The following is a 118,417-nucleotide window of genomic DNA, read 5'->3' as shown; positions in this document are numbered from 1 at the left end:
GGAGAGCACCCAGTGAGGAAAGCAGACAGCACCCACGGGAACCGCAACGGGAATGAGGGGAATGAGGGATGGGATTTCTTTTTTTAATTTTCTGGAATATAAAATTGCAATTCTAAATTTTTTTTTAAATGGCCTCAAGAAATTGAGGAGACCCCCCCCCCCCGAAAATTGTTTCTTAACACAGATCCACTCCAAAGAGCTGCTCCTGCCCTTTGGGTGGAGCCCTGCAGGCCGCTCGCAGTGGGACTCTGTGGAAGCACCCTCAGCCTCTCACAGCAGGGACCCCAGGCCCGGGGGCAGTGTTGTAGGTTGGGGTCACGTCCTCCCCGTCCTCCCCGTCGTCCCCGTCATCCCAGTATCCCGGAGCCGGATACACACAACCTACTCATGTCCATTGCTGGCTGTTAAAATCACCTTCCTTGGGAGACGATTTGGCTGTTTACACTTAAGCGACTCCTAGGAAGTTTATTTTCCATTCTCCTTTGGGAAAAAACGGCTACTTTGAATAAAACACTCCAGTAACTATATTTAGAAATGCATTGTTTAAAATGCTCTCATGCTCCCCAGGGACAGGAGGACCCGGCACCTTGAAGAATACAGAACAGAGTGCTCCCTTGGAGCCAGGGACGCTTGCCTGTCCCGACAGGATCACGGCTGGAGTCCTGTGCTGTCTGAGGACGGCAGGGCCACAGCGTCATCCCCATGACTGCGTGAGTCAGCCATTCCTTAGAGAACTTCTAGAAACAACGAAGCCAGGAGGATAGCAGTCATATGGCCAGGGCTTATTAAAGCAGCTTATCTGATACGGAGACAGAGCCGACTGGTGAGGACTCTAAAGACTTCACTGGTTCCCTTAGGGTCTCCCACGCGGAGCACAGACCCTTACCTTAACTGCTGGTGCTCCCAGACGCGTCATCCATTGTACATGCTCTTTAGGAGGATAACCCGAGGCCTCTAAGGAGTGCAGTGACCGCGAGCTCTGCTGAGCCGGAAAATGAAAGTCCAGGCGCTGGGTCACTCACCATGTGCACCCCGAGAGCCCCTCTCAGCTCTAGGGCGCGCACCTTGGGGTCCAGCCCCGAGACTTGGTCTGCTGGACTCTGAATCAAACAGTAACCGAGTGGGTTAAGTAGAAGCATGTATTTTGAAAGGTTAAGCCACCCATACACAGGGAAACCCCCTCCTTAAGAAAGTCATTCTGCTGCCAAGAGGTTATTAATATTCACCTCTCGGATACAAACACGACCTACAGATGAAAGGTTCCCAGCCTGCGTGAAACACCACAGAGGGTTCCCTCTCAGGCTGTGCTGTAATGGAAACCCGGGGCCAGGCACCTCTTGAGGCTGCGCGGGTCCAGGAAGTCCACCTGCCCACTGAGCGGAAAGTTCTCAGCCTCCAGGGCCACACACACACCCCCAGAGCAGCACCACTTACTGTAAGGGCCGTACAGGGCACATTCTCATTTCTAGGAATGCGCCTCTGTCTCCTCTTCCTTTCCTTCCCTGAGAGCGCGGCACCTTTGAAGTCATCTAGAACAAGCCCCTTGCCTTTTACGAAGGAGGGGCTGCGTGTTTTCTTCCTTAGAGGGGAAATTGTGCTTACGGTCCTGTTGCTTCTCTGGCATGGCAGGGTTAGGAAGCTCACGCACTTTTATTACCATAGGGAAGTAGTCTGTCCACTCATGGGCAGTGATGGCCCTCTCCGAGGGAGTGAAGAGGGCTTCCCCAGTGCAGGGTGCATGCCTGCTGGGCCCCGGGGCTGAGTGGGCTGGGTGTGCTGGATGGGGCAGCAAAGGCCACACAGAGGACACTGCTCGTCCCACCATGACAGGCATTGTCACTTCAGGAAGACGGTGGCAGTGTGCCTGACAATGACTGTGTCACTCCACCCCAGCTGGCACATGCTGGAACACCAGCTGGAACGCCAAGCGGTCACAAAGGGAAGCTCGCATTCTCTACATCACAAAGCCTCCTACAGACCAGTCCTGGCGGGTAAAGTCCCGCGTGCTGGTGACGTTTCTTTATGTTTTTATGTTCTTACAAAAGTTTTCAGAAAAAGGTAAAAACAAGCCGTCCATCACACAATGCAGCTTGCACAGGCAGGAAACCCCAAACAAAATCAGAATAGAGCCCGGGGTACACCCTCCGCCCTCACCTGGATCCTTTGACACATCTGGAGCCAAATGCCATTGTGTCACCATCTCCCAAAGTGTCTCCAAGGTCTTGTAAAAAGTCTCTTTAACTAACACAGAGTAACATCTCCCTTGTTACTTTCTTTCCATGTGAGAATGACAATTTATCTTAAAGTTCCACGAGAATGTGCCATTTCAGTGCCACACCAAAGCAGCAAGGAGGTCTGTCCTGTTCCTAGGGGCTCTCCCGCTCAGTGGCACTCCCACGGGCTGCTGCCCCCTGTTCTGCTGGGGGGAACCCCTCCCACCCCGCCTGGTGGTTTAGTGAGTGACCTCACTGCTGGGTTCTCAGGCTCTGGAACCTGCACCCACACTTGTCCCACCCTTCACCGTGGGATGGTCCCATGGGAGGCACAGGACAAGGGGCCTTAGTGCCCCCTGGAACTCCTCAGAGTTCCAGTAGTAGTGTCCCCATCCTGTCGTAAGATGTGCTCTGCGATGGACAGACCTCCTTGTCGCCACTCCCCACTGCCTTGCCAGGAGCGAGCTGGACGTGCCAGACGCTGCCACCATGAAATGAGGACACTGTGGTCCGGGGTCACTGCACCTTCTCCTCACACGTCCAAGCCCCTGAGCAGCATCCAGGGCTGAGGGGCCACGGGCCAGCCACGGGACCCACCAGTCCACAAAAGAGCATCTGTCTAGTGACTTGCCTTCAGGGACAAGTCCAAAACAGTAATAAAACGTGAAGACCAGGCCTCAAGGGGAAGATGGGGGCCAAGTCAGAGGAGCAGGGTGAGAGAGGAGAGAAGGAGACTGGCCAGGCGAGACCAGGTCTTTCAGAGCCAAGCCTGGGAAGATGGCTGCTCTGCTCTCGGTCCTACGAGGGACTAGCAGGTCCAGCAAGGGCAGTTCCCAGGCTCTCAGCTCAGGAGAGGACAGCCCTCACCTGTCAAGTGAGCTGACAGTCACATGCCCTGGGACCCCAGGGCGAAGGCTGCCACCGGTGCGGGGACAGGCAGAGGGCAGCACCTCTGCCCTGGGGGGTCCGGGTTCCCCTCTCTCCCTCCAGGCACATCCTCCATCTCCTGTCCTCTCCTCTCCCAATGTCCAGACTTCAAATCCCAGCAGAAATGGAAGCGCATGGACACAGAAAGCTAGCGGGGCGAGAGCTCCATCTCCAGGGCTTCCTGCCGTGAGGTCTCCTAGCGTGGAGTAGAGAGGAGCTCTCGCGGGAAGCCAGATCCAGGCAGGCCACCTCCCTGTGACATGGGCGCAGCTCCTCAGCTGCCCAGCTTGGGTCTGGCTTGCGGCGAGAGCTCAGTGGGCCTCTGGCCGTGGCTGTGATGAGGGATGCAGACCAGAGCTCATTCCCAGACATTGGCAGGACAACACCTTCCGTGGTCCTAAGGGCAGAGACGGACATCAGGCCCCAGGGGCAAGGCGGCGGGGAGCTTGGCCTCTGTCTCCTGGCCAGCTCCCAGCAGAGGAGCTGAGGGGAAATGTGGACCCGGATCCTAGGAAGAAGGGCTTTTTTCTCTCAAATTCCAGCTCCTATAATTAGAAGTAGGTCTATCCAAGTCCAAGAGTTAATATCGATGATTTATTATTTAAATAAAAGGGCAGTTCAGTGTGTGTTTTGGGGTCACTCCCCCATCACAGTGTGTGTGTGCACGTGTGTGTTTCACACCAGCACAGACGGCAAAGGCCTAAAGAGCACGTGGTTTCAACCATTATGACCTCACAGCTCTGTTCTCTGGAACCAATTTTTGTCTGCAGGCAGCTGGGTCTTGCCAAGGATGGGGACAGGAGACGAGCACACAATTCCACATGAGATGGAAAGGCAGAGATGAGCCAGGGACATAGGTGATTCAGAACACAGCTGCTTGGGACCAAGTCCAGTTCCCACTGCAAGCCAGCCTCGAAGACAGCGTGACTTTCAAAGGTGGTCCTAGGTGTGGACAGAGCGGGGGAGTCCCTGAGAAGTGGACACACAGCCTCTGACTCCTGTGCTCACCACAACTGGCGCTTTCCTGTTTCCAGGGGACATCAAAGACTTCCCCATCCATGGGGAACCACACTGTCTCCAACATCAAGTGTGCCTTTGATCCTCCTGGCTCGTGTGGAATACCACCCAGGAGCACTGACTGGAAATCGGGCCTCTGGACCAGATCCGCTGTGATGGCCTTCTGTCCTCCACTCTGAGACGGAGCTTGGGAAGACAGCCTGACACATCTTAGTGGAGGGGATCTTTTCCCCTTAGCAGTCTTCTTGTTTTCAGCTGGAAACCCATAGGTGAAAACGACTTCTGATGCTGAGCTGTGGCCTCCACCTCTGAGGACCCCTGTTGGCAGTCACGGTTCTCAGAAGGTCTTCAGATGATGACCTGTGGTGCGTTGGGGTCTGTGCACTTGGGGATAACAGGGGCTTTAGGACTGCAAGATCGGCCACTAACAGCATCAGGTCTGTGGACACTTCAAGGGAAAGCGGTCACTCAGCTGAAGATAAGGAGAGGGCCTCACTGTTTTGTCCCAGAGGACTCAGAAGATGACAGGGCAAAGGTGAAATTCAACCTCCAGCACCATCAAGCTCACAAAATAATTCAAAGCCTGGCTTGAAAATGATCTCATGCACCAAGGAGAGAAGTCTATTTCTAGAAGTTTAATGTGAACCAGGCATCCCTCTACAGGGACACTTGATCTAATGGCCACATGATGTATCAGGTTTATTTAACCCCTTGATGCCCAAGTCCTTGATTTAAACATGAGACTGGGCCATACATGCCTAGGTAGACCTTTCAGGTCAGAAGGTCTGGGTCACAGATAGAGGACAGCACAAGTTTTCCCTGGAGAAATGGACACACAGCCTCTGGTTTTAGCATGAATTTAATTATCTTTTTTAAGGTCTCTGTGTGGTTGGGGAAAAAAATATACCCAAAATATGACTTTTACATTATTCTACATTATATCCACTCTGGGTTGATTCTACTTGTGGAATTACATTACCTCTTTCATATATTAAACCAAAATGTCAAAGACCCAGAAGAGTTGAACTCCCAGCACAATGAAGAAACTAGATAGCTGAATGCACAATTTACTACCAAAGAATCATCAGACCCTGGGAAAAACAATGTCCCTGTGTACTTCACCATGTGTAAGAATGTCCAAGGAAGCTCTTGGCCTCTAATGAAATGTCCTCTATTTTACAAAGATGCTTAAGTTTGCAGAAAGTCAAAAGTAGTCAAAGATCTGAAATAATAATATTTTTTTAAAAAATTTAAAATAAAAAAATGTCAAACGTACAAAACTATATCATATGGAGAGAAAATTGGAGAAATGTCTTCTTCATTTCCAAGCCTGACAACTATTCTCAGGAAATTTGGTCTACACATAGAACTGGTAACAGACAAGGCATAATATTTTATTACTGGATGAGGCTGGTGAGTAGCACTCTTGGCAATAATGTATCTCACTGTGTGAGGCTAAGGATATTTCCTGCAATCCAACTATTCAGAGCTTCTCTATCTACTACAAAGGCAAGAGAATTAAATGCCACAAATTCAAGAAGATTTCCAGATCGTTCTCTCTGGTTTTTAAAACTGTGGAGATATATATATATATCTCAATCATACTATGGGCAGAGTCAATTACTGGGCCAAGTCAATTGCTGAAGCCAAGTTTAAAGTAAAGTCAGCCCCTCTAATTTAATAACATTTCATTGTTGTGTGGTGATTAAACCACAAATGGGAGAGACTCACATATGAATTTGATGATGATAATTGAGAATAATGATCACCAGTGATTTCTGATCATCTGTTATGTGCCAGGTGCTTTTTATCTTCCTGCTCCTCTAGTTCGGTCTCTGGACAAGGGTACTGGTATCGTCAGAGCCTTAGAAGTGCAGAACCTCAGGCCCAACCCAGACTTCCTGAGTGAACGAGATCCCCAGGGATAGGGCTGGAACTCATTGGTGGACATTAGGGTTTGAAGAACATCACATTAGCTTACTTATTCTTCACAGTAACGGGCAAGAAGGTACCACCCTACCCCTGGTGCTGATGAGGAAATAAAGCCCAGGCAGTGGAGACCCATGTGCAAAGTGCCTGTCAACAGGAGCACCCAGTGCTGACCAGGGTCAGTGCAGACCAGAACCAGGGAGAAGTGCCCAATGCTGGTCCTGCAAGGAGAGAATGCCACCGGGGCTGCCTCGCTCAGCCAGGGTCTCCTTAGTAGGACTTGAGCCGTAGCTGTGAGTCCCAGAAGCCCACACATTGCTGCCTCCCATGCAGTGGCATTGTGACTGTCACGTGAGCAAACTAAGGCTTTCCAAGGTCAGCTGGGATGAGAGGTAGGCCACAGGTACACTGCTACCGGTTTCCCCTGGCCCATGTGCTCCTCATGTGCTAAGCCCTTCTGCCCGACCTGCGTGTGCTCAGGCCCCAGGGAGCCAAAGCAGTGCGGTGTCTCAGAGCAAGGCCCCGTCCCCGGGACAGGTGGAACCTGACGTGCCAGGTGCTGGGTCAATTACCTGCGGGTCCCTGGGCGAATGCAGTGGTTCGGTCGGTGAGTGAGAATCTCGCAGTGAGCCATCATGGAGGACTTCTGCTGAGATACACAGCCCTCTGTAAGGTGCCGTCGACCTGCGTTGTGCTGGCCAAGTCCTAGCCACAGCCCAGGAGGGAGCCTGGCCTCCTCCGTCCCTGGCCAGAGCCATCTGTCTTGGGAGCCTTGGCCGGATTTAGCGGGTTCCTTCTTCCCCTCCCAGGGTCTGGAAAAGGACTGCGCCACGGCCGTGACCACAGGGAGAGCGAAAGACTTGATGTGGCTGCTGGATGTCCCTTTCCCACACAGCCATGCAAACGCAGAGCTCTGCCCAAAGCCCAGTGTGGGAGCACAGAGAGGTGGGCTTCCTGTTCTCTGGCACCTCTGACTGGAGCACTGTACACAGACAGACACGCGCGTGAGTTGGCAGCTTGATGAGTTTTCAAAAACTGAAGAGACCCACACTTGATCCAGAGGCAGAGCCTGTCCTGGGACGTGGCTTCTCGTTGTCCACCCAGCAGGCTTTGGGAATCACCGGGCTGAGGAACCTGGGGTTTGTGGCCACACAGCAAAGGCGAGTGGGTGTGACGGGTGGGTGACCATGAGGCTCCTGCTGACCGTGGTCCAGGAACTCACTGACCCGCACCTCCAGGCTCTGGTTTGCTGGGTCAACTTTGGAAGTCGAGGCGGGCCAGCGTGCTTTCCAGGACACTGCCCTGGCGCTGGACTAGTGGGAAATGCCACTCCCACTTGACCAGTGTCTTTGGCTCTCCTTGGCTGTATATACTCCACTTGGACCTGCCCACTCCTCCTCCCAGCCTCCTTCTGCCACCTCTCCAAGTTGTGTGGCTGCCTTCTAGTCTGAACAAGAAGCCATGAGCATCCTGTGAGTGTCCACTCTGGGTCACTCGCTCTTAGGCAAGGTGGCCACTCTAGGGGACCTGTGGGTGAGTCGCTGAGCCACCCCAGAGTCGGGCTCGGCTGTGGGTTTCCTCAGGTCTGAGGCCTGGCCACTCGGTCAGTGGTACTTCCTGAGAAGACTCAAGGGCTCCTTTGAAGTGCTCTGGTTTCTGGCAGAAGTGCTTCATGCCCGTGATTCTAAAGTCTGCTTGGTTGTGTCATACAGCCGTGTCACCTCCACAAGGAATTGGGGCCTTATCAGAGAGGAGAGCTCTAGGTCTGTAACACCCAAACAGGCATGAAAGCAACCCGGATCCCGTCGCTCCTTCAATCCAGTGCTTAGTGCATGTAGGCTGAAAACTGGGGACCCATTTACAAGTTCATAGGACGGATATCGAATTTTTCCTGAATTAGCAAAGCTGCAAAATAGCGTGTGAGTTTGGTTCTCTATTGAAATAGCCAGTTCTAAGCCACGTGCTGTGCAGTGTTTCATGACACCTCATTGGTGATTAGAAGTATTCTAAAGAGAGGGAGCAGATGGGAACCTCCTGAGGCAGGTCCGAGGAGGGTGCCGCTTTGCTTCTGCATGTGTTCTTGGCCACAGCAAGTCACCAGGGTGGTCCAGATACAGGAGTGGAGAAGGGCTCCCCCTCTTGATGGGAAAACAATGTGGCTTTTCATTTCTGCCATCAAGGGGAAAGACTGGGTCCCAGGTGCCTCCTCCTCCTCGTCCCTGATTAGAGCCAGCTGCCCCAGAGCAGGATTGCCCCCTCCACGGCTCGGCCTTGGCCCTGCGGAGAACAGCACTGCCCTCTGACCCCGCCGAGCTCCGAGCTATGGAACTCTGAGGCCTGTGGGCAGGAGCAGCAGGTGCACCAGGGTCAAAGGCCCAGTGAGACCTCCGATCCCAGGGCTGTCTCACATCTTGAGTCTTTGGGGGACTTGCTGCAGGGCAGAGGCTGAGAGGCCGTCCTATGGGGTACTAAGATCGTGTAGCTACTAAACTTTAAAGCTCAATTCTAGGTTTAATTTTGTCTTTCAAGAAACATTTAAGTGTCCAACCCACAGCCCACTTCATGAACAAACCACGACCTATCCCCTGGTTCACCTGGTTGTCTCTCCAGCAGGCCTGGAGCCCTTCTTGCTTCATTCTGAAACTACTCCTGAAGTTCAGCCAGGAGCCCAGGCCTGCCTGCCCACGCAGGGCCACGCCTCTCCAGACCAGTGCCCTGGGGACCTGCCCCTGCCTGCCCTGCGTCAGGCAGAAGATCCTGCAGCTGCTTGTACTCTGGACCCTCCTTGAGCACAACAGCTGTGGTCAGGGGTCACAGCAGTGGCTCTTCTCTCCTTTGGAGGCCTTTCTAGCTGTCCAAGGTCCTCCAAAAAAATGGCTCCGCCTGGCAGCTGAGCAAGGCCTCTGGTTTGCTAAAGGAAGCCCAGGAGCCTCAGAGGCTGTGGATCACTTGTGCCTCCACATGGACCTTCTCGGTCCATGCAGAGACAGCAGTGGACGTACTGACTAGAGCTGCACTGGGGAAGGGGGGGGGGTGGGGCTGGAGAGTACATGGGAGGAACCCTGGTGACCTCTCTAGGTGGCAAGCAGTTCCAGCACAAGTGGAAGTCCCGTGCTGTGAGAGCCTGGGTGGCAGCGTCCAGCCCAGCTGTGGCTTTGGCTGACCCGAGCACAGCCAGTGCTGGGCGGGCAAGTGTGGGCCTCAGGTGCCCTCTGTGGAAAGCAGTCCTGACATGCCCGTCAGCGTGGAACACCCATCAAAACCCTGAATCAGGTGTAAGGCCACTGAGGGAACTCGGGCGGGAAACCAGGGTGAGCAGGCCAAAGCTGCAGGCAGCACGTGGGTCAGCGTCCACCATATGGGCCCCAGCGCCCTCTGACACAGGGCACTAAGACGTCTCAGCTTTCTGTCCTTCCTGCGAGGGTCTGCATCTACACGCAGAGGAAAGTTAACCCTCTGGCAGTGCCCGGGAGGCTGCAGCTGAGGCCTGTGGGCAGGAGCAGCAGGTGCACCAAGGTCAAAGGCCCAGTGAAACCTCCAATCCCAGGGCTGTCTCTGTGTCCCCCTCCTGACAGCTGTGGAACAGTCCCGTCAGACACCAGAGCCCTTGCACTTGGCATACTCTGCATCCTTTCTGTGAGGGTCAGAGGTAGGAAGCAAAGCTACGCTGGCCAGAGAGAAGAGGAATCAAGGTCAGCATGAAAGTGGCCGTTACTCCAATAAAATACACGTGAAGAGATTTGCAAGGGTCCAGTGAAGTGTGTCGTTATTAGAAATTGTTAAAAAGCAAAATGATTGTGGGTTAAGCATCACAGTCCACTGTGGACGCGGGGGAACTGTCTCAGTGAGCAGAACCTGGTCCCCTTGCCCTCTTAGCAACTCTGACAAAGGAAAGACTGGCTTGGGGCCCACAGGAGGCGTGGCTGAACAAAAGTGTCCCCTGGCACTGGGGCAGCGTCTGGAGAATGACGTAAACCACACGTTCTGGGGAAGGCTGCTGCAGGCAGGGAGACTCCTGAGCTGCCACAGGTACTTGCTGGACAGGCTCGGCCCCCCGAAGTTCCCTGGGCACCAGCTGCTTTCTGGCTGTCAGCCTGGAACGCAGGTTTATGAGGTCAAGTCCAGTTGGATTGGGAGGGAAGAACTGGAAGCTGTGTTTGGGAACCGTGCATTCTGACAGGACAAGAGCGTGATCCTAGTCCTGCGTGGGTCCCTTGGGATGCAGGAGGGCTGTGCAGTCTCACAGCCATGCATTTCCCAGCTCAGGCTTTGACCTGATTTCCTTTCATAGATTCTGCAGTTACAACCCAACTGCTGGTTGGAGCTCGTGGCAGCTCCCAGCCTGCGGTGCTAGGGCTTGAGGATGAAGTTGTTGCCCCAACGTGCAGAAGGCCAAGGAGGCTCATGCCAAGGTCGTGGCTCAAGAAGAAGTCCTCCTCAGGCAGCGACGGCTGCTGAAAGGGTGAAGTGCAGGTGACGCTGCATGCTAACAGGGATGATGGGCTCCTAAGAGGGACAGAGGGGCCTGCCCCATCAGGGAAGCTGTGGGCGCATGGTCGTCATCTGTCAGGACTCCTGGCTGCCACTGTGCACCTGGGGCCTTTTCAGCCCATGGTGGAATTGTGAAAATAACCAAGAAAGGGGTTGCCAATTAGGTGGTGTGCGGCTTCTGTCCTCCTCTGCCTCTGCCCACCTGTCTGCAAGAGACAGTGAGTGTGCGCACAGGGACACAGACGTAGGGCGGGTTTCACAGCAAATGCACACAATACACTGAACACTTGAGATTGTTATTGGTACAATACAAACAGTCATGTTTGTGAAGATTTGGAGGCCAATGTGCTCAGTTTTAAGAAGGAATGTAAAAGAGCAATTCCTGTTTGGTAACTGCGCCTGCGGGAGCGCACCACCTCATAAGGTGAACTTCATCAGGAAGGGCCGCTGTGATGTGGAGGGGAGGAAGTCTCACCCTGAATCACGCAAGGGGCGGTGAGGGCTCCAATGAAAACTGAATTCAGTATTCCAGATGGCACCACAGCCCGCCGGGCGCTGGCACAGTGGACTCGGGGGCTTTACCAACAGCTCCAGGCTGGTCCTTGAGGCTGCACTGGACCTGAGCTGGGAAGAAGAGAGCAGAGACCGGCCAAGCTCCTCTGGCCCAGCTGGTGTGCCCCTGCTGCTCGAGTAGGAGTCCCGGTGGGACCAGCGTCCCCAGCCCGGTGCCCACGCAGACGGTAAGCTCCCCCACCGCCCACCACCCCCGTGCAGGAGTGGGCGGGTAGGAGTTGATCTTTTCCAGATATCACTCTGGGTAGGTAAAAACTGCCTTCACGGTTACTAAAAACTGAAGAGAAGCCTGACTCATCGCTCACAGGCCTGGTGCGAGGCTCCTGGGACGGGCGCGGGCTGCGGGGCGCCCTTCCTGATGAAGTTCTCACTGGACCCTCTGCATTCGGCCTAGGCAGAGACGGGGGGTTTGATGACGCTTCCGTCCCACATCACTTTCTGAAGTCTCCAGGATTGGCCACGTTGTACAGAACACTCTGGAGTGTTGTAAAGATTTCAAAGCAGCAAGACACTGAGAGGACAGAAAGGAACAGAGCGCTGCACCCAGCGTCAAGGACAGTCCTGGCATGAGGGAGGGACCGGACGCGGCCTGATACCTCACCTGACGTGTGCCAAGGATGAAGGAGGCCGATGTGGAAATTCTTTATTAAATAAGGGCTGCTTTTCTAATCATTGTGTTTGAGTAATTAAAATTCAGGCAATTTTAGGAAACTGTGGCATGAGAAATAGCCTGGTGTTGGGCATGAAAACACCTGTCTACATTTCCTCGAGAGGCCAAGGATGCCCATTCTGGAGGTGTCACCACGCAAAACTGTGACAGAGAGTGGTGCCTTTGACTCCTGTTTACCCTGAACATTGCCTCAAAACATGAGGCCCCCCTGGCTCTCCCCCTTTCTACTCCGTGAGTAGATGGAGTAAAACATCAATTTCTACAATTTCCAGGAGGGGCAATCTTCAAAGGAAAATGAGGAGGGAAACCAGTATCGACCAAATTTGTAAGATCAAGAAAATGCAAATGTCACAGAAAGAAGTAATCCCAACAAATAGCATTCTGAAGCAAAGGGCACTCTCTCATTATTTTAGTATTCATAGAAACGTTCCTTGGATGACTTGGTACCCGTGAATGGCTCACCTGCTGCTGTCCTGCTTTGTCTCTGTCCTCCTGTCGAGGGCCCGTGACCTGCTCACTGGCACTCACCGTCCAGAAGCCTGTTCTTGAACGTGGTGTGGGGCGCGTGTGCTAGGTGTGTGGAGGGTGGGTGTGAACGCAGCCGATTCCTGAGAGGCAGGGAGGGCTGTGAAGGGAGGGCTGAGGTTGGCTCAGAGGAGGAGCCAGGGAACCAGGACGCAGCCCCAATATGCCCAGGGTATGCTGAGCTGCCCAGGGCCTCGGGGTCCAGTGGACAGGGACAGCGTCCAACCTGTGGCAGTACTAAGGGATTGAACACCTGAGGACGCTCCCCTCTGGTTGGTCTGGCTTCTCCCTGGGGTGCTGCTCCTCGCCACTGGCAGACCCTCGGGCGCTGGACTTCCTCCGCCTCTGGGATCAGAAGTGCAGCTCCCAAACTCTGGGAAACCAGTGCTTCAAGGTCACCTTAAGCGCTCTTGACAAAAGGAAATCGTCTGTCAGGCATGTTATACAAACCAGTATTTGACAAGCTCAGTGACTTGATTCAGTTATAGGTAAACGTGAGAAAAGTGCATCATCTCAGTGTGATAAAGGACCAGTCTGCACTAACCTGGCACTTGGTGGGACTCTCCCACGTGGAGCTGCACATTCCTGGCTGGTGCCTGTCCTGCAGAATTCCAGACCACGTGCTGTTCCCTGTGCAGTGGAACAGTGGCAGGAGCCAGGCCACCGTCTCTCATGCCACCGGCCCAGAGGTGCTCCCGGCCTGCAGCTGCCTCAGAACTTTGCCAAACCCCACGTGGACGAGACTCTGGCTAAGCAAAACCTCTCTTCAGGTTTTAGGTGAAATAGTAATTTTAAAATTACTATTTTACCTAATCGAAATCAGAAGGGGAAGAGACAGGACAAGACAATGAGAACAGGAAGGACCCTCTAAGGACTTCATAGCCCATCAGTAATGAGAATGGAATTCACCATCGGCTTCCATTTTAAAAACAAGTTCATCCCTACCTGTTCATAGTTTTTATATGTTTGCTTTGACTTTTGTATCTTCCAAATGCGACTTCCCCTCAGTTTTTTTGTAAGTGTCATATAGTTTTTAATCTTCTGTTTTTGTTTAAGTTTTGAAAACTTGAGCTCCCACCAGCGAGTTCCAATCTGGTGCTGGATAGCTCTTGGGAACCCAGACACAGGCACAGGTCTTCCATGAGCCTTCCTCCAGGGAGAAGCCCATGGATTCCTCCCCCGGGACCAACGCAGGCTGCAGCTGAGCTTGCACCTTGACGGGCAGAGAGGCTGGCACACAGTGGGCTCTGAGGGTCCTTCCTGTTCTCAGTCTCTTATCCTGCCTGTCTTCATCCTGACTAACCTATGATAACCAGAATTGCCCTCTGCAAGTAACAGAAATTCAAACCAAGCCAACCTGCAAGAGCACGCTCACACACACACACACACACACACACACACACACACACACACAATCACTGGTTTATGCACTTTATAATTATGGGTAACTGATGTTTACATATTACTGTCTTCTCTCCACCAAACGCAGAGTCATGCACGTAAACTAGAGACGTTCCTGTTTTAAATGCTGTGAGAATCTTCTGTTAGGAGCCCTAAGCCTCTGCTCTATCCCTGCAAATCATGAAGGATGTGGGGTCTTGGATGGGGAGGTCACTCTCCAGCTGAGCATCATCTCATCTGTAATCTCTTCTGTAGAAGACTGATTTCAACTTGCACTGACCTCAAAGCCCAATTCAGGAGTCTTCTGTTCTCAGTAGGGATTCTCTCTATAAAGCATAGGTGAGCAATGTACATTTACTAACGACTTTGTGCAAGACCCTAAGGGTGAACTCTCATTGCCTGACATAGGGTATTTCACTCCAAAAAAAAAAAAACGAGAATTAACTTTTCTCATCCGCCTTCTCCATTCCCGCCTTTGGTCTCCTTCGACCCATCCTGCCTTGTGAAGTCTCGACTCTCTCCTCTGAAGCAGAAGCAGAGCTCACTCTCAGAGGCCAGAGGACTGGCAACCCTGGAGCCCCCAAACAGGCTTGTGAATCATTAAGTCCAACCCTGCAGTCTCCCCCAAGGGGGGCACTTGGAATGTAGCTAAGGATTTTCATCTTTGCATTTATATTTAATCACATTTAATTGTTCGATTCTCCAACAGTGCTCCTTTTAATTTCTCTAGATGAACCCAGGATGTAAATATTTTCCAGTCCAAGGAAGAGTCTCCAGTGGGCTGGAGCTGGTCGATGAGCCGCCACGTCCTGCATGCAGGGTCTCTGGGAGCGTCTCCAAGGGCAGCCTCCACCTGGGAGCCACAGGAACCAGGATTTCCCACTTCTCCTCTAGGAACAAAGCATCGTGAGCTGCAGGAGAGGAGAGGAGACATATCGAGGGGTTTATTTTATGGCGATTGTGAAAATGGCTAGTGGGTAAGGTGTGGAGAGTTCATGGTGTAGCATGAGAAAAATGCAGGGTCTCTCCTGCCAAGAGTGACTGGCAGAGAGAAAGAGGAAGATATGCCTTTCTCTGTGGTCTGAGACTTTTACTAGAGAAGACAAAACCGAGAAAACTCGCTATGCACATTTACATGTTTCCTTAATATTTACCACTTGGTCCAATTTGATGAAAAGGAGTCAAGAGTGTGGAAGCAGAAGAAGTGGCCACCCAGATGGAGGCTCGCAGTTGCTGATCTTTCTGCTGCTTCGAGGACACTTGAGGCAGGCCAGCCGTCTCCCGCCACGTCCCCTCTGCCCCACAACTCACGCCATGCAGGAAAACCAAGAGCAGGCACGGAGCGGGCACGGCTGCCCCGAGAGGCCCAGGCAGCTGGGACACGTCAGAGACGAGGCAGGCCAGCCCAGCGAGGTGGCTCTGGAGGGGAACTCTTCCGCTCATTTCCTGTGTTTACATCACACGTTGGACTGTTATCACATTAACGTGATGTTGATCTAACCTCATGTTTGTGTCTCAGCTAAAAAACGAAAGTAAGCTGGGAGCAGTGGACTCCCACGGGGATGAGTGGAAGTCAGCACTGCGTGCCAGCCTCGAGGAACCCACTGACCAGCCATGCAGACCGCTGCCCAGGAGGGGCCGAAGGAAACACCACCACGGTCCCAGCCAGAGCACTCAAAGGGCACAGTGGCCTAGCCACGGAGGACCCCTTCCTCCATGACAACACAAGCTTGATAAGGATACTTGGTTAGCAAATAAAATTGTAGGAAATATACTTGCTTATCAAGAAATATTCCAGTAATTGAGAAAGGTGTTTATTTTTTAAGTTACAATTTTTTCTTCCTTAAAAAAAAATGGTCTTGAAAAGTACTGATGGTTTCTCGTTTTTTCTCTTCACTAGCTTCATGCCAGTTAGTGAAACTGACAACTCAGATTCTTAAATTGATCAGTGTAGACCATATCTGGCTTGGATGTAAGTCTTACTGAGCAACCCACCTGTGGTAAGAGCCCTCTGCTGCTCACGGTAGTAAAACCCTCCCACAGCCTCTGGACGTGTGGTCTTTGAAAATCAAGGTTAAATGTGGGGCTGCAGCCCCAGGCAGGGAGCTGCCTCTGGGATCCAGGCAACATGGGCTGGTGCCACCTGGATGCAGAGCAGAGCCCGGGGTTTGCGACTGCAGCTGGCGCCACCTGGTGGCCGCTGCGCACAGCAGCGAGCTACCCTGAGGCAGGATCCTGAGGCTACTTGGCGCCCTGTCCTGGCTCTACCTGCTGAAGACACCCAGGAGGCAGCCACCACTTTGCTTCATCACTGCCTGGCTGCCTGTCACTTCCAAGACGAGAATTTTACCCCGTTATCCTTTGAGTTCTCCTATAAGTGCTCTTTATCAGGATTCAGATGATCTTGGTGAGGAGTTCTACCTGAATTTGAAATATTAAAAGTTACTGAGAACGAGAACAAGATTCTGGGAATGCTTCCAGGTGATGATTCCTCTGTGCATTCCTAGTTTTGCTAAGCATCTGAGGCTGGCTTGGGACTTGCAATCCTCTGGCCTTAGCCTCCGGAGCTGCTGGGATTACAGGCACTGCACCAGGCTTGGTTCGGCATGTTAGGATAGTGGCGCCCCGCCCCTCAGTGGTCTCAAGAAGTGCCCTGTCACTGAGCAGGGACTCCTGCAGTCCAGAATGCCTCTCCACCCCCCTCTGAGTAGGCCAGGTGGGCAAAACCACAGCCCACCACCTGGAGAGAGGCCACACAGGAGCCCTCATACTGTTTTGACTTAGGACTTCTAAAAACAATTTCAATTGTGACAGGAGACAGTGGTTTTTAATTGATAAAGTTATTTTTTAAAGCACTATGAAATATTTTATGCAGAAAATTATAGAGAAATTAGAAATTGCTCATGATTTCACCACCTCAAAAAGTCAAACTGTTTTTAAGGGAATACATAAATGTGTTTCAAAAATTCATGTTGAGAATCATGAAATGAAAATTAGAAAGTCTTTCCTCATCTTCTCCCCCAAGTCACCCCACTGACCATGAGGAAGTTTCCCATACAGTCGCCAGGTTTGTGCATGTGCTAGAACAGTTCGACCTCTTGTTTTTGCACTTGATGTATTTTGGAAATCTTTCCCTATCATCACGCACACATCTGCATCATTAAAAGGATAAGAGAAAACCATCCACTGCCTCAGCAGGGCTTCCATCGGAGAGCAGAATTGGGGATAAAAGACTTAGGTACAGAGACACCTTCGACAGCTTGGGCTGCTATAGCAAAATAACACAGACTGAAGACACCCAGACTAGGAGCCTAAAGTCACACGGATTGATTTCCCATGGCTCTGGAGGCTCAGGAAAGATGAGGCTGGGTCCTAGGAGGCCCTTCCTGTGGGTGGATGTGTCTTGCTGTCTCCACCAGGTGGGGAGAGGGAAAGTGGACTCCCTGGTGTCTCTTGATAGGGAGCCAATCCTATGTGAAGGCTGCACCTGGGTGATGTCTCACTTCCCCAAGCTCCACCCCCAAGCACCATCTGGGAGCAGGGAGCAAGACCATTCAGTCCATAGCAATGACCCCATGGACCAGGAGGGAGGCCCTGAGGCAGTGTGGCAGCCGACCTCCAGGAGGACCCAGCTTCCCCTCTCCTGGCCTTCACCCCTTATGTGGACCCCACACTGGGCCCGGGTGAGGCAGCACACAGTGGCAGTGACCACACCCCTTTTAGAACTTGGTAAGGAGACCTGCTGCTCTTACTCTCCTTTGCCCCTCTCCTGACTGCTCCCTCCTGGAAGCCACTGTGTGAGGAGCTGCAGACCCTGTGGTGGGAACAGGGCTCCTGCTGGGAGCCACACATGCAGAGTGGGGGTGGGGGAGCTCCAGCCCCGCCCAGCCTCCAGGGCAGCCCCGGTGATGACCTTGAACCTTGATCCTTGGAAATGTTCTGGGTTCCAACCATCCAGCTCAGCTCTTCCTGAAGGCCGGCCACAGACACTGGAGAATGAGACACTTAAGCCGCTAAGCCTGAAGGTGATTTGTTATGTGGCAACGGATCACGCAGTGTTAGAGTGTTGCCCAAAGTCCACGTCTCCAAAACTCGGTCCCCAATGCAACAGCCAGGGAAAGTGGGGCCTGTCAGAGGGGGTGGGTCCCCGCGGGGCTGTGCCTCTGGGGTGGGTCGATGTCATCGGGAGTGGACTAGCTCCTGCAAGAGTGGCCTCCTTATGAAAGTAGCGTCAGGCCCCCTCGTGCCCTGTGGCACTCCTGTGACCCTTGCCCTTCCACATCCTGCTGCAGAATGACAAGGCGCCAGCCCCGCCAGAGGCCAGCCCCTGGGTCTGGGACTTCCCACTCCACAGAGCTGTGAGAAGCAGATTCTCTTCTTGACCCTTTCCCCAGCCTGCAGTTCTGGAGAAGGAGATGAATCAGGAAGTCAGCAGGAGCCGGAGAGCCAGTACGGATGCGGGGCCCCGTGGCCGTCGGATGCCCTCCCAGGACTGTCCAGGGAGCCCCAGGAGGGGTGCCTCAGCGCTGTCCATTTCTGGCAGCTCCGTCCTCCAGGCGCAGGACACTCGCTGGGTGCCGCCAGTCAGCCTTCAGTGAACTCAAGACCTTATAAGAACGACCTCCAGGTCACAGTTCCAGAGGCTCCGTCCATAGTTGGCTGACCCCGTGGCTCTGGGCCTGAGATCAGGAGGAGCGTCGGCAGAGGGTGTGGTGGAGGACAGCTGCTCAGCTAGGGGCAGCCAGGAAGCACAGAGAGACAGGGGAAGGGGCCAGGGGCAGATAGAGTCAAAGGGCACATCCCAGTGACCCACCTCCTCTGGCCACACCCCACCTGCCTGCAGTTAGACCCACAGTTCATTGAAATGATCAATCCATCAAGTAGATTCCCCGCTGATGATGTTCCCGCTCCCAGGATCCAGTCACGTAACCTCTGGGCACTCCTGCATCACCTGACCAGGAGCTCCTTGGGGGACATTTTTAGATCCAAGAGGTATCAGGGGCTCACTGTCCAGCACTCGGAGGTCACACGTGTGAGCAGCATGTGGGTTCCCAGGGGCTTCACACGCCACACCGTTAGGTGCACGTCTCCCTCTCAGCAAGGCCGTTGGGTGGCCTGCGCCAGCATGGTTGAATCCTGCTCCCCGCCACAGTGCAGGGGGTCACGCAGGGTCTGTAGCAACTGCAGATCTCAGGGCTGTTGCACGCCTTCCCGTTCGCCCCCACGGGTACCCCCAAGGTCAACATACAGTTCCCCTGGGGGTTGTTTAAAAAACTGAAACTGAATACATTCACCAAGATGGATTTTTACTGCATATGGTAAGTCAAATTAAATTGTTAAGGCCTCTATGGGTTAATTGCATACGAATGTATCATGCTTAAGTAAAAAAATGATCTTTGAAATCCACGAAGTTAGTAAAAGTTTATGTATTTTAGCTGATAGAAGCTAAAGGAATGAAAGCACTACCCACATTGCTAACCCGGACCTCCCAGGTCCCTTGGACCCTCAGGGGACTCTTCAAGAGAAACTCAGCACTCTGAGGGGCCACACGGCCAGAGATGAATCACCACTTCCTTCTGCAAATCAGACATTGCAGCTGAGTTCAGCTCTGAGGAATATTGAAACATTGGTATTTTTCCCTTGATTTTGAGTTTCATGCTAAATTTCTTTGATTATACGACTTCCCAAAATATCTTTGAGGTTGACCTTAAAGTGCGAGGGCCTCACATCTCAGCCCAGGAAGCTACCACGCGACTCAACCGAGCCCTCTGGCTTGTGGATCTTTCTTTCTGAAACTGGATGAGGAAATCTGCTGGCAGAAATGATCTTTAGAAGAAAGGCCGTGACTCAGCCTCTGAAGTGGAAGCCGGTTCTCAGGCCGCAGGGTGCAGGGTGGGCAGGGAGCCTCATTCCGGCAGAGCAGAGGAAGTTGGTTAGCACCCCTGTGAGTCAGAAGGGAGCAGGGCAGGTGGGAGGCAGCGGCCTGACCCAGCGACACCCACAGGCACAAGCTTCAGACTGTGCCTCCAGCACCTGGTGCCTTCACCCACCTGAGCACTGGCATCGGCGGGAAACCTCTCCTCCTCACCGAGTCTCTGTGTCATAAGTCCCAGAGTGACAAGTCCCGCGCACCCAGGCTTTGAAAGTAAGGACTCCCCAGGTCAGAGGTGTTTGTCTGTTTTGTTTTTAAGTGTTCTGCACATTTTCCTCTATTCGTGCCCGTGACGGAGCCTACGTGAAGGTCGGTAGTTCAGAGGATGCTGCATCAGTAAGATTTTAAGCATCGTCCATGCTCCCAGGTGCCTGCCATGTGCTGGACACTCTGTTGTTTATCCATAAGCCAGTGAGTGGTGTGCTTCGCTCTGAGAAATGGACAAAGGAAAACAGGAGCTCAGGTGTGTCCAGGGGTGTCCTCAGGGTGAACCTGGAGGAGGCAGAACCGGGTAGGAGCAAACTCAACTCCACAGGTAGCCTCTGGTCTCTCCCAGGCATCCTTCCCATGGGGTCTCCAGCCCTGCCTCTGCCCGCCCCCACCCAGGTCCAGGCCTGGGCTTTCCCTCCCAGAAGAGGAAGAACTCAGCTCCCAAGAGGCGCAGGGTAATGAACCTTCTTGCAAGAGTTGGTATGAGGAGCTTTCTTCCTCAAAACAAACCCAACGGCTTCCTGATGGACCCAGTCCTTTCAGTCTGTTGGTCACTCCCCATTTCCAGAAGACCACCTGGATGATTCGAGTCACAGAGGATGTGGCTGTTGCCAGTTTCCAGTCAGTGAATGGCAATGAGGCCACACTTCCTGTAGGACAGTAAAGCCCCACCGGCCTGTCCGGGTTCTGCTACTGATCCCCAGGCCCTGTCCAGCTTGGAAGAGATGAGGTCCCAGGCTTTGGGGGAGACTCTGATGTGCAGTTGCCCTTCTCCCCTTCTCTCCAGTGTTCCAGTCTGGGGATGACTGGGCTCAGTGCACCTGAGCACAAGCACTTTGCTAAATAGGCAGCCCTTGGACTGCAGCAGCTGCAGGCGAGGTTTATCCACCGAGAGCTCCTTTCTCCAGGTAAAGGCAAGACAGCCGGAGAGACCAGCTCAACTTCCAGTCTCCTAAGGGGTCTAGAATCAGGGCTTAGGTCAAAATGTGGGGGCGATGGAATAGCCATCTTTATTTCAATGAGTCCCAAAATGATTTCCCAACACAAGAGCAAAGGAAAACCAAAAGTCCCCAAAAGGAAAGCTGAGTCTCCCTGCAGCTACCAGCCCCTTCTGCCAGCAACCAGTAGTCATTACTAGCAATAGTCACGACCTTGGGCCAGGCCCATCACACACCTGACGTCACAGAGCACCATCTCCGTCTGTTTCTCTCTGCTCCTCATGTCCCCACTCATGCTTCTGAAGGTCTTTTCAGATCTGCCTGGGCCTCACTAACGGATCGGCTCACAGCTCACACCAGCTGGGCTTGGGCACAGGTCCTGAATGACCTGTGTGACGGACAGGTGCTTTTAACACCAACGACAGCATGACCCTGAACTCCAAAGTTGTAGAAGTTTCAATAAAACTCAATTTAAAAATCTAGCTATCTCTAAATAACTGCTTATTTGAATGTTTGATATTCACCAATGTTACTTTGTCTTAATTCTCATGTTTTGAATATTTAGAGGAAAACTAACTTGATAGTATGAAATTATAATACTTTGATTTTCTACACTGGTACTTATATTTGTATAAAAATCTACTGAAATGTTTTACACTTCGGATACAATTACATCCACTCTCAGTCTTTTTGATCCCATTAGTAGAATACAAGCTGTGAAGAAATTTTGGTAACAACATAACCAGTACCTTTAAATGAAATGAAGATTTTTTGAAAATTTTGAAACTAATAAAAAATCATTGAAACTTATGAATTTAAATTTTAAAATGATTATTTATTCAATGATCATCACAATACTTAGGTATGAGCAGTCATTAAAATTCTTACATCTTCCAGGTATTTCCAATATACTACACCTTTATCCATTTTAAATTTTCATTGGGTTAAAAGTATGATCTGGGTGAAACAGAGAGTATGTCTTATCTAGCAGCCTGTCACAGTTACCTGCAACTTTTCGATGTCTAGACTTAGAATCGATGACCTCTACTTGACGGAGGCCTTGGTGACTCTCTGGGCAGGCCAGGGAGGGACGTCTCTGCTCTCAGGACGTCTGCAGACCCTCAGTGCTCCTGCGGGTGGATCGCAGCCCCCCAAGACCCCTCCACGGGTGGGGGCACGTGGGTCGTGTGTGCCCCACGCTGCACCATGACCTCGCCTGTGGAGGGCCAGGGTGGGACCCCAGCACAGTGGCCTGCTCCTGGAGCCCAGCTGGACCCAGGCCCCCCCTTGCCACCATTTCATAGATCCAGACGGAAAGTGTGGGCCGAACGGCCGACTGTGTGAGGCGGGCTTGTTGGGATGGGGAGCTGGCAGGAGGCACTTCAGAGCCCCCTCCCCAGGGTGGCGTGGCTGACCCCCCTCAGCCTGCGCTCCTCTAACAAAGGCTTAGTAAGCACATCCACGCTGCGGGACTCCGGAGTCCACCACAGAGGGGCGAGGCTACCGCAGATTACCCAGCACCCTGGGGCTAGCACGTGCCACGTTGGCCAGCACCGGGAGCAATGACCAGAGCCCGGAGAGGCTGGTGATGACTGCTGAGACAACAGTGACCTTGGTGGAGGTGTCCCCAGAGGGGCCCAAGGAGGTCCTGAGAGACAGCTCAACCTGGAACCATCCAGATTCCTGATGTTGGTGGCAGGAAGAATGGCAGGCGGCATCGGCGAGCGAGGCCAGGCCAAGGTTGGTTAAGGACAGCAGAGAAGTCACACTCAGAGGAAGGGGGCCGGCCCTCGCCTCTCAGGAAGAGAAGATGGGGACACAGCCAGGTCTGAAGTCTCTGCTCATGGACAGGGTTTTCTAGGGGAAGGAGGCCAGCGGAGAACCACGGGGAGACCTTGCTGGTTTGGAAAATGTTCAAGTCCCAAGGAGACCAGGCTGACCCGGAGGTCAGGCTGTGTGCTCCCACAGTCCATGAGCCATGAGTCTCCGCAGACACACTGTGTGCTCCTCATATGGGTGACATCTTAATTAACGACCTCCTCGTCTCTTATGCGCATACAGTGAACGTTCTGTTCATCTGTAACTACAGGAGGGAGCTCGGTGTGACCTGTCACATTTTCAGACTCTCCATTTACTCAAGGTCAAACCAAGGCTAAATAATAAAGGATGAAGACAGCAATTAAAATGACAGAAAATCATATAAATATATTAATATATATTTCATTGTGTCTGCACAGTGAAAACACACACACATGATCATGTGGAATGCAAAAAAAATTTTTTAAATACAAATAAGAAACTGCAATTTCAAATTAAAAAGAGGATAAAGAGGAGAAGAGCAGAAATCAAGGGCTTGTTTCTGCTGAGGTGGCCAAAACTGTTGGCAAAGGGGAAGTTTCGTTCTTGGTACTGATTTTGGGCTCTGTAACTCCGGGGTCAGGGCTGGGGGTAAGTCCACCGTCCCTGTGTCCCTCACCTAGCTGACAGCTGCTGTGGCTCGGAGTCTGGGCTGGCTCTAGGGGTCCTCAGCTTCCTGTCTCCGGCACAGGGTGGGGTGGACGGGGGAGTGCGGGCCAACCGTGTCCCCCACTGCGGGGTGTTGCAGAGTCCTAGCCGGGGCTCCCAGCAGTTAGCCCTGGGTGTTGGCTCTGTCGGTGGGCATCTGAGGTTGCATCCAGGCCCCTTGTTGCTGGGGAGATGCTGGTCTCTTCTGGATACCCGACCTCAGGGGCCTCTCATAAATTCCAGTTTTAGAGCGTGAGTCTCAACCTCCACGGCCTCGCGTTCACTGTTATGGATGTGGACTACCGACGTTCCGAGGCTCTGTGGTGTTCTACTGTCCAGTACTGAATTTCGGGGAACTCCCTTTGCAGCCCACCTTGCTGAGGAGGGAGCACTCCCTTCCTCTGATGCAACATCTTCTCAGTCTCATGTTCTTTATTTCTTTGGGAAAGACCCACATGTTATTTGGAACTTAAGCACTGCCAAGCGAAGCTCCCCAGCCCACCTCGTCAGGCGGCCGAGGGCTCGCGGAGTCTGTGTGTGGAGCACACGGCACTCTGGCCGCGGCCCGCAGCTGCTGAAGTTCCTGTGGGTGCTGCTCATCACACTGCTGCGATCTCCTGCTGCAGCAAACTAACGAGGCTCTGGGGAGATGTGGTCTCTGCTGGACGCCTGACCTCAGGGGCCTCTCATAAGTCCCAATTTCAGAGCGTGAGTCTCAACCTCCACGGACATCAGATGCTTGGCATTCCAGCAATGTCACCTGCTACGTGAAGATCAGATGTCCTGCCAACTCCTATGCCTAATCTCATCCTTTTCTTCCAAACCTCTCTCAGCATCCGAAGCTGATCACCACATCTGACATTGTTTGACTCTCTCTACTCAGGCACTGCACTGAGAAATTTATCTGCATCACGGTATTTATCTTCAAAATTAACTCATAAGGTGGGCACCTGACATTCAGATGCTAATTAGCATATCCAGCATATCTAGCCGAACACCTGGAAGCACCAGAGGCAGGTCTCTAACTCAGAATGTGTAACCAAGTCTGAGAGCTTACATCTCCTTCTGCAAATGCTCGGTACCGTGCAATGGGAACGTGCTGCAGTTAGGAAGAGCATACCTGGAGTCCAGTAGCTGCCGGCATCAGTGGAAACCACTTTCTAGGTGAGCACTATTGTTAGTGTTCTACTTCCACAGGAAACCACAGCCGAGAGCCTGACTTGCGCGTGTTACCATGGTGGTGTGATGTGGGAGTCTGGCGGACTTGGGAAGTACACCCCTAACCACCTCCTTCTTCCACTTGCCCACTTGGAAGGGTTCACCTCACATTAAAAGTGGACCAAGTGGCATGCAGTGGGCCCCTCCAGGTGAGCAGCTGAGTTGATGAATCATGTGTGAACACATGTAGACATGCAGAGGTGCACGATCCCATCAAGAGTCACGTGATTGCTTCATGGAGCATGGATGAGGTTTTCCAAACATCAAAGCAACTGCCTACTGTTTCCAGCCACTACTGAGAAATGACCATCTGCAGGCAGAAATGTCTGGACAGAATGTTGATGGGGATTGAAGACTTGCAACAAAGTAACGCCTATTAAATAGAAGATTGTGGTAGGGTGTGGCTGTGAGGGGTCCCCAAAAGCTCATGTGTGAGAGATGCAGGAAGGTTTAGAGGTGAGATGGTTGGGTTATGAGATCTTGACCTAATCAGTGAATTAATCCCCTGACAGGCATAACTGAGCTAAAGGTGGCGGGTGGGGTGTGGCTGGAGGAGGTGGGTCCCGGGCTTACCTTGGGGTACATGTTTTGTGCTTGTGAGCAGAGCTCTCTCTGTCTGCGTCCTGATTTTCACGTGAGCTGCTTCCCTCCACCACTCTCTGCCACAGTCTGGCTGGGCACACAATCACGAGCCACCACACAGCTTGTAGATTCAAACAGCAACTCTTTATTCCCGAACTCACACCAGCCGTCTACAAACACGTTCTGGGGAAATCCACGTTCTCTGCCCAAATCCACGTTCTCTGCCCAAATCCACGTTCTCTGGGCTTCTATCTCCAAAATATACTGTCTAAATCCCGTTCAGGCAGCAGGATACGCCCTATTCCCAGCAGGAATAATCTTAAACCTTAAACCTGGAACTTAAACTGGGAACGCCCTAAACATGATTATCTTAAAACCGGGAACACCCTAATATGCCTTGGTCCTTGAGCAAGGTCACCTACATTCAATGTCGCTGCAACATGTCAGCAACATGGGGTACGCTGGCAAGGAAATTGTCATACCTACTTGGCTAATGGCTCCCAGCATCTCCCCCCTTCTGATTAATTAAACAACAAGCAATGTGGCTTAAGGACCGTGCCTGGTAGGTTGTCCAATTCAACATATGGTTCTTACCCGTCATCGGAAAACTGACCTTTAGGCGTCAGCCTCCTGTCTTAGGTTGATACCACTGCAATTGAATCATACCCGTCACTGACTACCGGTCCAGCATACAGCCATACTTGTGGATAGGTCTATGCACCAGTGGGGGGGTGAGGTTCTTTGCCTCACCTCTGTTGGCCCCCAAATTTGGCCTTGGTGCCAGTGGGGGAGTGAGGTTAATGTGGCTTATGGACCGTGCCTGGTAGGTTGTCCAATTCAACATATGGTTCTTACCCGTCATCGGAAAACTGACCTTTAGGCGTCAGCCTCCTGTCTTAGGTTGATACCACTGCAATTGGATCATACCCGTCACTGACTACCGGTCCAGCATAAGCCATTGGCCCCCAAATTTTAGACCATCACTAGCAGAAGGGAGGAGGATACAGAAATGCCACGACACCAAGCCAATTGACGGCTCCTTGGGAAAAAATTGCATCACTGGTGACACCATCAGCAAAGATATGTCAGCACTACCACAATTCGCTGCACCAAACGATAGTTACATAGTCCAGGCAAGTTCTGCAAGCAGTTCAAAGCGGAGGAATCTATCAATATGTCCATTTCCTCCCAAAATCCGTTTCCTCCCAAAGTAAGTTGACTCTTTGATTGAGCATTACTTGTTGAGTTCTTCACCGGCACTGGGATGGAGATAGGAATTCTGGCAATGATGCTAAAGAGACATTATCCTGAAAAGAATTATTAAATATAATGAAAAGGAAAGGTGAAAGTAAACAAACAGATCTGTTAACCTACTTTAAAAACAATCCTTAACAGCCTTTTACCTAATTTAAACTAGTAAACAAACAGATCTGTTAACCACCTTTAAAAACAATCCTTAACAGCTGTTTACCTAATTTAAATTAAACCATTTAAATCACGTGAATAAAAATAATAATAATAATTCGAATCCATTTTTTCATGAGCGCTCCTCATATAAGAAATATGGACATACGCACATACAGACATACAACACAAAACACAAGAGAGTACATAAACGTAAAACACATAAGAAAATAGTAAAGGCCTTGTAGCTTTACCTAGGTGAAATCTCCATTGCAATGTTGAAAAATTCCACAGTCAAAAAATAAAACTGATCAGAAAAACATTAACCTAGGTTTGTATGAGCTCAAAAAATAAAAATAGAACCTTATGATGTAGAAAAATGCAATAATAAAATAGCTATTGAAAAAAGCATCCTGGTTAATCACTGTCGCAGATGTAAGAATGGCCAAGCTGGAGTTCTGGATATCAGCTGTTATGGATTTGAGTCAAATCATCTTCTTTTCGATCTGTAGAGACTGTTTTAGTTAATCTCTCTGGAATCCAAATGGGCTGCTGTTCTCCCTGTGGAAAAACACAAACAGACCCCCGACTCCAGACAATCACTGGGTCAGGACCTTTCCATTGTCCTGTTAGAATATCTTTCCAAAGTACTTTAGGCTTATGTACATTTTTTGGATACATATGTCTTTCCGCAGCACTAAGTCCTGATGAATCCAAATTTAAAAAGTTTAGAGTAAAAAGCGTTATTTTAAGTTTATCTTTGGGGGATATATACCCCTTTCCAATTCCCTCTTTTTGCTTTAATAAGTATGTTTTAATAGTTTGATGAGCTCTTTCAACTATGCCTTGTCCCTGTGGATTGTATGGGATTCCTGTTATATGAGTAATACCAAATGATGAGCAAAATTGTTTAAAAGAGGTAGAGGTATAGCCAGGACCATTATCGGTTTTTAACTGTTTAGGAACGCCCACAGTGGCAAAATTTTGTAAGCAATGAGCTATAACATCTTTAGTTTTTTCTCCGGCATGAAGGGAGCCCATCAAAAATCCAGAAGAAGTATCAACTGTAACGTGTAAATATTTTAATTTTCCAAATTCTGGCAAGTGTGTGACATCCATCTGCCAAATATGGTTAGGTATCAGTCCTCTAGGATTGACTCCAAGATTAACTTGTGGTAAAAATGTCACACAATTTTGACATTGTTTTATTATATGTCTGGCTTGTTCCTTAGTTATTTTAAAACGCTTTTGTAAAGTATTAGCATTAACATGAAACCTTTTATGAAAATTTGTAGCTTCTTCAAATGTAGAGAAAATATGTATGTCATGTGTAGTTTTATCTGCTAAATCATTGCCTAAACTAAGGGCTCCAGACAATCCTGTATGTGCCCTAATATGTCCTATGAAGAATGGATCTTTTCTGTCCCAGATTAGACTTTGTATAGTGGAAAACAAAGAGAAAACAGTAGAAGAAGGGTTAATCCTACCAGCATCTTCAAGAGATACTATAGCATTAACTACATACTGACTATCAGAAAATAAATTAAATACAGAATCTTTAAACATCAAAAAAGCTTGTAAAACTGCATTAAGCTCTACCTTTTGAGCTGATTGTTTTGGTACTAAAAATGTAAAAGTTCGATCTGGGGTAACTACTGCTGCTGTACCATTATTTGACCCATCAGTGAATATATTTGGAGCATTCATGATAGGTGTTTTTCTTGTCATTTTAGGAAAAACTACAGGATGCTTAGACCAAAAAGACAACAAAGGATTAGATGGTAAATGATTATCAAATGAAACATTAGATTTACACATGATTATTGCCCAAGTATTTAACTCATTAGCTAACTCATCAATTTGATCCATAGTATATGGAGTAATAATTTTATTGGGAGAAATTCCAAACACTCCCTTCGCTGCTTTTATTCCTTTGAGTATTAATTGTCCTACAGCCTCAGGATACCTAGTAAGAATAGTGTTAGGAGAATAAGATAAATGTATCCATAATAATGGACCTTCTTGCCAAAATACTCCTGTAGGAATATTTTTTGTTGGTAGTACAATAAATAATAAAGGCAAACTTATATCAATTCTATCCAAATGCATATTTTCCATATATGTTTCAATAATTTTTAATGCCTTTCTTGCTTTAGGAGTTAACATGCGGGGTGAATTTGGATCTGATGGACCTTTTAGAATATCAAATAAAGGTCCCAACTCTCCTGTTGGTATACCTAGATAAGGCCTTATCCAATTTATGTCTCCCAATAACTTTTGAAAGTCGTTAAGTGATTTGAGTTGATCTACTCGTATTTGAATTTTTGGTGGACGGACCATGGTTGAGGATAATAGAACTCCTAAATAATTAATTGGAAAATTTAATTGTACTTTATCTATTGCTATCTCTAGATTATAATTTTTTAATAAGTTTGTAAGTGTGGCATAACATTCCAGCAATATGTTTTTATCTTTATGTGCCAATAATACATCATCCATATAGTGAAATATTTGTAGTTCAGGATTTTGATTTCTAAGTGGCTGGATTGCTTTGTTAACATATATTTGACACATAGTTGGACTGTTAGCCATCCCTTGAGGGAGTACTTTCCATTCATATCTCTGATCAGGACCTTCATGATTTAATGCAGGGATAGTAAATGCAAAACCTGGACTATCCTCGGGATGAATTGGAATTGAAAAAAAACAATCTTTAATATCTATAGCTAAAACATGCCAGGTTTTTGGCAAAGCAGACAATTGAGGAATCCCTGATTGAGCAGGTCCCATAATAACCATTTCATTATTAATGGCTCTTAAATCTTGCAATAATCTCCATTTACCAGATTTCTTTTTGATGACAAAAATGGGAGTATTATGGGGAGATATGGAAGGCTGTATATGTCCTTCCGCTAATTGTTGTTTGACCAGATCATGGGCTACTTGTGTCTTTTCTTTAGTCAGGGGCCACTGAGGAACCCACACTGGTCTTTCTGATTTCCAAGTAATTTTGATTGTCTCAGTGGCCCTTTCTGAAAATCCAACCCATGTCTGTCTGTTCCTTGATCTATTTGTACTGGTGCTGCTATACCTTGCCCTTGTTTTCCTAATCTTTTTTCTTTCCTAAAGCCTTGTCTAGCCCTAGTAGTGGGCACATTAGGATTGATGTTATTTGTTAACGTCAAACCTAATTGATCTAGGACATCTCGTCCCCATAAATTTATAGGAAGATGATCCAATACATATGGCTGTATAGTTCCTTCACATCCTTCAGGATCCTTCCAATCTAATATCATAGAACTTCTATGGGGATTAGTCGCCACTCCTAGGCCTCGAAGCGTTTGAGTGGCTTGTTGTAATGGCCAATGTTTTGGCCATTCTTGACGAGATATGATGCTAAGGTCAGCTCCTGTGTCCAGTAGCCCATTAAACTCATGACCTTGAATATTTAGTTTTAGCATTGGGCGAGAATCTAAATTTAAAGACAACATAGCCCAATCTACACCTGTGGAGCCTAATCCCCTGGAACCTCTTTCTACACTATGACTAGGAAATTTATTATGTAGGCTGGGTATTATTAACAACTGTGCTATTCTATCTCCAGGTGAAATTACTGATATACCTCTTGGAGAACTAGCTATAATTTTTATTTCACCTACATAATCGGGACCAATTACCCCAGGACTTATCATAAGTCCTTTTAATGTAGATGAACTACGTCCCAATAATAAGCCTACTGTTCCTTGGGGAAGAGGTCCTTTTACTCCTGTGGGAATGATTTGAACTCCCATCTCTGGAGTTAATACTGCTCTGGCAGAGGCGCAGATGTCCAACCCTGCGCTCCCTCGGGTTTGTCTGATGAGGGATTTAATGGACAATGTGTCCTGGGCACTACCCTGATGGTGTTGCTGGGATCCTCCACTGCCCCGTATATTTGTGGTTGTGGGCCCTGGAGCATTGGGCCCCCCTGTCCGTTTTTTGGCAATGGAGCCTGATGCCTTTCTCCACGATATCTTGGATAAATACCTGGTCTTTGTCCGTTTTTTGATAAGGGAGTACCTTCTATGGTGGTTTGAGAACGGCATTCATTAGCCCAATGTCTCCCTCTACGGCATCGTGAGCAAATACCCGGTATTCTATTCCTTTGATACCTACTTTTGTTAAACCCTCCTCCTATGGGGCAATTCCTTTTAAAATGTCCTGTTTGTTCACAATCATAGCATGTTTTTGGCCTGGCATCTAAAGCCTGTTGTACTGCAGCTGCCAAGACTTGCCCTTGTTCATTAATATCTCTACATAATTTAATATATGTGTTTAAATCTTCATGTCTCCATGGTCTAATAACTTCTCTGCAGCAACGATTTGCTTGGTCATAAGCCAGTTGTTTTATTAATGGCATTGCTTGTTCTGTATCCCCAAAAATTTTGGCAGCCGTTTGAATTAGCCTATCTACAAAGTCAGCATAAGGTTCATTAGTTCTCTGTATTACCTTAGATAGCTGACCTTGTAAATCTCCATGTCCTTGTAAAGTCTTCCATGCCCTAACTGCGTCTGCAGCAATTTGTGCATATATAGCAGGATCATATTCAATTTGTTGCCGTTGACCCTCATAAGGTCCTTTTCCTAACAACATATCTAGATTTCTTTGAGGGTAACCGGCTGCTGCATTTCGCCTAGCTGTCTCCGTGCAAAATTCCTCATTGGCAACCTTCCATAACAAATATTGTCCTCCATTTAGCACAGATTTACACATGCTAGCCCAATCTGCTGGCGTCATGTCCAAGTTAGTAATGGACTCGACCATGCTTACCGTGAAGGGAGCTTGGGGGCCATAGGTTGTTACAGCCTCCTTTAACTGCTTCACTGTTTTAAAATCTAATGCACGGTGAATTCGCTGCCCTCCAGCCTATTCAAGTACAGGGCATGCTAATCTTTGAGGTCCTGTCTCAGAATCCCATTTATCAACTACGGGGTTTGAGGGCCACTCAGCTGTCTCCATCGGTGGGGCTGTTGGTTGAATTACGCCCTCTTGTGATAAAACGGAGTTACTAACAGCCTCCTGTTGTGGCCTTTTTCCTAACAACCCCTTTTCCTTTAAATTTTCTTCCTCTGTCTGACTAGCTCGAGAGACCGTCTCTTTTGCTTGATCTAAAATGTCTTTCTCCATGGTCTGAACCTCTAACAATTTACTTAACATCTTTTCGGTTTGTTTTTTACTAATTTCTAATCTACTATAAAGATAACGCAACCCAATAAGATAGCACAAAACAAAGCCGAAACTGAATGAAACAAAAACGGAATAAAAAATCATTGTATCAATTTTCTCTTCCTCAGGGCCGACAAACTTCAAACCTTTAGTCAACCATTTTTTCCAGTTTGCCTGAGAAATTTCTAGGGATAGGCAGCTTGAAACAAAAACAAGATAAATCAAAACAATAACACATTGTTTTTTGAGTTGGTCACCCATTCTTTCGCTCTTCCTCAGGGGCGAGCAATTTCACTTACCTCCAAGCTTCAGAAGTTCCCCGTACGAGCCGCCAAATGCCACAGTCTGGCTGGGCACAAATGCTGCAGTCTGGCTGGGCACACAATCACGAGCCACCACACAGCTTGTAGATTCAAACAGCAACTCTTTTTTCCCGAACTCACACCAGCCGTCTACAAACACGTTCTGGGGAAATCCACGTTCTCTGCCCAAATCCACGTTCTCTGCCCAAATCCACGTTCTCTGGGCTTCTATCTCCAAAATATACTGTCTAAATCCCGTTCAGGCAGCAGGATACGCCCTATTCCCAGCAGGAATAATCTTAAACCTTAAACCTGGAACTTAAACTGGGAACGCCCTAAACACGATTATCTTAAAACCGGGAACACCCTAATCTGCCTTGGTCCTTGAGCAAGGTCACCTACATTCAATGTCGCTGCAACATGTCAGCAACATGGGGTACGCTGGCAAGGAAATTGTCATACCTACTTGGCTAATGGCTCCCAGCAACTCTCCTCCACCACAGCTGCTCTATGGACTGAGACCTCGGGAACTGTGAGCCCCATAAACTTTTCCTCCTCTATAGTTGCTCTTGTCGGTCTTTGTGTTCTTGTCTTGGTTATATCAGGGGAAAGCTAACTAAAGCAGATCACGATCTGTCATCCAAACCAGGAAAGGGCCCAGAGTAGCACCAGGCATGGCCATGCCGCGAGAACCCACTGGACACAGGGTGACCATCACACACAGTTAGACTTTATACTACGTGACAGGGAAGGTGAGGCTGTGAACTGGCTTTTCTACTAAATAGTTTGTCAACTCGCCAACTCACAAATTCTTCTCTTCCAGACTGATACTGTAATGGCCCCTTTTAAAAAATAAAGAAGGGCCCAGGTATAGCTCAGTGGTGGGGCAGTTGCTTAGCAGACACAGGCCCTGGGTTTTAGTCCTGGTATAAACACACACACATGTATGCACGCACGCAGACACACACACACACGTGCACACACACGTACACACAAACACACACCACTTTTAGGGCTTTGCTATTTCATGGCTCTATCTCCGATTGCGATGCTAATACCACACTCTCTGTGGCTTTTAGAACTAGTCTTCCCCCCACTCCACTCCTGTGTACCTACCTCCACGTCCCCAGTAGTCTGCGTCACTCCACACTGGAGCACCCTTGCTTGCCTCTGCTGCCAGGTCACATCCTCTGTCCCCTTTCCATTCTTTGTGATGCCATGTGAAGGGCACACATGGTCGCAGCAGAGCTCTCGGGTCCTACCATAGCTCTATGGTTGCCCTCGAGCTCTCCAGTCCAGGCGGGGTCCACCAGGTGCTCCCTGCACACACCAGCGTGGTTCTCGGGAACTTGTGAACACTCACTGGCTGCTGGGAACACAGAACATTCCAACTGCTGCAAGGTGATGTCTGCCTTGATTCCAGGCACTGAGTCAATCTAGAGCATCTCTCCAACACGTAGGTCTTAATATCACAGGCTCTCAATCCTGAAGCCCCAGGCACAGTGGCCGAATGGAACGGTTAGGAGCATGGACTCCGGAACCTTCTAGGTTTGTTGTACTTTCTTTCTTTGCTGCTGTGTGACCTCTGCACGTTTCCCACACCCTCTGTGCTGCAGCGTCTTCCCTGTGAAATGAAGACAGCAGGACCCCTGCGAGGTTCAGTGAGCTCACAGACCTGAGCACTGACCGCAGAGCCTGCCACCCAGTGCCCCTGCAGGTGCCTGTCATGATCCACCCACAGCTGACGGGAGTCAGAGCCACACGCTCCCCGACTCCACGGCCTCTGCCAGGCAGTGTGCCTCTGTGGACAGGTACATGGGCTCACCTCTACCCCAGTACCAAGGTGCTCAGCAGATGGCCACCGCAGTGTGATGGTGATCTGAGTGCAGCCACTGGCCAAGCAAAAGCAGCACGTCCCCTCTGCACTGTGCTCTCCTTACTCAAGGCCTTCTCCCACACCAGGCATGGCTGCTGCCCGGCGCTCAGGCCCTGCACACTCTGGTGGCTGCTGCCCTGCTGCAGGGAGTCCCTGCTGGCCTAGATCCCAGTCCAGGTGTGGCAGGGCCCACTTCAGAGCCACGCCTGTGTGCTCAGCCACAGGGCTCAAGCCCTTCGCAGGACGGGGACTGGGGGCTTCCTGTTGAGAGCCAGCCCAGCCCAGGAGCCTGAGTCACCAGCTGGGGTCCCTGCCCTGCCCCTGGAGGACGCACAGGTGCTCTGGCCAGGGACCCCTCACCCCACCGTAGCACACTTCCCCAGCCTCCAGGTGCAGGGAGCAGAGTTGGGTGGTTTGTCCTTTACTTCCCAGGTTTGGGGCTCCTGGCGTTACCCCAGCCACCCTCAGCAGAGCTCTGTGTGCTAAAGAGCAGGGCCACCTTCCAGAAGACAAGCAGAGTGACCTGAAAGTCAAAGGCTTCTGGCTCACTCCTCCCGGTGGCAAGCGTCTTTGGGTCAGGATATTTTCAGCCTCCCTCCCACAGCCCAGGAGAGCTCAGCGGGCCCTGGAGGCCCTGGGCCGGTTGGTAGCTGTTGGAGCTCCTCTAACTCCTTTTAACAGCCACCATTTAAAGACCATGATGGTTCTGATTTTGACCTTTTTTTAAAAAAAAAATGTATGCTTCAATGCATCACAAAAACAGGAGAATTAGAGGACTGTAAAATGTCGGGAAGCAATGAATAAAATCTTCTTAGGGCAGGTTAGACCTGGCAGGGACTGTCCCAGCCTCAGCAGCATGAAATTCAATGTGACTTCTGCCTCCTTCTGGTCTGAGATCAGTCATGGTACCTGGGAATGACTACCGCGGGGAACTCGCCATGCTCTGGCCCAGAGTGATGGCTGCTGCCGGAACCCTGGGCGGGGCCAAGGCTTCCTGTGCCTCCCACCCCCTTGGTGTGCCTCTGGGCCTCTGGCTGGGACTCCACCTCTGGCACGTGAAGGCCCCTTCGTCACAGCGGCAGGGGCCCTTTTCGGGTTACAGGCTACTCTGTTTTATTAGAAGTTGGTTCCTACAGGCAGCCCCGCCTGGACTGGGGTCGACCCAGGAGAGGGACGAAGTCAAGGTGGTTGTTGTGCACAGAGCTGCCTTCCTGCCTGAATTTGGTCCTTCCACAGCACAGAGGACTTGAATCATGAAAATAGCTCACATAGTTGGAAAATTATCTGGGGGAAGCAGCGTCCCAGTGATTGTCTGTGATCAAGGGTTTCTATGTGCATCAGACTTTTATTGGATATAACAATCCCCGTCCTAGTCCTGGTCACACGTGGGAACTTCTTTGAACAGTAGTGTGCGTGCAGTTCAGTGTCACTACATCAGTGAAGATTGTAATTCTCGCATCTATCTTTCATGGTCCCCCTGCCCCAACACCCTGTGCGCCAGGTGTGCGTCAGGTGGGGACCTGTAGAGGGCAGCAAAACCTATCACTGACGTCCCAGAGTTCATACTTCAGGAGAATAAGGTCCCAGACACAGCAGAGAACATCGTGAACTCCCGTGAGATTGTGTGAGTAACATGCTGCCCTGAATTAGGGGCCATCTGCGTCCATGAGCTGGGGACGTCCACTCCTGAAGCCAGAGCTAGACCCGAGTCCATGCGATGTCCCCAACCCCAACGCTACGGATGCTGAGACAGATGGCTTGGATCTAAACTGTAAGATACTTTAAGATTCCACACGAGGCAAGTTTGTAGTCCTGGGGAACAAAGAGGGTGTGGAAATTCCTCTCAAATAAACATGTCAAGGAAACAGTCCGGGGGACCATGGTACAGGAACAACAGCAGATGGTGACGGGGACTTTTCAGAGCCTGTCAGGGCTCAGGAATCCAGTAAGAGACTGCAGCTCTCAGACATAGCAGAGAAATAAGAGGCACAGAAAGGGGCAGGGAGGACAGTTCTATGTTGCCATTTCACTACCTTTCAAGCCCTGCAGTCTTCACGGAGACAGACGCTCCACGTGGGAGGAAGAGTGAAATATGCCCCCATCTTTGCCGTGCACCCCGGCACAGCCTGCCACTGTGAAACCTGGCACTGGTCTCTCCCCAGCCCCAGGCTCCAGGCCTGCCCCAGGCCAGGCACAGGCTCCATGCAGACTCTGGCCAAGCCCTGTGGTCCCAGGCTCCAGGCACACCCAAACCCAGGAAGGTCCCAGTGTCAAGACGTAGGGCTAAGCCCAGCAGACTCAGGTTTCATTACACCTGAGGCTTGAAACCTGGCCTCAGTACCTGGCCAGTACCCAGAGCACCAGGCTCTCACCTACCATGTTACCAGGCCAGCACCTGTTGACCCCAGCCCCAGGCTGAGCTACCTGGCTCTGAAGACCAGGCCAGTACCTGAAGCCCCAGGCTCCAGGATAGCTACTGCAGCTGGTTGCAAAAGCAGATCCTGGCTTGAGGCCAGCACACCCAGACCCAGACTCCAACCTGGCCTCCACAGACCTAGCCCCCAACCTGGCCTCCACAGACACAGCATCCAGGGACACAGGGCCAGGTTCCTGTGAACCCAAGAATGAGACTTACAGTAGACTCAGAATCCAGGACCCCTCTAGTGGACCCAGGGTCCAGAACCACTCCAGTAGACCCAGGAAATGGGCTGGCCCCTTCAGATCTCACTGACTCCAGGTCAGACACATCCTTATGGACCCAACACCAGGATCATTCCCGGGCCAGGAACCCTGATTCACTCAAGGCCTCTCCTGCCACAAGTTGGCCTCCCTGGGCTCTTGCTTCTGGATAGCCCCTGTGGACATGGGCCTAGGTCTGTCCCCACATACCCTGATCCCAGCTGTGCCCCACAGGCCCAAAAAACAAGCGCACTCCAGTGGGTTCGGGCATTAGGCCAGCCCTCGGGGACAGTTGCCAGGCCTACCCATCCACTGATCCAGGCCCCAGGCCAGCCCACCAGCAAGGAACCCGCCAAATGGCCCACCCAGAATCTCTAAATGAGCTCAGTAATAAAAGGCTTTTGCTTCCAAAGCTAGTCTGTAAAGAAGGAAAGAGGTGCCTAATTCTTCAGACGCATAGACACTGATGAAATGCCACAGGGTCACAAATAATCAGGGAGACATGCACCAACCGAGGAACATGGGGGAGATGGCTGGGTAGGAGTCCAGCAGTGGAGCTCCTGCACAGCACGTGCAAGGCCCTGGGGTCAGTCCCCAACACAGACATGTACACACACCCCCACCCACACTCACACACACACACAATTCTAGAAAATAAAAAATACATAAACGAAGCTTTACTCTCTGACAAAAATTCAAAACAATCATCCTAAAGAATTCCAATGAGCTATAAGAAAACAGATTGAAGATTTTAAAAAAGGAAAAAATATGCAAATAAAAGTAGAAAATCAACAAAGAAAAATTATTTTTAAAAAGCTAGAAATTTTGGAGCTAAGGAACAAAATGACTGAACTGAAAAATACCAAATAGAACTTCAATAGCAGACTTGATTAAGCAAAAGAATCCGTGAGCTTGAAAACAGGGAACTGAGAATCACCCAGAGAAATAACAACAAATAAAAATCAAAACAACAACACTGGATGGGAAAGAAGGAAGAAGGCCTGTAGGTTTCTGATCATCGAATGACCCAACGTAAACATCATGGGAGTCTCAGAGGAGTACAGGAAGGAAGGGAGCAGAAAACAGGAGCATGTCCAAACCCGAGGGGGAAGGAGACCCAGACCCAGGTGGTAAGTCTAAAGGCCACTTGCCGCGAGGCGCTACGGGAGGAGAGACTCAGAGCACAGAGAACCTGCCACACCAGAGGACTCCAGAAACCTGGAAGCCAGGAGAGGCAGGAGGAGACACTCGGTAATGTCTTTTTCATGGAAACATTGTCATTAGAAACAATGCGCGTGGACTCGGAGGACCTGGCATTAAGTGAAGTAATCCAGGAACAGAAAGAACCGCACTGCGTGATGCCACTTGTGGGACCTGAAAAAGCTGGACTCACAGAAACGCAGGGCAGAGCAGGCTTCCCACAGGCTGCGAGCGGAGGCGGGGTTGGGGAGGAGGAGACCCTGGCATAGTGTCCAAAGTCTCAGTTAGAGGACGAGCAAGTCCAAGATGGATGGAACCGCACAGTGCAGCACGGTGCCTTAAAAGTTCTCACCACAAAATAAACAGATCAGGAGACAGGGGACAGGTCAGCTGGTCAACTTGTTAGTGAGTTCACAGCACATGCAGACACCAAAGCCCCGTGCTGCACCCTCTGAGTACCTATGAATTCGGGGTCCTGTTGGCACAGTTGACTTGCCTGGAGCCTCCCCTCAGGTCACTCGTGATTCCCAGCAGCACCTAGCCTTTCTACTCAGGAGTCTTCTTCTCCTACTCAGAAGCTCATTTGACCTGGTTCCAAACTCAAGGTGCATTTTTAATGCACTTCCCTCTCTCACTTTCACACACCAGGTAACTCCTCAGGGAGCGCTTCCCTCCCCCCCCCCCACCTGCCCTGGACCCTGATGAGCCAGAGCTCAGGAACTCACTAACCTCCTGGTCTCTTTGACCTCATCTGTCCACCATCTACAGACCCTGTCTGGTCCTACAATCTCACAGTCTAAGGATTTTCCTGCAAAAATTAATATCTCAGAAGCTTTGCAAAGCTCTAGATTAACCACTTTCCCCTAGAATTAGGTGTATCTCAAATAATGCTGAGCTCAGGCTCTTCAAATGGAACCCAGGTAGCATGTTAGCCTCTTTGCAGGAAACTGGGCTCATCACTGGATGGGCAGTTCTGATGTCAGTCCACCTGCCAATAGTACTGGCACCTCTTTAGGCGCTGAAGTGGTCAAACATAAAAAATAATAAGATGGGAATGTGGGAAGGGGGTTCACAAATTGGGGAAGGACATAGATTCTGTTTGATCCAATCTTTTTCTTCCCTTTTTGAAAATACACAGTAGAATAAATACTCCTCTCCCTAGCAATAGTAACACTACAGAGAAGTGGAGGCAGAGATCACTGAAATAGTCCTTAGAAGTAAGCTCCAATCTGGGTGAAGCAGGGACAGCCCTTAGACTTCAGGGTCCCCACAGCCACTCAGAGGCCACGGTAGAGCACTGCAGCTTCTGAAAACATTGCTTTAAAGTATGGATTTTCAACTACTTAAAATAGAACTTCGAGTTCTCTGCAATTGGTATTAAAACCCAGGTCACCAAAAAGTCTTCTGAAGCAAACCCGAGAAGAAATAAATGGTGTGCAAAAGAGAAGGGGTTCTGTACTATTATTAAACCCAGAAAAAAGTGATAGCTTCAAAGAGGACATGAAATGGTAGCCAACAGGAACAGGCTCAGCCATGGTGCAGACACTGAAGTCAGCAAGGCCTCCAGGTAACCATGACAGGTAAGTTAGAGAAGTAGAAGGAAATACAGGCAAAACTGAAGGAAAGACGGAGGGTTGTGTTAGAGAACTGGGATTCTTAGAAGATGATTGACACGGGGAAAACTATGTCGTTTGCACTCAAAACAGGTCGAAATGGACCACACTATTAGGTATGGCTAGAATGCACTAAAAGATTTTTAAAAATTAATATTTTTGAAAGATCCAAACATTTTCCTGGTGGCTAATTTTATGCATCCGCTTGGCTGGCCAGAGTTCCCAGGGGGAACGTTCTCCCTGGCTGTGCTGTGAGGTCTCCAGGTGAGATGGGCATTGAGCATGGGGACCTGTCAGGCTGATGGCCATCCCCAGTGTTGTGGGCCATCATCTGACCTGCTGAAGGCCCGAGCAGAACAGAAAAGAAAGCAGACAAAGAAGGACTTGTCCTGCCTGCCCGCTGGGCGGACCTCATAGGTCTTGCCTGGACCCTCACTGAGCAGCTATCCCTGTTTCCCAGGACTCCAAACTCAGACTAAGCCGTGACACTGCCTTCCCTGTGTCTCCAGCCTGTGGGTGCCGATGACCGACTTCCCAGCCTGCACAACTGTGTGAGCCGAGCCTCATTTTGTGTGTGTGTACATGTATACATACACAAATACCTATGTGCATATGCCCAATTTACATGCTCAACCATTTCTGTGTCTCAGAAGAACACCGTTCCAGCAACAGAATATGGCAAGAGCGTGTGTCTGGGAGGTTTTGGAGACATTGTGAGCCTCCTACGTTGCTGGGAGGAAGGGCAACAGGCAGTGACCGCGGAGACCAGCGCACATTCCTCACAAAGCTGAGGAGGGAGTGCCTGGGACCCAGCACGGCAGCCCTGCGCACAGGCCCAGAAGAACTGGAAACAGACGCTCCCACGGAACTTCCCCCAGGAGAGTTCCTCACGGCCTCATTCACAGTAGAGAAAGGCAGGAGGGAAAGATCCGGAGTCCATCAGCTGAACGATATGCTGCGTGTGGGACGTCCAGGCCCTGGTCACCACTCCTGACAGCAGGGGGACTGTGCCCCGCCAGCACTCCAGTGGGGAAGGCGCCCAAGGCCGGTGCGTCTGCCCCCATTATGTGAAGCATCCACAGCAGGCACATCCACAGAGATGGGAAGAAAGGGCGGAGTGGGCATGCCTGTGGGTGCACACAGGATTCCAACTTAGGGTGCTGAAAACATCCCAAGATTAGTAACAGCAACAGTTGCTCAACTTTGTGCAGGTACTGAAAACGACTGGGTTTAAAAGAATTCACTTTTAAATGGTGAACTCACTTTTACAGAGGGAATTTTATGGTATGAATTAATGTGAATCATATTGCAAAAAACCTAAGGTTTTTGTTCTTTTCAAACAAAGGCACATAGATGTTGCTAAGCATTAAACAATTATTTTTCCCTGTTATAGAAATGAATCAAGTCTAACTCATTGCTCTTGCCTCTGGGGTTTCCCTTCCCTTGGCAAGCAGGGGTTCCCGACACATTCTGATGCAGAAAGCGCAAGGGAGCAACATGACCACCTGAAGGACCCGGTGCCTCCTGCAGGGCCACTGGTGCAGGCACGCAGCCCCTCAGGCCCCAGCAGCCGCACACGCTGGCGTCTGGCGCTTGTGTGCTATTCATGTGTTATATATTGTGATCCTCATACGTGGTACACTCTCTTATTTATAGTCTCGTGATATTCACAGGGAATACAGGAACCCAAGGCCACAGGGGGTGTGGGCAGGAGAGAGTGAACGTGATCTAGAGACCCGGATTGCAGAGTGTCAGTGTGAACTGGAAGACAGACCATCCTTCTCAGAGGCCATTAGCGAGGGTGCTGGGAAAGGGCAGAGCAGGACGCACCGGGAGCGCCACTCGGTCTTCAGCTGTCTTCTCTAGCTGCCATGCAGCTGCTAGGGGAAGGCGGGCAGAAGATGGTGAGTCGGGGTGGACGTGGGCTCCTCTCAGGGCTGGGCTCGCAGCTGCACACCTGCTCCTGGAGCTGACCGCTCAGGCCCACAGGAGCCAGGATGGGAAATGCCTTGGCCTCCCAATACTGGGACCTGGGCTCCAACCACGGTGATGCTCCTGATCACGGAGGTGGACAGAGGGGACCACTCCATCCACACTGGGGCAGGCCCCTCTCTTGGCGAGGTGACTTCCAGAGCACCTAAAGGACAGAACCTTCCCTCCACTGCCGCTTTCCCCTCTTTTCATTTGGGCGCCAGATACCAAGGACAGCTTCGTATATGAGGAAAACATTGACGTGACCACACACACCCAGGGGAAGTCACAGGCCCAGAAAAGATCTGAGAAGACCTTAAGTTTGTACCTCAGGTGAGCCTCCGCACAGAGACAGCCTGCAACAGTCGAAATCAAGACGAAACAAAATCAAAGCACTATGAGCCAAAACAAAACCAAAAACTACAACCCTGGTCAGGACGTTTAGTGGTGCTTGCCTAGCTGAGCAGTGCCCTGGTCTGATTCCAGCACTGAAAAAAAAAAAATTACAAGCCCTGAAACAGAGAGAGTCTGGTTAGACTCAAATGTGCAGTTTAAACAGCAACCACCACCATAGAGAACACAGGATCCACCCACGGAGCATCAGAGAAACGGAGCATGGGACCCAGGCAAAGGGGAAAGCACCTCAGCAGACAGTGTCCTGGAAACTCTGAGGGACATCCAGCACACTGTCCTATGGATGCTCAGTGCACTGAAGGAGACGTGGAGAAAACACAGAAAGTGATGCGCAAACAAAATGGAGATGAGCACATCGAGAACAAAGAAGCAGAAAGAAGCTGTGGAGGAGAGAAATGAAGTAAGTGAAGTGAGAACTAGAGGCACTCCGAGGTGGATCAGAAATGGTCCTGGAGTTGTCTTTTCAGGTGTCTTGGCCCACGTACAGACTCGCTGCTTTGTGTGTCCTACTCTGTGTCCCACGACAAGGTCCAATGTCTTTTTGTGGGACCTTGGTGTTTTCTACACATAAGATCCCATCCACAGACAGAGGACTGACCGATGATCCCAGTCGGCTGGCACTTCCAGTTCTGAACTGAAGAGGAGTGGGGAGGAAGTGCTCCCTGGGGACGTCCTCCGTCTTTCCCCCTGGAGGGTGGTGTTCATTGTGAGTTTTCATGTATATTTTTATTGTAGTTGAGGTTGTTTTCTTCTCTTCCTAGTTTGCTGAATATTTTTATAATGAAAGTCTGTTGGATTTTGTCAAATGACTTGTCTGCCTCGTTTGAAATGATTCTGTGGGTTTTCCCATTCTAGTTTTAGTAACAGCAGAGAACAGAATAGTTAGGAAGTAACTTAATCAAGGAGGGGAAAGGTTTGTGCAAGGAAACCTACAAAATAATCCTGAAAGAAATGAAAGAAGACGTGAGACATCTCCACAGTGTGGAACTTAGGATTGTTCAAGGTGGTTCCCAAGGTGATCTACAGAGAGCACAATCATTATCAAATTCCTAATGGCATGTTCTGCAGAAACAGAACAACCATCATCAAATGCCCTCAGAATCTCAAGGAACCCTGAATAACCAAAACAATTTTTTAAAAGAATGAAGCTAGAATACTCACACTTCTGCTGCCACGGCTTACTACAAAACTTCAGTAATCAAAGCAGCGTGGTCCACGGGGAAAATAGACATAGATGGAATCAAGGGCAGGAATAGACTAGGAAGACGCTGGTGGGTGGCCAGAGGGCCCTTTAGAGGGTGCCACGACCAGCCAAGGGAGCAGACTCTTCAACAAAGGTGCTGGGAAAGCTGACAGGCACATGCAGAAGGACTGAGCCGGGCCCTGCCTGACACCATGCAGACGTGGACTCACAATGGACCCAAGACCTGAGACTGTGAGCCTCTAAGATAAAGACAGGATGAAGCCTTCGTGATGCTGGATTCGGTGGTGACTTCTTGGACTCCTGGGCACAAGCAATAGTATAAAACGCAAACCCCGAAAGCCACTATCAATAGAATAAAGAGAATGTGCAGACGGGGCGAGAGTGTCTGCAACGGAGGGAATAGTCCCCTACCCTCCACCAAAACCAAACAGCCTGTCGCGCAATTCAAAGACGTGCAAAGGACTTGAACTGACATTTCTCCAAAGAAGGCACATGCGTGGCCCTACGCTCGTGAAAGCCATCTATGTCACTGATCCCTAGGGAGACGCAGGTCAGAACTACAGGCACCGCCCCAGGCCTGCCAGGATGGCTGCAGTCAAAACCCCAGGAACAGAATGCAGCGAGTGCTGGGAGGAGGTGAAGAAGTGGAACCCCAAGCCCACTGGGCAGGCATGCAAAATGCTACTGTGAAAACAGTATGGAGACCCTCATCCAAAACAGCACTGAAGTCGTTCCCCTTCTCCACGGGTTCATTTGCTGCAGTTTCAGTTACCCCTGGCCAACCATGGTCTGAAAATATGGAATGGAAAACTCCACAAATAATTCATGAATTTAAATAAATTGTTATTGTGGTCCATTGTTACAATTGTTCTTAGTGCTAGTTGTTATTAATTGCTTACTGTATCCAATTTATAAATTAGGTTTTATCACAGGTATGTATGTGCTGTATGGGAAAGCATACCACGCACAGAGTTCGGTACCATCAGCGGGTCAGGTGTCCTCCGAGGGGCTGGAAATGCCCTCTCCTATGGATGGGGAGCCCACTGTTCCTTAAAAATCGGCAACCCCCTCCCAGGCACACGCACACAAGAATGGAAGGCAGGGTCCTGAAGACACGTTTGTGCCAGCTTCACCACAAATTGTTCACGCCAGCTAAGGTGTGGAAGCACCCGGTGTCCACGGACAGAAGAGGACACAGGCAAAACGTGAGGCACAGACGTGGAATAATATTGATTTTTAAAAAATTTTTTGGTACTGGGGCTTGAACCCAGGGGCACTTAACCCCTGAGCTGCATAGTATTAATCCTTAAAAAGCAAGAAAACTCTGACATTTGCTTCAAGATGGATGAACCATGAAAACATGAGGTTACGTGAAATAAGCCAGTCCCGAGAAATACTGCAGGGTTTGACTTCTAAGAAGAAATTTACAAAAATCATGGAGACAGACAGTGGGATGGTGGTCGCTGGGGGCTGGGCAAGGGGACAGTAGTTACTTAGGGAACATAGCTTTTCAGTCTCACAAGACAGAAGAGTGATAGCAATGGCTGGAGTGTAGGTCGCACAGCAGCACAGCTGTACTCCACAGTTACCCTGGCTGAAGCGCTGGGCAATGTCATGTGTATCTTCTATAAGAAAGATGGGAAAAGAAGCCATACAGGGAAACACTTCTGCAAAACTCCTGAAAAGAACAACAGCAAAATAAGAGGAAAAATATATCCATCAAAAATTACAGGACATAGAAATTCAATATCCCATAAATTAATTTCTGACTAAAATCATTAAATACTTTTTAAAAAAATGCCTGTTATTTACATTTTTTCCTTCCAATTCATGGTCAGTTCTTTCATGGGCTGGTGATTCCCCTTCCTTCCCATCTCCAGCTTGGTCTCCCTGCCTGGCTCCATTCCAGACTTCCTGGTCCTCCATGGTTTCAGGTTACTCTCCTTGATTTGCACATGTTGCCCGGAAATTTTCTACCTTCCTTACACCAATATGGAATAGAGGTCCCCAGGGTGAGCATTTATTTTGTGTTAAATATATATATATTTACATATATAATGTAAAAATATAAATATAAATATAAAAATGCCCAGAGTATCAGCCACAGCATCCACTTAATAAATACATGTCACTCTAATGAGTACATCAGCACAACGTCGCTGTTTTGGCAAAGTAAGAAAATTCCACCACCAAGCACAGTTATGGTGCGATTTAAATGCACTTGAATTTTAATGCCAAATACAAGTGGGTTTATCTATTTTCTGTCTTTTCCATTTTATCTTTATAATCATGAGGCAACAATAATTTTTAAGTCTGGAAATTTTAAAATTTAAAATTCAATTACTATTTTATACTTCAATCACAGTGGACAAATACAAATATCTGCTTTCCTTTTAGGTCTTGAGTTTCATTCTCTCCATGATTTGAGAAGGTCAGGTAAGCATCAGGTAAATGGTTCCAAATAGCTAATGGAGATAAAATTTTGCTTGAACTCTTCCAATTTAAATTAGTCCTCTACCTAAACACATTTATTTTTATCATGTATCTCAACTCTCTATTGTTTTTGCTAAAAGAAAACTTAGACTCTGTTTATTTTTATTTAATTATTCATCTCATCTGTCCCTTTTTTTTTCTTTTGAAAATCATGTGTGTAGAAAAATTGAAATGCTGTGCTTTACATTTCTGATTTTTTGGTTTTAAACTTTTAATCTCTCTGAATCGTGTCATCTTCATCTATGAATCATGAACTTGAGATGCAGAGTGATGACGCAGCCCACCCAAGCTGACTCCACCAACAGCTGCCTTCCTGGCCCTGCTCTGTCCACACTGCATACATGACTAAGGGCACCGTGGGTGTGGGGGACACCACGGTGTTTGCTCCAGGTCACAACGAACGTCATCCACCCTCACGAGAAAGTCCGTCTTCTTGGGGTGAACCCAGTGGTTGCGTTCAGACTCTCATCACACTCATCACCAACAGAGGTGAGTCCACATGCAGAGCTTCAGTCAGGCCCATCTTCCATCTTCCCGTTGGCCAAAATGTTTGGTCTTTGGAAGATCTGAGCTGCCCATCCGAATCTTCAGAACTTTCATGTTCGAGAGATATAAAACATGAGCTATCTCAAGAGCAATGATTCAAGACCACAGCCTTGTTTGCCTAGAGAGCATTTCAGTTGTTTATAAATACAGAGTGAAAATAAATCCACATGACTCTTGGGTACAAAAGAAAGGGACATGTCAACTCAAATCCACCAACTCAGACTGCATCGCTGTGATATTCAAAGCCCTGTGCTTTGGTTCCCATATATAAATATACATATCGTATTCCTTCCCCTGCCCAAGGGCCTTCGGATTGTTTGGCAAGACAAGACATAAATGCGAGCCACACAATATTAAGCATGAAATAATTGAGTGGCAATTGAAGCCACTTGTCAAGGAGGACATTTAGTGCTTTACCCATCTGTTTACTTGGCTTGGGGGTCCCTTGGAGGTCTAAAGGCAAGTCAGCTGGACATGTCTAGCAGGCGGCCTCCTGCTCCCCTCCAGACTCTCTGCCTCTGTAGGTGGTGCGCAGGTGGTGCACCTCTCACGTGCCGGGAGCCTGGGTCCAGCTCTCTGCCCGCCCAGCACCAGGCACCGGCAAAGCCTGCCTGTCCTCCTGCTGACAGCTCTTTACCTCTGTGACTCTTCCTGCCTTGATTCCAGGTGACCTTTCCTTTTCCAGTGTCCAGCCTCCCAGCAGAGGACACATCTGCTTGGTTCACCACTGGATTCCAGAACCAGCAGCATTTCTGGTTCAGAACAAGCCCCAAACAGGTGTGTTGAATGAGCCTCAGGCAGAACTCCAGGGATCCCTGTGCACTTCAGATTCCAAGTGGTGAGGGAAATACACATTCAGCTGATTGTATTTTCTTAATGGCAAGTGATAAAAATAAATTATAAATGGCTTGAGCTGAATTAAATTTCTTGGCACACGTATCTGAACACCCCTGGATCGGATCTCGCTGGATGACCCTGGACTCGGGGTCTAGGGTCTTCTCCTCCTCTGGGTCTCACTTCTTCAGTTGCCATTCCCAAGACTGTCACGGGGCCCTGATCCCAGGAGCACAGGAAAGCTAAGGCTTTCCATTCCTATCGGGCAGGACACACCTGGGCTGACTCGCTGGCCATGTGTTCATCCCTGAGCCAACCACTGGGCTTCCACTAGTCATGGAAGTTTCTGGAGCTGGGGGTAAGGCATTTCCAGTCAGAGGCCTGGGGAAGGAGGAGATGTTCACAGGAGAGAGCTTGAATGTTTTTGGTGTGGCAAATACTGGGAACCAAGGTGCCCCGCGGGACTTCACCCCTTTCCTTTATCACTGTGCCAGGGCAGGAAAGTGCTGGCATCCACAGGAGCAGGCAGAGACGAGGCAGCACCAAGCCAGACACCTGGGTCCTCAAACAGAGAGCTCCGCTTTCAGAAGAGGTGAAAAGAAGACCAACCCTAGCCTCCTAATGCGGGTCTCGGATGAGCTGGGGAGCCTCACGGGGCAAGGCCATGAGCCCAGCATCCGCGCAGCCCAGACGCCTCTTGACCCACAGAGTCAGAGCTGCCATTGGCTTAATGGCGCCCCAGGACTTAGTGAAGCACAGAGCCACGCGACTTCACCGCCATCCAGGTTCTGGGACCCAGAGAGCGCGAAACGAGGGAGCCTGCCCCGGACACACAGAAGTCTAGCCACACGTACACGATACAGGGGGACACGAGGACCAAGGAGCTCGCAGGCCACAACAGAAGGCAGTGCAGGAGCAGTGCCGGAGACGTGCGCCATGGGGGTGCGTGCCCTAGGCACCTGGAGAGAGCTCTTCAGGAAAACACGCCCTGCCCTGTCGACCACACAGGGAGACGGCTCAGAAAACATAAAGATCGGGGCATTTCTTTGCCTTTCTCCGCCCAGTAAACACTGACATCTTGGAAGAGACTTAGCTCCGTATCTGACCTCATCTGTCTTGCGACATGGGCTGATGTCCAGGATAGAGCTGCTGGGGAGACGGTGTTGGCCCTAACTAGGGGACAGCACTTGGGTCATCTCCGGCAGTCGTGGTGTCGAGCATTTCTCCTCTTGCATTTCCCAAGCATGCTGAGTTCCTAAAGGTCTTCTGCAGGGGCCAGAGCCCCAGATGTGGAAACCAGAGACCTCACTCGTTCAGAGCCCCGTGAGGGCAAGTGGTCCCCAAGCTCGGCCACACGCAGGCTCCAGCTGCAACAACACGAAGGACGCCCCTCCGTCCCGCGAACACACACCAGCCTGTCCTGCATGTTTCCCAGCCCCCGCGTGCCTGGTGACGCAGGTGACCCGCCACCCCCACTGGTCCTGAGCAGGTCGGCTCCCTCCCACCCTGTCTTCTGCTTCTCATCACTTTGTCCCATTAATAAAGCAGAACAGCTATGTCTTCAGGAGACACCTCTTTGTAATCCTCATCTCTGCTCATCTGTTTTTCTCTTTGGCATTGCTGGGAACCATGGTCAGATCATGGTGCCTTTTTGACCCTGGCCTGTGAAATCTCATTCTTCTCTGCCCCACCATCCACCCAGAAGCCCCCTCAACCATCCCTGGTGACCACCTTCCCCATAGGTGACTGCTCTGGGCCATTTCTGCACCATCTGACCTCCATACACCAGTCTTACACTGAATAGATGACCTTGACTCAAAACTGTCTTATTCTGATTCCTGCAGAATGCTCCCTCACCACGTCAGGAATCTCTATTGACAGCAGTTTCCTTACCTGGAACACGACTTCTCCCCCAGACCACAGCAACCCCATGGCTGGTCTCAGCTGTCCAGTCCCCCTGTTTCCCTGCTGTCTGCCCGACTCCGCGGGCACTGGCTCCGAGTATCCATGGTAACATGCCTGTCTCTCTTCCCACCCACCCTTTGCTCCTATGTTTCCATACATGTATTCTGCCATCTTGAGAAACAGCAAACACCAAGGGCAGAGATCATGAGATTCTTCCCACCTCAGGGCCCTTAATAAGGCCACCGTCAAAAGTATGAGTTATTGGGGTTGGAGTTGTGGCTCAGTGGTAAATCACTTGCCTAGCATGTGTGAGGCTCTGGGTTAGATCTTCAGCACCACTGGTAAGTTAGGAGAGTTCTGAGGAACACAGCTGCCATTAAAGTCAGTGGCAACCCAATCCACAGTCACCAGGCAAAATAAATGAATGAGGAACTCAAGAATTGAAGTAGGCATGAGGAACGTGCTCCCAGAGAGTGAGAGTGTTCTGGTAGCAGGAAGAGGAGAAGGACATCTAAGTCAATGACCAAGTGGGTGAACTTGACCTGCAAAATGCAGAATGGAATGAAAGCACTGTAGGTTGGGACACAGAGTAGAATGGAGCCAGCAAAGGAAGAAATCACTGGGTGAGAATATCAGATTAAGAAACCTCCCAAAAAGTATCAAGGAAGCTTAAGAAAATGAAAAAACTGTTCATGAAAAGTCAAGTGAATAGAGAAGTGTCAAATCCATGTGCTAGAAATTCCAAAAGGAGAATTTTTAAAAAGAGAGAGGGATAGATGATGACCAAGAACTTCCCCAAAGAGGAGTTAGGAACTTCAGGTGTTGGAAAACCTTAAACTGACAGAATACAAAACCTCTGCCTAAATGCATGGGGGTGAGATGTGCAGGATCTAGGCAAGGGGGTAAGTCTGAAAAGACGTCGGAGGGAGAAACAGGGATCTCAGCCTGATGTCAGAATTCGGAACAGATATATCAGCAGTACAGACTTGCACGTGCTGAAGGGAGTGGACCTGTGACTTAGACTTTGACACCCATGTAGGCCACTGCTGAACTATGAGCCTTGGGCTGGGCTGGGCCTGCCCAGAACCACCCTCCTTGCCCCTGAGAGTCCTTCGCCATGCCTGGTGTTGGGGATGGAGGTGACCAGCAGGTCGGAGGCAGGCTGGAGTCAGGGCTGCGCATCTCCTCCAGGGGTGGCCTGCACCACCCGCCTCTGCCCAGCTGGGAGCTCCACACAGGTGTCCATTCCTCCAGGCTTTTCCTCCTCCCCCTCCCCCTGGGCTGCCTGTCTCCCCATCGGGCCTGGGGTGGCAACAGGGCCTCGCCATCACCGGAGGCCAGGCCATGCTAAGCTCCTGCCCTTCTGCACCCTGCTCACTTCTCTGCAAGGTCCCTTTGTGCATCTGTCCTCAGGCCACTTGGGGAACGTGCCGGTGTCCAGCCTGTGCTCTGAACGGTACTCAGGCCCCAGAAGCTTCCGCTGCCCACGGTGCAGAACACCTCTGAAGACGTCGGCAGAGGCTCCATCAAGTACCTGGGAGATGAAGAGGCTGACCTGGCCATCTGCTTTTAACCGCTAAGAGCTTTATTAATCCAGTTCTTCCTTTCATTCGCACACTTTATCACGATTTTGTAAAAACAGACTCTCGGGCCCCATGAGAACACTGACGAGGCTCCATTTCTGAGTTCTCTTTTGCTACCTTAAACTATTTGATTATTCCACAGGAGTTCTCCATCTCTTTATTTTAGTCTTGCTCCTCCATTTCTCAGGGTTTTGCAAAACATCTAACATCCTTTAAGAGCAGAGAAATGTGTGTTTGGGGTCAGAGGCTGAGGGTGGCCCGGGGCTGGCCGTGGTTTGGGGTGATCGGGTCACCAGGCATGGGCGCTCCAGCCTCCCAGAACCTGCCAATATTTATACTAACTGCTGCGTTCCCCAGGCACCTCCAATGTCTTAACAGAGGAAATGGGTGTGCGCTGGGGTGGGGTGGTACCTTCTGGATGGCTGCTCTGTTCCTGGTGTTTCATGGGATAGACCAGAAGGGCTAGTTGTTCTCTGTAGACATTTTCACCTCCCTTCCCCCATCTTCCTCCCCCTCTCTGTCCCCCACCCTGTCTCTCTTTTTCCATTAGCTAAAAATAAAAGATCCCCAGCCCAGTATTCTGCTGAAGACACAGTTCTCTGCTTTGGGCATGACCTCCTGTTTTTCTTCAAGGTTACAATCACGAATAATCAACATCCAGTTTCCACTGAGAAACTAACTGAGGGTCCTTACACACTTAATGGCCCTCTTCTTCCTGATTGCTTTGGGTTCATGCTGTTCCTCTAGGACCATTCTGGTAGGATCCTGGGTGGGGGAGAGGATAAACCTGTTCTCACTGCCTTGACTTTCCCCACCTGCTTTTGAAGCCCCTTGGGCTGGCAGAATCAGAGAACAGCTGTCCCCCCTGCAAGAACTGCTCCCCTCAGGGAGGACCTGTAGCACCATTTCTCAGATGTTTCTCTCCCTTCAAATTCCTTCTTTAAAGGTTGCATTTGCTAAGTCATTAGAGATAGGTGACTCCTTCTTCATGGCTTCTCTGTGAGTTTTCCTGAGTGAGCGCATTCCTGCAGACGGCAGCAGCCCAGGAGGCTGGCCTGGTGACCAGAAGCCACTGGGGTTAGAGCAAGAGTTCGTCTACTTCCTGTCTCCTAGAGTTTGTTCTTAACCCCACATTACCTCACTTATTTCTTTTTTACAATCAACAACTTATAGGAGGCTGAGGCAGGAGGATTTCAAGTTAGAAGTGAGTCTCGGCAACAGCAGGAGCAAGGCCCTAATCAGCTTAGCAAGACTCTGTCTCAAAAAAATAAAAATAAAAAGGGCTGAGGATGCTGCTCAGTGGTTAGTGCCTCTGGTTCAATCCCCAGTACCAAAAAACAAAAAGCAATAATAATAATAATCAATAAATCGTAACATTCGTTCTGAAAAAACAAAAGTTTGGCCAGTAGAAGAAGGGGCCTCAGGGCTGAGTCAGTAGTTATGGCTGCCTCTGAAGCTTACAAGTCACCTGGGTTTTATAAAATTCTTTCCTCTATTATTTAATTTGCCAACCAACCTTTTCCAACCTTACCTGGTTTAGAAAAGAAAGAATTGATCTGGAATGAAAGAGGGCATCTCTGTCTGAGGTTCAAAACTATTGTTGAGTAAATGAATGAGGACAGCACTGCCCATCTGGGCTCCCAACAGATGCTCTGGGTTTTAGCTGAGGCCCAGGCTCCCTAGAAAGCCCCAGATGATGAATCCTGTGAGTGGCCCGACTGCCTCTTTACTCTAGGAGTAGAAACGCTCTCAACATTGTGTTTAGAGCCTGCTGACCTTACAGACCATGGAGATAGGGGCTGAGACTCCAGGTGCAGGGGCGGGGAGAGGTCGAGGTGGGAGTGGAGAAGGTCAAGTTCACCCTCAGGACTTCCAGAGAGGGGAGGTTTCACAGTGTGACCTCCTGCCTGCCCCAGCAGTGAGCACCCTGGAAACAGAGGGCGGGCTGCCGCCCACTCCCTCTGACCTTCTTCTTGGTAGGTGCGCCGGGGTTTTTTTCCTCCATTTTTTTGTGTGATTTTGTTTGTGGCAGTGCTGGGGATCAAAGCCAGAACCCATGCATGCAGGGAAAGCGCTCCACAACTAGCCACACCCCAGCCCTTTTAAAATTGTTTCTATTTTTGAATTAGTGTTTCAATTTTGAACAGCAGTATGCAATTTTTTAAACATTGGATCAGGTATATTCAGAAATGAAATGGTTTTTCAATAATGCAGTTTTCGTCCAGTTGCTAAAAGACAAAACGGAACATTCATGATGATAGATGGACCAACTAGAGGACGCAAGTATCCTCACCACACGGGTGCCTGAGGCACAGCTGGCAGCTGTAGGGGAGACCTCGGTGGAGACGGTGGAGATGCAGTGGCCTCTCAGCCCCAGGGTGGGTGGTGCGGAGGGGAAGTTCCTGCGACTTTCCTGTGTGTCCTGGACCTGCTCCCCGTGACCCTGGAGGAGCGGCTTCCATCCATTACTGATATTCATGATGATGACAGACCCATGCACGGCAAGGTGTGCTGGTCACGGAGTGCTGGAGAGAGCACGTGGTCTCCACCTGGCCCCACTGGACTGTGGACAGCTGTCGGCTACAGGAGGCTGCTCGTTCCAGAAGTCTAGCTCCTACCCGGCGGCTCCCCACACAGGGACCTCCCAGAGACCCCAAGGCACACCCCTATCTGCACAGACACCTTAGGACTACGGGGTCTTACGGGTCATCTCATCCAAGTGACGGGCTTTCTCATGGGCTGGAGCCTGCACCACTGGGTCTTCTAGGCCACATGGACTCAGCGTGTGCTGCCGCTTTCTTCCTCACTTTGGGACTCACTCAAAGCCACCAGCCTACCACTCTACTAATGGCAGGTCAAAGCTGTGCCCCTGGAGCAGAGTAAAATGCCTCCAGACCCTTGGGTTCGCTATCATCCATCAGTGGCAGGAGTTCAAGGTACGAAGCTGCTGACTCACTTTAGAGGGGTGTCCGACCCCTGAACACTCCCAGGGAGACACCTCTCAGCCTCTCCAAGTCCCATCTCTTGCTCTCTCACTCTCTGGGCACAGGTGTCCTCCCAGAGCACAATCTTCCCCATTGTTTTTTCTTTTGCTGATAACATGAAGTCACAAAGACGCCAGGCCCAGGTGATCCTCTGTCGACTATCCAGGCAGGCTCAGGCCTTTATCAGGACTGCATCGTGAGGGGACAGCAAACAGTCCCCTGGTCAAGATGTTGGGCTCCACCGTGTCATGTACACCTCTGCTGCGCTCCTCGGCTGGGCTGGAAAGCATCCCATTCCCCTGACCAGCAGCTGTACACAGCGTGCCTATGGCTATGGTGAACCCCAGCCAGGTCCCAGGGCCAGCACCGCACGGCATCTGGCCACTGCTCGGGTCTGTGGTGGCCTACTGCCATTGGTCGCACCCCACCCGGATTCTGTAGAGGTTAGATTAGGGAATCAGGCAGTCTGGGACAGGGACACCTTAGGAGCAGCACTGGTCTGTTGTTCTCTTGGGAAGAATCAGCATGGCCTCGGTCTGGTCCTAGGGGGTGGCAGGCAGTTTCAGAGCCTTCCCTCCTGTAGGGCCTTGCTCTCCAGGGGGGAAAGCAGTGGAGGAGTAGGCAATTTGCATTTCAAAGTGAAATTTACTTACTTTGAAAAATCAAAGTATAATTTGCATGTAATAATTTTATCATTTTAAAGTATAAAATTCAGTGAATTTTGACAAGTATATAGAATCAAATGAGCATTATCAGAATCAAATATCACTTTGTATGATCCAAAACAATGTTACGAGCCTTGATCCGGTTGCCTAGACTGCACTAGCTCCGAGCAGCCCCCTGGCCCCTGCCTATTTCTGCCCCAAGCCTTTGTCTCCCCTGGAAGTCCACGGAGTGTGAGGTCTTTTATGTGGGGCTTCTTTTGTTGGCACAGTGCTTTTGAAATCAATGCTACCTGGGCCAAGTATCATTGCTCACTCCTTGTTGCTGAGTGTCATGCAGTCACACAGCTTTGTCACAATTTGTCTATCCATCTGTCAGCTAATAAGCATTTGGTTGCGTTCCAGGTTTTTTAAATCATGAATTAAACTGTTATGAACACTTAGGTCCAGGTATTTGTATGAATATATGCTTTAATTGCTCTTGAAGGACTATCCAGGAGTAGAATTCCTAGGGTGCAGAATAAATGAAGCTTCTCAGCAAATTGTTTCCCACGTTGCTGTGCCATCTTCCGTGCCCTCCACCCCACACAGGAATCCCAGATACACAACACTGCCACTTCTTATTAGCTATCCTGGTGGCTCTGCGCTGGTGTCTTGTTGGCATTTCTTCTCCTGGATCTCTGATGGCCACTGGTTGAGCATGTTCTCATGTGCCTATTGGAGGTCTTTTTTCCCAGCATTATTATCGAGTTGTAAGGGTTTATCAAACATGATGGATATGTGCTCTTCCCCAGATACGTCTGCACACATTTCCTCCTAATCTGTGGCTTATCTTTCACTTCCATAGCAGTGTGCTTCAAACAGCAGAAGTTATGAAATTTGGCAAAATTAGTTCAATCAATCTTTTCTTTGTTTTCTGCATTTAGTGCCCAATTCACCCAGAATATGAGGGTTTTCTTCTATGTATTTCACAGATTTAGCTCTTGTGTTAAATCTATGGTGCATAATAAGTGAGTTTTTTATATGGTGCACAGATCAAGGCTTCACTTTTGTATTTGGATATCCAAGTTCTGGGACATTTGTTTGGAAGAGTGGGATCTCCACTGATTCATTGCCACCTTGACCAACACAATTGAAACACGTTTGCGCCTCTGCTATATCTGATAACTCATGCTTTTCTATTTGATAGATATCTGCCCTCAGGCCACTGCCATGGGCTCTGAATTACTGTCATTTATGATAAGACTTTGATGGAGGGAGTGAAGGTCACTGAGTTCTCCTTTTAAAAATGGTTCTGGAGCTGGGGTTGTGGCTCAGTGGCAGAGTGCTTGCTTTGCACATGTGGGACACTGGGTTTGTTCCTCAGCACCACATTAAAAAAAAATAAAGATATTGTGTAAAAATAAAATAAAATGGTCTGGAATTAGTGGTTTGTCTTTAATAGAACTAGTGTGTACAATGTTGCTGTCCTGACCCGAGCCAGGCTGTCGGATCAGGGAGTGCTCTTGGTGGAGAAAAGATACCCACCTCTCTTTGGCACCGTGATCCATGATTTAAAACCAAACAAAAGGCTTATAGGTTTGAGCAGTTGCCGCAGTCTGGCTGGGCATAATTCTCGAGCCACTTATCAAGCAGAAACGAACTTTATTTTTAGAACACACACACACACACACACACACACACACACACGCACGCGCGCCACAACACAAGCTCTTCAGGAATTCCCTCAGAGCCCAACTGCAACCACCAGCTTCCCGGAACCCTCTCAACACCCCCACTCATCCTGCACTTGAGGCCAATTGGCTGGGTTGTGTGGGCGAAGCCAAAAAAAGTCCCCCAATGAGCACCTCCGTGGTCTGAAAGGGCCAGAAACAGCCCAATGAGCATCACCACAGGGGAGCCAATCAGCTGGAAGCTAGAAGTTTGCTGGGGCCACTGTGAGCCAATCATCAGCTGGCAGCTGGAAGTTTGCTGAGGCCAGCTCTGGACTCCTGAGCCACTTTCCCAGCCCTTTCTGGTGTCTTTGAGGAAGGATCTCACACACTTGCCTAGGCAGGTCTTGAACTGGCAATGCCCCTGCTCGGCCTCCCCAACCCACAAGTAGAAAGGCAGTCACCACCTTGCCCACCGTGACATGTCTGTGTCTGTGTCTGTCTCTGTGTGTTTCTCTGTGTGTGTGTGTATGAGCACACCTGAAACCAAGCCCGACCATGTGTGGTGCAGAGGGTAGAACCAGGGCCTAGTTGCTGGCCAGAGGAGGTCCAACCCTGAGGCGCACATCCCCTCAGGGAGCCTGGGTCCCAGGGCCTCACCCTCCTGAAGGACCACAACACCACACCCACAAGGGAGGGGAGTTTCAGCAGCACTTTTGGACAAGAAACACACTCCTCAAACCACGGCCCTGGGAAACTAAGGGACTCAGTCTGCCTTGCACCTGCCCTTCATGAGAGGAGTCCCTGGAGGTGGAACGAACGACCTTAGGCAGGGACTCAGAGATGGGTGAAGACAAAGGGGTCTCTGAAAAGGTCTGTTCCTGGCAAGTACAAAAGCTGGCCTCACTTTTCTTGTCCACGGGGAAGGGACCAATTCAGAAGAAAACACTCAGTGGAGGGTCTGCGGTACCAAACCACCAGGAACACACGGGTGGCTCTGTGACATCAGAGACGGGGGGGGGGGGGGGGGAGTTCCGCATCTAGTACAGGATGGAAGTGAGGCTGCCCTCCATTCACATAAGACAGGGATCTCTGACCCACATCAAATGGAAACCCCGCGGGGATCACAAAGAAAGGGGGGCAGAGCCCACACCCCGAGTCGAAGGGATGGGAATTGAAAGGTTCACTCCAAACACTAGACCCGGAAAACGGCTCCTCCCAGCCAGCCCTGCACTCCTGGGGGCTGGGGGCTCTGGCAACACACCCTCCCCTGCCCACAACTGCGCCCCAGCTCCCCCACCCATAGGTGGTCCTGCTCCCTGCTCAGCAGCCCTGGGGAGCTCAGGGTGGCAGGCTGAAGGGCCCGTCCCCGGGTCAGGACGCTCACAGGGACTGTCCCGCGCAGCCGAAGGCCTAGAGAGGTTAAAGCTTCACCAGGGCAAGAGCCAGGCCCTGGCAGGGACATTCAGAGGACAGAGCAAGGAGCAGCCCCCAAGCCACTCTGGGTGAGGCACCCACAGCTCTACCCTGACTGCCCCCGGGGCCTGCGACACGGTGCCTCCTCGTGCCACTCTGGGTGTCCCCCCAGGGTGGGCTTGGGCTTGTGGCTCCTCTGTCCAGGGTTCCCTTCTGAAAGTGGTGACCGGGCACCATCAGTGTCAGGCCAGGCACAAGGTCTGCCTTTCTGCCCCCCACCCAGCCTCCTCCCCTGGGACCACTCTGGGTCACGTGTTGCCCTTGGGGACCTCCGGAGGGCCCCTATCACTGCTCCCTTACACCTTCCCCACTGTGACACCACCACCCACTCTCCCACTGTTGCCAGGAGGCGGCCAAGGAACACAACAGCTGATCCCCACGGAGCACCCAATTTATTCCAACATCCGTGGGACACGCAAATGGATGAAGAGCTTATTGGGAAGCATCTCTGCCCCAGAGGGTGGGAGAGAGAGCAGAGGAGAGCAGGGCGGGGCACGTGTCCAAGGAGAAGTCCCTGAGGTGGGATCCGGGTGGGGCGCAGGGGCCCACTGGTGTCCGGGTGTCTTCGGGTGTCCTCCTGCCTGAGGGGTCCGGGAGGCGGCGGCCAGGGCAGGTTGCACTTCTCCCTCCAGCAGCTGGCCCTCGTGAGGTAGAACCCGGGCCACCTGTCTGTGGACAATGAGAGGGGCTAGGAGTCAGAGTCGCCCACCCTGTGGTGCCCAGGTGGACCTAACCCTGGTGGCACCCCCCAAGGGCAGAGGGTGTCCATTCATCCTTTGGAGATGACACTCATCAAGGCACACGTGAGACCCAAGGCAGCACCGCTCCACCTACTTGGCTCCGTGGGCGTCTCAGCTGGGCGCTGGCCAGGGAGCCACTCTGTTTTTGAAGAATCTTCTGAGGGCCTGACCTCTGGTGGGGGCAGGTCCCGGGGGGTCCCTGGGTGCTGGTGCTGGTGGTGGCGCGGGCCCTCCAGCTGCGGGAGCCACTCTGTTGGAGCGTCCGGAGCCAGTCCTGGGGGCCTGCACGCAGCAGCACAGCCTCGCCAGACAGGTGGCCATCCTCCGGACCACTTCCCTCCATCCCCTGGCGGTGTCACGGGTCAGGCCAGGGGTCCTGGAGCCAGCAGGGGGTTGCGCGGTGGAGGAGGAGCTTGGATCCGGTGCCAGGGCCTGGGAGGACCCGGGCAGAGGGGCCGTGGGGCCGGGAGCAGGGACGCTGGCCGACAGGCTGCACAGCATGATGGCGGGCAGGCTGGCTCTCCTGCTGCCCACCTGCCCTGAAGGCTTGAGCTCCTCAGGCTGCTGCTGCTGCTGCTGCTGCTCACAGGCCGAGAGGGGCCAGGAGCGCATGGCCGGCCTGCTGACGCCCCACCTTGGGCCCAGAGTCAAGCTGGAGGGGATGGACAGGGACGGGCAAGGCCCCACCTGTGGCCGCCCAGGCATCTGCAGCCGCACCTGGCAGCCCGCCCCCCGGGTTTTCTGGTGGCCCAGCAGGAGGTAGGTGGCCATGGCCTGGTTGAACTGGCGCGTCGCCACCGACACCCAGGTCTCCTGCAGCCCGTAGCCCAGGTCCAGCATGGCCAGCAGGATGGAGGTGTCCGGGCGCTTGGGGAGCAGCTCGGCGGGAGGACTCAGGCAGCGTTCCCCATCCTGGCTCAGCCACGGGTGCCCCAGGATCTGCTGGAGCGTGGGCCTGTGCGCGGGCTCCAGGGTCAGCATCCAGGACACCAGGCTCTGCGCCTCGTCGGACAGGTGGAACGGGAGGTGGTACCTGGCCTGCAGCACCTGCTCCTTGGCCTCCGCATAGCTGGCCCCGGTGAACGGGACGCTGCCCGTGAGCATGAGGATCAGGAGGACACCCAGGCTCCAGACGTCCACCGCGGGGCCGTCGTAGGGCTCTCGCCGGTGCAGCTCCGGGGCCCAGTAGGCCACGGTGCCGCAGAGCAGGCCCAGCTTCTCTCCGGCCCTGAACCTGCAGGCCAGGCCGAAGTCGCACAGCTTGGCGCGGCCCGCGGCATCCAGCAGCACGTTGTCCGCCTTCACGTCCCGGTGCGCGATGCCCTGCGCGTGGCAGTAGCCCACGGCGCTGGCCACCTGCCCGAACAGCATGCGGGCCTCGTCCTCCCACAGGCCCACGACCTCCGGGATGTGCTGGCCCAGCTGGCCCCCAGCCATGTCCTCCATCACCACGTAGGCAGTGCCGGGGGTCTCCACGATCTCCAGCAGCTGCACCACGTGCGGGTGCTCCAAGCCCTTCATGATGTCCAGCTCCGACAAGACCCAGGACAAGGTGGCCCCCGCCCCCTTCCGCAGGACTTTCACGGCCACCTTCGTCCCCGTCAGGATGTGTCGGGCCAGGAAGACCTTGGCAAAGCTGCCCTGCCCGACGACCCCCAGGGGCTCATAGCGGCCCGTGAGGGCTTCCTCCAAGGAGGAGCTGGCCGCGAGGTCCCGACACACCCTCCGCACCACACTACGCTCACTGCTCTCTCTAGACATCCTCCGCCCCACGCCCACTAAGCCCGCTAGCTAAAAACAAACACAACAAACAAAGCAAAGAACACAAGCAAAACTAACACAACAAAGCCCAACAGAAAGCCCCAAATCAAAGAACCAACCCGAGACCGCAACCAGAACCACCAAACCACCAACCACCAAACGCGCTAACTATGGGAGTCCCACAGGTCACTGCCTAGAGCTTCCTGTGCTTGTGGACAAGGTGCCAGCCTCGTCCCGGCCTTATATCCCCGCTGGCTCAAGGGCCTCACAATGCTGGCCCCTGTGAGGTCACAGCCAGGAGTGGCCCACTCACACCTGGGGGTGGCCCACGGTGGCATCTCCCACTCGGGCCTCCGGGACCTTGGCCACCTTCCTGGTCAGAACAAGGAGGGTCTGTGGAACCTCGGTGCTCCCGTGTGTTCGGGACCCCGACCTCTCCTTGCTGAGAAAGGAGGAGCTGGACCAGGCCCCGGGGCCCGTGCCTCGCCAGTACACAACTCTGTCGTGGCTTTCGCCCCGTGAAGACCCCACCCCAGGTCCTCTGGAGCCATTCAGCGCCCGTCTCCTCCAACTCGGACAGACTGGTGTCCAGAGCGTGGTAGCAGTCCCCTCACGCCAGGACGCTGGTGCGGGTCGCTCTGCCCCCTGAGATCCAGGGCCACATTCCGGACCTCTGTGGGGTGTGGGGGCCAGGTCAGGCGCCTACCTCATCATTGCCCCACAGGGTCCTATCAGGTCACTTGTTAGAACCCTGCCTGCAGCCCACAGGAGTGAGTGTGAGTCATCTTCCAGGGATGAAGGCCGAACCTGCCAGCCAAGAACCCTAGGGCCAGCAGGTGCCCTTCCTGGGGTGCAGAGAGACAGAGGCGTCCCTGATGCCCGGGGCCCTTCCCACTGCTCTGTCCATAGAGCCTTAGCTGGCTGTTTGGGAACCTCACAGACTGACCGCTCCCCCCTCTGGGACCTGAGGCGTCCACGTGTCAGGCACCAGGAGGCCGGGTGTCTAGGGAGGTCTCGCTCTCTCCTTCCGGCGAGGGACCTTGTTGCCGTGTCCCACACCACATGGCTGAAAGGCCGAGGACTGGGCTCCTTCAGTCCCTTTCCCTGCTCTCCTCCCTTCTCTCCTCCTTGGTCATAGTCATGGAGACCCCAAGGTCACGCATGTGAGTCCAGCGCTCAACTCCTGAGCCACTTTCCCAGCCCTTTCTAGTGTCTTTGACGAAGGATCTCACACACTTGCCTGGGCAGGTCTTGAATTGCCAATGCCCCTGCTAGGCCTCCCCAACCCACAAGTAAAAAAGCAGTCACCAACTTGCCCACCGTGACATGTCTGTGTCTGTCTCTGTGTGTTTCTGTGTGTGTGTGTGTGTGTGTGTGTGTGCATGAGCACACCTGAGACCAAACGCGACCATGTGTGGTGCAGAGGGTAGAACCAGGGCCTAGCTGCTGGCCAGAGGAGGTCCAGCCCTGAGGCGCACATCCCCTTGGGAAGCCAGGGCCCCAGGGCCTCACCCTCCTGAAGGACCACAACACCACACCCTCAAAGGGAGGGGAGTTTCATCAGCACTTTTGGAGAAACACACTCCTCAAAGCACGGCCCTGGGAAACCAAAGGCAAGGGACTCGGTCTCCCCTGCACCTGCCCTTCACGAGAGGAGTCCCTGGTGGTGGACTGAACGACCTTAGGCAGGGACTCAGAGATGGGTGAAGACACAGGGGTCTCTGGAAAGGTCTGTTCCTGGCAAGTACAAAAGCTGGCCTCACTTTTCTTGTCCACAGGGAAGGGACCGATTCAGAAGACTCAGTGGAGGGTCTGCGGTACCAAACCCACCAGGAACACACGGGTGGCTCTGTGACATCAGAGACCCAGGGGGAGGGGGTGGGGTTCGCATCTAGTACAGGATGGAAGTGAGGCTGCCCTCCATTCACATAAGACAGGGATCTCTGACCCACGTCAAATGGAAACCCCGCGGGGATCACAAAGAAAGGGGGACAGAGCCCACACCCTGAGTCGAAGGGATGGGAATTGAAAGGTTCACTCCAAACACTAGACCCGGAAAACGGCTCCTCCCAGCCAGCCCTGCACTCCTGGGGGCTGGGGGCTCTGGCCACACACCCTCCCCTGCCCACACCTGCGCCCCAGCTCCCCCACCCATAGGTGGTCCTGCTCCCTGCTCAGCAGCCCTGGGGAGCTCAGGGTGGCAGGCTGAAGGGCCCGTCCCCGGGTCAGGACGCTCACAGGGACGGTCCCGCGCAGCCGAAGGCCTAGAGAGGTTAAAGCTTCACCAGGGCAAGAGCCAGGCCCTGGCAGGGACATTCAGAGGAGGGACCAAGCGGCAGCCTCCAAGCCACTCTGGGGGAGGCACCCACAGCTCTACCCTGACTGCCCCCGGGGCCTGCGACACGGTGCCTCCTCGTGCCACTCTGGGTGTCCCCCCAGGATGGGCTTGGGCTTGTGGCTCCTCTGTCCAGGGTTCCCTTCTGAAAGTGGTGACCGGGCACCATCAGTGTCAGGCCAGGCACAAGGTCTGCCTTTCTGCCCCCCACCCAGCCTCCTCCCCTGGGACCACTCTGGGTCACGTGTTGCCCTTGGGGACCTCCGGAGGGCTCCCTGTCACTGCTCCCTTACACCTTCTCCACTGTGACACCACCACCCACTCTCCCACTGTTGCCAGGAGGCGGCCAAGGAACGCAACAGCTGATCCCCACGGAGCACCCAATTTATTCCAAGATCCGTGGGACACGCAAATGGATGAAGAGCTTATTGGGAAGCATCTCTGCCCCAGAGGGTGGGAGAGAGAGCAGAGGAGAGCAGGGCGGGGCACGTGTCCAAGGAGAAGTCCCTGAGGTGGGATCCGGGTGGGGCGCAGGGGCCCACTGGTGTCCGGGTGTCTTCGGGTGTCCTCCTGCCTGAGGGGTCCGGGAGGCGGCGGCCAGGGCAGGTTGCACTTCTCCCTCCAGCAGCTGGCCCTCGTGAGGTAGAACCCGGGCCACCTGTCTGTGGCCAATGAGAGGGGCTAGGAGTCAGAGTCGCCCACCCTGTGGTGCCCAGGTGGACCTAACCCTGGTGGCACCCCCCAAGGGCAGAGGGTGTCCATTCATCCTTTGGAGATGACACTCATCAAGGCACACGTGAGACCCAAGGCAGCACCGCTCCACCTACTTGGCTCCGTGGGCGTCTCAGCTGGGCGCTGGCCAGGGAGCCACTCTGTTTTTGAAGAATCTTCTGAGGGCCTGACCTCTGGTGGGGGCAGGTCCCGGGGGGTCCCTGGGTGCTGGTGCTGGTGGTGGCGCGGGCCCTCCAGCTGCGGGAGCCACTCTGTTGGAGCGTCCGGAGCCAGTCCTGGGGGCCTGCACGCAGCAGCACAGCCTCGCCAGACAGGTGGCCATCCTCCGGACCACTTCCCTCCATCCCCTGGCGGTGTCACGGGTCAGGCCACGTGTCCTGGAGCCAGCAGGGGGTTGCGCGGTGGAGGAGGAGCTGGGATCCGGTGCCAGGGCTTGGGAGGACCCGGGCAGAGGGGCCGTGGGGCCGGGAGCAGGGACGCTGGCCGACAGGCTGCACAGCATGATGGCGGGCAGGCTGGCTCTCCTGCTGCCCACCTGCCCTGAAGGCTTGAGCTCCTCAGGCTGCTGCTGCTGCTGCTGCTGCTGCTGCTCACAGGCCGAGAGGGGCCAGGAGCGCATGGCCGGCCTGCTGACGCCCCACCTTGGGCCCAGAGTCAAGCTGGAGGGGATGGACAGGGACGGGCAAGGCCCCACCTGTGGCCGCCCAGGCATCTGCAGCCGCACCTGGCAGCCCGCCCCCCGGGTTTTCTGGTGGCCCAGCAGGAGGTAGGTGGCCATGGCCTGGTTGAACTGGCGCGTCGCCACCGACACCCAGGTCTCCTGCAGCCCGTAGCCCAGGTCCAGCATGGCCAGCAGGATGGAGGTGTCCGGGCGCTTGGGGAGCAGCTCGGCGGGAGGACTCGGGCAGCGTTCCCCATCCTGGCTCAGCCACGGGTGCCCCAGGATCTGCTGGAGCGTGGGCCTGTGCGCGGGCTCCAGGGTCAGCATCCAGGACACCAGGCTCTGCGCCTCGTCGGACAGGTGGAACGGGAGGTGGTACCTGGCCTGCAGCACCTGCTCCTTGGCCTCCGCATAGCTGGCCCCGGTGAACGGGACGCTGCCCGTGAGCATGAGGATCAGGAGGACACCCAGGCTCCAGACGTCCACCGCGGGGCCGTCGTAGGGCTCTCGCCGGTGCAGCTCCGGGGCCCAGTAGGCCACGGTGCCGCAGAGCAGGCCCAGCTTCTCTCCGGCCCTGAACCTGCAGGCCAGGCCGAAGTCGCACAGCTTGGCGCGGCCCGCGGCATCCAGCAGCACGTTGTCCGCCTTCACGTCCCGGTGCGCGATGCCCTGCGCGTGGCAGTAGCCCACGGCGCTGGCCACCTGCCCGAACAGCATGCGGGCCTCGTCCTCCCACAGGCCCACGACCTCCGGGATGTGCTGGCCCAGCTGGCCCCCAGCCATGTCCTCCATCACCACGTAGGCAGTGCCGGGGGTCTCCACGATCTCCAGCAGCTGCACCACGTGCGGGTGCTCCAAGCCCTTCATGATGTCCAGCTCCGACAAGACCCAGGACAAGGTGGCCCCCGCCCCCTTCCGCAGGACTTTCACGGCCACCTTCGTCCCCGTCAGGATGTGTCGGGCCAGGAAGACCTTGGCAAAGCTGCCCTGCCCGACGACCCCCAGGGGCTCATAGCGGCCCGTGAGGGCTTCCTCCAAGGAGGAGCTGGCCGCGAGGTCCCGACACACCCTCCGCACCACACTACGCTCACTGCTCTCTCTAGACATCCTCCGCCCCACGCCCACTAAGCCCGCTAGCTAAAAACAAACACAACAAACAAAGCAAAGAACACAAGCAAAACTAACACAACAAAGCCCAACAGAAAGCCCCAAATCAAAGAACCAACCCGAGACCGCAACCAGAACCACCAAACCACCAACCACCAAACGCGCTAACTATGGGAGTCCCACAGGTCACTGCCTAGAGCTTCCTGTGCTTGTGGACAAGGTGCCAGCCTCGTCCCGGCCTTATATCCCCGCTGGCTCAAGGGCCTCACAATGCTGGCCCCTGTGAGGTCACAGCCAGGAGTGGCCCACTCACACCTGGGGGTGGCCCACGGTGGCATCTCCCACTCGGGCCTCCGGGACCTTGGCCACCTTCCTGGTCAGAACAAGGAGGGTCTGTGGAACCTCGGTGCTCCCGTGTGTTCGGGACCCCGACCTCTCCTTGCTGAGAAAGGAGGAGCTGGACCAGGCCCCGGGGCCCGTGCCTCGCCAGTACACAACTCTGTCGTGGCTTTCGCCCCGTGAAGACCCCACCCCAGGTCCTCTGGAGCCATTCAGCGCCCGTCTCCTCCAACTCGGACAGACTGGTGTCCAGAGCGTGGTAGCAGTCCCCTCACTCCAGGACGCCGGTGCAAGACGCTCCAACCCCTGAGCTCCAGGGCCACGTACCCGACCTTGGTGGGGTGTGGGGGGCAGGGCAGGCGCCCCACAAGGTCCTATCAGGTCACTCGCCAGAACCCTGCCTGCAGCCCACAGGAGAGAGAGAGGGTGGGTCATCTTCCAGGGATGAAGGCCGATCCTGCCAGCCAAGAACCCTAGGGCCAGCAGGTGCCCTTCCTGGGGTGCAGAGAGATGGAGGCGTCCCTGATGCCCAGGTCCCTTCCGCTGCCCTGTCCATAGAGCCTGGGCTGGCTCCTTTGGAACCTCCCAGACTGACCGCTCCCCCCTCTGGGACCTGAGGCATGCACGAGTCAGGCACCAGGAGGCCGGGTGTCTAGGGAGGTCTCGCTCTCTCCTTCCAGCGAGGGACCTTGTTGCCGTGTCCCACACCACATGGCTGAAAGGCCGAGGACTGGGCTCACCCCTTCAATCCCTTTCCTGCTCTCCTCCCTTCTTTCCTCCTTGGTCATAGTCATGGAGACCTTCCCTGAAGGCTTGTGCTCCTCAGGCTGCAGCTGCTGCTGCTGCTCACAGGCCGAGAGGGGCCAGGAGTGAATGGCGGGCGTGTTGACGCCCCACCTTGGGCCCAGAGCCAAGCTGGAGGGGACGGACAGGGAAGGACAAGGCCCCACCTGTGGCTGCCCACGCATCTGCGGCCCCACCTGGCAGCCCACACCCCGGGGGCCAGCGCTCGACTCCTGAGCCACTTTCCCAGCCCTTTCTGGTGTCTTTGAGGAAGGATCTCACACACTTGCCTAGGCAGGTCTTGAACTGCCAATGCCCCTGCTCGGCCTCCCCAACCCACAAGTAGAAAGGCAGTCACCACCTAGCCAACCGTGACATGTCTCTGTGTCTGTGTCTGTCTCTGTGTGTTTCTCTGTGTGTGTGTGTGTGTGTGTGTGCGTGCATGAGAACACCTGAGACCAAACGCGACCATGTGTGGTGCAGAGGGTAGAACCAGGGCCTAGTTGCTGGCCAGAGGAGGTCCAGCCCTGAGGCGCACATCCCCTTGGGAAGCCAGGGCCCCAGGGCCTCACCATCCTGAAGGACCACAACACCACACCCTCAAAGGGAGGGGAGTTTCAGCAGCACTTTTGGAGAAACACAGTCCTCCAACCTCGGCCCTGGGAAACCAAAGGCAAGGGACTCGGTCTCCCCTGCACCTGCCCTTCACGAGAGGAGTCCCTGGTGGTGGACTTAACGACCTTAGGCAGGGACTCAGAGATGGGTGAAGACACAGGCGTCTCTGGAAAGGTCTGTTTCTGGCAAGTACAAAAGCTGGCCTCACTGTTCTTGTCCACGGAGAAGGGACCAATTCAGAAGAAAACACTCAGTGGAGGGTCTGCGGTACCAAACCCACCAGGAACACACGGGTGGCTCTGTGACATCAGAGACCCGGGGGGGGGGGGGGGGGTGGTCCGCATCTAGTACAGGATGGAAGTGAGGCTGCCCTCCATTCACTTCAGACTGGGATCTCTCACCCACGTCAAATGGAAACCCCGCGGGGATCACAAAGAAAGGGGGACAGAGCCCACACCCCGAGTCGAAGGGATGGGAATTGAAAGGTTCACTCCAAACACTAGACCTGGAAAACGGCTCCTCCCAGCCAGCCCTCCACTCCTGGGGGCTGGGGGCTCTGGCCACACACCCTCCCCTGCCCACACCTGCGCCCCAGCTCCCCCACCCATAGGTGGTCCTGCTCCCTGCTCAGCAGCCCTGGGGAGCTCAGGGTGGCAGGCTGAAGGGCCCGTCCCCGGGTCAGGACGCTCACAGGTACGGTCCCGCGCAGCCGAAGGCCTAGAGAGAAGCCAGACGTGAGTCACAGACTGAGTCACTGGGCAGACCTTGTGTGGACATCCTGTCTGCAGCCCACCACTGGGGCCCAAGACCGTCTGTAAACGTGGCTCTGGAGGACTCTGCTGGAGCCCCACCCTGCAGCGGGGCAGCTCCATCTCCAAGGAGCTCTGTCCCTGCTGCAGCCTCAGCTCACCCTCCACCCTTCATCCCACCACGGCCTCACCAGGATGACCACAAGCTCCTGGACTACAGAGGCCAGAACCCAATCCATGGTTCATCTCAGCTTCAAACCCATCCTTTCTCCCCCTCTAAAATAAAACGTCCTTTTATCCTCAAGGCCTAGGCATGCCAAAATAAAATGAAGAAAATCAACCCAAGAGCAGGGAAGGACTGTTTTCCTGACCCAGGGAAGTCACACGTAAACAACGATTTCAAGTGCTCACTGTCTGGAACTTTCTGAATAAAGCTCCCCTGAACGTACAGAAGACCTCGAGGCCCTCCTTAAGCCTGTCTCCCAGTCCTGGGCAGTGGCTGCTGACCACCCACCGGCACCCCCCATGCTGCAACGAGGAGCCAGAGATCCTGGACCAAGCGCTGGGGCTGCCGCAGGCTTCCAGGGGTCAAGGCGGCTGCTGAGGTGGTGGGAGACAGGACTGCCTCCCCTGCCGGCCAGAGCAGCTCGCGTCCCACCTGCAGACACCGCAGAGGCCCCAACGCCTCCTGTGATGGTGGGCCCCACAGGTGGGCAACACGTTCCCAGAGGCCTGCGGGAGGCAGACCAGCAGGCCCAGAGCACAGCCCCACCCATCCCTGCCCTGCTCTCTGAGAAGCTGAGGCCACGGGCAGGCAGGCCAGTCCCCAGCACACCCAGCTGACCTCCTCCCCACTTCCTGGCCCCTCATGCTCCCGCAAGCCTGCTCCTGCCTCGGCCACTCTGACCAGCTGCTTTTGACCTCTTTCAAAGCTTAGGGTCGGGGGAAAATGGATCACTGTAAAGTAAGCTATTCACACACTAGTATACAAGGGCTTGTTGATAACAAATGAAGATCAGTAAGATTTAAATCTTCATTGTGCGTGTCTTTAACCCTCTGACAGTGACAATGCCTTCCCTTGGCAAAACCTGCAAAATGGGAACGAAAACTGTGTGTCCTCAAGGTCACCCTGGAACAAGGGTGGGGCCCTGAGCCTGCTGGAGTGAGGGAAGCTGCTGCCTCCCAGGAGCTCAAAGCTGGGCATCCTGCAAACAGCACTTAAAAAGCCCCATAGCTGACAGTGCAGTCACGCCAGCGCTCCAGAGAACAGCGAGCACACCAACTCCATCTCTTCTGCATCCCAGCAGGAAGCACAAACGTGCAGAGCACCACTGGTCCTGGGACACACCGACAGTGAGCTAGCTTCAAATCCTTCTAGTTGTAGGAAGATATAAATCGTGCAAAAGCAAACGGCTCTACAGAGATGAAGGAGGATTCAGAGGTCGCAAAAACCCTGTTTACTACAGTGCCACCTAAATGTTTCATAAGGAACTCAAATTCAACACATCTATTTCTAAAAGTCTCTTATTTGCCTCAAACATGCATTCTTTTCTCAAAAAAAAAATATATATAAATATATGTATGTGTATATGATCAAGGTCAACCAGTCACCTTGACCCTCACCTGACCCTTTCTCAGCAAACACCACCCTACTCATGCACCAAATTTACCTACTTCTCCCAAAGGACCCTCCTATCTGAAGTCCCAGCCACCACCCAGTTCAAGTCCTGACAACAGATTCCTGCATAGTGTTCCCTCTTCTTCCCTCTCTCAACCCCCATCTCACTACCCACCTCTGCAGCCCCCCGAAATGCAACCACCACATTAGCACCAGGGCGATCCTGGCTAAACACAAACCTGACTGTGGCACACCCCAGGCACAACTCTCTCACACCTCCCCTACCTACACAGCAGCTCACACACCTGGTCCGGCTCCTGTCGAGAGGCCTCATTCCCAAGGCTCACACTCCTGTGGTTCCAGGCCAAACTCCTTGACCCTCACTGAGCACAGTATTCCCTGTTGCTGGCCCTCCCTGTGCCTTCCCTCCTTTGTCCCACACCACCAAAGCAGCTGAGCAACCTCAATCCCTTCTTCTGTGAAATGAAACAGTAATACTCATTTCCAAGATGCATCATGGGCGTTAAATAATGCACACGGAGGACTTGGCAATGCACCTGCTCCATTAATAGATTTCAAGATGTCTATCAGAGGTCAATCAATCCTTTCTGGTTAAATTCTTAGCAAGACAGTCTTACCTATAATCTGCACATACTCCTGATTTCTGGATTTTTTTGCATACTTTTCTAGGCAGGGTGGACCCACATAAGAAAAAAATTATTAGCAGTAAAAGATATAACTCATAAACATGAAGAATCTGTATGGTAGAAAACTACATTTTAACTCTTTAATAAATAAGAAACATTAATATTTAAATAATACATTTTCAACTGTGGAAACATGCACCTCTAGGACTCAGGTTTCAGATCGCATTACTCTAGAAGTCCCAGGAGTAGAAGCCTCTGGTTCCCACCCCAACAGGTTACCCAAAGGCATTTCCATAGAAATGGACTGAAACCTCATCCTGAGGCTCCAGCTGACCTGCAATCACACTGGGGCACAGAGCAGATTTTAGACAGTAAAAAGGCAATCACTCAATGTGGCCTTCTGTACGTCATCCACAGTAACCAGGAGGAGCAGATCTCCATCTTACCATGTTTCACCACACATCTGTCACAGGTGTTATGCCAAATGTTTTTGTAAAAAGTGAGATGGAGGCCTAGGGTTGTAGTAGAGCGCTTGCCTCCACATGTGAGATGCTGGGTTCGATCCTCAGCACCACATAAAAATAAATAAAGATAATAAATAAATAAAAACAAAGATATGTTTTAAAAGTTATTTTTAAAAAGTGGGATGCAACCACTATGTGAAGCTTTCTTTTTAATTATGCCAATGTTACTTAAAAATCACGTGTTACTAAGCTGCCTTTGGTGTAAGATTAGGATGACGAAATACAAATGTGTTATGCAGTGAAATACAGTAATTTTAAACAATTTAAAAAATCTTTTACTTCCATGGTTTCTAAGAGTAATTCTTAACAAAGTAACAGCAAAATTCAAGATTGCATCTTCTTTTTTTAACATGTCTTGTAACTTCTATGGCCAATAATTGGTTTGGTCTAATAAACAGGCCTGGCATTGTACTGTGATAGGAATCACACATGTGTAATTTTATAATGGAAGCCACCTTCTCTCTGGCTTTGCATATTTGCACATTGATTATTATCATTCTTTGAAATTATTACTGTCCACGTTTGGAACATGTGTTCATTTGTTCCATCTTGGTTACAGCCTATGCATGAAAAGGAACTGACTGAAAGCTTCAGACATCACTAGGAAATTTACAAGAGATCTGAGGACCAGCCTAGTGAGCAGGGATAAAGGGAATTATTCTCTGATGCACGCCCCCCCTAGTCAAGATAGGGAAGGATCCTCCTCAGGGAAGAGCTAACTTCACATAAAAGTATCCTTTCTGTGGGGAAGAACCAAAAGCAAACTTTCAACTTGGAAGTAATATGAGAACTGGTTCTAATAACAGTTAAGTGCAAAAGAGGAAGCCACAATGGGGGCACTGAATAAACTTAATAAGTTACTAATTGGTCTAATCCTCCCATTTTCTCTTGGAAAGGCCCATGAAACCTTATTCAATTTTGATAAGTCAGGCTGATAAAAAGTGAACTACAAATGAGAGAGAGCATTGTTTGGGCATTTAAAACACTTGTTTAAAAAAATTACCATGGCTCTGGCAAGCCAGTTAGATTGGCAAGATGTGCGAAATAGTTTCGGGGTGGAGTTTTTAAGAATTGATATCTTATTCACAAAAGATTTATAACATGATCAATCTTTAAAGATTACTATATAAATCACACTATTTCCTCGTTTCTACAGTTTTGATAAATGTTAATAATTGAAAAAAGAAGAAGAAGCCCGCATCAGGAAATCAACTTCTGAAAAGTCCCAAAGCAAATCTAGTGCAAAACTCGTTCCACCAGATCATTACTTAAAAAAACAGCTGTTTAAAAAATCGGTTCCTTTTAGTAAACGAAGTTTCCTAAACGAACGTCCGCTTTAGTAAACTCTGGGGCGCAGCAGCTGGAAAAGAGCTCCAGCCAAGCTCTGCCCTTAAAAGTCAGGCTCCCCACCCCACCACCCACCTTCCCCGCCCACAGCCCCAGACACCGGGACCCACCCGCCTTCCCCACCCACAGTTCCGGACACCCGGGCCCCCCACCCACTCCGCACCCATAGCCCTGGACACTGGAACCCACCCACCTCCCCCACCCACAGTTCCGGACACCAGGGCCCCCCACCCACGGCCCGGGACACCACACCGGGACCCCCACCCACAGCCCCGGACGCCGGGAACTTTGGGGAAAAGTCACGGAGTCAGGGAGAGCAGGCCTCCGCCTCCCGTGACGCCAGCCGGCTCCCCCGCTCCAGGGTCAGCGACGCGGCGTGGGGAAGGCCCCGCGAAGCCCGCCACGTCACCGCCGCGGCCGGCCGGGTCCCCGCGGGGCGCAGGGGGCGCAGAGAGGGGCCGGGGGCTCCCGGCGAGACCCCCTCCTCATTCCCCGCCCGCAGCCAGTCTGGAAGCCCCGCGGCCGCAGGGTCGGGGGCGACCCTTACCTGTGCCATGGCGCCGGAGGTGGGGGAGGCGACGCCGCCTGCGAAGAGACAGAGCGCGGTCAGCGGGGCGCCGCCGGGTGGCCCGCCCGCTGCCCCGGGGAGCCTCCGGCCACCCGCCACTCACCGGACGGGACCCTGGCCGGACCTGCGGGGAGCGGGGCAGCGCGGGCAGCGGGGCAGCGGCCGAGTGGAGTGCGCAGCGGGAAGGCGCGGCAGGCTCTCGGCCAGCGCCCAGCAGCGGAAATGCCCCGCCGGCCCCGCCACGCCCTCCGCCACGCCCTCCGCCCGGGGCTCAGCGCGCCTGCGTGGGGCGCGGCGACGCGCGCGTCCCGGGGCCTGGGCGGGGCAGTCGCGTGGGGACCTGGACGCGGCGCGGGGCGCGCGGTCCTGGCTCAGCGGGCAGGCCCAGGGAGCTGTCGGGACCGGGCCTGAAGCCACCTTCCCTGGCCGCTCCATTCCGCCGCTGGACTCCAGGGCTGGGCGTGCTTTCGGAGACACAGTCCGGCGTTGTTTTGTGGGTTTGGTTTTTTGGGTTTTGTGCTGGGGATTGAACCCAGGGGCGCCTCAACGCTGAGCCACATCCCCAGCCCTTTTTATTTATTTTGAGACAGGCCTCACTAAGTTGCCTGGCGCCTCGCGAAGTTGCTGAAGGACGGTGCGACCTTGACGATAGCCAAAGCCCGAGCTTGGAAGTCCATTTCCCAAAGTGTTTGGTTTGTTTTGTGTTAAGTGTTGTTTCTTAGAAGACCCTCTCTTCAACTTATAGCCCTTTATCAGCATACGTGGGTCCTTCAAGACCTCTGCCTGGAATCCGTCGCTGCTTTCCTGCCAGCTGTGACTTTGTGAGACTGAAGTCGCAGCCAAGCCCCGCTTGGTTAGACTGAAAGGTCTAAGTGTAGGGCGAGGGCAGAGGGCAGGGAGAGGCCACCAGGCTGCGCTAGGGCGATGCTGGAGGAGCAAAGAGAAAGCCGCTCCCCTGCCCGGACTTGCGGGGGGTGGGTGCCTGGAGGCGCTCACAGGGGCCAGGAGACAAGGCCAGAGGACAAAAGCTTGCAACACTAGACCAGACTTGCAGGGGTGGGTGCCTGGAGGCGCCCACAGGGACCAGGAGACAAGGCCAGAGGACAAAAGCTTGCAACACTAGACCAAGTCCTTCGACCGTATTTCTGGGATTGTAAGCGCACCGTGTCATGCAGAGGCAACACAGCAGAGGGTCTAGTGTTGGAGAACAAGGTGACTGTGCAAGTCCTCATTTGTTCACATGTGAGCCACCTGCTTACTCCGTCCCTGACAAAGCCACAGCAGAGAGAAGGCACTCTGGAAAGGCAGGCAAATCTGCCAAGTCAGGGAGCTTGCCACTCCTCTGCACCAGACCCTGTCAGCTTGCCTTCCCTCTTCCCCCGGCCTCCTGTCCACCAGCCCCAGCTCTCTGAGTGGCCTCAGCACCTGTCCAGTGACACTTTCTAAAAACTCATGCTTCTCACTTTCTGCTCTTGGCCACCCCTTCAATCAGGCCTAGAGTCTTCTTTTCCCAGTGTTCATTCTCCTACTGTCACTCAGCCACTGTGGGTCACAGTCCTCCACCTGGCAGGTCTAATATTCTGACTTCCCTTGATTACTGACTCAAGGAGCAGAATGTTCTGGACTTGGTATGAGTTGGAACAGAACAGATTCTTTCTATTTCTAGAGGACCTGAAATCATTTTTTAGAAAAAAAAAAACTGTGATTTTCAACCAGTCTACTTTTTAAATTGATTTTATTTAATAATTTCCTATTAAATCAATTCCTTATCCCAACTGCTTGGGATTAAATGAGCTGGTTTTTGGAAATGCCTAAGAAAGTGCAGACAGATTGGTTTCCCTCCCCCAGGGCTCTTCTCCTTTCAGAGCTCTTGATACCTTTCCAGCTCCTGTTCTGATGACCCAACCCAACTTCACATTAAAAGCAGAATTCACCTTGGCTGGACCCAGCACTGCCCTGCAGCAGGAACTCTCCTGTCACCAGCCCACCCTCAGAGTCAACAGGCACAACTGTGGTGCCAACTGACCCCTCCTAGGGCCATCCCCCCTGCATCATGCTCTTCCTCAGACCCCTAGCAACATGCCTCTAGCGCGCGCGTTCTCTCTCTCTCTCTCTCTCTCTCTCTCTCTCTCTCTCTCTCTCTCTCTCTTGCTCTCTCCCTCTCTCCTGTCCACATGCTGGCCCATCCCCCTCCTCCTGATGCCAAGAGCCCCAAGAGCATCACCTGCAATCCCAGCTGCCTCCCTGGCTATCTCAGCCATACCTGAGACGAGGCTGTGTTCCTCACCACCTCTGCCCAGTCTCTGTCCATCATCACGTCTCCATCCAGCAGTTTCACTACAGCTGCGTGTAGCAGCTCCCCATCTCTGCCCTGTGGAGGTGAAGTGGTCATAGCATCCTTGCACAGACCAAGGGACTGCCTCTCCAGACTGCTATAACAAAATGCCACCAAGAGGGTGGCTTATGAACAACAGAAGCCTCCTTCTCACAGGTCTGGACGCTGGGCAGTTCAAGGTCAAGCCTGCAGGTTGGGGATCCAGTGAAGGCCTGCTTCCTTACTAATGTTCTCTTCACTCTGACTTCAAGTGCCAAAGGGGGGTGTCTTCTCCAGGCACTAACTCTGATCATGAAGGGAGCCTTCAGAGACCCAAAGGCCTCTTAATGTTGTCACCCAGACAGCTGGGATCTCAACACATCTCCTTGGGCGGGGCACATTCAGACCACAGGCCCAGGAACAGGTGCGGAGTCTTGTCCTATGCGGTGGTGCCACCTGCCCTCATAAGATCCATGTGCTCACCAAGGAACTAAAGCAGACACTCTAGAGACTGTTAGCATAGCTGTCCTGTGGGGTTTTATTCCAAACACGTGTCCAGTGTAAATCAACCGGTAAATGACAAGGGCACCTCATGGCACTTTTTCAAATAGAAGGTCTTGGATTGAGAGTCTCAAAGCTAAACATAAAAGCAGCAGTAAAAGCCCTATGCATACATACCAAAGACCAAGCTTCCTGTGGCTCAAGCTCACTGCTGACCCCCGCACCTAGCACAGCACCCAGGCCAGGAGCAGGAATGCTTCCTGAAATGGGGCTTTTGTTTTCTGTATTTCAGCAACAGTTGCTATTTATCACAAACTACAAATTCTCAGATGGATCAGGAGATACAGGCACAAGTTCAAAGGAAAGCTATCAAGGAAGAATTTTGCCAGGCGGGGTTCTGAATTGTGAGAAGACGCACCAACTGGATAGTCTTGCTCGATGGTCTTGCTGATGGATTTTTCCTTATTTGGGGTGGTGGTTGGGATTGAAGGAGCTGACTTGTTCAAAATCTGAAAATAGCAGGAAGACTAGTTTCAAATTCTCATTCCTCTTTCTCCTTCCGAAACCTCTCACCACCAAACCCCACCCTCATCTCCAGGCTGATGATTCAGTCCCATCCCATCTCACAAAGGGACCACAGTGAAGTCCCTGGACCCCTCAGTGCTCTGCTCTGGTGACCTCCCACAGCCAAAGGGCTTCTCACCCACACCCGGCCCAGCCCACCCAGCTCCTGGGGACACTCTGATGGTCCCCTCGACATTGGTGTCTTTTTTCTGGAGTTTTTGTTCATTCGTTCAAAAATTGCAATGTGTCTCAGGCCCTGCCTGTCATCGACACAAAGACAAAGTAAGAAACAAAAAGAGGCACACTGAGTCCATTAGAGCCCTCAGCTGACTCTGAGCTGACACAGCAGCTGTGCATGTGTCTCAGAAATAAATGTGAGTGTGTGTGTGTGAGTGTGTGTGTATGTGTGTGAGTGTGTGTGTATGTGTGAGTGTGTGTGTGTGTGAGAGTGTGTGTGTGAGTGTGTGTGTGTGAGTGTGTCCTACTGGCTCTCCCTCTGGAGAATCCCAACCCTAAAGGGAAAGGGAACCTGAGGTGGACACAGGACACATGTGTGGATCTCCCCCTCACACCAGGCAGGTGATTCTCCCACTCTCTAGACACCAACTGGTGTCCTACAAATCTGCGTTGGCACTAACTACCCAGAATCACTGCCTACCCAGCTGCCTTGGCTTCAGACCCCACATGAAGTCCCAAGTCACCCCTGAGCTCTTGGCCAGCCGGCTGGTCGGGGCCCCCCAGACCTCCTCCTCAGGCTTGGCAATTCGCTGTAGTGGTTCCAGGGACCCAGGAAAGCGTTAAGCTAGGTGGACCGTTTCGGTATAAAGGATATTACAAGGTACAGGTGGACACCCAGGGAAAGAGGGGACCAGCTGGAGCTTCAGGCCTCCCTGGGGCCTTCTGCCTGGCCAGCGACCCCCTGCGTTCCCCACAGGGAGCTCTCTTCAAAGCCTCAGCTGGCCCCTGCCCCTCCATCTCCTGCCCTGGGTGTCTGCTGCTGTGTGAGGCCGCAACAATCAGGTGGCACCAGGTTGACCTTGCTACCCAGGTGAAGTCGGGGGTCTCCACAGGGTCCTCAGCATCTCTCAACCCTTCACTGTGTCTCTGCCCAGCAACCGTCACAGGACAATGCTGCTGCGAGCACTGCTTTAATGGTCACAATTGGCTTTGTTTTCAGTCTAGAATCAGTCACATTTCATTCCATAAGATAGAGTGCGAGCCCTGATGAGCGAGCAGAGAGGCTGGCTTTGTGGCCGAGAAGGGCAGAGAGGGCAGACACCAAGAGCCCAGACTGGACTGGTCGTTTCAAAGTCACTTTCCTTGGAAAATGGGAACAGAGAGACAGGACAATGGGCAGAACTGTTGGCTGATCCCAGGTCACGTTTTTGCAAGAATTTGAAGCAGAGGGAGGAACTTCATTGCCAGTTGCCATGGGCCTCTCCTGGGAATTGGGCTGAGCCTGTTTATCTCCTGACCTTTGACCTCACAAGCTTCTTCCCCTGGCCTCTCTTCCTTCACATCAAACTCGCCTCTGCACACGCCATTCTTATGGACCCTCTGCTCAGGTCAGAGGTTCCCGCCTGAGGAGTAGGGCTTGTCTGTCCCTCGGGGCTCGGACTGTGCTGTCCCTCCATTACCTTTCCCCCTGAGCCCTAAGTAGTAAAACTGTGGACAGCACTCTCCAGGCTGCTAGTGAAGAGGGCCACCCAAGCTTAGATGAAAACAAAGGATTATTTTCTCTTTGAAAGGGTGGCTAACAGGATCCTTAACCATAAATGGCAGAACCCACTCTAGTGAATTTGGGCAAAAACATTTTAAAGGAGCGTAGTAGCTCATACAGTATCGGCAGGGCAGTGTGTAAAGCCCACTGCCCAGCTCTCTGATGGAGAAGCTGTATGCCATCAACATTAGTGGGAACAAACCACGGAGCCTTGGGCCTGCTGTCCCGCTGTCCAGGGACATCACCTGGGGTGGGGAGGCTCCCCTGGGGAAGTGGTCACACCACAGGAACACCACACAGCACTCATGTGCTCCTGGAGCCTGCAGCCTCAGCATCCCTGCCACCCTGGAGGAGCAGCCAGGAACCACGTCGTTTCCCAGAGTCCCTTGTTGGAACCCGCCCAGGAGCACCATTTGCAGAGGACTGAGATCAGAGCACAGCCTCCAATTCCCATCAAATCCTGCAAAGTCCTTGGAGAGCATGAAGTCTCCCGGTCTTTGAAGCTGCAGAAAAAGAGAGCAGCTGGACACGATGAGGACAGAGCAGTGCCCTGGAGTCCTGAACCCCATCCCCAAAGGTGATTCAGGTGCAGCTATGGGCAGAGGGTCCCTGGCCTGGACTCCTCAGGCTTTAGCAGCTATTTGAGCCACTAATACACTATTTTAAAGTCTTTCATAATTGTGTTAGAGTCCTTTCTATTTTCTTCACTGCACTCCATTGATGATTCAACAGAGTTGAAGCCTTGGCAAAAATAAAGAGGACTGTCACATCAATCTGGAAGTCATGCCAACTGATGAGGAGGAGCATCAGCAGCAAAGCATGCTGGGAGGTGTCCATCTGGGGGCTCTCTGTGGGGCGGTTTCTCCACCTCCCGGCAGGCTCCAGAGCCAGTCCTGGGGAGCAGGGTGGTGTTCAGTCTGTTTAAGGTGATCCACTTACGTCCCTGTGAGACCTAGCACAATTGTAACCCCCTGGGTGTTGAGGGTGAGAGAGAGAAATCTTTGGAGGTGATGGAAAAAGTTCTAAAACTTAGTCTGGGTGATGATCACATGAACATACAAATTTTTTTCAAAATTAATCAATTAACATATTCATGTTGATTTCACTTTTTGTCAATTTTACCTTAATCTGAAAGAGCCAATATAATAAGATAATGTGTAATACCAAAGTCAAATCGTGCATCCCTATTGGAAGGATACCCACTCTCTTAGAAGGTCCAAGCAAGGGGTTCAGAACACCAAATAGAGCTTTCGTACTATACAGCAAAGCCAAGCCAGTGTTTCCAAATGTTTTTCAGAGCCTGCCTCTCTGGCCAGCAGGACTTGGGAGGAAATCCACATTCCTCTGGCCTGGCTTCTGAGACTTCTCTCTGAGCAGAACAGACTGCAGGGAGGGGACCCTTCATGCTATAGAAAAGCCCGGCGAGCTGAGGCCCAGGACATGGAGAAGCCACAGAGGTGGCCCAGTGGAGTCAGAGGGTCCCCTGGGTGATGCAGTGTCAGGAACCCCCCAAGGCCAGAGGGGTGTGGGGCTAGAAAGGAGAGTGGGGGGAGGCCGACCTGGGCAGTGTGGTGGGTGTGGGCTGCAGCCTTACAAAGGCGGCTGAGGGCAGGGAAGGCCGGGAGTGAGGCTGAGAGGAAACCCTGGGGACAAGGGAACTGCACTCCAGTCTGTGTGGGGAGAACAGAGAAGGCAAACACGGGGCTCAGCCTGGCAGAGGCTCGTGTGGGGAGAAACGTGAGCATCTGCCAGGTACACCAGCTGCAGGCTCCTCCCTGGTCCTCAGGTCCACCCCTGCCCTGTGCCCAGCACCCTGGCCCTTCGCCTTTGGCTCAGGTGAGGTCCGCCATCACGAGCAAGCTCACGGGTGGCGACTTCATCCAGCGCGCACATCCCAGCGCCCAGCTGTTCTACCATTTGCTGTTTGAGTTCAGATTCGGCCCCCAGAGAGGCCTCCAGCCTTCTCCCACTTGAGTGAAAACTGGCCTCCACCTTCCCCTCCATCTGGCCCCTAGTCCCCTCTCGAGGCTGCCCTGGCGCCATGCTGGGTTTCTAGATCTGCCTGACACTCTGTCACACCACCTCCCCGTCTCCCCTTTCCAAGTCCACTGCAGCACCCATCCTGCTTCCTGGCTCCCGAGGTTCTGTCGCTCACACCTCCTCTACTTAAGAGCATTTCATCTTAGAATTCCATGTTGTCCCTAAAAAGACACTTAAATCCAGGTGTGGTGGCACAAACGTATTATCCCTAACTCAGGAGGCTGAAGCCGGAGGGTCACAGTTCAAGGGTAGCCTGCGCAACTTAGTGAGACCCTGAAATTGAAAGGGCTCATAGCAAAAACAAAATATCAGGGCAAAACATTGTGACAACACTGGTAAGCCTACTTATATCATTCCTCTAAACCCAAGAGACCGACCCAAACGCAAGTCCAGGTTAGCTCCCAGGAGGCAGCAGAGCCCCACAGAAGAAATGGTCAGCTGGTGTGCAGTCAGCTGGGCCCAGCTCCTCCCTGAGAGTGGCTCAGGAGCAGCAGGAAGTGTCCTGCACACTCAAGAATGAAGGATAAGCAGAGAAAGAGGAGATCTAAAGGGACCTTACAGATAAGAACGTACGTCCACAAGCTCCAGAATGGACCTCTTCCTGGGGAGACAGGACGTGTCCATGTCAGAGTATGAATGCTGGGCAGGTGGCACACGGCACTAGGTCCCTCCCCAGCCCTGGTGCACTATTTACAGCCGGTACTTAGGCATAATCCCAGGGAAATCTACCTATCACCTGCGATTAAGTTCCTGTCACCCAAGTAAAATGGGAGCTCAAGATTAGAATTAAGATTAGTCAGGTGCGGAGGTGCACACCTATAATACCAGTGGCTCAGGAGGCTGAGACAGGAGGATAGCAAGTTAAAAGCCAGCCTCAGCAACGGCGAGGTGCTAAGCAACTCAGTGAGATCCTGTCTCTAAATAAAATACAAAATAGGGCTGGGGTTATGGCTCAGTGGTTGAGTACCCCTGAGTTCTATCCCCAGTACCCCTCCCAAATTAACTATTAAAAATTATACTTCCCCAAAATTTCTTGGTTAATTCCATTTCAGACACACTATACTATATATTGATTCTGATCACCAGATGCTCAATTTAAGTCATAAAAACTGATAAAACAAGTATTTACTTGACAAAGAAATATGTTTACATAGAATTGCTAAACTGCAGATTTACAGTAAAATCAAACATATGGTTAGTAAGTAGGTAGGATGTATCAGCTCAACTGTTTACATTATTTGTTAATCTCAACAGAAGGAAGCCTCTGTAGGAGAGCAAACCAGGACATGGGCTCAGCCAGAGGAGGGCTGTGCTGCCCCGAGGCAGGCGGAGAAGCTGGAGGGGCTGCCTCTGGGGGCGCCTCGGGGCTGCGGAGGAAGCGCCCCTGAGCCAGGACGTGGAGAGGAGACTGAGAAAAGATGGCATTTTACAAGGGGCTTCTGCTAACTCTGAGTGCTGGGGGAGAGGCCAGGAGCCCAGGCCATGGACAGGCAGGGCCCCACAAAGAGGGGGAAAGGCAGCGGGGCTGCGGGCCTCTGGAGGCCCGGGAAACTGGAGGCCTGTGATCTTGTGAGGCTGGGATCACCATGAGAAGGCCGGGGGGAAACCAAGTCCTCCCTCCAAAACGTCACCAAATCCGGGTGCTCACGGAGCAGGCTCTTTACCAACCCAGGGGAAAGCCGCTGAGCAGAGCGAGATCCACATCTCAAAGGCTCTCCAGGGAGCCAGGGCCACAGAACACCCAGGTCCTGGTGGCACCTGGGAGGACGGCTCTCCAGGAGCAGGTGCACAGAGATGCCAAGGGCCTCACACGCGCAGCACATGTAGGAACGTTCAGGAAAAGGCAGAGCCATGGCCACCGCAGACCAACAGTTGCCAGGGGTCTGGAGGAAGGGGCTGCACGGCTGGCACACCTGGAGGGCTGTCGGGCGGTGAGGCTGTCTGGCATGCTCTCTGGTGGTCACTGAGGACCCTCAGTGTCGTCCACCGTGACAGCTGTGGGGGCGGCGGAGCGGGTGCCGGGAGAGCTCTGCACCTTCTGCCTCATTCTCCTGGGAACCTAAACTGCTCTGAGGAGGAAAATCTCTTTTGAAAAAGCCCGTGATGCAGCCTGGAGCCGGCCTGGACTTGGATTGAGGGCACCAGCTTTCTAACAGAGCAAGGAGGAGCAGATCGGGGGCAGGGATCCCTGAAAAGTCTCCAGGATTCCGCAAGCCAGGTCTGGCGTTGAAAGGGCAGAATTCCAGGAGACAGAGTCAGCTGCCACCCAGGGAAGCAGACGCTGACCGGGGCGTTGGGGTCACTGAAAAGCAGTTGAAGTAGGATGAACACATGGAAAGGCGCAGTCCCCGCTGCACGTGCAGATCCCGGTGGGGCACAGCCTGAGTCACAAGTCAGCACAAGAGCACTCCACATCAGGAAGGCTCGCTGCCTGCCCGCAGGGATCCCAGCGACTAGATGGCTCACAACACTCCTGGGGAACAAGTAGTGTGGTTTTTTTGTTGTTGTTGTTTGTTTTTTGGGTTTTTGGTACCAGGGATTGAACCCAGGGGCACTTACTCACTGAGACAGGGTCTCGCTAAGTTGCTTAGGGCCTTGCCAAGTTGCTGAGGCTGGCTTTGAACTTGCGATCCTCCTGTCCCAGCCTCCTGAGCTGCTGGGATTACAGGCATCCACTGCTGTGCCCACCAAAACAAGTACTATTAATGTCCACTCTTCACAAACGGGCAAGGGAGGTTCCTGAGGTCAGATAAGTGTCTGTGGCCAGGTGAGTGGTAGAGCTGTCATGAACTGAGCAAGGCTGACCCCAGAGCCCTCGTTTTTGATCACAGGGCTGCATCTATGTACACGGCCTATCCACCTGCGAGAGACACATGTAGGTAGTCTGGGTTAAAGGGACATGTAAAGCCCGACAGAGCTATTTTGGTCACTAAAATGTTTTCTTTTTTCTTTTTTTTTCCCAAGTTTAACACTAATATTTTTATTTTACATACAATAATGGGAGGGAGGGGTTTTATGCTTTCTTGGTGTTTTGTAGAAATTCTAAACATATATTCAGAACAGTAATTCTTAGCTATACAAGTTACAAGTATGTTCTCCCAGATTGTTGCTTAATTTTTTTTAACCGTTTTATGGTGTTTTGTTAAGTATATATTCTTTCTTTCTAACACAGAAAACACAGACTTTTTCTTTCTTTTTACACTTTTTGGAGATCAAATTTCACATTCAACAACTCCTTTAGGTATCTTGCCATACAGTAACTGATAAGACTATGTGAATACAAAAGGCCTTTTTAAAAAAATAATCACCTTCTATTTTATATCAAAGAATCATAAATGTTCTGTTATTTGTACTGAGAAATGAAATTAAGCAAATAATACTGCTATGTTGTGTGCATATAGGATTGATTATATAACAACAAAGCTCACTGTTACTTGTAATTGTAATGCATCAATAAAAATAAAAATAAAAGAGAATTATCAAAATTAACCAATCAGAGTTTTCTTTTCTGCACTGTGTTCCAGAGAGTTCAGCCATTCTCTCTTTTTATTTATTTATTTATTTATTTATTTATTTTTATTGACATATCATCTTTCATACATTTGATTCAAGTGGGTTATGAACTCCCATTTTTACCCCAAATACAAATTGCAGAATCACATCGCTTACACATCCACATTTTTACTAAAATGTTTTCATGTAGGTAGTCTGGGTTAAAGGGACATGTAAAGCCCGACAGAGCTATTTTGGTCACTAAAATGTTTTCTGTTTTTTCCTGGCCTAGACCACAAGATATGAATCGTCAATGCAGCTTAAATGCATAGAATTTATTTTTCAATCTGTGCTGCCCAACATTTGAGATTATGAAAGACTTAGAAGAAATATGTGTAATTTTAGGAGACTTAAAAAAAGAAAATAAAGGGACTGCGGTTGTGGCTCAGTGGTAGAGCATTTACCAAGCATACGTGAGGCACTGAGTTTGATCCCTGGCACCACATAAAAATAAATAAATAAATAAAGGTATTGTGTCCATCTACAACTGAAAAATAAATAAATAGATAGATAGATGAATAGATAAGTAAATAAATAAATGCCTGTGGAACTGACCAAAAACAGTGCTCAGTATGATCACCACCTAGTTACTTTGTAAACTTGCCTGGACAGGCCATCACGGGGGGAATCCCATCTGTGGGTTCTCAGCTGCTACACGTTGGGTTTCTGCTCTCCCAGCAACATCCCCTGGACAGAGTCCCCTCCGTCTGATACACAGTTGACACCCGCAGACCAGCTCTGTCTTCTCACCAGGTAGATGTTGAAGGTACACCCACAGAGGACTCCAGGCAGGAGCCACCCTGTGCTTACCCCTGCTCCTGTTCCCAACAGTCTGTAACACCAAGAAAACCTACCATTGGGTTTGCTTTCTCCGAGCTTCTTCTATACAGATAAAGCAAACACTGGCTACAATCCTTACCTTACTGTGATTTAGGAGTCGACTCAATCTCGGGACAGCCAGCTGCCGTCAGATCTTTGACTGGGATGCTGTAGTGCAAATCAGAACAGGTTTTAACATGAGGCACGGGGCTGTATGGGTCTTCTGCTTTTTCGTTTAGTGATTACAAAATTAAGATAATACTGTCACCTCCTCCAGAGGGTCATTGTGAGAACTGCAAGAGAATAGTGAGTATTACAATGCTTAGGACAGTATTAGGCACACAGTAGAGTGATGGCTTTCATAATTAATCATTGTGACTTCAACAAGGACATTTTTCAAGGAATCAAATATGATTTTAAAGAACTGGCGAGATGAGCGTGAGAAGGGATCTGAACACAGAAAAGCCCTCTGCCCGGCCCTCCTGTGCAAGGTCATGTTTGTTGCTCTGGGTGATGCATGGGAGACGTGACCAGGCCATTTAGCACAGGCCTAAAGGGGGGAAGAGTCACTCGTCCGTGTGACAACTGTCATGCATCAGGATATACAGAACATCGTTGACCCCTCCCTCCATTCACTGAGTGACCCCTTGAAGTGGGAGGCCGCCCTTCCCCCAGGCTGAGCATCCTCCCTCAGCCTTGAGTAAGGGGATGTTGGTCTGGCATCACACACCTCGCGCTGTGCCAGGCAAGTGGCCTCCACCTTCACTCAGCAAAGAAGTTTGCTCTAGCCCTGGACTTGGGCGTGACCCAATGGGATTGGACAACCCCCCTTTGGAACCCTATCCCCTGCCTTATTTGGTGAAGAACATTCCATCGAAGCTCCTTTGTGTGTCCCCCCTATAAAATAAAGAGATTCCAGGTGCACGCTCTCTTTCCAGCACTGTCCAGCCTGGAAGCTGACCCTTAAGGTCACAGAGCCGTCCTACTCTCAACCTGAGAAACTCAAGTCCGTGTGTTGCGTGATTTCTTCGTTGTTTTCTTATCTTAATGTTGCAGCCAGCTCTTCTGAACCCAGCTCATCTCTTCAGTGCAGGTGCTGGCGAGACCTGACACTTCATCTCTCCCTTTACCTTTGAACAAACATAATGTCACCTGACATAATGCCAATGTGGGCTTAGGTGTGCTCTTCCTTTTCTGGTATGCAAGTGATCATCTGGGCTCAGTGTCCTCAGATACCCAGGGAGCTCTTCTCCCAGTAACAGCAATGGATTGAACACCTAACGCCTCACCCGGCTCATTTTGTGACCTGAAACAAAGTCTCCAAGCTTGTAAAAGGTTTTATAGCTGCACTTTGGCTACAGATCAAAAATAAGCTACTTGTCTCCAGGGAGGTAAGAAGCCAGGAGTGTACCTCATTAGCAGCAGGCTCCAAACAGCCTGACTCCTAGGAGTGACTTCCCCTGGGTTCCTTTCCTGGTCAGCTTGTGGATGACACCACTTTTGTTGTCACCTGAGAAGTCTGTGTACCTGTGAATGAGAGTGACTGAGGAGAGATCTGAAAAGTCAGAAGCTCTGCCTACACAGGCCGGGGCCTGGCTGGAGTCCCACGCCTGGCTGACACTCCCCAGCTATCGACCCCTGCCATCCTCCCACACCTCAGTTTTCTGAGGGACAGACCTTACTGCTCAAGTGGAGGCTTCTGAGGTTCAAGACATCTAAACTTTGGAAGAAGAAATGGAGATGGAAGCTTTTTTGTTTTGAATTCTCATGTAGAGAAAAATATTTCGCTAAAATTAAATCATACACCAGGGGAAATAAGATGAAAGTCAAGTAATTTTCTTAGGAATCACTTCAAAGTACGCCTTCAAAGTCAAACGCATATGACAGCACAAATAGAGTCAGCTGGTTTGACAGAGCAAAAAGGAGCTGGATGGAGAAGAACGGGTCTTGTGAACAAATGGGGCCGGGGCAGTTGGAATTTATAACAGGAAAAACCAGACGTGGAAATGCCAGCCCTCTGGAAGCTGAGGCAGGCAGATTGTAAGTTCAAAGTCAGCCTCAGCAACTCAGTGAGACCCTATCTCTAAATAAAATATGAAAAAGGGCTGGCGATGTGGCTCAGGGGTGACGGGCTCCTGGTTCAATCCCTAGTACCAAAAAACAGAAACAAAAAACCCCACACCCTCAAACTAGACATAGACTCTATGTATTCACAAAATGAACACAAAGAGATCCAGAGATCATACTGCTGGCACATGATCCCCACCACACAGGTGGGGCTGCACATGACAACTTCCTCTGAGGAGCACAGAGGGCAGGGACCCAGGCACTCGAGGGAAGGAAGCCCGGCAACACTTCCTCGGGCAGGTGAGCAAGGCCCACATGAACAGGAACTCACCTGGACTGCAGGCTCTGATGCCATCCCACGAGAACTGCTGGACCTCTGTGGGCCTCCTCCGTGAAACCCACGAGCACAGTCCAATCAGGAGGAAGAAATCAGGTCCCAGTGGGAGGTCTTCTCCAAACACCTGACTAATCATCCTCAGAATTGCTCTGCTCATCAAAAACAAGGACGGTCTAAAAGCTATCCAGCTGAGAGGAAACCACGTGGACAGGACAACCGAGCTTGATGTGCGTCCTGGATGGACTCCTGAGCAGCAGAAGGACATTAGATGAAACCCAAGGAGCTCTGACCAATGAAAGGCTCTGGGTCAATGATAACGGGCAGTGTGAGCCTGCTGACTTGTCACAGCTGCCACACCACGGCACGGCCTCGACGACGGGCCACTTGGGGTGCAGGGTATGTGGAACTCCGGACATCAATGCAGATTTCCTTAAATGAAAAACTATTCTTTAAAGTTTGTTTTTTAAAAATGAGGTCTTGTGGGTTCCAGACTGAGTCAGCTGTTTGGCTGCTTTGACTAAATGACCCGATCGACACAATTACAGAGGAAGAAGAGTTTATGTGGGGGCTCATAGTCTTAGTCCATAGAAGGCTGGCTCCATTCCTCAGGCTCGAGGTGAGGCTGAGCATCATGGCGGGAGAATGGGACTAGGGAAGCAGCCCACATCATGGTGATCAGGAAACAGAGACTCACTTGCCAGACACAAATGTACACCCAGAGCCACGCCCCAGCTCCCACCCCCTCCAGCCACACCCCCTTCAGTCACCACTCAGTTCATCCCAGGGAATCAATTCACTGATTGGGTTAGACTCTCACAACCCGGTCATGTCTCCTCTGAACCTTCCTGCCTCACATGTGAGCTTTTGGGGGACACCTCACATCCACACCACACCCTCACACCAATACTATCATGTGGAAATCTCTCCCTCCTTGCTTCCCAGTAGATGGTAAGTGTGCCGAATATAACCCCACCTGCTACTTGGTTCTCTAAGGAGCTTCAACTTTGGAAATAAGTCTGTCTCATCTAACGAAGGACACCTTTGGAGGTAAAATACCACCCATCAAAACTAAGGACCAGAGCAGTTCACGTGTCATGGTGAGCATTTCATCAACAAACCAGGAACAACCAACCTTCCTCTCCACAAGAAACAAAGACACTTAGACGGCTGTCTGCCTTGGGGACCTTCGGATTCCGCAAAGCTAACCTGCGCAGCGTGTACTGAAGGAGACAATGGACGCCAGCCGGCGCGATTCTCTCGGTCACTCTTGGATTTGCTGCCTGTGAAATGTTTCCCTGGAGTGTGTTCAGACTTGCATTTGGGTCCAGTTTCCCCTCCGTGGAGTGCGTGAGCAGAGCCTCGAGGTTCCGCGTGTGAACTGGATGGCTGGAGCTGGCCTGCAGAGGCGCCCCCTGGGCTGTGAGTGGGCCCTAAGGCGAGAGGAGCAGGTGAGCAAGGAGGAACAGCAGCACCTCAGCCTAGGACAGGGAGGAGCTGGGAGAGACCTGCTCCCAGGGCAGTGGCAGGCAGGCACAGCAGGCGCATCTGGGGAGCTCCAGCAAGCCAGCGCAGCACCACCCACATGACCAGCATGGCCCGCCCTTCCAGGGCTGTGGCATCAATCAGAGGCATCCAGAGAGGGCTCTGAGGGTCAGTATGGACTCTCCAAAGCAGGGAGGTGGAGTCCCACTCACCTTCTCTTCCTTCTCCCTTGCCCGCTTCCTCCCCCTCTGGCTGCTCCCACCCTCCCCAAGAGTTTCTGATAACCCAGCCCCCAAATTACTCTTAATACCAATTGTGTGGGTCAGGCACAGTCCTGGTCTGGACATCCCATTCTAAGGCCTCTGAGCACCAACAGACCCTTCCAGAAGCGTGGGCTCTACGTGACCAGCCCAGCACAGCCCTCAGGTCCCCACCATCACACACCCCACACGTCCCTGGGGAATCTCTCTCTCAGAATACAGCACGTGTCTCAGGGAAGAAGCTGTACCAGTCTTGTAAGGCGCTCTCTCAGGCTTCGGCAACGCTTTTGTAAATGCTAAAAACCCTGCCTACGTGCTTTAACCAGCTCCTGGAGATCTGTGTGCCCCTAAATGCACTGCCGCTGGGGGAGGCCTGAATGGCACAATGCAACAGCAGATTCCAGGGGCTCCCTTCTCCCCAGCTGGAACCACACAGCACTGAGTGGACGCGGATTTTCCATCGCTAAGTGGGGCGTTGGTTGAAAGCCACATGCATTACAGATGGGCGTTCCCGAAACTTCTCCAAGACCACAGTTCTTTTCCAGCCCATGAGCAGAAAGAGAAGAGGGCACAGGATGTGCTTGGTGGGTAGCCTGCGGGGAGGGGCCCTGCACGTCTCTGACAGCCACTCAGTCATGCGGCAGAGCAAGTGGCGTCACGGAGAGAGGACATAGGTGAGAGTGTGTCCTTCCAACTTCTTCCTGCTCAGAACAGACCTTGCTCACTACCCTGAGTCCAACGCTGAGAGCGTGCTCATCACAGAACACAAGGGTCAAGGCGCAGTGCTCCTTGCTCCTATTGGTTAGGTGTCTTAGGCAGCTTTTCCGCTGCTGTCACTAAAAGACCTGACAAGAACAACGGTAGAGGAGGAAAAGTTTATTTGGGGGCTCATGGTTTTAGAGGTCTCAATCCATAGACAGCCACTCCATTCCTTGGGGCTTGAAGTAAGGCAGGACATCATGGCAGTGGAGTGTGGCAGAGGGAGCAGCTCACATGGAAATCAGAGACCAGAGAGAGACTCTACTTGCCGGATACAAATATATACCCAAAGCCACTCCCCAATGCCCACCTCCTCCAGCCATGCTGCAATGCCACCTCCTCCAGCCTCGCCCCCAATGCCCACCTCCTCTAGCCACACCCCCAATGCCCACCTCCTCCAGCCACACCCCCAATGCCCACCTCCTCCAGCCACGCCCCCAATGCCCACCTCCTCCAGCCTCGCCCCCAATGCCCACCTCCTCCAGCCACACCCCAATGCCCACCTCCTCCAGCCACACCCCCAATGCCACCTCCTCCAGCCACACCCCAATGCCCACCACCTCCAGCCATGCCCCCAATGCCCACCTCCTCCAGCCACGCCCCTAATGCCACCTCCTCCAGCCACACCCACAATGCCACCTCCTCCAGCCACACCCCCAATGCCCACCACCTCCAGCCACGCCCCCCAATGCCATCTCCTCCAGTCACACCCCAATGCCCACCACCTCCAGCCACGCCCCCAATGCCCACCACCTCCAGCCACGCCCCCCAATGCCACCTCCTCCAGTCACACCCCAATGCCCACCACCTCCAGCCATGCCCCCCAATGCCCACCACCTCCAGCCACGCCCCCAATGCCCACCTCCTCCAGCCACGCCCCCAATGCCCACCTCCTCCAGCCACACCCCAATGCCACCTCCTCCAGCCACTCTCCACCTGCCTCCTGTTACCACTCAGTTCATCCCATCAGGGGTTAGTTCACTGATTGGTTAAGTCATTTCCTCTGAACCCTCTCGAATTGTCTCACACAGGAGTTTCTGGGGGACACCTCACATGCACACCGTGACATCAGGTGATATCTGCTTTAGGATTTCTCACTTATTGACAACGCGAACACACATGGGCACCGCCTGGTTTCTGAGTCTCACAGTATTGTATTCTTTCCTGAATCAGACAAAGCAGATACTGGGCAGGAAGGCGAAGGACCACCTGAATGACCTCTAAGCGGCCCACACCAGGTCGGCAGCAGCTCCCGCATCTGACCCGCGAGCTTGCTTCTGGGGCAGGCCTCGCCTGCTGGTTCCTGGAGCAGCTCTTCTCTCAGAGGAGTCACCTGAGAACCCAGCTCGTCGGGGCTCTAGCCTGGCGAACACGGACCCCACTGTTCCCTCACAGCCCTGGAAGCCGTTTGCTTACCTGTCTGTCTACACTGTGAACACCGGAGGGGCCAGAAGTGTGTCCTCTTGGTTTCCAGAGTGTCCACGCCAAGTGCAAAATAGCTACCCGCTATGTGTTCACCAGTGAGCAGAACAACAGGGCCTGGGGACTCAGGCCGGGGCTCAGCGGTACTCGGGTGGCAGACACCTGAGCTTCTGGATCCCAGGGGCCGCCCTCCGGCAGTGCCTGCACTTCACTGGGCCCTTTACCCCCAGCCCAGGCGGAGCCAGTAAGAGAGTCTCCAGGGGGTTGCTGAGTTAGGGCACGCGGGACACGTAGGCACACGGACAACCCCACATGTTCACAGTTGGCCACTGTTGCAACACCCCACTAATACTCCTGGAGGCCTTCCACATGAGAGCCGCTGGCCGCGCGGAAGCAAGCCGACCTGCACCACGCGGAGAGACGGGGTTTGATGTCCCAAGTGGGCGCTGGCACCCATGGACAGCGAGTCCCGACCTGGAAGCACGTATAGGTCATTTGTATGACCCATCTCATTCCCAAACCCTGGAGACAGGGAGGTCATCATTGCTCTCCTCACTCTTTAAGAGATGAGAGAAATGAGGCTGAGGCAGGGTGAGGACTTGCCAAAGGTTTTGCAGAAAGAGCTGAATCCTCTGCCCTCAGTGCTTCCCACGGGGACTGGAGAGCCACAGGACCCACACTCCCCGTGGCATGTAGGAGGGTGTGAGCCAGCACCACTAGGAAGGCAACCCCAGCAGCACTCGCCAAGTCAAGTGATTCTCAGTGTCCCTCCTGTCCTCAGAAAGCCACCTGGACACAGCTCTGGGAGTTGAAGGATATGATTTCTTTAAAAAAGACTTTCAGGCAAGTCACAGCTGAACTTTACACAGTCATCAACCAGTGATGACTCATGCACAAGTTTCCCCCTGGGAATCCTCTGCAAAACTCTGCTGTGGTGAGCTACAGGAGTCAAATGAGGGACTTCACATCCTCTAGCTCACGGTGGCTCGTTTCCTCCGCGTGTGGCGAGGAAGCTGAACTCCTGAGCAGTGAGAGGCTTCTCTCTGGTCACTCACTTCATCAGGACCATTCAGCAGGATGGCCGTCCAGGGGTGCCTTGCACACTGGTGACACGCCTTTAGCCATTCGTGGCAGAAACGCTTTGCAGCAAGGATGGTACTGAGGGCCAGAAGGGAAAAGTGAGCAAGACACAGCTCCTGACCTTGCCAAGGACATAGCCCAAGACGATGACAGTCAGATGTGAGAAGAGTAACAGAAAATACAGACAGACATGGGACGAATCCACAGCACTGTCCCCTGTTCATTATGAACACGCGACCAGTGAAACTCCACTCCGGGGAAACCTCAGGAATGGGATCCTAAGTAGAGGAGTCATGTTCTATGTGTATGAGATGCCAATATGCACTGTAGTCTCATGTATATCTAAAAAGAGCAAATAAAAAATTTTAAAAGTTATTGGAGATACACACACACACACACACACACACACACACCCTGCCACCTGAACATACGGCATTCGTTACAATGGATGGGACACACTCTGGGTGCCTGGGAATGCGTAGGAGTTTGCCAGAAGGGAGGGTGCTCTGAGCAGGGTCCTGTGGGGCACAGGGTGAGGGATCTGGAGTGACAGCTGGTGCCACACTTGTAGGATGAGGCTTTCAGACCCTCAACAGACCTTGACTGCACGTTTCACTAAGGTCTCTCTCTCTCTTACACACACACACACACACACACACACACACACACACACAGCCTGCTGGGAGTCACCGCTGTCTTGGCTCTGTCCTTGATCTACCTTGGGACTTCTGGATGGGTGGCTCTGATCCCAGGAGCATGCCATGTGCCTGAGCACACTGTGGTTGTTAATCTGGGTGGGGTCAGGGGAATGGCTGTTGGTACTCCACAGAGACAACTGCAGCAGTGGTGGTGGCCATTGCTGCCCACAGTGGTGAGGGCTCTGTGTCTGTCAGCCCTCGAGCCCTGCTGGGCTGTCACTGTGGGGTGCACATTTTCTCCTGCTACCAGCTCAGCCTGCATGAGAGAAATGCTGATACAGCCCCCACACAGGGCAGCAATGCCCCTCAGGCAGCTGCCCACGGCCCTCAGTTCTCCCAGAGGCAGGTGGGAGCCCTCAGGGACTCCAGGCACCAGTACCCTCCATTAAGCAAAGACATTTGGCTCAAGGCCCGGGCTCAACCTTGGTGCAGAAGCCACCCAGAGCCGGGGGACAGCTGGGCTCCACCACGGAGCAGCTCTGTCTGAGAGCCTTGGTCATGGGTGCAAGGACCCAGGGGTAGGAAGAGCAACAGGGACAGAGCGGTGACCTTCCCAGGACCCACTCTGAAAAGGAGTTTCAGCTCTTGGGGGAGAGGATTCAGAGCTTCTGGCCCAGACTCTGGTGAGAGATGTGCTTCCCTGGCCCCGGGAAAAGCTTCCCCAGATCCATTCACACTTCTTCCAGGTGATGCCCAGGGTTTTCCGTCTGATTTTATCTCACTCCACTTGGTTTTTCCCAATGCTGATCTTGAGTTTGGGGACCATGGGCTCCGGTGTGCCCAGGTGTCCCACTAGCCTGCTGGAGTTACGTTGGTGGCTCTCACTCACTGAGCGTGTCCGCACCCATCAGCTCAGGCTTGGGAGAGCTTCGAACAGTGGCTCAAGAGCCAGTTTCACAAGGAGGGAAGGAGCCCAGGCCAGGCAGAGCTGCTCAGAGCAAGACAGCCAGGGAGAAAGGGCACCAGGGGGACCTCCCTGGAGACAGTGGGGACACTCGAGTGGTATAGCACCACCTGTCTTCTCAGGGTCATCCAGGGGCAGTTGCAAGGAGTGTCATTGCTTTGCAAGTGGAGTGGGGGTAGGCAGCCAGGCCCCAGAGTGAGGTAACAGTTGACAATGAGCAGCCCATGCAGGCAGGGTCACAAGTGTTCTTTAAACCACTGTCGGGTCTTCTGTAAACTGCTTCCGAAGTAGATGAGAAAGGAATGGGTGGCAGTTAATTTGTAGGAAATAAACAAAGGAGCTGATGGAAAATCTGTCAAAAGAAAAGGATGAATGGGACCAGCTCTTGAGAGGGACCGTCCACTAAGGCCGGTGTGAAGCTAGGAATGACAGACTTGGGTGTCTCCACTCCCTGGGAAGGGAGATTCCTTGAGTAGCACCAGTGCTCTAAGATGACTTCTGGCCAGCTGTTGACCCCAGTGCCCATCATGGGACCGACTTGTGGATGAAGCCCCCTTAGATAGGATGGCCACCAGGACAGTTCCGGAGAGGACCAAAACCCCACCACGAGGCAAGGAGGAGTCGAACCCCTGACTGTTGAAGGCTGCTGAAGGAGGAGCCCAGTTCTCCTGGTAAACAGCAACCAGTAACAGGGTAATAGATCTGGGGACCACCTTGTCTCCCCCGTGGTGCTGCTGGGAGTCAGTGCTCCCTCCCTCCCTCTCCCTCCCTCCCTCTCTGTCTCTTCCTCTCCCTCCCTCCCTCTCCCTCCCTCCCTCTCTCTCCCTCCCCTCCCTCTCCCTTTCTTTCTCCCTCCCTCTCTCTCCCCCTCTCTCCCTTTCTCTCTCCCTCCCTCCCTCTCTCCCCCTCCATCCCCTCCCTTTCTCCCTTTCTCTCTCCCTCCTCCTCCCTCTCCCCTTATTTCTCCCTCCCTCTCTTCTTTTCTCTCTCCCTCTCTCTCTCCATCTCCCCATCCCTCCTCTCCCTCCCTTTCTCTCTCCATCCCTCCCTCTCTCTCCCTCCTTCCCTCCCCCTCCATCCCCCCTTCCTCCCTCCTTCTCTCTCTCTCCCCGCCATCCCTGCTTGAGCCTCACTCTGCCTTACTGTCCCCTCACTTCCTTGCCATATCACTCATAATAAAGTTCCCCTGCTTGGCTTTTGCTGTCTGACTTTAAATTTTCTTTCTTAGGGAAAGGAGAAGGGTTTGCGGCCTCAGCTCAGGTTTCCCTGTGCCCCGGGCTGGAGAAGGGACACTGGGAATCCGGATCAGAGTGGGCTGTTCCCCACGAGGTGTGATGAGTTTGAAGACAGTGATCATAATGGACCTTTATAAATACCCATCTAACCGAAATGCTCTAGAAGTAGGCGATATTTTAAGCATGTTGCTGACTCTTAAATAAAAAGCAGTCAAAAGTAAAAAACAACAACAAAAAATGGTTTCCCTTGACCTTAAGAAGACATGTGTTCGTGGTACAGCAGCCCAAGCAGCCTTCTTGGGACTAGCATTTAGTTTTCAAAGAGCATTAATCCTGTTGCAGTTATTTTTTCCTATGGGAAAAGGAAAAGGAACATTTCAATAACTAAACTGCTCTTAATACTCATTTATTTAAACTCTTTTCTCATTTGGCTGAAGAGAAAGAAGTCACGTGACGTTTCTTCTGGGTGCTGTGACTCAGAAGGAAGTTTGTGGAAGGAGCCTGGCTGTGTCTCCCCAAATACTTCATATTTAGCATAAAAAGGATAGCTTTCTGTGACATTTTTAAAGTGATTTGCATGTTACTACTTGAAATGCCTAATATTTCAATCCTTTTCTCTTCTGAAAATACCTATGTTTTAAAATTCCTGCTTCTGCCTCCCTCTCAAGAATTATTTAAGAAAACAGGAAAGTGTTCTCAGAAGGTCGTTTGGGGTCGCTGCCTCTTCTGTGAGGCTCCCAGGTTCCCGCAGGGAGCGCAGCGCGAGGGGGGCTTCAGGAAACAGGTCCTGCTTGTTGTGGCTTTCCAGGCCCGGGTGCAGGACCGTGGACAAGGTGGGTGCTTGAAGAAATCAGAAAGAGCTGCACTGAAAGAGGCTTCAAAGTCTCCACACGGGGGTCCGTCCCCGGAACTGCAGACGTGCCCTGGAAGTGGCATGCGCCTGTTGCCCGAGTCCAAGGGGGCCACAGAGAGGATGCCTGCCCTCAGGGGCTGGCCACGTGGGTCAGACTCCTCCAGTGCAGGGGGCCCCCCTGCAGCCCCACACCTCAGGCCCAGAGCCTCCAGGAGTCCACATTGGGCCCCAGTGCTGGGCACAGAGCCCAGGGACCCAGGGACACCTAACAGTGCCCCGCACCCTAGCCACACCCTAGCCCTGCAGCTCTCCTTAGAAACCGGTTCCCTCACGTGGCCCCAGGAGGCAGCAGGGTGGGTCGTGGCCCCTGGGTTCCTCAGAGGGGCGCCCCAGGCCTCCTCTCCGCCTGCTCAGCAACCCGCTGGCCCGGCTCTGGAGCCCTCTCCCCGTGGTACCTGCCTGCAGCCCCCAGCGCCAGCTCACCCTGCATCCACTCCAGGTTCCCAGTGGCTCAGGCCACGACGGTGGAGCCAGCGCTGGCCCTCCCTCCCCTCGCACTGGCCCTGGGGGCTTCTGTAGATGGGCCCAGGTGCGCCCGTGCTCTGATCTGAAGCAGCCCCTCCGACGTCACCACACTGTGCACGGAGCCCTGGGAGCCCTGGGCTTCTGCCCGGCCACTGCCATTGTGGTGGTGTGCCCTAGTTACCTCGGGCCTAACTGCGCAGGGACCCCACCACTGGTGTCTGCTTCCACCCTGCCCTGCAGGCTGCCCTCAACGCGGGGCCACAGATATTCTGGCAAAGCCTGGGTCATGCCACATCACTCCTCTCCTCATTCAGAGGAAAGGTGAACATTTCACCTTGACCTCCATGACCCTGCATGATATGGTCACTCTGACCTCACCTGCTACCAAACATTTCACTACTCGCTGAGCGTGTTGGGAAGACCCCCACCACGGCCTTTGTCCTTCCTGCTTCCCCTGCCTGGACTGCTGTCGGCCCAGACCTCTCTGCCTGTCGAGCTTCACATGAGTGCTCCTCCCCGGAAGGCCTGCTGGCAGCCTGTGCAGAGTGCTGGCCATGCTGCCCTGCCCTCCCCTAGTGCTCTGGCCCCCTGTGGGTGGAACCCAGGGGTCCCAAGAGCAAGGGACAAAGACAAAGGGCCGTGCTCACTAGCATCCCAGAGAGGCCACCTGGGGAGCTATGGCACCCTCTGGCATCAGGAAACCACTGAGGCACATCCTCAGGGACACTGCGCTTGGCTCTGAGGAGCTTCTCACTCCTGAGGTCACAAGCGCCCCTTCAGTCACCCCAGGGTCTGCTGCAGAGGCTCTCTGCAGTCCAGCACTCCCACCTGGTGGCCATGGAGCTCAGAGCCTTCAGATCAGGTTGGCACTGTATCTGCCCCAGGCCTGCAGCCTACTCTGGTCCAAGGCAGACGCGGGGCCCGCGGCTTGAGGGGAGTGGGCTGTGGAAAGCAAGGGTGGTGTGAGGAGGTGCCGCAGGCTCAGCGGGCCCCTACCAGGCCTGCAGAGCACCAGGCCGGGCCAGGCCTGACACGGGGAAGCACTGCTTGCCTGCCCACCTCCAAGACCACGCCAGACACGCCAGCCAGAGCCCAGGCCTGCCCAAAGCCACCTGTGAAGAGAACTCTGGTGTTTGAGGACAAATCTGAGAGGTGAGAGGGAACTTGAAGGGCAAATTCCCTCACCCAGGAGAGGTGTTTCACCTAAGAACCTCGAGTGTGAGCCTACGAACTTAATACAGAGTGACAAAGTGGTCAGAAGTGCAGAGGTCTGAGCTCACTGCTTATCACATCGTGAAATCTCTACAGAGATGGGCTAAGCTGATGCACATGGAAGAAGCCTCAGTCGTGACTCCGGGGCTCTATCTGGAGGAAATCCATGAGTGAACACGAAAACTCTTCAGGCCCAGCCACTGTCCTCACAGCCCACATGCTGGGCAGGGAGCTGTGCAGACTCCCAAGGAGCACCCTGGCCAGAGGACAGATTCCTCAGAAGCCTAATGGGCTGAACCCTGCAGGCCCCAAAACACCAGGCAGCTCATGCTGCCATATATAGGTTCCACTGTCCGTCTCTCTCCTCCCTAAGGGCTCAGATGCTCGCTGCCTCGGTGCCCGTGTATTTTTGTATTTTGGGCTCCATTACATTAGTTAATTCAAAGTCAGGCGACACCAGTCAGATTCATCCTACTGCCCACTTCCGAGGTTCACAGAGCAGACAGACTCCAGGTGGAACTCTCCCTACATCTCTCTGCATCCTGATGTTCTGCACAGGAGGCCAAAGGACCGGGGATCAGGCTATGTTTCTGTCCCTCCTGGCAGGAGGAGGCTGTGGCGTGGCAAGATGGGGATGTGAGGAGCCTGGCTGTCCATGTGGGTGGGAGGATCGGGACCTGGGGGACAGCGCCTCCTGCAGGCACTTGGCCGTCTCTGCATGCACTGGTTTGGATTAAAAGTGCTAGCCTGGATTTTCCTGGAAGGAAAAATGCCCAGATAAAATTACACACACACACACACACACACACACACACCAGATGTCATGGAGAAGGACAGTGAGAGAAGCAGACTGACAGGCTTTGACACAAAACAATGCTTGCAGAGGCCCAGTTTACAAAACACAGGTCCTAAATCAAGCGAACCTGCAATGGCAGGTGAGGATGAGACCCAGGACGGAATGCAGGAGAGCAGCAGGGAGAGTTCACCTGTGGGACAGGAACGCCAGCTAGGACTGAGCCCTCGCATACGGCATGGGGCAAAGCGTCATAAACAGTTTTCCACATTTTTGGAGCATTGATGCCACTAAGCCCTCAAGACAACCCTCTGGCGCTGGCATGTCAACCTGGCGGCACTGCCAGCCAGCCAGCAGGAGGGAGGGAAAATGCAAGGAAGAAGTCCAGTTCCTACACAGCAGGAGCATGGCCAGGCCTCAGGGCCAATGAGGCAGCTCTTCGCCCACCCTGCTGCTGCCCGCAGAAATCAGCCAGAGCCCCTGACTAGCCAAACCCAATGAGAAGGTACGGGGACCCAGGGACTAAACAGCACTGGTAAAGGTCACCCTTCCAGGGCACAGAGAGGCAGTGGGAAAGCACACCACATGGCTGGTCAGTTGGGGCACGTGGGAGCCCAGCCCCATCATAGAAGGCACCTGGGTGGGCGGTCATGATCCCCTCCAGTCCAAGGCAGAAGGTTCCCTGCTCTGCCATCCCCACATCCTGGTCCAAGCACCACGGAGCAGTTTCACACGCTGCTCCTGGAGGGTTTGAAAGGGAAAGGCACATGAGCAGGGACCTATTCTGCCACAGTCTGGCTGGGCACAAATGCCGCAGTCTGGCTGGGCACACAATCACGAGCCACCACACAGCTTGTAGATTCAAACAGCAACTCTTTATTCCCGAACTCACACCAGCCGTCTACAAACACGTTCTGGGGAAATCCACGTTTTCTGCCCAAATCCACGTTCTCTCCCAAATCCCCCTCCACTGGGCTTCTATCTCCAAAATATACTGTCTGAATCCCGTGAGAACTCAAGGGGAACTCAGGCAGCAGGATACGCCCTATTCCCAGGAGGAAATAATCTTAAACCTTAAACCTGGAACCTAAACTGGGAACGCCCTAAACACGATTATCTTAAAACCGGGAACACCCTAATCTGCCTTGGTCCTTGAGCAAGGTCACCTACATTCAATGTCGCTGCAACATGTCAGCAACATGGGGTACGCTGGCAAGGAAATTGTCATACCTACTTGGCTAATGGCTCCCAGCATCTCCCCCCTTCTGATTAATTAAACAACAAGCAATGTGGCTTAAGGACCGTGCCTGGTAGGTTGTCCAATTCAACATATGGTTCTTACCCGTCATCGGAAAACTGACCTTTAGGCGTCAGCCTCCTGTCTTAGGTTGATACCACTGCAATTGAATCATACCCGTCACTGACTACCGGTCCAGCATACAGCCATACTTGTGGATAGGTCTATGCACCAGTGGGGGGTGAGGTTCTTTGCCTCACCTCTGTTGGCCCCCAAATTTGGCCTTGGTGCCAGTGGGGGAGTGAGGTTGTGGCTTATGGACCGTGCCTGGTAGGTTGTCCAATTCAACATATGGTTCTTACCCGTCATCGGAAAACTGACCTTTAGGCGTCAGCCTCCTGTCTTAGGTTGATACCACTGTAATTGGATCATACCCGTCACTGACTACCGGTCCAGCATAAGCCATTGGCCCCCAAATTTTAGACCATCACTAGCAGAAGGGAGGAGGATACAGAAATGCCACGACACCAAGCCAATTGACGGCTCCTTGGGAAAAAATTGCATCACTGGTGACACCATCAGCAAAGATATGTCAGCACTACCACAATTAACATGGGGTGCGCTGGCAAGGAAATAAAAATTGCATCACTAGTGACACCATCAGCAAAGATATGCCAGCATTACCACAATTCGCTGCACCAAACGATAGTTACATAGTCCAGGCAAGTTCTGCAAGCAGTTCAAAGCAGAGGAATCTATCAATATGTCCATTTCCTCCCAAAATCCGTTTCCTCCCAAAGTAAGTTGACTCTTTGATTGAGCATTACTTGTTGAGTTCTTCACCGGCACTGGGATGGAGATAGGAATTCTGGCAATGATGCTAAAGAGACATTATCCTGAAAAGAATTATTAAATATAATGAAAAGGAAAGGTGAAAGTAAACAAACAGATCTGTTAACCTACTTTAAAAACAATCCTTAACAGCCTTTTACCTAATTTAAACTAGTAAACAAACAGATCTGTTAACCACCTTTAAAAACAATCCTTAACAGCTGTTTACCTAATTTAAATTAAACCATTTAAATCACGTGAATAAAAATAATAATAATTCGGATCCATTTTTTCATGAGCGCTCCTCATATAAGAAATATGGACATACGCACATACAGACATACAACACAAAACACAAGAGTGTACACAAACGTACAACACATAAGAAAATAGTAAAGGCCTTGTAGCTTTACCTGGGTGAAATCTCCATTGCAATGTTTAAAAACTCCACAGTCAAAAAATAAAACTGATCAGAAAAACATTAACCTAGGTTTGTATGAGCTCAAAAAATAAAAATAGAACCTTATGATGTGGAAAAATGCAATAATAAAATAGCTATTGAAAAAAGCATCCTGGTTAATCACTGTCGCAGATGTAAGAATGGCCAAGCTGGAGTTCTGGATATCAGCTGTTATGGATTTGAGTCAAATCATCTTCTTTTCGATCTGTAGAGACTGTTTTAGTTAATCTTTCTGGAATCCAAATGGGCTGCTGTTCTCCCTGTGGAAAAACACAAACAGACCCCCGACTCCAGACAATCACTGGGTCAGGACCTTTCCATTGTCCTGTTAGAATATCTTTCCAAAGTACTTTAGGCTTATGTACATTTTTTGGATACATATGCCTTTCCGCAGCACTAAGTCCTGATGAATCCAAATTTAAAAAGTTTAGAGTAAAAAGCGTTATTTTAAGTTTATCTTTGGGGGATATATACCCCTTTCCAATTCCCTCTTTTTGCTTTAATAAGTATGTTTTAATAGTTTGATGAGCTCTTTCAACTATGCCTTGTCCCTGTGGATTGTATGGGATTCCTGTTATATGAGTAATACCAAATGATGAGCAAAATTGTTTAAAAGAGGTAGAGGTATAGCCAGGACCATTATCGGTTTTTAACTGTTTAGGAACGCCCACAGTGGCAAAATTTTGTAAGCAATGAGCTATAACATCTTTAGTTTTTTCTCCGGCATGAAGGGAGCCCATCAAAAATCCAGAAGAAGTATCGACTGTAACGTGTAAATATTTTAATTTTCCAAATTCTGGCAAGTGTGTGACGTCCATCTGCCAAATATGGTTAGGTATCAGTCCTCTAGGATTGACTCCAAGATTAACTTGTGGTAAAAATGTCACACAATTTTGACATTGTTTTATTATATGTCTGGCTTGTTCCTTAGTTATTTTAAAACGCTTTTGTAAAGTATTAGCATTAACATGAAACCTTTTATGAAAATTTGTAGCTTCTTCAAATGTAGAGAAAATATGTATGTCATGTGTAGTTTTATCTGCTAAATCATTGCCTAAAATAAGGGCTCCAGGCAATCCTGTATGTGCCCTAATATGTCCTATGAAGAATGGATCTTTTCTGTCCCAGATTAGACTTTGTATAGTGGAAAACAAAGAGAAAACAGTAGAAGGGGAAATCCTACCAGCATCTTCAAGAGATACTATAGCATTAACTACATACTGACTATCAGAAAATAAATGAAATACAGAATCTTTAAACATCAAAAAAGCTTGTAAAACTGCATTAAGCTCTACCTTTTGAGCTGATTGTTTGGGTACTAAAAATGTAAAAGTTCGATCTGGGGTAACTACTGCTGCTGTACCATTATTAGACCCATCAGTGAATATATTTGGAGCATTCATGATAGGTGTTTTTCTTGTCATTTTAGGAAAAACTACAGGATGCTTAGACCAAAAAGACAACAAAGGATTAGATGGTAAATGATTATCAAATGAAACATTAGATTTACACATGATTATTGCCCAAGTATTTAACTCATTAGCTAACTCATCAATTTGATCCATAGTATATGGAGTAATAATTTTATTGGGAGAAATTCCAAACACTCCCTTCGCTGCTTTTATTCCTTTGAGTATTAATTGTCCTACAGCCTCAGGATACCTAGTAAGAATAGTGTTAGGAGAATAAGATAAATGTATCCATAATAATGGACCTTCTTGCCAAAATACTCCTGTAGGAATATTTTTTGTTGGTAGTACAATAAATAATAAAGGCAAACTTATATCAATTCTATCCAAATGCATATTTTCCATATATGTTTCAATAATTTTTAATGCCTTTCTTGCTTTAGGAGTTAACATGCGGGGTGAATTTGGATCTGATGGACCTTTTAGAATATCAAATAAAGGTCCCAACTCTCCTGTTGGTATACCTAGATAAGGCCTTATCCAATTTATGTCTCCCAATAACTTTTGAAAGTCGTTAAGTGATTTGAGTTGATCTACTCGTATTTGAATTTTTGGTGGACGGACCATGGTTGAGGATAATAGAACTCCTAAATAATTAATTGGAAAATTTAATTGTACTTTATCTATTGCTATCTCTAGATTATAATTTTTTAATAAGTTTGTAAGTGTGGCATAACATTCCAGCAATATGTTTTTATCTTTATGTGCCAATAATACATCATCCATATAGTGAAATATTTGTAGTTCAGGATTTTGATTTCTAAGTGGCTGGATTGCTTTGTTAACATATATTTGGCACATAGTTGGACTGTTAGCCATCCCTTGAGGGAGTACTTTCCATTCATATCTCTGATCAGGACCTTCATGATTTAATGCAGGGATAGTAAATGCAAAACGTGGACTATCCTCGGGATGAATTGGAATTGAAAAAAAACAATCTTTAATATCTATAGCTAAAACATGCCAGGTTTTTGGCAAAGCAGACAATTGAGGAATCCCTGATTGAGCAGGTCCCATAATAACCATCTCATTATTAATGGCTCTTAAATCTTGCAATAATCTCCATTTACCAGATTTCTTTTTGATGACAAAAATGGGAGTATTATGGGGGGATATGGAAGGTTGTATATGTCCTTCCGCTAATTGTTGTTTGACCAGATCATGGGCTACTTGTGTCTTTTCTTTAGTCAGGGGCCACTGAGAAACCCACACTGGTCTTTCTGATTTCCAAGTAATTTTGATTGTCTCAGTGGCCCTTTCTGAAAATCCAACCCATGTCTGTCTGTTCCTTGATCTATTTGTACTGGTGCTGCTATACCTTGCCCTTGTTTTCCTAATCTTTTTTCTTTCCTAAAGCCTTGTCTAGCCCTAGTAGTGGGCGCATTAGGATTGATGTTATTTGTTAACGTCAAACCTAATTGATCTAGGACATCTCGTCCCCATAAATTTATAGGAAGATGATCCAATACATATGGCTGTATAGTTCCTTCACATCCTTCAGGATCCTTCCAATCTAATATCATAGAACTTCTATGGGAATTAGTCACCACTCCTAGGCCTCGAAGCGTTTGAGTGGCTTGTTGTAATGGCCAATGTTTTGGCCATTCTTGACGAGATATGATGCTAAGGTCAGCTCCTGTGTCCAGTAGCCCATTAAACTCATGACCTTGAATATTTAGTTTTAGCATTGGGCGAGAATCTAAATTTAAAGACAACATAGCCCAATCTACACCTGTGGAGCCTAATCCCCTGGAACCTCTTTCTACACTATGACTAGGAAATTTATTATGTAGGCTGGGTATTATTAACAACTGTGCTATTCTATCTCCAGGTGAAATTACTGATATACCTCTTGGAGAACTAGCTATAATTTTTATTTCACCACATAATCGGGATCAATTACCCCAGGACTTATCATAAGTCCTTTTAATGTAGATGAACTACGTCCCAGTAATAAGCCTACTGTTCCTTGGGGAAGAGGTCCTTTTACTCCTGTGGGAATGATTTGAACTCCCATCTCTGGAGTTAATACTGCTCTGGCAGAGGCGCAGATGTCCAACCCTGCGCTCCCTCGGGTTTGTCTGATGAGGGATTTAATGGACAATGTGTCCTGGGCACTACCCTGATGGTGTTGCTGGGATCCTCCACTGCCCCGTATATTTGTGGTTGTGGGCCCCGGAGCATTGGGCCCCCCTGTCCGTTTTTTGGCAATGGAGCCTGATGCCTTTCTCCACGATATCTTGGATAAATACCTGGTCTTTGTCCGTTTTTTGATAATGGAGTACCTTCTATGGTGGTTTGAGAACGGCATTCATTAGCCCAATGTCTCCCTCTACGGCATCGTGGGCAAATACCCGGTATTCTATTCCTTTGATACCTACTTTTGTTAAACCCTCCTCCTATGGGGCAATTCCTTTTAAAATGTCCTGTTTGTTCACAATCATAGCATGTTTTTGGCCTGGCATCTAAAGCCTGTTGTACTGCAGCTGCCAAGACTTGCCCTTGTTCATTAATATCTCTACATAATTTAATATATGTGTTTAAATCTTCATGTCTCCATGGTCTAATAACCTCTCTGCAGCAACGATTTGCTTGGTCATAAGCCAGTTGTTTTATTAATGGCATTGCTTGTTCTGTATCCCCAAAAGTTTTGGCAGCCGTTTGAATTAGCCTATCTACAAAGTCAGCGTAAGGTTCATTAGCTCTCTGTATTACCTTAGATAGCTGACCTTGTAAATCTCCATGTCCTTGTAAAGTCTTCCATGCCCTAACTGCGTCTGCAGCAATTTGTGCATATATAGCAGGATCATATTCAATTTGTTGCCGTTGACCCTCATAAGGTCCTTTTCCTAACAACATATCTAGATTTCTTTGAGGGTAACCGGCTGCTGCATTTCGCCTAGCTGTCTCCGTGCAAAATTCCTCATTGGCAACCTTCCATAACAAATATTGTCCTCCATTTAGTACAGATTTACACATGCTAGCCCAATCTGCTGGCGTCATGTCCAAGTTAGTAATGGACTCAACCATGCTTACCGTGAAGGGAGCTTGGGGACCATAGGTTGTTACAGCCTCCTTTAACTGCTTCACTGTTTTAAAATCTAATGCACGGTGAATTCGCTGCCCTCCTGCCTGTTCAAGTACAGGGCATGCTAATCTTTGAGGTCCTGTCTCAGGATCCCATTTATCAACTACGGGGTTTGAGGGCCACATAGCTGTCTCCATCCGTGGGGCTGTTGGTTGAATTACGCCCTCTTGTGATAAAACGGAGTTACTAACAGCCTCCTGTTGTGGCCTTTTTCCTAACAACCCCTTTTCCTTTAAATTTTCTTCCTCTGTCTGACTAGCTCGAGAGACCTTCTCTTTTGCTTGATCTAAAATGTCTTTCTCCATGGTCTGAACCTCTAACAATTTACTTAACATCTTTTCGGTTTGTTTTTTACTTATTTCTAATCTACTATAAAGATAACGCAACCCAATAAGATAGCACAAAACAAAGCCGAAACTGAATGAAACAAAAACGGAATAAAAAATCATTGTATCAATTTTCTCTTCCTCAGGGCCGACAAACTTCAAACCTTTAGTCAACCATTTTTTCCAGTTTGCCTGAGAAATTTCTAGGGATAGGCAGCTTGAAACAAAAACAAGATAAATCAAAACAATAACACATTGTTTTTTGAATTGGTCACCCATTCTTTCGCTCTTCCTCAGGTGCGAGCAATTTCACTTACCTCCAAGCTTCAGAAGTTCCCCGTACGAGCCGCGAAATGCCACAGTCTGGCTGGGCACAAATGCCACAGTCTGGCTGGGCACAAATGCCGCAGTCTGGCTGGGCACACAATCACGAGCCACCACACAGCTTGTAGATTCAAACAGCAACTCTTTATTCCCGAACTCACACCAGCCGTCTACAAACACGTTCTGGGGAAATCCACGTTTTCTGCCCAAATCCACGTTCTCTCCCAAATCCCCCTCCACTGGGCTTCTATCTCCAAAATATACTGTCTGAATCCCGTCAGAACTCAAGGGGAACTCAGGCAGCAGGATATGCCCTATTCCCAGGAGGAAATAATCTTAAACCTTAAACCTGGAACCTAAACTGGGAACGCCCTAAACACGATTATCTTAAAACCGGGAACACCCTAATCTGCCTTGGTCCTTGAGCAAGGTCACCTACATTCAATGTCGCTGCAACATGTCAGCAACATGGGGTACGCTGGCAAGGAAACTGTCATACCTACTTGGCTAATGGCTCCCAGCACTATTCCTTGCCACAAGGACATGGAAACAGAGGGAGCCCCCCTATGGGGAAAGTTCAGCTGGGACATCCTGGGGTGGGAGGGTTCTTGGCCTTGGACGGCCACCTGCCCAGGTACGAGTCACGTGCTGGTGCATGCTGTCCTTCAGATCTGAAATGTTCCCAAAGGCCCATGTGGTTAAGGTGTCCTCAGTCTTGTGCCACTGGGAGGGGAACACTTGGGAGACAGGGCCTGACGCTAGCAGGAGAGATGGAGGAAGGCAGGCTCCCCAGGGCAGGCATACCCTGTCCCTTCCGACTCTCTCCTTGTTCCCCAGATACCATGAGGTGAGCAGCTCACTCCAACGTGCTCCTGCCTGCCACAAAAACTGGACCACCAAAGGTCCCAGCCCTGGGGCCAACCACCGAGGACTGAAACCTCTGGAACCACGAGCCCAAAGAGACCTCTACTCCCTACATATGTAGGGTCACAGTCACACTGATCCACCCAGCGCCCAGGGAGAAGATGACCATGCTGCCGGAGACCAGAGGGTGCGCACAGCTCCACCCCTAGCCCTCGCCACCAGAGGCCGTGCTGCATGGGATTCGCCCATCGGAAAACTCACAGTGGGTACTTCATCACTCTGTCTTGAGCTGAAATTCACAGGCCAGAAGGTGTCTTTCACTCAATTTGCAAGCAAATGGCTAGTGGAAATTCATCCCAAACACTGAACACCACCGAGGCGCTCAGGCAGGAGGACAAGACAGGTCGGAGAAGGACAAGTACAAGATTCAGAACAAGATTCACAAAGGATGCAGGAAGGGTCGGGATGGAGGGCTATGCACATTTTACAGCTCCTTAAAAATCTACTACGACATAACCTCCAGAACAGAGCTGTGCGCACGGATCCACACAGTAGAGGGCCATGCACTCCATGCCTGTGCCATCACCAAGGTGACGTTGTGGGGAAACAGGTCTGTGGGCCACATGGAAACCCAGGAAAAGGAGAGGAACTCTTCTGTTCCCCACCAGTCAAGCCCCTGGGACATTGCCTCTGGTGTGGGAATTCAAAAGCACCTCGTGCATGTCCACCTGGTGAGGACTCGGACCACGTACTAAAGTCCAGGAGGTGGAGCTGCAGTGAGACCAGCACTTCTCCACACCCTGATGGAGGAAGGTACACAGCACCACTTCTCTGGAGCACCCTTTTGTCATGGATATTAAGGCCATGAAAAGTGTATGTGGCTTTCACCCACTAGTTGTGCCTCTGGGGAGGTAAAACAAGATAATCGGAGATGCCCACAGACAGGCTGGACCACGGGTTCCTTGCACCCCTGCTTACAAGGGCCCCAGTAGAAAGCAACTTGAATGCCCAGGGAAGGGGAACAGTCTGCCACAAATCTCAGGCTGCATCAGGGCACCTGCGGGAAGGAGTCCAGGTGCTGAAAACCATGGAGCCCTCTGCTGAGGCCTAGCAGGCTTCCCAGGACCAGGGGCTCCCCAGGACCCTCTCCCAGCCTCTCTGCCCAGCATCTCCTGCTCAGGGAGCCAGGGCTGTCCACAGGGCAGTGCTCCCCACGCTCTGCCTGCTCCTGAGCCAGCTGCTCCCTCTGGCTCTCCTGCAGGGGCTGCATTCCAGCCCCTGCTCTGGGCCACCCCTCCTACCTGCCCCACCCTCCTCCACCCCCTGCACCCAGCCTTTCCTCCTCCTCCCTGGCCACCCGCCCTCTGCCCTCCTTCCTTTGTCCCCCCGGGGCCTGCGACATGGTGCCTCCTCGTGCCACTCTGGGTGTCCCCCCAGGGTGGGCTTGGGCTTGTGGCTCCTCTGTCCAGGGTTCCCTTCTGAAAGTGGTGACCGGGCACCATCAGTGTCAGGCCAGGCACAAGGTCTGCCTTTCTGCCCCCCACCCAGCCTCCTCCCCTGGGACCACTCTGGGTCACGTGTTGCCCTTGGGGACCTCCGGAGGGCTCCCTGTCACTGCTCCCTTACACCATCCCCACTGTGACACCACCACCCACTCTCCCACTGTTGCCAGGAGGCGGCCAAGGAACGCAACAGCTGATCCCCACGGAGCACCCAATTTATTCCAAGATCCGTGGGACACGCAAATGGATGAAGAGCTTATTGGGAAGCATCTCTGCCCCAGAGGGTGGGAGAGAGAGCAGAGGAGAGCAGGGCGGGGCACGTGTCCAAGGAGAAGTCCCTGAGGTGGGATCCGGGTGGGGCGCAGGGGCCCACTGGTGTCCGGGTGTCTTCGGGTGTCCTCCTGCCTGAGGGGTCCGGGAGGCAGCGGCCAGGGCAGGTTGCACTTCTCGCTCCAGCAGCTGGCCCTCATGAGGTAGAACCCGGGCCACCTGTCTGTGGCCAATGAGAGGGGCTAGGAGTCAGAGTCGCCCACCCTGTGGTGCCCAGGTGGACCTAACCCTGGTGGCACCCCCCAAGGGCAGAGGGTGTCCATTCATCCTTTGGAGATGACACTCATCAAGGCACACGTGAGACCCAAGGCAGCACCGCTCCACCTACTTGGCTCCGTGGGCGTCTCAGCTGGGCGCTGGCCAGGGAGCCACTCTGTTTTTGAAGAATCTTCTGAGGGCCTGACCTCTGGTGGGGGCAGGTCCCGGGGGGTCCCTGGGTGCTGGTGCTGGTGGTGGCGCGGGCCCTCCAGCTGCAGGAGCCACTCTGTTGGAGCGTCCGGAGCCAGTCCTGGGGGCCTGAACGCAGCAGCACAGCCTCGCCAGACAGGTGGCCATCCTCCGGACCACTTCCCTCCATCCCCTGGCGGTGTCACGGGTCAGGCCAGGGGTCCTGGAGCCAGCAGGGGGTTGCGCGGTGGAGGAGGAGCTGGGATCCGGTGCCAGGGCTTGGGAGGACCCGGGCAGAGGGGCCGTGGGGCCGGGAGCAGGGGCACTGGCCGACAGGCTGCACAGCATGATGGCGGGCAGGCTGGCTCTCCTGCTGCCCACCTGCCCTGAAGGCTTGAGCTCCTCAGGCTGCTGCTGCTGCTGCTGCTGCTGCTGCTGCTGCTCACAGGCCGAGAGGGGCCAGGAGCGCATGGCCGGCCTGCTGACGCCCCACCTTGGGCCCAGAGTCAAGCTGGAGGGGATGGACAGGGACGGGCAAGGCCCCACCTGTGGCCGCCCAGGCATCTGCAGCCGCACCTGGCAGCCCGCCCCCCGGGTTTTCTGGTGGCCCAGCAGGAGGTAGGTGGCCATGGCCTGGTTGAACTGGCGCGTCGCCACCGACACCCAGGTCTCCTGCAGCCCGTAGCCCAGGTCCAGCATGGCCAGCAGGATGGAGGTGTCCGGGCGCTTGGGGAGCAGCTCGGCGGGAGGACTCGGGCAGCGTTCCCCATCCTGGCTCAGCCACGGGTGCCCCAGGATCTGCTGGAGCGTGGGCCTGTGCGCGGGCTCCAGGGTCAGCATCCAGGACACCAGGCTCTGCGCCTCGTCGGACAGGTGGAACGGGAGGTGGTACCTGGCCTGCAGCACCTGCTCCTTGGCCTCCGCATAGCTGGCCCCGGTGAACGGGACGCTGCCCGTGAGCATGAGGATCAGGAGGACACCCAGGCTCCAGACGTCCACCGCGGGGCCGTCGTAGGGCTCTCGCCGGTGCAGCTCCGGGGCCCAGTAGGCCACGGTGCCGCAGAGCAGGCCCAGCTTCTCTCCGGCCCTGAACCTGCAGGCCAGGCCGAAGTCGCACAGCTTGGCGCGGCCCGCGGCATCCAGCAGCACGTTGTCCGCCTTCACGTCCCGGTGCGCGATGCCCTGCGCGTGGCAGTAGCCCACGGCGCTGGCCACCTGCCCGAACAGCATGCGGGCCTCGTCCTCCCACAGGCCCACGACCTCCGGGATGTGCTGGCCCAGCTGGCCCCCAGCCATGTCCTCCATCACCACGTAGGCAGTGCCGGGGGTCTCCACGATCTCCAGCAGCTGCACCACGTGCGGGTGCTCCAAGCCCTTCATGATGTCCAGCTCCGACAAGACCCAGGACAAGGTGGCCCCCGCCCCCTTCCGCAGGACTTTCACGGCCACCTTCGTCCCCGTCAGGATGTGTCGGGCCAGGAAGACCTTGGCAAAGCTGCCCTGCCCGACGACCCCCAGGGGCTCATAGCGGCCCGTGAGGGCTTCCTCCAAGGAGGAGCTGGCCGCGAGGTCCCGACACACCCTCCGCACCACACTACGCTCACTGCTCTCTCTAGACATCCTCCGCCCCACGCCCACTAAGCCCGCTAGCTAAAAACAAACACAACAAACAAAGCAAAGAACACAAGCAAAACTAACACAACAAAGCCCAACAGAAAGCCCCAAATCAAAGAACCAACCCGAGACCGCAACCAGAACCACCAAACCACCAACCACCAAACGCGCTAACTATGGGAGTCCCACAGGTCACTGCCTAGAGCTTCCTGTGCTTGTGGACAAGGTGCCAGCCTCGTCCCGGCCTTATATCCCCGCTGGCTCAAGGGCCTCACAATGCTGGCCCCTGTGAGGTCACAGCCAGGAGTGGCCCACTCACACCTGGCTGTGGCCCACGGTGGCATCTCCCACTCGGGCCTCCGGGACCTTGGCCACCTTCCTGGTCAGAACAAGGAGGGTCTGTGGAACCTGGGTGCTCCCGTGTGTTCGGGACCCCGACCTCTCCTTGCTGAGAAAGGAGGAGCTGGACCAGGCCCCGGGGCCCGTGCCTCGCCAGTACACAACTCTGTCGTGGCTTTCGCCCCGTGAAGACCCCACCCCAGGTCCTCTGGAGCCATTCAGCGCCCGTCTCCTCCAACTCCGACAGACTGGTGTCCAGAGCGTGGTAGCAGTCCCCTCACGCCAGGACGCCGGTGCAAGATGCTCCAACCCCTGAGCCCCAGGACCACGTTCCCGACCTCTGTGGGGTGTGGGGGCCACAGCAGGCGCCTGCCTCATCACTGCCCCACAAGGTCCTATCCGGTCACTCGCCAGAACCCTGCCTGCAGCCCACAGGAGTGAGTGTGAGTCATCTTCCAGGGATGAAGGCCGAACCTGCCAGCCAAGAACCCTAAGGCCAGTAGGTGCCCTTCCTGGGGTGCAGAGAGACAGAGACGTCCCTGATGCCTGGGGCCCTTCCCACTGCCCTGTCCATAGAGCCTTAGCTGGCTGTTTGGGAACCTCACAGACTGACCGCTCCCCCCTCTTAGACCTGAGGCATCCACGTGTCAGGCACTAGGAGGCCGGGTGTCCAGGGAGGTCTCGCTCTCTCCTTCCAGCGAGGGACTTTGTTGCCGTGTCCCACACCACATGGCTGAAAGGCCGAGGACTGGGCTCCTTCAGTCCCTTTCCCTGCTCTCCTCCCTTCTATCCTCCTTGGTCATAGTCATGGAGACCCCAAGGTCATGCATGTGAGGCCAGCGCTTAACTCCTGAGCCACTTTCCCAGCCCTTTCTAGTGTCTTTGAGGAAGGATCTCACACACTTGCCTAGGCAGGTCTTGAACTGGCAATGCCCCTGCTCGGCCTCCCCAACCCACAAGTAGAAAGGCAGTCACCACCTTGCCCACCGTGACATGTCTGTGTCTGTGTCTGTCTCTTTGTGTTTCTCTCTCTGTGTGTGTGTGTGTGTGTGTGTGCATGAGCACACCTGAGACCAAACGCGACCATGTGTGGTGCAGAGGGTAGAACCAGGGCCTAGTTGCTGGCCAGAGGAGGTCCAGCCCTGAGGCCCACATCCCCTTGGGAAGCCAGGGCCCCAGGGCCTCACCCTCCTGAAGGACCACAACACCACACCCTCAAAGGGAGGGGAGTTTCATCAGCACTTTTGGACAAACACACTCCTCAAACCACGGCCCTGGGAAACCAAAGGCAAGGGACTAGGTCTCCCCTGCACCTGACTTCACGAGAGGAGTCCCTGGTGGTGGACTGAACGACCTTAGGCAGGGACTCAAAGATGGGTGAAGACACAGGGGTCTCTGGAAAGGTCTGTTCCTGGCAAGTACAAAAGCTGGCCTCACTTTTCTTGTCCACAGGGAAGGGACCGATTCAGAAGACTCAGTGGAGGGTCTGCGGTACCAAACCACCAGGAACACAAGGGTGGCTCTGTGACATCAGAGACCCAGGGGGAGGGGGTGGGGTCCGCATCTAGTACAGGATGGAAGTGAGGCTGCCCTCCATTCACTTCAGACTGGGATCTCTGACCCACGTCAAATGGAAACCCCGCGGGGATCACAAAGAAAGGGGGGCAGAGCCCACACCCCGAGTCGAAGGGATGGGAATTGAAAGGTTCACTCCAAACACTAGACCCGGAAAACGGCTCCTCCCAGCCAGCCCTGCACTCCTGGGGGCTGGGGGCTCTGGCCACACACCCTCCCCTGCCCACACCTGCGCCCCAGCTCCTCCACCCATAGGTGGTCCTGCTCCCTGCTCAGCAGCCCTGGGGAGCTCAGGGTGGCAGGCTGAAGGGCCCGTCCCCGGGTCAGGACGCTCACAGGGACGGTCCCGTGCAGCCGAAGACCTAGAGAGGTTAAAGCTTCACCAGGGCAAGAGCCAGCCCCTGGCAGGGACATTCAGAGGACGGAGCAAAAGGCAGCCCCAGGCCACTCAGGGCTCTACCCTACTGCCCCCAGGGCCTGTGACACGGGGCCTCCTCGTGCCATTCTGGGTGTCACCCCCCAGGATGGGCTTGGGATTGTAGCTCCTCCTGTTCAGGGTTCCCTTCCCAAAGTGGTGACCGGGCACCATCAGTGTCAGAGGCAGCGGCCAGGGCAGGTTGCACTTCTCCCTCCAGCAGCTGGCCCTAGTGAGAGAGACCCCAGGGCCACTTGTCTGTGGACTCAGAGAGGGGCTAGGAGTCAGAGTCACCACCCCCTTGCTCCTATGTGGACTTAGATAGAATTATAAACTAATTAAGCAAAGTTTCAGGGTATAAAATAAACACAATAAATAAGTTGGTTTCCTGTACATCAATGACGAATTAGCTCTATGGGATTTCCTGAAATCTAAGCTTTAACAATAGCCATCAAAATTAATATAAAATAAAATACCTGGGAATCAATCTTAACAAAATTGTCAGTTGATCTGTATAATGAAAACTGAAGAACACAAAAGAGAGTTATTGCAGGAGATCATAGAAAATGGAAACATCTCCCATGTTTTTGAATAGGAAGAATTAATATTGACCATGTGGCCATATTACCCACAGTTCTATATAGATTTCTTGCCATTCCTACAGAATTCTAATGATGTTTTCTATAGGAATATGAAAGGTAACCATGAAATTTGTTTGGACAAATGAGACATCCAGAATAGACAAAGCAATTCATTTGCAAGAAAAATGCAGAAGGCCTCACAATATCAGACCTTAAATTAGGTCACAGATCTGCAGAAACCAAAATGGCACATTATTGGCACCAAAACAGACAAGACCACCAATGGAACAGAAAACCCAAAGAGAAACCCACAAATATACAATTACCTCATAGAAGACAAAGGTGCCATCAACATATATTGGGGAAAAGATAGTCTCTTCAACAAATGGCCCAGGGAAAAGTGGAAATCCATATGTAGTAGAACAAAACTGAACCCTGTCTGTCACCCTGCAGAAGACTCAGGTCAAAGTGCATCAAGGATCTAGGCATTAGACCAGAGACCCTGCGCTTACTAGAAGACAAAGTAGGTCCACCTCTCCATCACCTCAGCTTAGGAACTGAGTGCCTCAATAAGACTCAAAAAGCTCAAGAAGTAAAATCAAGAATCAATCAATGGAATGGTCTCAAACTAAAAGGCTTCTTCATTGCAAAGGAAACAAGAACCTGAAGAGAAAGCCTACAAAATGGGAGAGATCTTTACCACCTGCTCCTCAGATAGAGCATCAATCTCCAGGTTGTCTAAAGAAGTTAAGAAACTTTTACCAACAACAAAATAGAACCCACAAATGACCCAATCACTAAATTGGCACAGGAACTGAACCGGCCCTTCACTGGTAAGGAAATATGAAGGGTCAAGAATATATGAAAAAACCTTCGACATCTCTAGCCATCACAGAAATGCAAGTTAGAACTACAATGAGATCACTTCTCATTCCATTCAGAATGGCCACCATCAAGAACACAAGTAGCAATAACTGTTGGCAAGGATGTGGGGAGAAAGGTACTCTCATACATTGCTGGTGGGACTGCAAATTAGTTCAAGCACTGTGGAAAGCAGTAAGGATATTCCTCAGAAAACTTAGAATAGAACCTCCATTTGACCCAGTTATCCCACTCCCTAAAATCAGCATAGTACAGTGACCCAACTACATCAAAGTTTGTATCCAATCAATTCACAGTACCAAGCTATGGATCTGACCTATGTGTCCTTCAATACATGAATGGATAAAGAAAATGTGATACACACACACAGACAGACAATGATATATTACTAATGTATAAAGAAGAATGAAATTATAGCATTTGCTAGTAAATGGATGGAACTGGAAAATATGAAATAAGCCAATCCCAGAAAACCAAAAGCCAAATGTTCTCTTTGATTTATGGATGCTAAGCCACAACATGGCAGCAGGGAGAAAAGAAAGAAATCCATTAGATTAGATGGAAGGGAGAGGGAGGAGAATAGGAAGGTAGTAGAATTAATTGGATATAACATTCTCAGTCTTATTGACTACATGACCATGGTTATTTTGCAACATGTACAATCACAAGAATAGGATCTTCATGCCATTCCTACAGAATTGATGTTTTCTATAGGAGTATAACTAATTAGAATAAGTTATACTCCATGTATGTACAATACGCCAAAATGCATTCTACTGTATATGTAAAAAGAACAAGTAAAATAAAAATTAAAAATTTTCAGTAACAAGTAGCTTAGGTTGATCAAAATATAAATCATTTACATTTTTAAATATATATTTTTTGTTGTAGATTGACACAATATCTTTATTTTATTTTATTTTTCTTATGTGGTGCTGGGGATCGAACTCAGTGCCTCAAGCATGCTAGACAAGCACTTGACCACTGAGCCACAACCCCAGCCCTAATCATGTGCATTTTAAAACACTATTTGTAATAATCCTTAACAAAATTTTATTTCAACATAAAAAATGTGATAGATATATGAGTATTACTCAGCTATGAACAAGAATGACGTTATTTCATTTCCTGGTTAATGGGTGGAACTGAAGAGATCATGCTAAGTGAAGCAAGCTAGACTCAGCACGTCTGGGAATGAGTATTTTCTCTCAGAGGTGGAAGAGAATTAAGGATAAAAGGGGTGGGTTAATCCTACAAAATACGGGAGAGATCAGTGGAGCAGAGAAAGGGTTGAGGAGGAGGGAGGAGGGACAGGTCAAAGGAAGAAGAGTGGAAGGAATCTGGTCAAACTTTCCTGTTCCTGTACGGACGGACCTCAGTGAATCTCACCATCATGTGTATGCAGAATGCACTGATGTTAAAAAATTATAACAGGAGAACATTCAGTTAGGAAAGGGGGAAGGAGGGGGGAAGGGAAGAGGGAATTCCTGAGGACTGAATTGGAGCAAATTATGTCTCATGGTTCTATAATCATGTCAAAATGAACCTCAATCATGTATATCTCTAATGCACTGATAAAAATGTAGAACATGGGGCTGGGGAGAACTTTTCCAAGTGTTTGAACACTAGAATTCTTTTGCATTTCATCAGTGTGCTGCAAATTTGTAATAATTTGCTACACACTCACACGTTTCCAGGATGCCTATTGTTTATGATGATCAGTCTGTGATTTGTTTCTGTGTGGTGTGTTTAAATATTCTAAGTCAAAAGGATTTAGGAGGTTGATACATAAAGACACACATAAGCAACACAAATTTAAATATATGTCATCAACTGAATCTATTCAAAACCCATGTAGAGATGCTGTTTGAGTCTCATTTTTCTCTGGAAAGGATTAATTCAACTATCTGACTGTTAGATTCCTGAATTATTATAGTAACAGCTACATTGCAACCCACTATTTAAAAACATTAGAAGAGCTGGACATGGTGACACACACCTGTCGTCCCAGCATCTAGGGAGGGGGGCACAGGAAGATCTCAAGTTCAAGTCCAGCCTGGGCAATTTAAAGAGGCCCTATGTCATAAGTAAAAAGGGCTGGAGATGTAGCTGATGGCAGGTGTCCCTGGGTTCAATGTCCAGTACTGCAAGAGAAGCAGATGGGCAGTTTTGTTAGTACTGCCCTTGTCCATAGCACTGCCGCTCAAGAGTGGGGAGCTTTGAATGTAGAAGGCCTCAGGGAGAGTCCTCATCTGAACACCTACATTAAAGCCGGGAGAACTGTTTGTGCAGATTCAATTGCAGCTCTAAGGAAAAGATCTGTATATTAGGAAACCTTCATGATGATATATTAATAATTTAAATCTTTCTGTGCCCAAGAACAAGTAGACAGCAGGGAAGAACAGGTGGGAAGTAAGTGGCCACGTGGATATTCATAAAAAGCAAAAAGATGTAATAGACATCAAAGTCACTCTAGAGAAACCAAGAAGGCCTTGATGGGACAGTTAGTAGGTCAGATGTGACTGAGAAAGGACCAGGGAGCTGGAGGAACCCTGAACAGAAACTTCTGAAAATGAAAAGCAAAGAGACAAGACCCACAGTAACTTCCAGGTGTAATGAATGGTGCACAATGAGAACCCAGGGACTCGGGAGGCTTACGCAGAGGGGACCCAGGCCAGTCTGTGCGACATACCAAGATTCTGTCTCAAAGTAAAAGTCAATTAAGATGCGGGCTGGGGATGTCGCTCAAGCGGTAGCGTGCTCGCCTGGCATGCATGCGGCCCAGGTTCCATCCTCAGCACCACATACAAACAAAGATGTTGTGTCTGCCGAAATCTAACGAATAAATACTAAAAAAATTCTCTCTCTCTCCCTCTCTCTCTCTCTCTCTCTCTCTCTCTCTCTTTAAAAAAAAAAAAAAAGGGCGGATGTGACTCAGTGATAGAGCACCTCGGGTTGAATCTCCACACCACCAAAAATAATGCTCACTGGTGGCACGGACGACTGAGAAATTTCCTGAATTAGTGTCAGACACCAGATCACAGAACAGGAAACTAGGGAACATCAAGCAGTAAGATAAAGCCAAGATATCCACACTAGTGACGTGTTTGCTGGACACAAACTATGTGCCTCAAAACCTTAAGTGCTGAAGTCCCAGCCCAGTACTTCAAACTGCGACTGTGTGGACATAGGGCTTCCAAGGAGATGGTTCAGATAGAATGAGGGTTTTAGGGAGGGTTTTACCCAATCTGACTGCTGCTCTTACAAAATGAGGAAATCTGGACATAAGGACACACCAGGGGCACCAGTGAGAAAGGCTAGGGAGCCAGAGTAAGAAGGTGGTCATCTGTAAACCCAGGAGACACGCCTTGAAGAAACTAAGCTTGCCACACCTTCATCCTGGACTGCAGCCTGCGGGACTGTGAGAAAATAGCTTGCTGCTGTGGGAGCAGCCCAGTCTGGGGGGTCTGTTGACGGCAACTCCAGCCAACCCATACAGTCTTTAACCTGCAGGCCCTTTTAAGGTGAGCACTTTCAAACTTAATACCAGTATGGTTTCTTTGTGATGTATACGTGGATTGAAAGAAAAATTTTGTCCACATTATCCAATAACCAGTAATAGATAAAAAAATAAAGTGTACAGAAGACTTTGACTCCATCTCCATTAGAGAAACACATGTGCAAATATAAAAACAAATATGACTTTAGCCCACTTAGTTTAGCCATTTATACATTAGTATAAGCTAAGTATAGTTTGTTCCACTAATAAAACATGTAGAAGGGTAACATCAAGGCAGGCACAGTGCTGCACCCCCGTAATCCCAGCTACTCAGGATGCTGAGGCAGGAGGATCCCCAGTTCGAGGCCAGCCCAGGTGACTGAGATAAACCCTGTATCGAAACAGAAACTAAAAAGGGCTGGGGATGCAGCTCAGTGGTAGAGCACACCTGAGTCAAATCCCCAGTGCCAGAAAAGAAGAAGGTGGCTCACTACCAGGGACCTCCGCACGTCCCTGCAGATCCACCTAGAGAAGTGCCCTTGTGGGAACTCAGGGGCCCAGATCACAGGCTGCAGGATGCACGGTGAGGAGTGCTGTTGATGAGGGCAGGCCCACACCCAGGTGGCCGGCCTGTCAACTCTGGTGCTGCCTACAGACCTGGAACTGGCCTGAGCCCCTGTGCACCTGGCCACCGCACCCCCACCCCCAGGCCTTGGTGCTATCATCAGCACTACTGCCGAGGGTCCCAGAGTCATGCCCACTTACGTGCCGAGTGCCTGGGCTGCCAGGCTCAGTTGCAAGGGCATATGCTGAAGAGCTCTGTAACTTGGCCCCAGTGCTGCCCCATGCAGTCTGAGAGCAGTCCCCCCAACAGGAACCCATTGGAAGTCATGCCTGTCTGTGCCCCCAGAAGCAGCCTGCAGACCCCTCTCCCACAGCAGGACCTGAAACAGCTCCACCCCCACAATTGGTCCCAATCCCTCCCAGTTAGAGCGTAAGCACAAGTTGTCTTCCTCCCAGGGACCAACAGGGAGACACAGGTATCCATGCCCGCAGAGGCAAGCCAGCCAACCTTGGTGAGACTGCAGATCCCCAAGGAGCCCCGGGTCCCAGCTCCAGACCTGCTCAGCTGTGGTCCAGAGGCAGCCGTGCCTGCCCAGGAAACCAGCAGGACGCAGGCTGCCTATGCCCTGGGCAGGCTGCAGACCTGGGTCTCGGCTGAAGCAGCACTGTGACGCAATTCTGGCCCTCGCAGTCCACGTCTGGGGCCACTCCTGCCAGTGCAGGACCCTCCCCGGGAGCTAAGAAAGCCATAGGAAAAACAATCTAACCAAGGAAGGGAAACCTCTGGGCACTGAAACTCTGAGGCACTGGTGAAATCAACTGAAGAAGAAAAACATCTCACACTCATGGATTGGAAGAATTGATTTTACCACAATGTCCGGGTTGCCCCAACTAATCCAGATAGTGAAAGCATTTCCTATCAAAACTCCAATAGCATTTTTCACAGAAACAGAAAAACAATCCAAAAACCCTCAGGGGTGCACAAAAGACCACAAATAGGCAAAACAATCTTGAGAAGGGAGAACAAGTCGGAGGCACTACACCTCCTGATTTCCATTACAGTCATCCCTTGGCATCCATGGGGATGGTCGCAGGACCTCCCACGAACACCACAAGCCATGGACGCTCGGGGACCTGGCGTTAAGTGGCCCCGTGTTTGCACAGAGCTGATGCACATCCTCCCATAGCCTTTGGATCATCCAGATTTCTTCTTACCTAACAATGTAAATGCCACTGGAATAAGTGTTCTACTGCATTGTTGAGGGAATAAGGACAAGAAAATGTCTGTAGAGATTCCATAAAGATGCCATTTTTCAATGACCTGTTGGATCC

The 118,417-nt window shown here is 51.7% G+C and overlaps 3 protein-coding genes and 3 long non-coding RNA genes across 10 annotated transcripts; all 6 read right to left on the bottom strand.

Annotated features, from left to right (window-relative positions):
* Positions 1-10,913: 10,913 nt before the first annotated feature.
* On the bottom strand, positions 10,914-21,601 carry LOC114105758 (uncharacterized). The gene is made up of 3 exons (XR_003585085.2): positions 14,901-21,601; positions 12,599-14,657; positions 10,914-12,445 (listed from the first exon to the last, which is right to left on the bottom strand). It is a non-coding gene; the product is annotated as an uncharacterized lncRNA (long non-coding RNA).
* Positions 21,602-23,007: 1,406 nt separating this feature from the next.
* On the bottom strand, positions 23,008-71,870 carry LOC139706469 (uncharacterized). Of its 4 annotated transcripts, XR_011708099.1 has the most exons (5): positions 71,765-71,870; positions 71,641-71,678; positions 33,160-33,667; positions 26,790-27,096; positions 23,008-26,438 (listed from the first exon to the last, which is right to left on the bottom strand). It is a non-coding gene; the product is annotated as an uncharacterized lncRNA (long non-coding RNA). The 4 variants fall into 4 exon arrangements; XR_011708096.1 differs by lacking the exon at positions 23,008-26,438 and having other exon boundaries at positions 26,446-27,096; XR_011708098.1 differs by lacking the exon at positions 23,008-26,438 and having other exon boundaries at positions 26,446-27,096; positions 33,160-33,412.
* Positions 57,509-62,251, bottom strand: LOC139706468 (sperm motility kinase Z-like). The gene is made up of 2 exons (XM_071614750.1): positions 57,970-62,251; positions 57,509-57,804 (listed from the first exon to the last, which is right to left on the bottom strand). The coding sequence occupies exon 1, from the start codon at positions 59,634-59,636 to the stop codon at positions 57,987-57,989; it is 1,650 nt and encodes a 549-aa protein (XP_071470851.1). The 5' UTR covers positions 59,637-62,251; the 3' UTR covers positions 57,509-57,804; positions 57,970-57,986.
* Positions 62,338-68,734, bottom strand: LOC114096912 (sperm motility kinase 2B-like). The gene is made up of 2 exons (XM_027940613.2): positions 62,799-68,734; positions 62,338-62,633 (listed from the first exon to the last, which is right to left on the bottom strand). The coding sequence occupies exon 1, from the start codon at positions 64,469-64,471 to the stop codon at positions 62,816-62,818; it is 1,656 nt and encodes a 551-aa protein (XP_027796414.2). The 5' UTR covers positions 64,472-68,734; the 3' UTR covers positions 62,338-62,633; positions 62,799-62,815.
* Positions 71,871-73,379: 1,509 nt separating the features above from the next.
* Positions 73,380-84,242, bottom strand: LOC139706467 (uncharacterized). Of its 2 annotated transcripts, none has more exons than XR_011708094.1 (2): positions 82,957-84,242; positions 73,380-74,985 (listed from the first exon to the last, which is right to left on the bottom strand). It is a non-coding gene; the product is annotated as an uncharacterized lncRNA (long non-coding RNA). The 2 variants fall into 2 exon arrangements; XR_011708095.1 differs by lacking the exon at positions 73,380-74,985 and adding an exon at positions 79,911-81,660.
* Positions 84,243-107,096: 22,854 nt separating this feature from the next.
* On the bottom strand, positions 107,097-109,826 carry LOC139706466 (sperm motility kinase 2B-like). Its single transcript, XM_071614749.1, has 2 exons — positions 107,558-109,826; positions 107,097-107,392 (listed from the first exon to the last, which is right to left on the bottom strand). Exon 1 carries the CDS (start codon positions 109,234-109,236, stop codon positions 107,575-107,577), a length of 1,662 nt encoding a protein of 553 aa, XP_071470850.1. The 5' UTR covers positions 109,237-109,826; the 3' UTR covers positions 107,097-107,392; positions 107,558-107,574.
* Between the last annotated feature and the right edge of the window lie 8,591 nt (positions 109,827-118,417).

The sequence above is a fragment of the Marmota flaviventris genome, chromosome 7 (genome assembly GCF_047511675.1).
Source record: "Marmota flaviventris isolate mMarFla1 chromosome 7, mMarFla1.hap1, whole genome shotgun sequence".
NCBI classification, from domain to species: Eukaryota; Metazoa; Chordata; class Mammalia; order Rodentia; family Sciuridae; genus Marmota; species Marmota flaviventris.
Note: the sequence above shows the minus strand (reverse complement) of the source record. Positions and strands in the feature narration are given on the sequence as shown.

Excerpts from the sequence above, each read along its gene's own strand:
- LOC114096912 (XM_027940613.2), bottom strand. The coding sequence starts at position 64,471 with ATGTCTAGAGAGAGCAGTGAGCGTAGTGTGGTGCGGAGGGTGTGTCGG.
- LOC139706466 (XM_071614749.1), bottom strand. The coding sequence starts at position 109,236 with ATGTCTAGAGAGAGCAGTGAGCGTAGTGTGGTGCGGAGGGTGTGTCGG.
- LOC139706468 (XM_071614750.1), bottom strand. The coding sequence starts at position 59,636 with ATGTCTAGAGAGAGCAGTGAGCGTAGTGTGGTGCGGAGGGTGTGTCGG.